Below are 144,179 nucleotides of genomic sequence, written 5' to 3' on the forward strand. Positions count from 1 at the left end.
CACCAAAGCCGTCCAAGATTGCTGCCTGCCATGCATTCTACCACCACAACCAGGCAGAGGGGGAATCAATTAACAACTACACCGCCGCCCTCCGACAGGCTGCAATGCACCGCGAGTTCCGAGCCTTAGATGATGCCCTGATGGATCAAATCATCTGCGGGGTCCAGACATCCGTCTGCAATGGCGTCTCCTCGCCAAGCCAGACCTCATGTTGCAGAAAGCCATTGAGGAGGCCGTGGACTCAGAAGCTGCTGAAGCCCAGGAGATCCGAAAGGCCAGCAGCCCATGTCACACTACCGCTGAGCCCCCAACTGTGGCCCCAGCTCCGGAGCAGTCAATGGAAGGCGAGGCTCCACCTACATCTTCCTCACAAACTGAGGGCATGGAGCCGAGCCGAGCCATTTCAGTGGGTCTGCCTGGCTCTACAGAGACTCAGACCACCGCCATGCCTGACCGTCCGCCGTGTCCGCTCGCAGCAGTTCCTTCGACAGCAGCAGAGCCAGGGAACTCAGGCTCAATGCCATATTTGGTCGCACCACAGTCGCAGCCAGAATTGGAAGGCCACCTGGACTCTGGGACTGGCCCTCGGCGATCCAGCTGGGTTTCCAAACGCTCAGTGTATTTAAAATACTATGTTCATTGGACAAACTGCACATGTAAAGCTGTATGGTGAATAGGGTCAATTAATATGCTTATGGGCCTTACTGAAACCAATAAGGGTATTGCTGTATGTAATGGAACCACTATGGTTGTAACTAATGCCTTATCTCGGTGGGGAGGGGTGTTATGTATTGAAGTTCTCACCCTGGCCACCAGGAGTATCACGTATATAGTTTTCACTCAGGTCCACATCAGTTACTTTAGGCGGGAAACCCTGGGTTGTTGTTGCTACCATGTTGACAGCTGGCTGCCTATAAAAGCAGGCCGGCTGAGCTGTTTGCTGTTCAGTTCTGTTCCAGCTTACAAATAAAGAGCTGCTTTGGAGAAATCGCTGCATCATCTGCTATGTCTATGCACTATTTAACACTAATAAACAAACCGCTTCCAGACACCCTGTAGAAGATGCAGAAACTTACCATTTGGCATCACCAAACACTTGAGACAAGCTTCCCCAACCTGGTGCCCTTGAGAATCCAGCATCCTTGACCACAGGGGCTGTTGGGAGCTGAAAACTCTGGAGAGTACCAGAGGGTGGGTCCACATTGTGCCTTTGCTCCTTCTTGGGAAGAAATGAGTTGCTGCCTTATTTATAACACACCACAAATCATGCCTGGAAATGGCCACCATTTTGGAGAAACATTTATTGCCCATGGACAACATGATTTACAAGTGCCGACTCAACGCCCCGAAAGCCGAAGGGAAACAGATTGTTGGCATGACAAAAAGGTATTTAGCACGTTATAAACAAACCCCTGTTGCATTTCCTTTGAAAAATAAAAGAAAAGGGCAGCCTACCCGAAACCCCTCAGGAAGGAGAGAGATGTTTTCTGCAAATGTTCCAGGCAAAAACGTCCTAGACGACAGTCAGCGAAGCTCTCTGGAAATCTTTTTGGGAAGGGCCGGTGAAAAACATTGTCGCTTCATGATTAGAGCTTCCTAAATCAAGTTTTGCTGGCATGACATGAAGTGAACAAGGGCAGTAAAATCGAGGAAGTACATTGTGCTTGCGTCCCGGCCTGGACATGGAGAGGTTATGGGCGAACCGAAATGTCAGCTGGCTGGGATTGTCTTGGTTTAATCCCTGGCCTTGAAAGGTGGGAACTGATCATTCACAGAGGGGGATGTAATTGGAAAACTCAACCTCACATTGAGCTCTTCTAGTTCCAAAGATGGACATCATGCAATGGCAGCAGCTTCAAAGAACCACCTTGGCTTTGGGACACCATGAGGGTGAGAGCATCACCTATCAATTTTTCAATCTTCACCATCCAATTTCCAGAGCTCCCAGTGAAGGGGAATTGTTAAATCACCTGGGAATTGTAGCTCCAGGAGAGGCATAGGGTGGGGTCTCCTAAGAACTCTCAGCTCCCTTAACAAACTACGACTCCCAGAATTATTTGGGGGGGGGAATGAAAAAGAATGTTCAGAGTAGTATCTCACTGCTTTAAATGTATGTACTAAAGTTCTCACCCTGGGCCAGCAGGGGGATACTGTAGTTTTCACACAGGTCCACATGTGCAAATAAGGAATTGAAAGTGACGTTCAGTGATTGGATAGTTACAGAAAGTTGTTACTGTTGCTTTGTAGCTGAGCTCTATATAAGCAGGTTGGCTGAACCCTTCAGCCCAGTTCTGTCCTGGCCTTTGAATAAACAAGAGCTGTCTGAAGAATCGCTGTGTCGTCTGATATGTTCACCCACAACTCAACAGTGAATGCAGTCTTGGTTTTTAGCGACGTGCTGTTGGGCTACCCATGTGGTACTGCAGTCTTTTCGGGTATGCACCCAGGGGATTTGGGGGGATTGGTAATTATTGTTGAGAGTAAGGGTGAGTGCGTTTGTGCGGGGAAATGTGTGCTGGCACAGGTTGGATTGACATTAAGTTGTGTTGGTGGGTGTGGTATTTGTTGGCAGTGTAGCTAAATTGCACCTGGGAAGCCAAATTATGTGCGATACCAACTCTCTTCTCGAAATTAAAACAATGTCCAAACACTTGTTAAAATATTCAACAGCTTTCTACTTTCAGAACATATAGCTAAAGAAGAAAATATGCAAAGTATTTACATTCCCGTGCTTATCCAAGCATGGACTAAGTTTTCCTTAGCTGAAGATTACAGCTTCTTCCTTAAGCATTCAAGCAAATCTGTGTATTTCTCTCTTTCCGGGGCTTGCATGACCCAGCAAGGCCACACAGTTCCTTCTGGGAGGTTTCTCCTTCCAGAAGTCTTCTCCTTACTGCTTTTTTAGGAGAAGGTCAACATCTGTACTTCTTTCTGTCACATGCATTCACACAGAAACATTACCCCTCCTCTCTATTATGTTGAGAGAGAGTGTTATCTAACACAGTCTCTTCTCCAGCGTTCATGGAGATGCAGCCATTACAGTCAAGTCACTCACACACCAAACAAAATGGAGAACAGAATAAGATACCTCCTGTGGGACCAGTTAACCAGTCACACAAGAGTTACTGGGGAACATTCCAGAATCAAACACACAACAATGCATTTAAGCACTCCCAATTTCAGAAAATTAAATCACTATACTTAACATAATTTGTGTGGGCATAGAGTAAGTGGAAATCTATTTTATAGATTTTTGATGTTTCATCTGTTTTATTGTGTTATGTATTTAAATATATTGTTTGCTTTTCTTTGCAAACCACTTAGTCAAATGAAAAGCAGTCTATAAATATTTGAAAGAAACAAACAATATTACACATTTTGTTGAATGAACCAGCTGTTTTGAGTCTTGGGAGTTTACATGTGCAGTCATTAGTGATAAGGCCTGGGAAATCAGGGTTCAAGCCACTCCTCAATGCTGAAGCTCATTGGATGGTCTTGGGTCAATCTCAGCCTATCCTAACTCATGGGGTTGGTGTGAGAATCATAGCTGTCAACTTTTTTCCTTTTCTTGCGAGGAATCCTATTCGGAATAAGGGAATTTCCCTTAAAAAAAGGGAAATGTTGACAGCTATGGTGAGGATAAAATGGGGAGAAGCTATGTGAACCATCTCAAGCTCCTTGGAGGAAAGAGTGAATATAAATGCACTTAATAAACAATGAAATCAAATAATTTGTTCTCTATCAACTATGCACCCAGTTCAATAGCCCTGGTGCCTATAAACCAGGGGTCAGTAACCTTTTTCAGCCGTGGGCTGGTCCACCATCCCTCAAACCATGTGGTGGGCCAGACTATTTTTTTTGGGGGGGTGAACAAATTCCTATGCACCACAAATAACCCAGAGATGCATTTTAAATAAAAGCACACATTCTACTCATGAAAAAACACACTGATTCCTGGACCATCTGCAGGCCGGATTGAGAAGGCAATTTGGCCACATCCGGGCCCCCAAGCCTTAGGTTGCCTACCCCTGCTATAAACCTCCCCATTCCCCCAGCCTCAAAGCCATCGAGATCCACCCTTTGAACCATCAAAACCTTCCAGGACCTACCCTTCCAAACCCTGTTAGGTTTTACCACCCCTGCCCATCAAAAGCTTGCAGGCTCCGCCTGTTATCTAACCCCCAGAAGACCAGGTATTTGTGAAACGCCTGTTTGGCAGCCCTAACTGTTATTCGCAAGGCTCAACCAAAACAAACAGGTCTAATGAGAGGATTATGTGTGTTGGACGTAATTCACCGATATCTATTCTTTGCGCAATGCAGCAAAGGCAGGAAAGGCCAGCGCTTGTTTGTCCTGCACATTCTTTGCTTGCATTCTGCAAACAGATAAATACCAGTGGAACAGCATGGCGGCAAATACTTGGCATATTTAGTTGCTGATGATCTGCAGGCCTGGGCCCAAGGAGTTTCAGAAGATCTGGAAAGAAGCCAGTTCCAAACCCAAACTAAACTCTCTCTCTCAATCGCTTCACATCTCCCCCTTCCCTTTTGTGCTTTGGGATTGCTGTGGAAAATGAGTTTCTGCTCATAAAATGCACCCCAGAAGCTCTCAATATCCTCAACCTTGGCAAGAGCCCAGGGCCCTGTTCTCAGCCCATTTGTCAAGTGTTATCGGCTGAGCGCTGACTCCCACCCCACGGGCAAATCCTACTTATCCTTTCTCGACTGCCAAGCCCTCCTGGAGAGCCTTGATAAATCTGACGTTTATCAAGGGTTGGTTTCCCTTAAGCAACATTTCTGCGTGAATGTGAAGATTTCTACTTTGGAGGAATTCCTGGTGGATTCCCAAGCAGCCCCCCAATACTGGAGTGTAAACAAAGGGACATAGGTAATGGTCTTATTTCCAGTGTGCACTCAGATGTGAGGGATGTTGCCTTTGTTTTCCTGATTAAAGTGGTACCTCGGGTTAAGTACTTAATTCGTTCTGGAGGTCTGTTCTTAACCTGAAACTGTTCTTAACCTGAAGCACCACTTTAGCTAATGGGGCCTCCTGCTGCCGTCGTGCTGCCGGAGCACGATTTCTGTTCTTATCCTGAAGCAAAGCTCTTAACCTGAAGCACTATTTCTGGGTTATCAGAGTCTGTAACCTGAAGCGTATGTAACCTGAGGTACTACTGTATAATGCTACCACTTCTGTCCCCAGTGTGGTACTGTAGTTAGAGCAGGGGTCAGCAACCTTTTTCAGCTGTGGGCCGTCTACTGTCCCTCAGACCATGTGGTGGGCCAGACTACATTTTGGGGGGAAATGTGAATGAATTCCTATGCCCCACAAATGACCCAGAGATGCATTTTAAATAAAAGCACACATTCTACTCATATAAAAACACACTGATTCCCGGACCGTCCGTGGGGCGGATTGAGAAGTCGATTGGGCTGCATCTGGCCCCTGGGCCTTAGGTTGCCTACCCGTGAGTTAGAGTGTTGGACCAGGACCTAGGAGACCAAGGTTCGAATCCCCACTAGGCTCACAGAGCTGGGCAGTCTCTGTTTCTTGGCTTCGACATGGGGATGAAATGAGGAATAGCTGGACCTGTGATCTGAAGTAGCAGGGCTCTTCTTCCATTCCTCCCTCAAATCGTACGAGCAAAGATTGAGCTCAAGAACTTTGGGCAAAACTAAAAAAGAAAGACAGCATCTTAAAAAGTAGAGACATCACCTTGCCAACAAAGGTCCATATAGTAAAAGCTATGGGTTTTCCCAGTAGTGATGTATGGAAGTGAGAGCTGGACCATAAAGAAGGCTGATCGCCAAAGAATTGATGCTTTTGAATTATGGTGCTGGAGGAGACTCTTGAGAGTCCCATGGACTGCAAGAAGATCAAACCAATCCATCCTTAAGGAAATCAGCCCTGAGTGCTCACTGGAAGGACAGATCCTGAAGCTGAGGCTCCAATACTTTGGCCACCTCATGAGAAGACTCCCTGGAAAAGACCCTGATGTTAGGAAAGATGGAGGGCGCAAGGAGAAGGGGATGACAGAGGACGAGATGGTTGGACAGTGTTCTCGAAGCTACCAGCATGAGTTTGACCAAACTGCGGGAGGCAGTGGAAGACAGGAGTGCCTGGCGTGCTCTGGTCCATGGGGTCACGAAGAGTTGGACATGACTAAACGACTAAACAACAAAAAAGAAAAGCTTTTCTGTTCACTTTTTGAAATATGGCAACCCTGCATATATCTGTAATGGCTGCTGATATATTTAGGCAGTCCCTAAATATATCAGCAGCCTGCTGGGACACTCTTCTAACAGTTTACACAGCAAACGGGAAGCCGGTGTTGTACTTCATCGGCAGGAGGGATTGTTCTCTCACAGAGAGTCGCCTCTTGCCAGCAGCTCAGAAGTGAACATAATAAAAGCAGAAATACTGTGGAGTAGTCATAATATTAACTCAGATAACAATAGGTGGCTTGAGCCTTGTTGAGAAACGCGCTGAGAACTGATAGCATGGACAATCTGGATGGCAAATGTGTTCCCCTGAAAGATCACCAAATATTAGGGTACAAAAATAAAACCCCAGAGATTTGGGAGCTATTCCGTCATAATAATTTTACTATTTATACCCCACACATCTTACGGGGTTGCCCCAGTTACTCTGGGTGGCTTCCAACATATATAAAAACATAATAAAACATTAAACATTTTAAAAAATACCCTTCCCTATACAGAGCTACCTTCAGATGGCTTGGGGATTGCATAACTCCATATCTTCCAACATTTTTCTGATGAGAATAGGGTAATCCTAAGGAAAAGCAGATAGGGATGCGGATGGTGGTGTGGGTTAAACCACAGAGCCTAGGACTTTCCGATCAGAAGGTCAGCGGTTTGAATCCCTGCGACGGGGTGAGCTCCCGTTGTTCAGTCCCAGCTCCTGTCAACCTAGCAGTTCAAAAGCACAAAGTGCAAGTAGATAAAATAGGTACCGCTCTGGCGGGAAGGTAAACTGCGTTTCTGTGCACTGCTCTGGTTCGCCAGAAGCGGCTTAGTCATGCTGGCCACATGACCCGGAAGATGTACGCCAAGGGCCAATAAAGTGAGATGAGCGCCACAACCCCAGAGTCGGTCACGACTGGACCTAATGGTCAGGGGTCCCTTTACCTTTACCTAAGGAAAAGCGGGACATTCCAGAATCAAATCAGAAACCAGGACGGCTTCTGTAATTCTGGGACATGTTGATAGGAGCCTCCTAACAACTCTCAGCATCCTTAACAAACTACCCTTCCCAGAATTCTCCGGGGGACGCCATTACTGTTAAGGGTGCTGAGAGCTGCACTTTCCATGGTGGTTTAACAATCCCTCTTCCCAAGGAACTCTGGGAACTGTAGTTCTGTGAGGGAATAGGACATCTCCCAACAACTCTCAAGTCCTTTGCAAGCTACAGCTCCCAGAATTCTTTGGCAGAAGCCACGACTGTTTGAAGTGCTTCAAATATGTGGTTGTTTGTGGCCTAACTTAGAGCCATCATTTTAATGGCTCTATTCTGGGTAGATCTTAGTTGGACACAACCCTTTGTTTTGTTACGTCAGTGGGGGCTTGTTTCTCATTGATATACGCAAGCGTATATGTTTATATACAAATATATTTGCAGAGGGCGACTAATGCGTTTTGGAGAGGTGCAGAAACACACAAGAGGCAGGGAGGGCCAGTACTGGCACTGGAAAACAGAGGGAATTAACATTAAACGTTGACGCAGCAATTATTGTTCTTAACACACAGTGAAATTGTCAAATGTTTCGCCAGACCGAGAGCCCCGCATTCACTTCAAAGTTTGCTGGAGGTGTAATTTCGCGGCAGCCTAGAAATGCGTCTGTGCCCCTGTCGCCTGAAAAACTTTACTTGTCTCTCCCAAAAATAGGGTTTCCAATAGTGAAGATCTGAACAAAGTTGTTGAGGGTTTTTTTTTGGGGGGGGGGAGCCTTCCCCCGATTTTTAAAAGTAGCACTACTTGCCATGTGTCCGAGTTCCCCCTGACATTATGCCAATTCCCAGACATGTCAGGAAAGACCCAGACACATGGCAGCCCCACCAAAACTCTCACTTGGGGTGGAATTTGGCAGCAATTCTATTTAATTTTATTTTTTTATTCTCACACACAGTTCCTCAAAAAACAGCCGTGTTTTTTTGGGTGGGGTGGAGGAGGGATACAAAGTTGTTGTGACAGGACTAGCCAAAAGATCTTTTCCCCTTCACATCTGCAGTAGGAAGGGGTGTGCTTCGTATTTTATCACCCCTTCCCCACTTATCTTCCATGTGAGCTCAAACATTTTTCTCCTCAGGCCCGGGCCGCATCTCATGTGTTTTGAAACCATGACGAGAGAATTTGCAAGAGCAGTCCAGGGTGTGTGAAAATGCTTTCCTAGCAGTAGTTTGAACATATTTGGTATGATTCATTTGTTAATTCTACAAATGGCCTTAAAAAAAAAAGAAAAGAAAGAAAGTCTGCTTTTCTGCTACAAATACAGTTAAGAGCCACCCTGAATTCCTTCGTTTGCTGCTTCTGTGGGGAAAATAAATAATAATGCCTAATGTTAATCTTTGGGCCTTTTTTTTATTTACAAAATGGCATGTCCACTAAGTACAATATATTTTGCTTTAGAAATAAAATCTGGAGCTGCAAGGAGCATCGCCAAAGGCATGTACTACTACGTTATGCTGAAAACATTTCTGCTAAGCATCGTATGCATTTGCTTTGCTTAATAGAAATTATAGCAAGTATAACTCAAAAGATATGCTGAAAGGCACATTTCACTTCTGGTAAACCGAAGGCACAAGCGGGGAACAAGATAACCTGCCTGCAGTCCTTTGACCTCTCCCCACACCCAACCGCCGCCGCCCCCAAACCTACTTCACCGAAATAACAGAATCCAGACCCAAAGATGACCACAATCATTTCAAGCCAAGCTCCAACTAGAAGGAACTGGGCAGCGTCTCATCAGGAAAAGGCGAAGCTCTTTTCACCAGTGAAGACTGACAGGCCGCAAGAGAAACCGCCCACCTCTTGTCATTTTATTTCCGATACATTCCTAGATAATGCATTTGATAGAATTACTGGAAACGCTTCTAGGGACGTTTCAGTCTAGACGTTTCGGTCACCACGGAGATCAGCATCTCCCCTGGGCAAATTCTCTCCTTAATCCCAGCCATATTGTCTGCTGGAATGCCCTGTGTGAGTCAAGGCCGTCTTGGAGATGTGTTTCCTTGCCCATAATCCACACTGCTTATGGCTTGCCAGCTGGGCAAAGGAAACTCACAACCCTGTGGCCTCGCTTCAACCTTACTGCACTGTGACCAAGCTTCACATGCTAACTCCCAACAGCTTTAAGGTGGGATCAGTTGCCGGAAATTCCTGCAGGGATGCGAGGCCTTGAAGGAGCAATTTATACAGTCATACGTCGGGTTGTGAATGTGATCTGTGCAGGATGCACGTTCGCAACCCACAGCGGCGCGTCTGCGCACGTGCGGATTGCGATTCGGTGCTTCTGCGCATGCGCAAAGTGCAATTTAGCACTTCTGCGCAATCGCGACCCCTGAAACCCGGAAGTAACCTGTTCCGGTACTTCTGGGTTTTGGTGGGTCCGTAACCTGAAAAAACGCAACCTGAAGCATCTGTAAGCCGAGGTATGATTGTACTGGGATAGCCACTGCAATGGTTCTAGGGGTTGCTCACGCGTAAGCCGGTGCAAACACCTGGCTGGGTTGCCTGAGTGAACCTTTTCTGTCCGGACAGCCACTCACCCGTGGCTGCCTCAATCGCTGGCAGAATCCGTCAGTGGGCGTTTCTTGAACTTCTTCCAGCAAAGAAGCTCTTTGACGCCCAGCCTCCTCCTACTCTCCCTGCGCGGAAGCCTTCTGCGCAGGGAGGGTGTGGGCAGCGGAGGACCTCTACTCTCCCCGCTGGTCCCTGGCAAGGAGTCATGGGACCGCCTCGCTGCTTCCCCCATCTGCCCCCCTTCTCCACTGGTGCTACGCTGATTCTCTTCCCCAGAAGATGGGCTGCCTCTCCCAATCCCGGGACGCTCTTTGGAATCTCTCTGGATTTTGCTCTCTCCCTCCGGCACTGATGGCAGTTCCCTGACAGCCACCATCATGCTCTGTGGATGCTACTAGACTCCTGACTCCCATCAGACCTTGGTTCAATGGCCAGGGGTGATGGGAGATGCATTTCAGCCATATCTGGAGCAGGCATAGGCAAACACCAGCCCTCCATATGTTTGGAACTACAATTCCCGTCATCCCTGACCACTGGTCCCGTTCGCTAGGGATGATGGGAGTTGTAGTCCCAAACATCTGGAGGGCCGGAGTTTGCCTATGCCTGATCTGGAGGGGCTCAGATGTCCCCTAGCTGCCCAAAGTGGCAACCTAGCCAAGATGGACGGGTTATAAGTAATAAACTATTATTATTACCCTTACATGGAGTGACCCATTCCCAGAGCTCAGAACACTGGCAAAACATTAACCGGGTAGCCAAAGCAGTGCCCTCTGTTTTGTTTGACTACAATTCCCATCCTCCCTGATCACCATGGACAGCGGTCAGGGATGATGGGAGCTGGAGTCCATCAACATATGGAGGATGTATCACTTTGGCTCTTCCCGACAGATGCCAATAAATCTGCATCAGCAATGTGATCCTGCATCCTTAGGCGGTGGAAAGGTGGAAAGAGGTGTTGCGGTTGTCATTTTTTTAAAATAATAAAACTGGTTGCAGTGCAGCAGGAAATCTAGCTTGTGGTTAGGGTGGGACAGTGGTGGTGGGGACCATTTTCAGCCAAAGAGGCTTGTCTCCTGGGGGGCAAAAGTAGAAGGGCCAATGGACCTGACTCTTAGCTTTTGTTATTATAGGCTACATTCCAGCTGCACAAGTCAGAGGTATCTGTACACACCTCTCCTTCTATCCAGGCAAACAAGGGGCAGATTGCAGCCAGGCAAAAGCACTTAAGGTGCAGAGCAGGGCCGGTGAGGGGTGTGCCCTGTTTGGGGTGGGGGAGGAATCCTAAGGGCCAGAGATAGAGAGAGCTAGCAGGCCACATTTGCCCCCAGGACCTGGGGTTCCCCACTCCTGGGCTGGAGCAAAAATAGGAAATGAGGAGCCAGTAAGCATTTAGGCCACTCTGCACACTGATGAATACTATGTGAACCTTGCAAGCGCAGACACAGGAAGTACCCAAATAACTATCTAGGTCAGGCATCCCCAACCTGAAGCCCTCCAGATGTTTAGGCCCACAACTCCCATGATCCCTAGCTAACAGGACCAGTGGTCAGGGATGATGGGAATTGTAGTCCCAAAACATCTGGAGGGCTGAAGGTTGGGGATACCTGATCTTGCTACTTCCTGGAGCTTCTGACTGACTGACAGAAGCCGTGCCTGAGACCTGGAGGTAAATGTTAGAGAGCCAATCAGGGATTGACAAAGGGGCACAAGCAATGGCATAGAAAGGGATGGCAAGAGAAGCTTGGGTGACTCTCTTGACGTGGAACCCTGTGGAATTTCTACGGGGGACTTGCTTTGTTGCATTGCTGGTTAACCACCGAGATTGGGGCTGACAATCCAGCTACCTCCCCAGTGGAATATAGTGTCTTTGGAAGAATAAGAAACCTTTATTTTCACCTATTTTTTATCTGCTTCTGCAAAGTCTGGGCAGGGGCGGGGACGATAAAGCTTTTGTTCAATTTTTGCAACTCAGTCGTCTTCGCTGCACCAGTTTGGTTTGACTGGTGGATATAAATCTGCAGGGATACTCGCAGTTCAGGTCCTGGCAGCTCCTTAAAAAGACCATAAAATCTGGTGTTTTGGCAAGCCAGCCATCATGATTCTAATATCTAGATTGTTTCAAAAGCACACTTAAATGCAGATCATGACGATGTATTGTGACCTAGCTTGCAGTGGGTGGCCTTTAATGCTTAAGAATTACAACCGGATAGTTCTCATTGTCCAACAATATTTTGCGGCTTAGATAAGGAGTCCCTTAGTGAAGGGATAGGCAAGGTAGTGCCCACAGGCACCAGTATACCCACCAGTACCTCCATTAAGGTCTCCATAAATATCGCCTCAAAAATTCGCAACACACAACTGTTTGCTCTTTGACCTCAGCTTCCGTGTGTGCTGGCTCAGTCTCCTCTATACTGGACATGTCCCCTTAAAACATGACATTTCACTGGGTGCCTATTGATGGTATGGCTGGCTGGCGGTGGGGTAGGCCCCCCGCCATTTTGTGACCCTGTTTCTCATTCAGCTCTCTAAGAAGTGGCAGCCATTATGCCACACCACCGCAGCAGCCATTTTGTGCTATGTCACGTCCCAACCAATGGCTGCCATTTTGTGACGGGCACCCACGGCACTTTCTCGGCATTCCAAATGGGCCCACTGAGGCCTTTCTTGGTGGAATTAAGGGAGGACCAATGCTCCCAAGTCAAGAGCAGGCATAGTCAAACTCGGCCCTCCAGATGTGTTGGGACTACAACTCCCATCATCCCTAGCTAACAGGACCAGTGGTCAGGGGTGATGGGAGTTGTAGTCCCAAAACATCTGGAGGGCCGAGTTTGCCTATGCCTGCTCTTGACTTGGGTCTCTTGGTAGCCAGGAGTCAAAGGACCAGCAAAAGGGGGAGGAAAAAAGAGGGGAAATAATAATAAGCATTGGCAGTGATACCCTTTGGTCCAGAGTGTTTGGGGAGCCACTAAGTTAGCCTAATGCTTGATCACACTATTAGGAAGAACAGTTTCTTCTCTCATTTTTGTGTATGTGCTCTCCTGTTTCCTTCATTTAGAATGGAGACAGTGAAAAACAGCCAACTGTGGGCGCAGTCGGCGTTGTTTAGAAGCAGATACAATCGCAGGACGTGGATTGGATTCAGAAACGGAACTTGAGTAGATGTTGACAGATTTACTGCTCTCTCCCCGCAGCTTGTTTTGGCTGTCAAGGTTGGCTCTCCATTTTCACACGCGGCACGCAGCGCAGACCCAGATGCGTGTGTGCGCACGGCCGCTTGTTTACAACAATGGAAGGAGTGCGTGGTGCTCCAGGTAGAATCCTGAAACATCCTTCGGCCTCGTCGCGTGTGATGGAAGCATGCACGGCACCTTCCGGGGTTTCCTATGGCTGTGGGAACGGGCTGGTTTTCGGTCGCTGCGGGCCGCCGTGATCACAGGATGGGTTCTGTGCCGTTCCAGTCGATGACGGCGCCTTTCCACCTAAGGCAAAGCAGAATTGTTTACTTGGATGGGTTTTAAGGTGGAATTACCACAAGACTGGCGAGGACCGGTTGAAGGAGAAATTAACAGCTGACCATGAAAAACAACATGCAGGATCAGGCCCATCCAGTCCAATATCCTGTTCTCACACGGGACAACCAAATGCCTAGGAGATATGCAATGCAAGCAGGATCTGAGCACAAAAGCTCCTCCTGGGGCTTCCAGCAACTGGTATTCAGAAGCACGACTTGCCTCTGGCTCTCCTCCCTTTGAGGTTTTGAAGCAGAGATAATTATTATTATTATTATTATTATTATTATTATTATTATTATTATTATTATTATTATTTTATTTATACCCTGCCCTCCCCAGCCAAGGCCAGGCTCAGGGTGGCTAACACCAGGTATAAAAAGAATTGATTAAAAACAAGATTAAAGTACAACATTAAAATGCAGCCTCATCTCAGTAGAAACTCAAATCAAAAACTTTTTGGGGATAAAAATGTCAAGTCCCCAAATAGGAGTTCCATCACAGAAGGAGAAAGGAAACAGGAAAGAGGGGGAAGGGATCAAGTTGATTCCAAGCCAAAGACCAGGCGGAACAACTCTGTCTTACAGGCCCCACAGAAAGAAATCAGATCCCGCAGGGCCCTGGTCTCATGAGACAGAGCGCTCCACCAGGCCGGAGCCAGTGTTGAAAAGGCCCTGGCTCTGGTTGAGTCTTATTTGACTTCCTTAGGACTCAGGACCTCTAGGGTGTTGCTATTTATGGACCTTTATGGATGCTTTAGCTGAGATTCCTGCATTGCAGGGGGTTCGACTAAATGACTCTTGGGGTCCCTTCCTATTCTACAATTCCACGAATCTATGTTGCCAGAGCATAGCCATCATGGTTGGCATCCGTCAAAAGCCCTCTCCTCCTTTGTGAACTCGGCCAGTCCTCTTTCAAAGCCATCTAAGTTCCTATCCATCACTGCCTCCTGTGGACATGAGTTCCACAGTTAACTAAGTGTTGCGTCCAGAAGTACTTTATTTTTGTCTGCCCCGAATGTCCAGCATTCAGCTTCCCTAGACGTCAGGGCTAGATTCGCCATGTTAAGCAAAACAAGAACATGCTCAGGGCATCAAGGGAAGGGCGGCACCCCAGATATTTTCCCGTTGCTGGATTTACCATGGACTGTATCACAGAGTTGTAGGTCTGCAAGGGACACCAAGAGTCATCTAGTCCAACCCACCTGAAAATACAGGAATCTCAATGAAATTCAAAGACTATTTAGTTAAATATGTTAAGATAACTTAATTGGAAAAATTTGCAAATACCAGATAGGCTTAGGATTTACATATGTAATGCTAGAGAATATCATTTTAAAGTTAAAATGAAAAGAAAGAAAGATGTTAAGTGATTAAGTTAATTTTTTGAGAAAATTGGATTTGGAAAACTGTTACAATGATATACACTGAAATTCAGCCAGGGGGATTTGAGGAAGTCACTTAATAATGTTACAAAGATTAGATTAAATACAATTAAGATGTATGTTTGTTTGTTTGTTTAAAAATTTTGGAAAATCAATAAAAAAAATTGGAAAGAAAAAGAAAATACAGGAATCTCAGCTGAACAAAAATAATGGCGCAGCTGAACAAAAATAAACATTATTTTATACAAATACACCAAAATGAGCATTATTTCCCCTCCTACTGTAGGTTTCATTTCATTTTGAAAAATCTAATTTTATTTTAAGATTTATTGTTTATATTTTGAATCAGATATATACAGGGCATCAAAATCTTTTAAGGACTTGGGACCTCTAAAGGACTTAATCTGGCCTTGCTAGATGTCTACGAGTTCTAGTTTCATGAGAGAGGGAGGGGGGAAAAAACTTCTATTCGCTTTTTCCATGCTCTGCTACCATCCTGTCGCCTCTCACTCGCCTTACAAAACGGAACTGTTGTTCCTGAGTTGAGAGTCAAGATTCTGCGACTGAATGAGGCGGGCAAACCCTCTCAGGAGGAGAGCCTCGGCCCAACAACGTCACATGAGCCGCCATTACAATGGGAGCTCATCAGCAAACGCTTCCTGCCGGTGGCCTTCACAAAAGTGCCGCGAGGCTTGAATCAGCCTGGACCGATTGTTCTCTTAAGGACTCTTTTGACAGTCATGTTTATTTATGGCTATGACTTCAAAGGAGCTCCGGCGAGGAGCCAGAATCGTTGAAATACACTTGGGAGTTCAATGGAGAGTCAATTCTCGCTTCTAAAAGCTTTTGTAACAGCGCAGGTTTGCCGCCTTAATTGACTCGGGAGTCAGTCCGGGAATGCCAACTGCACATCTTGTTTAACTTCTTTTATGTCCTCCAAACACGTATCTGTTTTTTAAAAGACACAGAGGCCTCTCCAGGTCTCTCTTCTTCCCACTGTAACTCTGCAGAAAGATGTTGTAGAAACTTGGGTCTCCCAATGTTTTTGGACTACAATTCCCATCATCCACAGCTGCTGGTCCTGCTAGCTAGGGATGATGGGAGTTGTAGTCCAAAAACAGCTGATGACTCAAGTTTGGGAAACCCTGTTGCAGATCATGCAGCTTTTCTGTTGCATGTTTGCTTGGTTTTTTGCTTCTGCGCACATTGTTTTGAATGTGCAAATAAACGGGATGCAGGAATCGTCTGACATCTTTGATTTCCACTACGTATTTGTAGGGTGAGACGATTATCCTGAACCTATCTTCTGATAGACAAACTAGACAGCATCTTAAAAAGCAGAGACATCACCTTGCCAACAAAGGTCCGTATAGTTACAGCTATGGTTTTCCCAGTAGTGATGTATGGAAGTGAGAGCTGGACCATAAGGAAGGCTGATTGCCGAAGAATTGATGCTTTTGAATTATGGTGTTGGAGGAGACTCTTGAGAGTCCCATGGACTGCAAGAAGATCAAACGCATCCATTCTTAAGGAAATCAGCCCTGAGTGCTCACTGGAAGGACAGATCCTGAAGCTGAGACTCCAATACTTTGGCCACCTCATGAGAAGAGAAGACTCCCTGGAAAAGACCCTGATGTTGGGAAAGATGGAGGGCACAAGGAGAAGGGGATGACAGAGGAGAAGATGGTTGGACAGTGTTCTCGAAGCTACCAGCATGAGTTTGACCAAACTGCAGGAGGCATAGGGTCATGAAGAGTCAGACATGACTAAACGACTAAACAACAACAATCTTCTGATTTTGTCTGTACAGACCTTGACTAATATGGAAAAGTGGTGGCACAGATTCACATCTCTAGCTATAAATATGCCGACTTGGCAACTTTGAACCTAAGGGGCCTTATGATGCGCTTGTGTGAGGAGCCAATCTCTTTCATTGTGGCATCTCTAAAACTCCCTGCCCCTTGACACCAGCCTTTGCTGTATTCTTTCTGAAGTCTTTTCTGCTTAGCCAAGCCTACTCAGACACGCATTGCATGCATTCTGATCTGCAATTTTAGCTTATATCAACTTCTCGCTCCTGATTTTATTCATTCTGCCTTTTTATAAGCTTGTTTTCAAAGTTGGCTTTTAACGACCCTCTCGGTGTATGCTTCCTATCCTTTGCAAACCTCATTTATACAGTGGTGCCCCACAAGACGAATGCCTCGCAAGACGAAAAACCCGCTAGACGAAAGGGTTTTCCGTTTTTCGAGGCGCTTCACAAGACAAATTTCCCTATGGGCTTGCTTCGCAGGACGAAAACGTCTTACGAGTCTTGCGAGTTTTTTCCCTCCCCCCCCTTTTTCTAAGCCGCTAAGCCGCTAATAGCCGCTTAGCCGCTAATCCGCTAATAGCGCTAAGCCGCTAATAGGGATGCTTCGCAAGACGAAAAAAACGCTAGACGAAGAGACTTGCGGAACGGATTATTTTCGTCTTGCGAGGCACCACTGTAGCTGGGCAGTTTGCAGAGTCCGTTGAGTACGTAAAATGCATGTCTAGAGCCACCTTTTCCAACCTGATGTGCACTGAGTGCACCGGGGCATCATCTCCCATCAGGGAAGGGCTGTAGCTCAGGTTCCCCAGGATCTCCAGAAACATTTGGGAGAGAACCCCATCCGAAGTCTGAGAGAGCTGCTGCCAGACAATACTGAGCTAGATGGACCAAGAGATCTACCTGGGTATATGGCAGACTCCTATGTACCCAGCCAGCATATGATGATGATATTGATATTTTCACCCCTCCCATTGTAAGAATCTCCTGAATTGATGTTTTGAGAAAGGAGGGGGCGGAAACTGCTCTTCTACTCTTCCGCTCCTGACTGCCTGCCTGGCTCTGTGTGTGGAGAGAGTCTTATCTATGTAGTGACTAGATAGCTGAGTGGGAGATGTAACTCTCAAGCAAGCTAGTACAGTGGTACCTCGAGTTAAGTACTTAATCCGTTCCAGAGGTCCATACTTAACCTGAAACTGTTAGTTAACCTGAAGCACCACTTTAGCTAATGGGGCCTCCTGCTGCCACTGTACCGCTGGAGCACATTTTCTGTTCTCATCCTGAAGCAAAGTTCTTAACCCGAGGTACTATTTCTGGATTAGCGGAGTCTGTAACCTGAAGCGTATGTAACCCCAGGTACCACTGTAGTTCTTTAGTTTGTACAGTGGTACCTCCGTTCCGGCTCCCCGTTCACATCCTGAAGAGAACGTAAGACAAGACAGCACGTCCGTGCATGCGCGTGTGGCGTTTTGCCGCTTCCATGCATGATGTCATTTTGACCGTGTGTGCATGCACGAGCAGCGAAACCCGGAAGTAACGCGCTCCGTTACTTCCAGGTCGCCGCAGAGTACAACCCGAAAATACTTATCCTGAAGCGTATTTATCCCAAGGTATGACTGTAGTTGTTGTTGTTTAGTCGTTTAGTGATGTCCGACTCTTCGTGACCCCCTGGACCAGAGCACGCCAGGCACTCCTGTCTTCCACTGCCTCCCGCAGTTTGGTCAAACTCATCTCGTCCTCTGTCGTCCCCTTCTCCTTGTGCCCTCCATCTTTCCCAGCATCAGGGTCTTTTCCAGGGAGTCTTCTCTTCTCATGAGGTGGCCAAAGTATTGGAGCCTCAGCTTCAGGATCTGTCCTTCCAGTGAGCACTCAGGGCCGATTTCCTTCAGAATGGATCGGTTTGATCTTCTTGCAGTCCATGGGACTCTCAAGAGTCTGCTCCAGCACCATAATACAAAAGCATCCATTCTTTGATAATCAGCCTCCTTTATGGTCCAGATCTCACTTCCATACATCACTACTGGGAAAACCATAGCTTTAACTATACTGTAGTAGCTATTAGAAATAAAAGGAGTTATGCTTCACAGCTAGCTTCCACGTTATTTATACTCTGCACAAGTCTGGGGCTCACAACGCACAGTTCTGGGTCCAGTGCATTGGGACCTGCTTTCCAGAATTGGAAGGTCTCTGAAGGTGCTCCAGTCACCTAGCCCAGTCGGGGCAGAACCAGTTGTTGAGCCCAGTCGCTGACATTGGTTGAAAGGCGTACTGACAGATGGGAGTTGTAGTCTGACAACCTCTGGAGGGTACCAGGCTGTGGGGAGGCTTTCCCAGGATAGGTCTGTTGGTAGCGCATGAGACTCTTAGCCCCACGTTGAGCAAAAGAGCATTGCAGGGGGGTTGGACTAGAACCTTTGAATTCCAGAGATATGCATTCAAGCCAAGGGAATTCCAGGAGAGGCAGGCCTCAGGAGTTAACAAAATAAGACGGCGAGATCACGGCGAGATCAAAGTTGCAGCCTACCCTTCGGCAGAGCTAACAGAAGTTATTTCCTCTTGCTGGAGACAGAAAACAACAGGAGGATCAGGAGTGTGATATGAACCTCTCTCTCTCTCTCCCTCTCTTTTTCATTCCTTGGGGCGATGGAATACATTACGGGCACATGACATTCCGGGGGGAAAACTCAAGAAAGGCACATTCCTTTCGTCTCTCGGATAAGAACCAAGCTTCTCGCACAGGTGACGGGAGTTGCAATGCAGTCTGAGGCTGGAAGCAGCACGAGGAAGGGCTGTGGGTCATGTCTCCCAGATTTTTATTTCATACATGTTAGATGAGGATGACCCGAGATACACAGCAAAAGAGTTTGCTCTTAGGGATTTGCAAGACATTTAAAAACATAGGGTATCCCAAATCCACTGAAATCAATGAGCCTAAATTAGTCAGGCCTACTAAATTAGTCAAAAGGGACACGGGTGGCGCTGTGGGTTAAACCACAGGACCTAGGGCTTGCTGATTGGAAGGTTGGTGCTTCGAATCCCCGCGATGGGGCGAGCTCCAGTTGCTCGGTACAGCTTCTGGGTCATGTGGCCAGCATGACTAAGCCGCTTCTGGCAAAACCAGAGCAGCGCACGGAAACGCCGTTTACTTTCCTGCCTGAGTGGTACCTATTTATCTACTTGCACTTTGTGATTTCAAACTGCTAGGTTGGCAGGAGCTTGGACCGAGCAATGGGAGCTCACCCCATCACGGGGATTCGAACCACCAACCTTCTGATTGGCAAGCCCTAGGCCCTGTGGTTTAACCCACAGCGCCACCCGCGTCCCAATCCTCCATGGGAGGAGCAGGCAAAACATTCATTGTGCAAGGATTCCCCCATTGCCATCAGATCTGTGCTGGAGGAAAAACAATGCCTGTTGAATTTCTGGCTGTCATGCAACTGTTAAAAGCACAGGAGCCCTGCCAAGAGAAAAATAGTCTCTTGTAGAGGAGTGGAGAGATTTGGTGTGTCATCTGCACATGAACTGTGAAGGCTGAATATTTGCGTAACATATCAGATAAGTTTTCGGATGTTCTGAAGAGGAACCCCAATTGGCTTCTGGTTGCATTATCTCTGGCCAAACAAGTTAGCCAGGTTTTTGAAGCATTTTAAAACCCCTTGAATCTGTTTGAACAGAGATTCCAGCAGGACAAAGATAAAGACATAAACGAAAGTGTGTGTTTGCAGGCGACAGTTATTTTATCTAACCTTCTGAAAATCCACCACCTGGAAATTATAAAAGTGTAAAGAAAAGAGAGTCTAAGGGAGGAAGAGGACAATCAGGCAGGTGTATTAGTAACAAAACAGGTTGCGATGTTTGAACAAAGGCTTTAATGGCAGCTGAAAAGGCTCCTCACGTTCTTTGGAAATTGCACATAGGCTGCAGATAACACCTTTTGCTAAGCAGTGTGCAATTTAGCAGGCATTGTTGGGAGACGTAGAACGAAGAGCTGCCACCTGCATTTTCAGCCTGCAAGGCTTCCCAACTACCATCTGGCTATGAAGTCCTACCAAAGGGACTAATTGGCTGCAAGCACTGAAGACATGCAACTCGCTTGAAAAAATATGAACACGACAAAATAACTCTGGACTTCACCTACTTGGTCCGAATGCAGTGTTCCAGAGGAGGGATGAGGTCATTATCCTTTCCTTCAATGTAAGGCTGTGAGGTATCTACAGGGGGAAAATCAGGCATTCATTAACGTTGCGTGTGAGAGCATCAAGCATATTTAACGGCTGCATGATTACTTTGTTACATTGTGTTTGGATACCTGTGCAGAAATAAGTCTTTTGCTTTACAGCAAAATTTCTTTAGGCCCAGTGTTTTGGTCAAGACCACACCCAGTCTTAACCTGAGGAAAGGCTGAGACAAATCATCCTTCAGTCTCATCTAAGTCTTACTTAGGCTGCTGATTTTTTAGTTGCAACCTTGCCTGTGCACCAAGATACATCGCTTTCTTGTTTCTGTTTCCATTGTCATTTCTGTTGGAATAATGCACATTTTCCTGGTGATGCTATTGGGCCTCTTAAACCTGACTCAGCTTGGGGTTCCAGCATGTCTTTTTTGGGGGTACAGTGGTGCCTCGCAAGACGAAATTAATCCGTTCCGCGATTCTCTTCGTATAGCGGTTTTTTCGTCTTGCGAAGCAAGCCCATTGACAGCTTAGCGGATTAGCGCTATTAGCGGTCTAGCGGCTTTTAGCGATCAGCTGTTAAGCGGCTTATCAGCGGAACAGCTGATAAGCGGCTTAACGGCTTAGGAAAGGGGGGGAAGCGGAAAAACCCCGCAGGAACTCGCAAGATTTTTTCGTCTTGCGAAGCAACCCCATAGAGAAATTCGTTTAGCGAAGCGCCTCCAAAACGGAAAACCCTTTCGTCTAGCGGGTTTTCCGTCTTGTGAGGCGTTCGTCTTGCGGGGCACCACTGTATGATTTTTATTAAATTTTCTGTTTTACAATTTGGAATAGTCATTTAAACAACCTTAAAATGTCAATGACTTCCCTTCTTCTCTTTCGGTGGTTCATTTTGCATATCATAAATCCCTGCATATTTTACATAAACAAAACCATTCAGTATTCCATTATTACATACATCAAAACTTGTTTACACTGTTGAATTTATCTAATACTGCCAACATTTTCAAGTGTACACAATTTCCCCCGTATAATAAATAAACATTTTTCAATTTCCTTTAAATGTATGTTCTTCTTGTTCACTTATTCTATATGTTAGGTCTGCAAGTTGCACATATTCCATCAGCTTAAGTTGCCATTCTTCTTTAGTTGGGACCTCGCTCGTTTTCCATTTTGGGGCTAACAAAACACGGGTCGCAGTAGTGGCATACATAGCGGGGTAAAGGGGACCCCTGACCATTAGGTCCAGTCGTGACTGACTCTGGGGTTGCAGCGCTCATCTCACTTTATTGGCCAAGGGAGCCGGTGTACAGCTTCCGGGTCATGTGGCCAGCATGACTAAGCCGCTTCTAGTGAACCAGAGTAGCGCATGGAAATGCCGTTTACCTTCCCGCCAGAGCGGTACCTATTTATCTACTTGCACTTTGATGTGCTTTCGAACTGCTAGGTTGGCAGGAGCTGGGACCGAGCAACAGGAGCTCACCCCGTCGCGGGGATTCGAACCACCGACCTTCTGATCGGCAAGTCCTAGGCTCTGTGGTTTAACCCACAGCGCCACCCACGTCCCTTTTAGTGGCAAACATAAATAACCTTTTTTGACACCTGGGAATTCCCATCTGAATTATCCCCAACAAAAAGAACTCTGTGGGGTTTTTTTTTGAAAAGTACTTGGTTCCAGCATGTCTGAATCTGGCCATGTTGCTGTGTTCTAAAAGGAATTTCCCCTTTCCTGTCTTCGGGCTGGAGAAATCTGATTGTCCCTTTGACAGAGGAACTGGGTGTAGAAAAAGCAGGGGTGGGAGTCACCCCGCCTCCGCAGGACACAGGCCTTGGGGGCCACATTTTGGGGGCACCTTTGTTGAGCGTGACCAGAGGCAACAGAAAGCAGAGCAGCAACTACGACCCCTGAAATGCAGGCATCTTTCGCCCAACATGGGACTTGAACCCATAACCCTATGATTCAGTGTCTCATGCTCTATGATTCAGTGTCTTGAGCTATCAAGGCAGAGGTTTCTATCCATAAACATCTCTCCATCACCCAGGCAAGCAAGAGGCAGCTTCAGAATTCAAAGACTTATCCCAGCCAGGCAAAAGCATTCTGTCTCTATAAAATCCTTCTTTCTTTTTCCAGGTGGAGCTTTAACTTCCTTGGTCAGTTTTCCTGAAAGTGCTGTAGCCCAACATTTTGGGGACATATGCAAATATTTTGGGGACATATGCAAATGTTTTAAACAACAACAACAACAATAATAAATTTTATTTATACCCCGCCCTCCCCAGCCAAGACCGGGCTCAGGGTGGCTAACACCAGGTATAAAAACAATTGATTAAAATACAACTTAAAGATTCCTCATGCTACTTGTTGTGCAAAGGGTGGGTAGGTGGGATTTTTATCAGGATCATGGCTGAGGAGGGAAGGGTTAAGCATCCCCTCCCTGTGTTTTGCAGTACGGAAAAGTATTGCACCCTCCGGCCAGGCAGGAAACTGGGACTTTTTAAAATAAAAGCCAGACAAGTTCTGCGAGCCACGAAACTGAAGCGCCATCTATTTGGGCCCTGAATTTGGCCACTGAAACCACCTTCTGGCAATATGATAAAGGGGGGGGGGGACTTCCGGGTTAGCGCGATCGGCTAATGGCGGATTCCCTCCGAGCTCCGGAGGGAATCGGCTTTGCTGCAGACGGGTCTTACCGCAACGGCGAAGCGGGGACCCTTAGAAACCGCAGGCGCGGAAGCCTGCGGACTTGGTGACTCGGTGGGCACCTTAAGCGCCCCCCCGACCCACGAAGAGCCTTTTTAAAGGCTACGGAGAGGGTACGGAGAGTGGCGTGGTGCTGTGAGTAGACCGCTACTGCAGTGAAGCGAAGCCGCGAGCCATGGCCGGAGAGCGCTGACTTTTTTCCCTGAAATTTGGACTTGAAGCAACCCGTGAGTAGAAGGGAATTTGGACTTTAAAAATTTTCACCTTTGAATTCGGTACGACCGGGGGATGTGCTAAAGGGAAGTCCGCACCCCCTCTATCTACAAAAAGATTTAAAGCAAAGATAGGAGAACTAAGGTGGAGAGATCTCTTTTTTGGTACGAGTTAAAAGACATTAATTCCACGAATTTGACAGAAGAAGATTTGTGCTGGAGAGTAAGAGTCGAATTTTGGAAGCTTTTGTTTACCCCCCCCCCCCAGACCCGGGAGTGCCCTGTGTGTGAGCTGGAGGAAAAGGAACAAGGAGTTTGACAGCTGTCAAAAGAGCTGTCAAACGGGCAGTTAAAGTTAAAAATTTTATTGTTTAACATCTCTCTGGACTAAATTTGTTACATTTGAATTAAAGTGTTTGAGAACAAAAAAAAAAAAGTTATAAACAACAAAGTATCTGACTGTTGGACTATTAAGTAACCAGAATCCCCCTAGGGGAAACTTTGAAACATTGCAATGGCTACAGATGGAAAATTACAGGCAGAGATAGAAAGAATGTTCTTTCTCGTGGGAATACTGCAGGAGCAGAGCACGGCTATGAATAAACAACTTATGACCTTGATCTCTAAAACAAGCAACTCTGCTGAATGCACAAAGGATTTGACTGAAACAGAATCTGCAGCTGAACAAGAAGAGACATCTTTGGAACTAGGGGAGAGGGAAGAAGGAGCTAAGAAAGTACAGGAGAGAACCAACTTCAAGCCTACATTGTTAGAATATAAAGAAGAAGACTTTGGGATTACCAACCTGCGAAAGATGCGAAAGAGGAAAGAGGAAGCCCCTGGAACACTTGGAATATTGGAACTTAAAAGATATAAGAAATATGATTGGGGCTTCCTCTTTGTACATGGGAAATCAGTTGACTTTTTGCAGCAGTTGTTACCAAGTTTCTTGGATGGGAGAAAATTTGATGAGACTGTGTTTGAGCTCCTTCGAGACCCGAGGATCAACAAAATTTGCCTCCAACAAAACCGGCAGAGAGAGACTGACAGAGATTTGAAGGCCTCTGATGTGAGGAATCCAGGCTAGGAACTGTTTTGTGGACATTTAGTTGGGAAGGGACAGAAACCGGGGCAGGGAGGGGGGGGGGAAGCAGAATTTTAAAATCTTTATGATTTCTACATTTGTTTATTATGACCTACATTTAATATATGAAAGGGAATTCGTGGAAGGGAACTTGGGTCGACCTTAGAAAAGAATTTAATATTCATATGAAAACTGGATAAGTAAAATTTGGCCAAGTAATAAGAACCAACTGTAGAAATAATAATAATATGTTAAGGATGAGAGATAAGAATTTGCTGAGCTAATTGTTGGAATGGGGATGTATGAAGGGAGGGTGGGGGGAAGTCAGGGAGGGGGGTTAAGAAAGTTATGAAATTATATATGTTTTGTTTTTGATTATTTTTGGGTGTAAAATGTGAAAACCTAATAAAAATTATTATTAAAAAAATATATATGATAAAGGGAGAAAGAGGCAGGCGGGGCCGAGCCCTGGGGGGGGGGGGTGGTCAAATGCTTTTGGAAACCAGAAGGGAGGTGGGGGAGAATTTCAGAGCTCAGCACACTGAATTCCACTCCCCTGCTGCTTCGTTTTCCCGCCGGCTGAACGACGTTCTCTGTTTCATAACACCCACTGCCTCGCTCCCTTGCCGTTCCTCTATGAATAGCAGCCCACAGCTCTGGAGCTATTGGCAGCCAGGGTTGCCAGGATGGTTAGACGCGTGGGTGCATTTGGAATGAAAGCAAAGAGTTTTCCTCCGTGCAAACTGCGACGCGACAATACGCCGAAGAACAAGGAAAGGGCTGGAAAAGTTTGAGCCTTGCAGGTACCATGGCAGCAGGCTGGGGGTGAAAATGCAAAAAAAGCCAGAGTTATGAAGGAGTCTAAAGTGAAACCTAATACAGTGGTACCTCGGGTTACAGACACTTCAGGTTACAGACTCCACTAACCCAGAAATAGTACCTCGGGTTAAGAACTTTGCTTCAGGATGAGAACAGAAATTGTGCACCGATGGCACAGTGGCAGTGGGAGGCCCCATTAGTTAAAGTGGTACTTCAGGTTAAGAACAGTTTCAAGATAAGTACGGACCTCCAGAATGAATGAAGTACTTAACCCGAGGTACCACTGTACATGAACCTCAACTGCAGGAAGTTAACAGGAAGCAGCTTTTCTCAAGCTTCGGCCTTTGGACTACAATTCCCATCATCCATGACCACTGGGCTAAAATAGCTGGGGATGATGGGAGTTGTAGTCAACCACATGCAGGGACCCGAAGTTTAAGGAGTCTGGGATGGTAAATAAGGAGAGTTGACGGATGCCACCGTGAAACTGCATCTGTTTTGAATGGTGATCCAGAAATAGGATTTTGCAAATTTCAAGACAGTGAGACTAAGCAATGCAATATGGGAAGACTTTAAGCTAGGGGTTGCCAATTGTTTTCCCAATAGCCCCTGCTGCTGTGCTTGTAGCAGCAGGTTGGTGTGCAAGAATTAAGCAGGTGAGGCTCATTCAACAATTTAATCTGCTTTTCATGTGGACTGGGATGATGTAAAGTAGCGAGTCCTTCAAACCAGAACTGAAGACCAGGATCAAATCATGGTTTGAAAAGTTGTCTTAAACCATAGTTTGCTGGCTCAAATGTAAAAGCAAACTGTGGTTTGATCAAACTTATTCAGCTGGGCACGCCAAGAGGGAAGAGAAGGGGAGGAATGGAGCTCACAGAACTTGTCCTTGCCTTCCAAAACATGGTTTGGAAAATCAGGGATGAGACGTCTGGAGGCACCCTAAGCCTCTTCATGAAATGCACGATTCAAAACCACACGCCCACCCCAGTTTCACTCTTTTGTTTGTCTCCCTACCGACGGTTAGACGGATCTCGTCTTGCTGATTGGCTAAGCCGTCGTAGTAATAGAGGTCAAACCGCCTCTCGGTTTTCCAGTCCGCGAGCAGATCCTTCCGCAAGCAGAAGAGCACGCTGAAATGGCTTTCGCTGCACACAACCCAGATTGGGAACTTGGGGGTCTTCAGGTAACAGCCAACCTGAGCAAAGGGGAAAGGAAAAAGTACACATTTGGGACAAGGTTATATTTTCACAACTGGATAATGCCCAAAGGCTCTTTCGATCTTATTTTTGCATTTTAAGTAGTGTGAGGAAAGTCCCTTCAAATGTCGTTTCTGTTTCCTAGCAAAAATCACAACCATAATAATTTATTTATCTGCCGCTCATCTGACTGGGTTGCCCCAGCAAATTATTATTATGGCTTCCAGCAAATTATTTTGCTAGGTGAGAACGTTCCTCTTCAATGTGATACTTTACAGCCTTTTAAATGTGTCTGTGGGAAGGAGGGTGTTATTGTTTTGCTGTTTTGCTTTACTTATTTACTGGTTTTTATCCTGTATTTTATTCTGTGAAGCGCCCTGAGATCTTATGGGCAGTTTATAAATCTAATAAAATAATAATAATAATAAAACCACAGTAAAACACCACACATTAAAAACTCCCCTAATCAGGGCTGCCTTCAGGTGTCTTCTAAAAGTCAGATAGTTGTTTATTTCCTTGACATCTAAAGGGAGGGTGTTCCGCAGGGCGGGCACCACCACCGAGAAGGACCTCTGCCTGGTTCCCTGTAGCTTCATTTCTCACAGTGATGGAACTGCCAGAAGGCCCTCGGAGCTGGACCTCAGTGTCCGGGCTGAACTATGAGGGTGGAGACGCTCCTTCAGGTATACTGGGCCGAGGCCATTTAGGGCTTTAAAGGTCAGCACCAACACTTTGAATTGTGCTTGGAAATGTAGCAGCTTAATTCCATACTGCTGATGTGACATTTGGAAGCCTAGGCGTTGTTGGCAAGGCCAGTTGGCAGCTCTTTGAGTGAGAAGGACCCGTGTTGTGAACAACATCAGAAGAGCCCTGTTGAATCTGGCCAAAGACCCATCTGATCCATCATTGTGTTCTCCCATCCTAAGCTCTTGTGATTCCTAGCAGCTCAACACCATCACCTGTCTGGCCCAAAGGAAAAGGTGGGTGAACATTTGATCACATGTGGTGGAATTGTAAGGTGGTAGAAAGATTTTGGGAAATGATATATCATGAGTTGAAAAAAATGTTTAAAATAACCTTTGTTAAAAAGCCTGAAGCCTTCCTTTTAGGAATTCTAGGTGCCGAAATCCCAAAGGAGCAGAAAAGACTATTTATGTATGCAATCACGGCTGCATGGATGTTATTGGCCCAGAGATGGAAAGAAGATAAAGTCCCTACCAGAGAAGAATGAAAGATGAAGTTAATGGACTATGCAGAAATTGCTAAAATGACCGGAAGAGTCAGAAATAAGAAAGACCAAAAATTTAACAAGGAATGGGAATTTTTTTAAAAAACAACAACTTATATTAAGGACCATTGTAAACAGTTAAAAGTAGGATAGGAATATCACTTGTAGTTTAAGGTTAATTCTAAACATAATGGAAGAGGGTTTGGATTATCATAAAAGATGCAGGAGGAATTGATTAATAATAGGACCCACAAACTCCAGGAGATTCCTTGGAATCTTGTTTTTATGATTTATGTTTGATATATCTCTGCAAAATTTTAAGTTGAAAAACCAAATAAATAAATTTTAAGAAAAGAAAAGAAAAGGTTGGTGAACATGCAGGTTATAACAGTGTAGGGAATAATAAAAATATTTCAAAAGAGGGGGAAGAAAGAAGAAGAAGAAGAAGAAGAAGAAGAAGAAGAAGAAGAAGAGGAGGAGGTGAGGGGTAGGAGCAGATTCAGAGGGGCTCTTGTCTGTGGGTCCCTTAACGGGTCACCATCAAATGCCCAATGATGAGGACCTTTGACGCCAGTTCTGAATGGAACAACTGCTTTCCAAACTATAAGGCCACCTGACCTGCTTTCTTTTCGATTGAACAATTAGATAACCCTATTTCCACCCCCTCATTGGGGGGATAAACTGTTCTCCGCCTCATTACTTTGATAATGACTATTTTTAAAGCCATTGTTCCATACAATGGTTGGTTTGTTTGTTTCTTGGGTAAATTTTTGATTTGCGAACAGAGGCCCCCAGTTATAAGTACGCCGTCAGAATTAAACAAAGAGAGAGAGAGCAAAAGGTAAATTTCAAATGGGGGAAAGATAATATCGCAAGGATTTCCTTTCGAATGCATGCATATGGAAGCATTTTGAAAAGCAAACAAGCCGTTCAGCTCTTTCCCACTCCAGAAGAAACAAATTCTCAAGAATGCCGTTTGATGTGAAATGAGAAACACATTGAAACATTTCTCCGGAGCGAAACCGCAAATGCCGCTCAATTAAAAGATTTTCAAACTTTCTAGTTTCAAGGAACCTTTTCCACATCTATTTGTTCTTTAAAAACAAATGACAAAAAAACCCTCCATGACCAACACAGAATGCCTGTAACTTGCATAGCAAGGACAGACAGAAAGCAAGGCTGGAGCTACTGGTAGATTTTTGGGTGGTTTGCAGAACATGGTCAAAAATCTCTGACTCTCCACAGTTTAACAAGAACAGCGAGGAAGAAGAAGAAGAAGAAGAAGAAGAAGAAGAAGAAGACGACTCTATCTGCCACACCTCCACAAAGTCCTCTGGATGCATTTGCCCAGAGTGTGACCGGCACCTCTCCCATGCCTGCAAATTTTATTCACTTTTGTAAAAACGGGATGGAAAGTTATATCCAAATAATGAGTCCAATTGGGAAAACACAGAGCAGCTCTGAAACAGATCAGGTTGCTTTCCAAAGCTACAGATATAGATGCATGTCACATCTTGTGGCTGGTGCCTATCCATAGCCTATATATTTTCAAAGTTAAACTGTGGATAACCAGCTTTCAAAATGCTATAGTTGTGCAGAGATGAACGAGGTATCAGATCAGAGCGCAGAACAAACCTCCCACTTCTTTTGATTGGTTCCAAGACATTCCCAGCAATCCACTATTGTGGGGGAAATGGTGGGTCCAATATGATCAGAATAACTGCATACCTCACTGCCCTTCTGACCAATGGAGCTCTTGCTTTATCTCATAAGTCTGAGCAGTCGTTTTCATTTTGGGGGGGAAATGTCAACCTCTTTTACAAAGGGGCTTCTTCAAAGGCATAGCAATTGCCAGCTCCCCAGGAGGAGTTTGTGCCTGTTTGACTTCATTCCATGCTTCTGCAATGGTAAATCAATTCCTCTCAACAAGGTGACCCTGGTCACTTCCAGCACAAAAGTTCTTAACACCCAAAGGCATTTTGCTCCTTGGTCAGAACTGAGGGGCAGAATTTTTCCTGCAGGGGTGATGGGAATGAAGCCCAAACTGCTTCTCTGCCTTCAATGCTTGCAACATCCCAAAATGCAAATACATAGCTGTCAACTTTCAGATTTGAAAATAAGGGATCAGCAGCCTCACCTGTCCCACAGACAGTCTACGGGATATCTAACAATCCGGGATAGCAGCGAGAAGCAGTGGGAAACGGCGCTGAAATAAGGGAATTTCCCGCAAAAAAAAGAGGAGGTTGACAGCTGTGCAAATAGAGGGTGGGGAATCAGGCTATTGCCATGTTTTGCAAGATAAAAGGAAGGCACTACAGCAAACAAGGCGCCCCAACAAATTTCCAAGGAGGTTACACTGGATAGTGCAGAGCAGGGAGCTACTAATAATAGCAATAATTCATTCCGTTTACGAATCACATCCTATGAAACATCTCAAAGCAATTTAGCATCAAAAACACACATAACATGATTTCATATACAGTGGTGCCTCGCAAGACGAAAAGAATCCGTTCCGCGAGTCTCTTCGTCTTGCGGTTTTTTCGTCTTGCGAAGCAAGCCCATTAGCGGATTAGCGGATCAGCTGATAAGCGGCTTAGAGTTAAGCGGCTTAGTGGATCAGCTGTTAAGCGGCTTAGCAAATCAGCTGTTAAGCGGCTTAGCGGTTTAGCGGCTCAGCTGATAAGCGGCTTAGCGGCTTAGAAAAAGGGGGGGAAAGGAAAAAAAACCCGCAGGAACTCGCAAGACATTTTCGTCTTGCGAAGCAAGCCCGTAGGAAATTCGTTTTGCGAAGCACCTCCAAAACGGAAAACCCTTTCGTCTAGCGGGTTTTCCGTCTTGCGAGGCATTTGTCTTGCGGGGCACCACTGTATAAGAACAATTTCAAAACCAATACAGATTACAAGATGGGTTAAAAAACAACAGCAACACCTCTGTTTGAAAGGCCTGTTGAAAAAGGATAGGTTTTGATAGGTGCTGAAAAGACGAAATGCCTTCCTGAAGCAAGATGGGAGGGAGTTGCAAGTATTTGACATCAACACAGGCCTTTTCCCTGCATCTGCAAAGCATTTCACACTGATTATCTCAGAATGCCTTAGGTACAAAAACAGAAGCAACCTGGATTTTTTCAGAGAACTTTTTCTTTGATGGTTCTTTTTTCCTTTTCTTTTATTCCACCTTCCTAGGTGGGATAAAAAAACTCCATCGTTCTTTATGACATCCCCACCCCTGTACACATGCTCCACAATGCCCTGGAAGGATGCCGGGTCCGGGGCGTTGTGGAGGATGCAAAATGGCATCCAGACAAACACCACAGGAGTCGTCCATGTCGCTTGCAGGGATGGCACAAAACACAGTCAAACAAGGGCATGGAACCCTTTCAAGTTTGATGGCCTCCTTCCCTCCTGACTGATCTTCTGAGGGCCACATACAGGTGCTGGATGGAGCCAAAGGTCAAAGTTTGTGGTGCAGGATAGAAGGCCAGGCTCTCAGCTTCCACACCGGCTATGCAGCCTCTGCTGAAATGCCACTGGCGAAGGTAAAGGTAAAGGGACACCTGATCATTAGGTCCAGTCGTGGCCAACTCTGGAGTCGCGGCGCTCATCTCGCTTTATTGGCCAAGGGAGCCGGCGTACAGCTTCCGGGTCATGTGGCCAGCATGACTAAGCTGCTTCTGGCAAACCAGAGCAGCGCACGGAAACGCCGTTTACCTTCCCGCCGGAGTGGTACCTATTTATCTACTTTGACGTGCTTTCAAACTGCTAGGTGGGCAGGAGCAGGGACCGAGCAACGGGAGCTCACCCTGTCGCAGGGATTCAAACTGCCGACCTTCTGATCGGCAAGTCCTAGGCTCTGTGGTTTAACCCACAGTGCCACCCGCGAAGGACAACCTGTTAAATTCCAAGGCAACCTGTTTCACGGATGAAAAATTTCCAATCCAGTAGCTCTAGCCCTCTGGGGCAACAGAGAACGTGTCTTCTCCATCTTCTACCTTGACAGATACTGGAATACACCTGCCACACCGACCCTTAACCTTCCCACTTCCCAGGCTGAACATATCTAGATTTTTCAACTGGTCTTCACAGGAAATGGCTTCCAGAGCTTTCTCCATCATGGTTGTCCTCTTGTGGATGAAGCCCTAGTTTGTCAATGTCCGAACTGGAAAACTCAAGATCTACCCACACTGGAAGAGTGGCAGATGCAGCTGATGGACTATATGCAACTGGCCGAGATGACTGGCAGAATCCGAGACCTGGGAGAAGAGAGGATTGAGGAAGACTGGAAGAAATTTAAGACGTATTTACAAAAACATTGTAATTTGGTTGAATGTTAAGAAGGATGCTAGATTATAAAAAATTGGCCACCACTAAATTAGATTTGAATTTGATGATAAGTGAGATTAAAGAAAACATAAACCTTTTGGAGAATTGCTAGATTATATTTAAATAAGTGGATATAAGATCGTAAACAAGTTGATAATTTGCTTGGAAAAACCTTTTAACGATGTAAATGGGAGCGGGAGACGTGAGGGAGTCCAAAGAAGTGATGAAACCACGTTATGATATAAGTAAGGTTGTTTATTATTTGTGCATTTGTATCCAAAAAAATTTAAATAAATATTTATATATATATAAAAAAAAGTTTGTCAATGTCCATCCTAAACTGTGTCACCCCAAATTGTACTCCAGATTTGGCCTGATCAGTGCAGATCAGCACAAAACTTTATTATCGAGTTCCCTTAGGTGAGCTCAGCAAAGCAGGGTCCCGAGTCAACTAAGCTAAGCACTTTGTTTCTTATTTATATTTTCAAAATACAAAAGTGGTTATTACAAATTCCACAGTGTCATGAACTATCAAGACAATGCAGTCAGATAATTTCCACCCTGGTCGATTACAAATTAGGGAAAAGGGTAACAATGCATTGTTCCTTTTTAAAGTACAGTTTGATTGGAAGTTACCACATTTTTCCGTCTGTAAGATGCCCCCATGTATAAGATGCCCCCTATTTTGGGGGACTCAGATTTAAGAAAATGGGGGGAGATGGCCCCATGTATAAGACGCCCCCTAATTTTTGACATTAATTTTTTTGGGGGAAACCTAGTCTTATACACTGAAAAATACAGTAGCTGTTAATGCATAGCCAAATGCTGGCCTTTTATCATACGACAAGGAAATTTATACGCAATCATTTTTCTCCCATTCCAAACATAACAATAACTCTCTTTTAAAAAAAGTCCATTCTACTTGAGCAAATGCCTTTTGTGTATCAATATATAAGCACTAGTCTTGATCTATCATTATCTCTTACACTGTGATTGTCACATTACTTTACCAGATAATCTTCTATACCAGGGTTTCCCAAACTTGCGATAATCGTGTATGACTTCCGGGAGTTTAGCCTTCGCCTTCTCAGGTGAAGATAATTTGGTTTTAAGAATAATATTTTTTCTATGATAAATTAAAATAAAAAATTATGCCACATACCCTTTGAAACCCTTTCATATACCTCAGCAGGGAGGAGTACCACACTTGGGGAGGAAAACTGTTCTATACAAAGCAACCTTCCCCCTTAATAATATGTTTAGGTGAAAGACAACATGGCCACTCAAGATTTTATAATCCACAGTTATTGGTCTGAATAGTCCACTCTACAAGAGATCCCCTCCAAACTTAGGTTTTAATATAATGGTTCTCTCAGGAGCTGTATCCCCCAATAAGCAGTCATTCATACCCAATGTTACTTTTGATGACAAGGTGCTTTTATATTACTGATAATATTCACAGGAAAAACCAACTGGGCCTGAAGCCATATTTTAACTTACTGCCCAGACTTTTCTTATAGTTTCTTTTACATCTTTAACTCTGATAAGAGTTTCCAAGAAGCTAAATCGTCACCATCCAATCAATCAAAATGCATTTTCTTCTCTGCTGTTGAAACCAACATTCTGATTGGATATATTCCACAAAATCTATCACCTGCCAACATCTCTCCCTTCTACCACTTCTTTCTGGCCACGACAATTCCATACGACTTGCTCACCCCCAAAACAAAATTACACCTTTACTGCCCGTCATTCGAACGTGTGGTAAACCAGTCTCCCAATAACAGATTCCCATCAATTCAAACTCCCATGCTCAATCCTTGCCAAATTTATTAATTCAACAGCCTCGGCTCCGTTTACAGTCAATCAAAATCTCCAGGTCAGTTTCTTGACATCAGATGTCCAACTCAGCTCTATAAATAATGTTTCCAGCACCACTCCTTGGCTTGAACAAGGGTTCCCAGCACAGTTTATTGAAAGATGTTCCCATCACAGTCCATTTATCAGATTCCCAACAAGGCTAAAATCAAGTACCATATTTTTTGCTCTATAGGACGCACTTTTTCCCCTCCAAAAATTAGGGGGAAATGTGTGTGCATCCTATGGAGCCAATGCAGGCTCCTTGGCTTCAGTGATAGCAACGCGAAGCCTCCAAAGTGCAGAGGGAGCGCTCCCTCCACACTCCGGAGGCTTCGTGTTGCTTTCGCTGAAGCCTGGAGAGCGAGAGGCTTCGGTGCGCACCGACCCCTCTCGCTCTCCAGGCTTCAGGGATAGCCGCCTGAAGCCTTTGGAGCGCAGCGCGAGTTCCCACTGCGTTCTGGAGGCTTCAGGTTCCTTTTGCTGAAGCCAGGAGAGTCTTGCTCTCCTGGCTTCAGCAAAAGGAGCCCGAAGCCTGAGTAGCGCAGCAGGAACTTGCACTGCGCTCTGAAGGCTTCAGGAATAGCCGCACGCAGCCCCTCCGGCAGGGAGAGGCTGCAGGCAGCTATGGCTTCTTTAGCCCCGCGCAGCCTCTCCGGGCTGGAGAGGTTGCGCGCAGCTAAAGAGGAAGCCAAGACAGTGAGCGGGATCCGTCCCGCTCGCTGTCTTGGCTTGTGCCATGGCCATGCGCAACCCCTCCGGTAGGGAGAGGTTGCGTGCAGCCTGTACGCTGCTCTTTGGGGCTGGGGGAGAAATAAGTTTTTTTTTGTTGATTTCCCCCTCTAAAAACTAGGTGTGCCCTATGGTCCGGTGCTCCTTATGGAGCGAAAAATACGGTACTTGCTCCCTATTCTCTTTGAAATGAAACACGTGGTGCATCTTGTCTATGGGACCAGTTGCTCTATTTGTGTCCACCCCCCACTCCCAGTGGCTCCGCTTTGGGCAAGGACCACAGCTCACTTGTAGAAGACAAAGTTTTCATGCAAAAGCTCCAAGGTTCAATTCCTGGCATCTCCAAGGCTGGGAAAGAGATGCCCGACACTCTTGAGAGATGGTACCAGTCAGCGTTGGCAATATTGCAGTAGATGGACCCGTTTCCCTCCCCCTCTCATAATACCAACACTCAAGAGACCTCCTATGAAGATTCAGAACAGACAAAAGCACACAACACATAAAGGATGGAACTCACTATCTCAAGATGTAATGATGGACTACAATTTGGTTGGCCTTAGAAGAGCACTGGATAAATTCATAAAGATGTATTCATAGAGTATAATGGCTACTTGCCATGACGACTAAGTTCTACTTCTGCTGCTGGAGGCACTGGGAACTGTGAATCTGCTGGGAATGGTGGATGGGGAGAGGCCTGTTAAGCTCAAGTCCTGTGTCCTGTGTGTGTAGGCTTCCCAGGGGCATCTGGTAAAAGGTAAAGGTAAAGGGACCCCTGACCATTAGGTCCAGTCGTGACCGACTTGGGGGATGCGGCGCTCATCTCGCTTTATTGGCCGAGGGAGCTGGTGTACAGCTTCCAGGTCATGTGGCCAGCATGACTAAGCCGCTTCTGGCGAACCAGAGCAGCGCACAGAAACAGCGCACGGAAACGCCGTTTACCTTCCTGCCAGAGCAGTACCTATTTATCTACTTGCACTTTGATGTGCTTTCGAACTGCTAGGTTGGCAGGAGCTAGGACCGAGCAACAGGAGCTCACCCCGTCACGGGGATTCGAACTGCCAACCTTCTGATCAGCAAGTCCTAGGCTCTGTGGTTTAACCCACAGCGCCACCCGCATCCCTTCATCTGGTTAGCCACTGTAAAAACAGGATGCTGGGCTAGTTGGGCCATTACCATACTAATTTAAAGAGCGTAATCTGTCAAGGGTGTTTCCCCGCCAAAGGAATGCACACGACAGAAAGCTGACTCTTTATTGTCAAAAATAACATAGTCGCTTCTATAGCTCTAGAGACCTACACACACCAATCTAACAGCTAGGCAGTTATTCCCAGGTCTGTGCACTATGGAGCAGTTGCAGCAACAGAGGAAACCCCCCCCTCCACCAGTTTATGTACCTTCGCCCCATGGGGCTGCATGCACACAGAGACTAAGCCTGTATGGAAGCTGCCTCTGCTCATCCCTCTTCAATCCGCTCCTGGTTCTGGGAGAGGGTGGTGCAGGAGAGAGTGGAGATGCACCTGGCCCTTCACCTGCCTGACTTGCCTCTTCCTCCAACCCATCCTGTGCTCCACCCTCCAGCTCTGAAGCTTCCCCCCAACATCCAGGTCTTGCCTCCTGGCTGGTACAGGTCCCCACAAATCACTGGGCCCCTCTCCCGAGTCAGACTCCAGCACCGCTTCCTTGCTGCACACCCCCAGTGTCTTGCCAGTCTCCGATATCATCCACCATTGGCATTAAATGAAATTACTTGTAGGGCTGCTAGACAGCACCTTAAAAAGCAGAGACATCACCTTGCCGACAAAGGTCCGTAGAGTTCAAGCTATGGTTTTCCCGGCAGTGATGTGTGGAAGTGAGAGCTGGACCATAAAGAAGGCTGATCGCCGGAGAATGGATGCTTTTGAATTACGGTGCTGGAGGAGACTCTTGAGAGTCCCATGGACTGCAAGAAGATCAAACCTCTCCATTTTGAAGGAAATCAGCCCTGAGTGCTCACTGGAAGGACAGATCCTGAAGCTGAGGCTCCAATACTTTGGCCTCCTCATGAGAAGAGAAGACTCCCTAGAAAAGACCCTGATGTTGGGAAAAATGGAGGGAACAAGGAGAAGGGGACGACAGAGGACGAGATGGTTGGACAGTGTTCTCGAAGCTGCCAGCATGAGTTTGACCAAACTGCGGGAGGCAGTGGAAGACAGGAGTGCCTAGCGTGCTCTGGTCCATGGGGTCACGAAGAGTCGGACACGACTAAACGACTAAACAACAACAATTTGTAGGGCACCGCCAGCCCTGGAATTCTATTAATCCATAAACACACACACACACACACACACACACACACTTGGGCAGAGTCCTGTTAGATCAGGCCTATTCTCACAGCGGCCAAGTAGAGTCCCACAGAAAACCTGTAAGCTGGACATGAGCTTCCTCCAGGAGGCTGAAGGATTTGTCATTAATAAAGCACATTCCCATATGGACAGGTCACGTCTGAAAATAAACACAAAGATCAGGCTGTTCTATGATCACTTGCAGATTTGAATAGGAATTGAGAACATGAAAGGCAATGAAGAGAGGAGAGAGGATGGAAAGAATCGAGAGGTTCAGAACAAATATAACAAGCTCAGATCTTGACAGGGAGATCAATCAACTGTATGATGCAGCAGCAAAAAATAGCTAATGCTACTCTGGGCTGCACTAACAGAAATAGAATGTCCCAATCAAGGGAAGTCCTAAAAAAGGTAAAGAATGACTTGGGTTGCAGCGCTCATCTTGCTTCACTGGCCAAGGGAGCTGGCGTTTGTCTACTTCCACAGACAGTTTTTCTGGGTTATGTGGCCAAAGCATCTGTCAGAGGGAAAGGGAGTATCTCTCTCTGTGTGCTCATTAGACAGTGCATTTATTTTCTCAACCTGGCTGCTGAGAATAGGGGTATATTGCCATTCTAGAAAAAAGTGGCTTCATTTTATCCGAGACCTTAGCGCTGTGCCAAACGGCTCAGCCGTGCAGAATGAGCATGCACCATGAAATTTACAGCATGCGGTGCATTAAAAGAAAATGTTATGAACATGATGTGTAAAGGTAAAGGACCCCTGACAGTTAAGTCTAGTCGCAGACGACTCTGGGGTTGTGGCGCCCATCTTGCTTTGCAGGCTGAGGGAGCTGAAGTTTGTCTGCAGACAGTTTTTCCAGGTTATGTGGCCACCATGACTAAGCCGCTTCTGGTGAAACCAGAGCAGCGCACGGAAACGCCGTTTACCTTCCCGCCAGAGCGGTACCTATTTATCTACTTGCACTTTTTGACGTGCTTTCGAACTGCTAGGTTGGCAGGAGCAGGGACCGAACAACGGGAGCTCACCCCGTTGCAGGGATTTGAACCAATGGCAGATTCACACTGGGCCATCCACAGATCATTTCGCTGTATGAGAGCCAGTGTGGTGTAGTGGTTAAGAGAGGTAGTCTCGTAATCTGGGGAACCGGGTTTGCTTCCCCGCTCCTCCGCATGCAGCTGCTGGGTGACCTTGGGTTAGTCACACTTTTCTGAAGTCTCTCAGCCCCACTCACCTCACAGAGTGTTTGTTGTGGGGGAGGAAGGGAAAGGAGAATGTTAGCCGCTTTGAGACTCCTGAAGGGGAGTGAAAGGCGGGATATCAAATCCAAACTCTTCTTCTTCTGTATTAGTTGTTCTCCAAAGCTTCCCCCATGTTATTGCCTAGAAAACATGAACGTGGGTCCAAAAAATGAAAACCAAAATGTCTGTGGTCTGGGAAGTTCCAGGATTCCATCAGGAAGTGATGGGAAAGACACCAGTTGGAAACAGAGTACAGTCAACAACCATTTTGTGCGGCGGTTCTGTCCTGACGGGAGGCAGGCAGGATTAGGGCGAGCGACACTCCAACCTTCCCTGGACTGGTGCAAAGGTGGCCTAGATTTCTCTGTCTCCCTCTCTGGTATGGTTTTTGCTTCCAGGGAATGCTTTTTTGGAGTTGTCTTTAGCTCCTGTGATTTCTGATGGGTTTTACATTGGTCCGTTTTAGCCTGTGTTGGATTCTTGAGGTTTATTGTCACTTTTTATTTTATCTTGCTTAGAGCACAGTCTAATTGGTCACATTTCTCACTGACGTGCGTGATGCCCAGAGAGCTTGTTCACGAGGCATCTGAGAAGCCTAAGTAATACATGCCATAAATAAGTAAATATCCCACATTTCGCCCTGCGCTCTAAAGGGATTCTAGCATTTGATTAACATACGGCGTCTGGGGGAAATTGGGCTCCCGGCGAGCGACTTAATCAATTGCAGAGATTCCTGCAAAAGGGCATGCCCATTTTTTGCCTTAAGTGAAACTCCTGATGCAAAGAGGCTGGGTATATGTGTACATATATAATTATTGAAATATGTGCCGCACCACTGTATGTTGGAAGGATTAAGTCTCCAGGCGCACGAGGGAAGCAGCGAAAGGCAAATGAAATTCTAGTGGGTTTAATTCTTCCTCGGCTCAGTTCTAAAGCAGGCTGGGGGAGAGCGGACGTGCTGTCTCCTCTCAACCGCCGGTGTGTAAACAAGAGAGAGGATCGTAATACTCCTTTAAGCAAGCTGGCATGACCAGAAACCAAGCTGAACCCAAACCTTTGCAATCACACACACACACACACACACACACACACTTAATTCTCCTGCCCGAAATGTCAGCAAATGGGCTCAGTCAGCACTGAATTAACTTGCAGTAACTGAAACCTCAGTGCCTAGGACTCAGTGGGTAAAACCTCAGTGCCTAGGACTTGCTGATCCTAAGGTCGGCGGTTCGAATCCCTGTGGCGGGGTGAGCTCCCGTCTTTCGGTCCCAGCTCCTGCCCACCTAGCAGTTCGAAAGCACCCCTAAGTGCAAGTAGATAAATAGGTACCGCTTTATAGCGGGAAGGTAAACGGCACTTCCGTGTGCTGCGCTGGTGCTGGCTCGCCAGTTGCAGCTTCGTCACGCTGGCCACATGACCCGGAAGTGTCTTCGGACGGTGCTGGCTCCCGGCCTCTTGAGCGAGATGAGCGCGCAACCCTAGAGTCGGTCACAACTGGCCCGTACGGGCAGGGGTAACTTTACCTTTTTAACTGAAACCAGGAATGGAAAAGCAGTAGGGGGAGAGACACATGTTCAAGGATAAATGCAGGGCTGGGGAACCTATCACTTTCCAAGCATGGTTGGGCTTTTTGTCAACAGGGGGAAAGGCTGTAGCTCAGTGATAAAGCATCTGTCACCCTTGCAAGCAGAAGGTCGCAGGGTCAATCCCCAGCATGACTGTCAAGCAGCTCTTACTATCGGAAAGTTCTTCTTGAGGTTTTGTTGGAATCTCCTGTCTTGTAACTTGAATCCATTGGTTCGGGTCCTAGCAGGAGAAAACAAGCTTGCTCCATCTTCCATGGGACAGCCCTTGAGATACTTGAAGATGGCTCTCCCATCTCCCCTCTGTCCCCTCTTTTCCAGGCTAATCATGCCGAACTCCCTCAACTGTTTCTAGACCCTTTATCATCTTGGTTGCCCTCCTCTGTCAATATCCTTAAATTGCCGTGCCCAGAACTAGACACAGTATTCCAGGTGTGGTCTGACCAAGGCAGAATAGAGCGGTACTGTGACTTCCCTTAGGGATGCGGGTGGCGCTGTGGTGTAAACCACTGAGCCTTGGGCTTGCCGATCAGAAGGTCGACAGTTCGAATCCCTGCAACGGGGTAGGCTCCCGTTGTTCAGTCCCAGCTCCTGCCAACCTAGCAGTTCGAAAGCACGTCAAAGTGCAAGTAGATAAATAGGTACCACTCTGGTGGGAAGGTAAACGGCGTTTCCGTGCGCTGCTCTGGTTCACCAGAAGCAGCTTAGTCATGCTGGCCACATGACCGGAAGCTGTACACCGGCTCCCTCGGCCAATAAAGTGAGATGAGCGCTGCAACCCCAGAGTCGGCCATGACTGGACCTAATGGTCAGGGGTCCCTTTACCTTTAACTGCAAGGATGGCTGCGCTTTTATCAATAGTTTCTCAAGAGTGGTGAACGGCACTATTTAGTGGGAAGAAACTCCAATGAAAATACTTGTCATTACAAGGATTATTATTTTTTATTATTATTATTTACATGGCTGTTTATTTGTATATATTTTTAAAAAAATTATACGTGGATGTTTTTAGGATTGTCTTTATTTGTAATGCCTAATAAAGGTTCGGCAAAGTAAGCATCATGTAGAATACATCTCTCTCCACCCACCCACAAAATCCCACCAGGCAGGGAGGGAGCTGCTTCCTCCAAGACTCTTTACAGAGTTGGTCAGGCTCTAGCCACCTCTGCAAACTTTTTTAAAAAAAGCTAGAGGGATAATGAGATAATTCTTTTTTTTAAAAAAAAAAAAATTATTAACCAACCTATCAAATCAAATCAAATCATATCACATAAATTCCGAATTACAAAGCCGAATTTTAAATTTTTGTTGGGGGGACCCATATTTCAAGATCCGAAGGGGGATTCTGATCATCTTCTTGCTGCTGCGTTAATATCCACAAATCTGTCCAAATAATGTGCATAATTCTATCCAATCTTATCTTGCTGTTTCCACATCTCATCTTTTTCGTATATTTTTCTTTTTTTCTTTATGATCTCTTCTGATAATCTCCTTAAGCAGGTAAACACCAATTATAATCCTGTGTGAATTTTCCCGTTCCTCCAATCATCATATCAAGATGGTTTCCATATATCATCACTTTTGTAAATAACAGCACTCTTTCCATCATTAATCTCGCAAATCTGTTGCTCTTTAGTCCCTCTGAGGAGGCTCACCCACAATATAAAAATAGATTTGCTCCTCCTACCAGACATAAGTCTTCCGACAGAACTTGCCAAAATGGCAACGGCATTTTTTGCTGCGTCATTCCAAAGCTCTTATGCTTTCCACAATCTTCTTGAAACATGCTTTGGTTAGAAAATTATCTCCACACAGTCTTAAATCCACAGCTTACGTCATTTAAACGGCATTTCTGACTTGTGACTTGTGTGTGGGGGGGGGGATTCTTGGTCAATCACATAGAGAAAAGAAAGGAAAGTTTTCCCCCCTCCCCCATCCAGTCCCGTTGCCGAACATACCAAGCCTTGGTGTGTCTTCTCATGATTTATTCTTGTTCCTCCGACCCGTCTTGTTTATCAGAGATCTCTTCAGTTAGCAGTCTTTACTCCCCCTTCTTCCTTGAAATATGTGCATTAGCTTCCTCCTAATTGTTTCTTTTGAAGTTGCTGCAGCTAGAGGCGCGAATCAGAGACAGCGTCCAGGAGCGCCAAAATCCGCACAAGGGCTTTCTGCCTAGTGCCCCCACCCCCACAAATTCAGGGGTGGTATAGGGCACAGCAGGCAAGGGCAGTCCCCCTCACATGCTTGGGGGGGGGCAGGGAGGCTGTTTATTCCCATCACAGCCTCTTAATTACCTCGTGTGGGTCGGAGAGATGTTATTGTCAGCCATCTTCTGATGCGCCCCTAGTGGCCCCTCGGGATAATGAGATAATTCAGTAGAAGGCACCTCCATATGCTCCTATATTCCCATGGGGCTGATTACAGAAATTCACCTTATTATCCTGGAATGCGGGAGGAGTAAGAACAACATAGAAGTAAAGGAACACGGACACACCCCAATTTTGCACAGATGTCAGGATGGAAAACAGTGTACCCTGTGGCTCAAAGAGGGTTCTCCTCCTGAACTAGATACAAGTAAATCAAAGACAGCCTTTCTGGACAAGGGAAAAGGCCAGTTTCATCAGTGTCGGAAGCCCTTGGAATTTGGTGCGTACCTGACAGATGTTGTAGTGCTCAAAGAGGGACAGGACGCCGACGTCGCTGCGGGCGGAGACGCCTTTCAAGAGGGTGACGTTGCCGTTCCCAGAGTCCAGCTCCATCACATCGTTGAAAACGTTGGAGACGGCTTGGCCAGTCAGGAGCAGGTTGACTAGTTCCTGGTTACCGCAGAAGAAAAAGGGGCTCTTGGAACAGACCCTGGTCTGGTAGGAAGAGCTGGTGCTCATGTTCTAGGAAGAAGCAAGGGGGTCTCCTCCTTCTTCTGCCACAAGCTCCCTTGCAGGACCAGAAGAGGCATGAAAAGGGCAGGGGAGAGGTTGGTAGCACATGGGCACAGTCTCCAATTTCTTCAGGAAAGCCTTGGAGAGTAGGGGACTTCAACAGCTGTGGAGAGGTGGGGATTTTTAGTCCCAGCAACTGATTCCTGAGGATGAGCTGCTGTGCTCATTAAGGCCTGACACTCAGCCAAGTCTCTCAAAATCCTGTTCTTGCTAATAAAGAACTAACTCCAACTTTGAACGGTGTGATTTACTGCCAGCTGGTTATTTGGCGGTGGGTGCCATGGGCAACCCTCCCCCCAGAGTTCCATCTCTCTGGCCTCTCCCAGATCAGTTCCTTCCCCTGCAGACAGAGAGAAACTTTTCCAAGGGATCTAGAGGAAAGTTGGGTTCAGCTGAACTAGTCCTAGAACAGGGGTCGGCAAAGTTTTTGTGGCTTGCGCCGGTTCACAGTCCCGCAGACGCCGCAGTGAGCTGGAGTGAATGTGTGTGTGCACATGCACGTGCAAACACTATTTTCGGTGCTCCTTCCGGCAGAGGAAGCGTGCGCAGCTTCCCATTGGCTGCAAGAGCTTCCTGCAGCCAATGGGAAGCTGGCCAGCGTTGCGGAAGGCGGTCCCCGCTTTGCTCCGTGCCAGTTTAGCGCGGTGCATGGGAACCAACCAAGCAGGCGGCGGGGGTCCCTGAGCGGGCAGTGGGGGTCCATGGGCCGGTTAAATGAGCCCCATGAACCGCTTGTGACCCATGGGCCTTTGGTTGCTGACCTCTGTTCTAGGACTAATTCTGCTGGACCCAACTTTCCTCCTGATGCCTTGGAAAAGGTTCTCTCTGTCTGCAAGGGGGGAGGCTGATCTGGGAGAGGGCAGAGAGATGGAACTCCAGGGGGAGGGCTGCCCCAGTTCAAAGTTGGAGTTAGTTCTTTATTAGCAAAAACAGGATTTTCAGAGACTTGGTTGAGTGTCAGGCCTAATGAGCACAGCAGCTCACCCTCAGGAATCAGTTGCTGGGACTGACAATCCCCACCTCCCCACAGCTGTCGAAGTCCCCTACTCTCCAAGGCTTTCCCCAAGAAATTGGAGACTGTGCCCGTGGTCAACAAACCTCTCCTCTGCCCTTTTCATGCCTCTCCTGGTCCTGCAAACAAACTTGTTGCAGAAGGAGGAGGAGACCCCCTTGCTTTTTCAGCAGCCTGACTCATCCCTGCCTCTTGACGTTCTTTCCTCTCCTGCTTCAGCTTCTGCCTCGGATTCTGGGCTTCTCTCTGCTACAGATTCTCCCTGCTCACTAAGCCCTGTTACCTCTTCAGCTTCTGACACCTCCTGCTCCTCCTAGTCTTCTCCCTCTGACCCTCATCATCGTCCCACCACCAACCCCCCAGCTCTGAGCTTTTTCCCTTTGGCGTCCCCCCAGCTGGTTCCTCCCACAATTCCTCTGCGTCCACCCAAACCATGGCACCCGCTCACAAAATTCACCCCCTGACATATACATTTCAGGCCGGTCTCAGAAGCCTTTGCAATATTTACCTGCGTACAGTAACCATGTGCGCCAATCAGCCGGTTTGTGATCACGTCAAAATCTCCACGTACTCTAGGGTGGGATGATAAAAATGAAGGCAGCAAAGTTAGATCGACTGAAGTTCCCACCAAAAGGGTACATCAAAAAAACATCATAAAAATGGGTCTAGTCCAGGGGTCAGCAAGGTCTACTTCGCTTGGGCCGGTTCACTCCAGCAGAGATCCCTCCATGGGCCGGATCGTGCTTGTGCATGAGTGTACATAGCCACGATTTCCTGCATCTGCGCAGATGCGATTTTTGGTGTCTGAGCATGCGCAGACGTGATTTTCGGCACCGTGGAAGCAAGTCCCCATGCCGCGCTGTGTTGCTTTAGCACAGCGTGCAGGGACTTGCTGAGAGGGTGGCTCGGTTTGGGGGCAGCTCATGGGCCGGTTAAAGACCCCCGTGGGATGCTTGTGGCCCATGGGCCTTACCGTATTTTTCGCTCTACAAGACGCACCTGACCATAAGACGCACCTAGTTTTTAGAGGGGGAAATGCAAGAAAAGAAATATTCTTTAAAGGGAGCGCTGAGCAGAGCCTGTATGTATCCCAGGCTCTGCTCAGCGTTCCCTTTCACGAGCCGCGTGGAGCGTGTTTGTGGCTCTTGGGGGCTTTTCCCTGAGGAGGGAGAAGGGACTGACAGGCTGTCCTTCTCCCTCCTCGGGGAAAAGCCCCCAACATGCTCCACACGGCTCTTTAAAGGGAGTGCTGAGCAGAGCCTCCCGCCTGCATTCGCTCCATAAGACGCACACACATTTCCCCTTACTTTTTAGGAGGGAAAAATTGTGTCTTATGGAGTGAAAAATACGGTAGGTTGCCTACCTGGCTAGTCCACTATTTTGGAGACTGGGCCGGGTTCCGTGACATTCTGTGAGATGGCTCTCAAATTCTGCCATGGGCGTGCAAAGTCCTATTATAAGTGTGCACCGTTCAACCCAAGTGCATTTTGCATGGCTGCTGCACACTTTAAACCAGCCTTAGCCAATGTCTTGCCCTCCAAATGTGTGGATTTCAACTCCCTTCAGCCCCAACCAGCACAGAATCCAAAACATCTGCAGAGCACTAGGCTGGTGAAGACTGCCTTAAACCCTTTAGATATATATATATGCAATCATTAAGTCAAGACTCTGGAGGAATCTGGGTGATTTAAGAAGGGCTGAACCTGAAAATCCTCCCCCAAAGTCAAATGCTAGAATCCATAGGCCTCCTCTATCTCTCTAAATAAAAGACGTTATTCAAAGAATAAGGCCACAATATCTTTCCATTGTCTACATGAGTGTCCTTAGAAAGTATTGAGGAAGTTACTATGAGTACTAAAAGAATCAAAAAAGAGCCTTTATCATGGAAAGGGCATTCAAAGAGTACGTTTAAATTTTTAAAAGACGATAACTTATAAAACATTATTATTATTTTAGCTACATTAATGGCCGGAACTGTTTTCAGAGCTGAACTGACAAAGCAGAATGTGAAATAATGAGCAGACAAAGAGAAAATATCACTGCACACTTTCATGGGGCTTCAGAAAGAACCATCTTTGGCTACTGGCCACGGTTTTTCGCTGAGGGAACAATCGCACGCTGGAAACCCCAAACCTTTGCTAGAAACAACTGACCGGTGCAACCTGCGTCAATTAGGGGCCGTGGGATGTGGAGTCCGGACAATAGGAGGAAGCTTCTAATTCCATCCTTGGGTGCAAACGGTCTGGGAATCTTGAGTTGTACCTAAGACGCTAGCAGGGGAGTGACATCTGCGCTTCGCATCATTTCTGAGAGTGAGGAAGCCATCAAGGACGTGGGATGGAGACGGACGGCTAAGCCTGGGTTGTATTGAAATCCCCTGGGTAGTCTCCATTAGGTACACGTAACTTGGTGAGGAGACAACCAGGCAACCTATCAAGACAGGCCAAGTGTGAACAACACAGGAGTTGGGTCCATTGCTTTGCCCTCCCGCTGCCCCAAATCCGGGCAAAATACAGTGGTACCTCGGGTTACAGACGCTTCAGGTTACAGACTCCGCTAACCCCGAAATAGTACCTCGGGTTAAGAACTTTGCTCCAGGATGAGAACAGAAATCGTGCAGCGGCAGCAGGAGGCCCCATTAGCTAAAGTGGTACCTCAGGTTAAGAACAGTTTCAGGTTAAGAACGGACCTCCTGAACGAATTACAGTGGTACCTCGGGTTACATATGCTTCAGGTTACATACGCTTCAGGTTACAGACTCTGCTAACCCAGAACTATTACCTCGGGTTAAGAACTTTGCTTCAGGATGAGAATAGAAATCGTGTAGCGGCAGTGCGGCGGCAGCAGGAGGCCCCATTAGCTAAAGTGGTGCTTCAGGTTAAGAACAGTTTCAGGTTAAGAACGGACCTCCAGAACGAATTAAGTACTTAACCCGAGGTACCACTGCAATTAATCTGAGCAGATGGAGGTGAAAGAGAAAGAGGGAAAGAGCCTCACATTTCCATCTTCCTCCTTCGGTTCAACACACTTTTCACGAGACAAAATAACGACCGCCTCAACACCTCGCAAGCAAGGGAGCAGTAAATGGGGTGGCCAGTGCTGGATTTATGTATAAGTTACACAAGCTATAGCTTAGGGCCCCGCTCTCTTGCCCCCCCCCCCAAAAAAGGAGGAAAAAAACTGGATGTACATTTCCAAAATATAAGATAAAAAATAAATAAAATAAAACCTACATACAGCAACAGTGTTTTGTGTTGTGTAGGCTCCTATGATGTAAGTAATGGGCCACGCCCATTAGTGGACTACTATGGTGACATTGATATTGATATTATATTAAAATGCATTGTATTAACTACAATTGCATTGCACAGGTTATAACACTTAATTTCATATTAATAAAGCTATTTATAATTATTAGTAGTTTGCATCATATATTTACACCGATTATTATTATTTACACCGATTATTATTTCATGTTATAGCAAGTTTCTAGAGACTGGATTATAAGTCTTTGTAAACTGTGTTTCTACAGGAACTTTTGTTATTGCCAAATGCCAATGTGTTTGCATTATTAAGTTTCTTATGAATTAAAAAAAAAAATCATTTTAAGTTCGAGCTTAATAATTATTTCACTATTAATATACTTCTTCTTAATTGTATTTTACTATTAATATACTTCTTCTTCATTGGATTTCAGTTCAACAATTACTTTGATAAAATACATATTTTGTTATGTGCAAATGGCTTTAGAGACTTACTAGGTCCATAAATTACCATATAGCATATATTCAACACAAAAAACAGCAACAATTTGTTGTTGACAAAGGACAGCTGGACATATAAAGACCCCCCTTACCTTCAGTAGCTTAGGGCTGCATCAAACCTAAATCTTGTCCTGGGGTGGGATCAAGAGACTTTATGGTCACCCAGGGAAGGCCTCGAGGATGCCACTGTCCCCGGGCTGTCTGAAAAACATTATTCCCTTAGCAGAATCTGCCCGGGCATTGAGATCTTCAAAGGAGGCCCTTATCTCAGTCCCACCACCTTCACAGGCACTCTTGACGGGGATGTGGGACAGGGCCTTTTTGGTGGCTGCTCCAACTCTGAAAATCATAGAGAAGCTAGACTTGCTCCTTCTTTGTTGTCCTTCTTGCTGACAGGCGAAGAACCAACAGGCTTTTGAGAACAGACTGTTTTGGCATTCTGTCATTCTTCATTGTCACTGGTGTGTTTTTTAGCGGATCTTTTTAAATGTTATTTTAATTCCAATAGTGTTTCTTCACACCTTAATGACTGTCTCAGCTATGCTTTTGGCTTCTGTTTTATCTGTGCAAGGCACCTTGAGCCTCCCAGACAGAGGGAAAGGGGAAGGGCAGAAATATAATAATCCTTATAAAAATAATTCTCAGAGTCCCTTGTCAGATGGGAGCCGAACGGGGCTTCCCCACGTTCCATGACGTTAACGGACAGAAAGTAAGAGAGTTGACTTCAGGGGAAAACCCTAACTTACAGGCACAAAAATAAACCATCCTTCTCTCCTCCCTGCTACCCCCCCCCCACGCCTTTTTTAATTGTAGATTTTCCTACTCCCGGCCGCTTCAAAAGCAGAGGACGCCACGTGTGTGTGTGCGTTTTTAACGGGAGGCCTGGCACTTCTGCAGTTCCTCTCCATGTGGTGAGGTTTCAGTGCTCCGGGGCTGACCTCACACCCCTTTCTTCATGGCAACAGACTGTTAACATTAGCAAAACACACACAATTACAGGGTTGGCGACAGAAATAGGCCACGGGTGGGGAAAGGGGGGGGGGGAGAAAAGGTCTTAAAATAATTGCAAGGGACGCTTCTAGGAAACAGCAGCCTGGGCACAAGGGATCTTGGAAGAATGTTCTCCTTGGCCATGTGCATGCGCCACCATTAATGGGTTTGGTCCAGTGGCATGCAAGACAGGAGATCCCAGCAGTCACATGCCAAGTGTATCTTTTACGCGTGGAAATAATAATAATAATAATAATAATAATAATAATAATAATTTATTATTTGTACCCCGCCCATCTGGCTGGGTTTCGCCAGCCACTATGAGCGGCTTCCAACAAAGATTAAAAATACACTAAGATGTCACACATTAAAAACTTCCCTGAACAGGGCTGCCTTCAGATGTCTTCTAAATGTCAGGTAGTTGTTTATCTCTTTGACATCTGACAGGAGGGTGTTCCACAGGGCGGGTGCCACTACTGAGAAGGCCCTCTGTCTGGTTCCCTGTAACCTCACTTCTCGCAATGAGGGAACCACCAGAAGGCCCTTGGCGCTGGACCTCATTGTCCGGGCAGAACGATGGAGGTGGAGACGCTCCTTCAGGTTTACAGGACCGAGGCCGTTTAGGGCTTTAAAGGTCAACACCAACACTTTGAATTGTGCTCGGAAACGTACTGGGAGCCAATGCAGATCTCTCAGGACCGGTGTTATGTGGTCTCGGCGGCCGCCCCCAGTCACCAGTCTCGCTGCCGCATTCTGGATTAGTTGTAGCTTCCGGGTCACCTTCAAAGGTAGCCCCACGTAGAGCACATTGCAGTAGTCCAATTGGGAGATAACTAGAGCATGCACCATTCTGGCGAGACAGTCCGCGGGCAGGTAGGGTCTCAGCCTGCGTACCAGGTGGAGTTGGTAGACAGCCGCCCTGGATACAAAATTAACCTGCACCTCAATGGACAGCTGTGAGTCCAGAATGATTCTCAGGCTGCGCATCTGGTCCTTCAGGGGCACAGTTACCTCATTGAGGAGCAGGGAGTCCTCCACAACCGCCTGCCCCCTGTCCCCCAAGAACAGTACTTTTGTCTTGTCAGGATTCAACCTCAATCCATTAGCCACCATCAATCCTCCAAAGGTGAAGATTTCCCTGTATCTTCCTTCCCTGCTCCCCTGTGGCCTGCAAAGCTGGTGTGTATTCTAACCTGCAATTTTAGCTCGGAATGCACACTTCTGACTGCCAATCTTACTCATTTTGCTTTTTCCATAAGCTTGCTGGTAACATAGGTTTTCTAACCAGCAGTTTCGTTTTTGCATTCTTTGTAACACCGCACGGAGGTCTCGTGTACAGTTAAGCAGCATACACATTTTGTTAAATACAGTTAATAATAATAATAATAATAATAATAATAATAATAATAATAATAACAACGTTTAGAAGATCCAGGCTACAGCTAACGCCTTGCATGCAAGACGCAAGAGGCCGGGGTGTGAAGATTGAGATGCAAAATATCCGGAACACCATGCGGTGCTAATAGAAGGGAGCTGTCAGCAGCCCACACAACAAAAGCAGCAATTTTCAGGGTGTGAGCACTTGTATTAATTTGAAGGCACTGTGAGTTGAGGAGGAATTTCTTCCACACATTATAGGAACGGCAATGGAATAAGCATATGTTTGAATGCACAGCAAACCTCTGAACCGTGCAACGGAAGCCCGGTTCCCTTCAGGAGGGAGGTGGGAATATTTTCAGGAAGGTAAGAGGCCAGAGAGAGAGAGAGAGAGAGAGAGAGAGAGAGAGAGACAGAGAGACAGAGAGACAGAGAGAGAGAGAGACCTGGCTACTCAAGTTCTGAGGCAGATTAAGAGGCTATGAAGCACATTTTCCACGGATTAGAATAGATTGCTCTTAATGGACCAAGCAGCCTCCCCAATTGACCTTCTGTGTCCCTGAGACTTGGAGCTGTTTTTCTCAAGGCCATTGTTTTTTGGCCTGTTTTCTTTTCTTGTTTTTAATGATGCTATATATTCCCGATTAAACACATAAGCAGCCATTGCTTGCTCCATCGTCCCCAAAAGCAAAAAAAGTTTCAGAGGGGAAAGTTAAAAAGCTTCGAGAGTTTTTGGGGAGTCTAAGCCGGGATGGGGATCTGTGTTCCAAACATGCTTGAATCCGCATTCAAAGAAGAGGAGGGAGGCAAGGAGGGAATTATTCTGAGTCGCGGGCTCACAATACTCACGGCCCCAAAATGCCATGCTAACTGTCTTGTCCGTTAATCCTATAGCAAAGTGACTTTCCTTACAACAGGTGGCCTACACCTGCCTTAGCTGATGGCAATCTCCAGAGGCTCTCCTATTCCACAGGAACGCAGGAAACAGCTTGACAGAATCAGAGAGAGTTGGAGGGGACCCCAAAGGACATCTAGCCCAACCCCCATAATGCAGGAACCTCAACCTCATACTGAGTCAGACCGCTGCTCCATCCAGCTCAGCACTGAATGACTGGCAGCGACTCTCCAGGGTTGCTCCCTAAAATATAACTGGTTTGCTCACTTCTATATATAGGGTCACAGCAGTCACAAAATTAAAAGACGCCTGCTTCTTGGGAGAAAAGCAATGACAAACCTAGACAGCATCTTAAAAAGCAGAGACATCACCTTGCCAACAAAGGTCCGTATAGTAAAAGCTATGGTTTTCCCAGTAGTGATGTATGGAAGTGAGAGCTGGACCATAAAGAAGGCTGATCGCCGAAGAATGGATGCTTTTGAATTCTGGTGCTGGAGGAGACTCTTGAGAGTCCCATGGACTGCAAGAAGATCAAACCTCTCCATTCTGAAGGAAATCAGCCCTGAGTGCTCACTGGAAGGACAGATCCTGAAGCTGAGGCTCCAATACTTTGGCCTCCTCATGAGAAGAGAAGACTCCCTGGAAAAGACCCTGATGTTGGGAAAAATGGAGGGAACAAGGAGAAGGGGACGACAGAGGATGAGATAGTTGGATAGTGTTCTCGAAGCTACCAGCATGAGTTTGACCAAACTGGGGGAGGCAGTGGAAGACAGAAGTGCCTGGCGTCCATGGGGTCACGAAGAGTCAGACACGACTAAACGACTAAACAACAACATATATAGGGTGCCTACATTCTGCATGCGCATATGGCTTTAGATACCTATTAGGTCCATAACTTACCAAATAGCATACAAAAAACAGTGACAATTTGTTGTTGACAAAGGACAGCTGGACATATAAAGGGCCCCGTTGCCTTCAATAGCTTAGGTCCTCATCAAACCTAAATCCAGCCTGGCTTCCAACGCTCTGAATGTCAAAGTCGGGAGAGGCGGGTGTTGCGAATCGAAAAACACACAGCAATCAAAAAGGCATTAGCTGAATCAGAGCCGCTGCCCAGAGGAAGCAAGCAGAGGAACTAAAATGCCCCAGTTCTTATCATCTGTTTACATTCAAGAACCTTAATGAGTTTATCGCTTATCTCTCCCGAGAATGACTTGTGGGGTGTTGCTGTTTTTTGGACGGCTCTGCAGGGCAGGAGTGGAAGGAGCAGGCCGTCTTGCCCTAAGTATATTTCTAATTACTACTGTCAAAACTTTCAGGGGAAGATGGATTCCCTTGTTTTCTTGCCCAAGGGAAAAATATGTACCAATGAGTTTCTGGTACAGGCATTGCGAAGGGGAGCTAAACAGACAAGGCAGACATCGTTTGGGCATGCAACGCAATGGAAAGGCCAGGGATTGTTGGCCAGCTGTCCTGGTATGGCAAATAAACTTTGCAAGAAACCCACACGACTAATGGGAGAACCCCACTCTAGTTTCCTTCTTACGTTTTGGTAGGAGTCATGGGAATTTGGCTGCCTTCACATGTCTTCTAAAAGTCTGGTAGTTGTTTTTCTCTTTGACATCTGGTGGGAGGGCGTTCCACAGGGCAGGTGCCACCACTGAGAAGGCCATCTGCCTGGTTCCCTGTAACTTGGCTTCTCGCAGTGAGGGAACCGCCAGAAGGCCCTCAGCTCTGGACCTCAGTGTCTGGGCAAAACGATGGAGGTGGAGACGCTCCTTCAGGTATACTATACTATATACTATACTAACAGTTCATCTATCCAGAAAAAACTGTTCTGCTGTTTTCTGCTGGAGCGCCTATCACCGCTTTCTGCAGGACACTGACTACTGAAAGGCATCTTGCCTTCATCGCAGTCTGTTTTGATAGTGACTGTCTACACTTACCATTTTGGTTTAATGAACTTTAAAACACTGTGCATGTACAGATGCTCCCTGGGCAGGTGGAGCGCAAGGAGCCCATACAGCTCTAAAAATCAACGCAGACGTGCCCGTCAAGGGAGTCTCAGGAGAGCCTTTTTTCGAGAAACCAGGGCCTAAGGAATTCCATCCGCGATAAGCCAGAGCATACTTGGAAACTTTGGCCATGCTGCACATCGCACAACTATATCCCAGAGGCTTAGGAGCCAATGCCAGCCACCCTTCAGAAAGAAAGGCAGATATACTCACTGATCGATGGATCTTGAAAGTATCGCGGACAAAGTCAGAAGAATGCACCCGTACGGACCAGCTTCAAACTGGGAGGGAAAAAAGGGAAGGAGGTCAAGGTTCTCAGCTGGAAAGCGCACCTTTCAAACTAGTCGTTTGCAGCAGAACCAAAAATGCATCCATTTGTCTTATTTTAAAAAAAATATTTTTTGTATTAAATTGCAAGGTGGCGGTGCTGACCATGTGGAACAGGACCGCCAACTATCCTTTTGGCTGATACTTTTGTTTCATCTTAAAAAATGTAAAGGTAATTATGTTGGTGCTTAAGAAAAGAATCCCAAACCTACAAACCTCTCCTGGTATGCCCCGCGGAGGACCTTAAGGTCCACAAATGACAACACTTTGGAGGTCCCAAGTCGCAAGGTGGTTAGATTGGTCTCAACTAGGGCCAGGGCCTTTTCAGTACTGGCCCCGACTTGGTGGAACGCTCTGTCACAAGAGACTAGGGCCCTGCGGGACTTGACATCTTTCCACAGGGCCTGCAAGACAGAGCTGTTCCACCTGGCCTTTGGTTTGGGCTCAGTCTGGCCCTTATATTTCCCTCCCCTTATGGTTTTGATCTATGGGCTACTTTTAAAATGAGGCTGCATTTTAAATTGCATTTAACCTGTATTTTAAATTGGTTTTTTCCCCTCTATTATGTTTTTACTGTAATTTTACGGGTGTTAGCTGCCCTGAGCCCAGCTCTGGCCGGGGAGGATGGGGTATAAATAAATATGATGATGATGATGATGATGATGATGATGATTAAACACGGGTGGCCTTGTGGACTAAACCACTGAGCCTCTTGGGCTTGCCAATCAGAAGGTCGGCGGTTCGAATCCCCGCAATGGAGTGATCTCCAGTTGTTCGGTCCCAGCTCCTGCCAACCTAGCAATTCGAAAGCATGTCAAAGTGCAAGTAGATAAATAGGTACCGCTCCAGCGGGAAGGTAAACGGCATTTCCATGCGCTGCTCTGGTTCTCCAGAAGCGGCTTAGTCATGCTGGCCACTAGACCCGGAAGCTGTATGCTGGCTCCCTCGGCCAATAAAGCAAGATGAGCGCCGCAACCCCATAGTCACCTTTGACTGGACTTAACCACCCGGGGTCATTTATCTTACCTTTCTCAGACCCATTGAAAAGAATGGACATGACCAAGTTAGGCCCATTGATTTCACTAGGTCTACTCTTAAGCAAAACTGTGAACTACCACCCTATATTAGGCGAACCAAAATATCACAATATTTATTATTATGATTGATTGGGGGGGCTTGAATTTATTTTGTACTGATGTAGAATTGGGAGTTGGTCTGTAAGTCATTTTTGGTGTCCCTGCCAAGCCTGTGATTTTAGAAACACAGGGAGTTGCCTTATACCAAGGCAGAATGTTTGGTCTGTCTTGCTCAGTATCTCTTACCCTGACTGGCAGAGGCTTTCCAGGATTTCTGGCAGGCAGCCTCTCCTAACCCTGCCTGGAGACATCAGGGATTGAACCAGTAAGCTCTTGCTTGCAAAGCAGACATTCTGCCTCTAAGCTATGGACCTTCCCAGCATTCTGTACCTGGAAGATGAGATTCTGTAGAAGCAGAGACAGCTAAAGGGGCCATATCCAGTCTCTTTGACAAGTTACTGTCACCAGCCAGGTCTGCTACATGCTCCACAGAAACTTGCTAACTGAAGATTATAGAAGACAAGCTGAAAGAAAGTAGGTCTTCCTCCTTTTCTTAGCTGGAGGTAAAGCCATCAAGGTAGAATTGTAGAATAGTAGTTATTGGGACAGTGTGATTTTTGCAGCTGCTGTAAAAAGTTGCAAAACAACGAAACACAGGGCAGAGCAATGGAGAAATTCTGAAACAACAATGGGATATCAGCTCTGCCCAAGGCAGGACGCAGAACAGCAACAACCAGGCAAATATAGATATAACATTTTACAAGGACAGGAAGAAAATCACGGACAGAATAGTTGGCACACACAGGAAGAACAAGGATATAGTTTGAGTGCCTCACTTGTAGATTTATGAATCATGTAAGGCAACGTGCAAATGGAAATAAATGCTCTGAACAAGTGTGCGTGAGAAAAATCACGCTGCGATTGAGAAGCGATTGAGAACCGGACCTGGCCGAGATTCGTACCTGGTGAATGTTTTGTTGCAGGAACCTCAGCAGGTCTTCGTAACTTGTGGCAACGTGCAACATCAGCTGCGAAAGGAAGAAAAAAGAGTGGGGGGGAATTTAGGCCAAAATACAACGGGAACATCCAGGCAAGGTCTAGGCAACAAATCCCAAACTGAGAGAGAGAGAGAGAGAGAGAGAGAGAGAGAGAGAGAGAGGGGGGACTACTGTCATGTGAAGCAAAGAGTTTCTCCTGGTGGAGACAGGCATTCTGCTACGTATTGGGGTTCTGAGGCTTTCTAGTAGGGGTATAAAGGTAAAGGTAAAGGACCCCTGACTGGTTGGCGCTGTAGCAGGTGGAGCTGTGGTCTAAACCACTGAGTCTCTTGGGCTTGCTGATCAGAAGGTCAGCGGTTCAAATCCCCGCGACGGGGTGAGCTCCCGTTGCTCGGTCCCAGCTTCTGCCAACCTAGCAGTTTGAAAGCGCGTCAAAAAAAAGTGCAAGTAAATAAATAGGTACCGGCTTCAGTGGGAAGGTAAACGGTGTTTCCGTGAGCTGCTCTGGTTTCGGTGTTCCCTTGCACCAGAGGCAGCTTAGTCATGCTGGCCACATGACCCAGAAAAGCTGTCTGCGGACAAACGCCGGCTCCCTCGGCGTGTAAAGCAAGATGAGTGCTGCAATCCTAGAGTCGTCTGTGATTGGACTTAATTGTCAGGGGTCCTTTACCTTTTTTACCTTCACAGGGAGCTCTGGGAAGTGTAGCTCTGTGAGGGGAATCGGGAGGCCTCCCGATAGCGCTCACCACCCTGGACAAACTACAGCTCCCAGAATTCTTTGCGGGAAGCCACGGTGGTTTAACACGGTATGATGCTGCTCTAAAGGCATGGCGTGGATGTGGCCCTGGTTTAAGCAGGAATGTGGCAAATTAAGCTGTTAGATTATGCCGAAATGGCAAAACTAACTGGGAAACTCAGAGACCAAGAAGACGAGAAATTCAAAAAAGATTGGGAAAAGTTTATAATTTATTTAGGAGACTACTGTAAGCAGATAAAAATGTTAGCAAGATTTTAATCCCACTTGTAATGTAAGAAATATGGACAATGAAAGTTAAGGTAAAGGGACCCCTGACCGTTAAGTCCAGTCACAGACGACTCTGGGGTTGCGGCGCTCATCTCGCTTTACTGGCCGAGGGAGCTGACATTTGTCCGCAGACAGTTTTCCCAGGTCATGTGGCCAGCATGACTAAGCCGCTTCTGGCGAACCAGAGCAGTGCACAAAAACGCTGTTTAACGTCCAGCCAGACTGGTACCTATTTATCTACTTGCACTTTGACGTGCTTTCGAACTGCTAGGTTGGCAGGAGCAGGGACCGAGCAACGGGAGCTCACCCCGTCACGGGAATTTGAACCGCCGACCTTCCGATCGGCAAGCCCTAGGCTCTGTGGTTTAGACCATAGCGCCACCCGCGTCCCCTATGGACAATGTGGATAGATACAAAACAGAGACTATGAAATAATATGCAGTTGGAAGTATTGACAACAGGACCCACAGAGTGGATGGGGGGGGTAGTGAGATTCAGAGAAATCTCGTTTTATGGATATGTATTTGGTCCTGTAACTAATTCTCATTTGTAAAATCAATTAAAAATGACCCCCCCCCCAAAAAAAGCAGAAATGTGGCTCAAATGGGTTAAGAAGAAGGCTTAGGGGAGCTTTGAAGAAGGGGGGTGTTCCGGAATAACGCACAAGAGAGCTGGAAGCTGCCTGGTCTGGTGAGACAATTTGTCTGCCTAACCCAGGATAGCTTCTGACCAGCCACAACTCCCCAGTGTCTCAATGGGGGAGGGGCTTTCCCATCACCTGGGACTCTCTGAAGATGCAAAGCCCTGAACTATGGTCTCTCTCTTTCTTTTTCTCTCTTTCTTTTTCTCTCTCTCCCCCCTACTTTCTGAGATGGTCGGGAGATGTAGGGCTGATGAGGATCCTCTGTTGATGAGGTGGAACGCGAAGCTCCGCGGCTCCCCAGGGAGGCTTAAATTGAAACGCCTTGTATTTTTCATGACGTTCATTCCACAAGAACGATCTTTCCGGTTTATTACTGTTTTGATCTCATCTCCACTCTGCACAGTTTGGGGTTCGCTGCATGGGTTATGTGCAAACATGTATATTGGGAGTCCCGGTGTCAAGGTTTCTGTTTGTTTTTAAACTGTTGCGTAATGCCTAGTTTTACGCCTCTTCCCCACCCTAACAGCAGCCCTGCCGGAAGAAAGGGAATTTGGGTCCCCTCTTTTTGGGGAAAACACACACACACACAACCACACACTCCCAGGACTCTGGAAATAACTGTTGAGCGGCTAAACCCCCAGATTTGCTGAAACCTGCTGAAACCTGGATTCTCAGCGTTTGCCAGACGCTGACCACATATTTCCCGGTTCTGTTCTTGTTGGCATTAAGGGCTAGAAGCATGCATTTCAAGTTTGATGGATAGCAGGGATTCTCGGGATTCTGAGAGCGCAAATCCCAGATGCACAAGTTTGCAAATTCCACATGTGCAGAACAGAGTACAGTGGTACCTTGGTTCTTAAACTTAATATGTTCTGGAAGTCCGCTCCAAAACCCAAGCGTTCCAAAACCAAGACACGCTTTCCCATAGAAAGTAATGCAAAAGGGATTAATCCATTCCAGACTTTTAAAAACAACCCCTAAAACCGCAATTGAACATGAATTTTACTATCTAACGAGACCATTGGTCCATAAAATGAAAACAATAAACAATGCGCTGCAGTCACACAATCAGTCCATCAGTAGCTGAACTGGGTTCCACAGTGTCATAAAAACAAAAACTGAAAGAGCCGCAAAAACAAAAATGGAAAATAAATAGCAAAAAGAGACAGACCTCAGCGTAAGACTCATAACAGAAGTGTGGCATTCAAATTGGAAGCGTAACACTCCAAACGGAGCACGTTCAGCTTCCAGAAAAAGTTCACAAACTGGAACACTTTACTTCCGGGTTTGCAGTGTTTGGGTTCCAAGTTGTTTGATTACCAAGGCGTTTGAGAACCAAGTTACTGCTGTACGCTGTTTCTAACTACAAAGCGGAAACATATACCCAAGAAAGGTTCCTGCATTGCAGGGGGTTGGTCTAGATGACCCCTCAGGGTCTCTTCCAACTTTCTACAATTCTATGAAAGGTTGAGGGCGGATGGAGGACAGATCTGGCTAAAACATTACCGTTTCCAAGATCCCATCTGCTTTGTATTTCCCTACAGGAGTGAACTGCTGCGTTCCAGTACACCTAAAAAGAACAGAACAACAAAAGATCTGAAGAAGGAAAACAGCCGATGAGGAGCCCCGTTTGCTAAGGGCAGGAGTCATTAAAGGACTGTGCCCTTTGCATCCAGGGTCAATATTTGGCAGGGACTGGAGGAGCAACAATAGTTTGGAATCTCTCCCCCTCGATACTTTCCCAGGCAAGAGGAAAACAGTAATCCCATGTGCTTTTGTCCTTCAGATTTTCTTTAAATAGGAACCTCAGAGGTTGGGAAAACATTCTCTCCTCTGAGCGACACCACTGGTCCAACTCTGGTCCAAAGACCTACCAAAGCTAAGATAAGGTTTTTATATGGAAAAGGGGGCCAATATATCCTGGCCGCCTCCCAGGTCTTTGCTGCAATACACACACACACACACATACACACACATTTTTATTAGTTTTTTTAACATATCATTTTCAACAGTGATTAAACATACGTGATTAGTCCTTGCTGCAAAAATAATTAATTTGCTGCAAAAATATTAACAGAACTGACATATTCTAACTGATTCTGCTACTGCCAGAGAGCAACCAGGGCCTCTCCCTGAAAACAGCAGCGCGAACTCCACGCCGCAACCTTTTGTTGCAGCGCTTGCTGCAGTTTCATGAATGGACGAATGCTATGTGTACAGAGTGGACACACTTGTCACAATGCTCTGTGCAACTTTTGCAAACATACCAGGGTGTGTGTGTGTGTTTTCCAAATTAGCAGCAGATGTGAAAGGCACCAAAAGTCTCTGGGACTTGAGTGGTGCAGAGTGGCCAGGATTGAACCTTCTCTCCCTTGCTGCGGTCCTGATGAAGAACACCACTCCCTGTGGCTGCTGTTAACTAGGGGAGGGAAAACCCAGGGGATTTTCATGCAGCATCCCGCCTGGTTTGGTGTGCTCTGACATGCACAATATTTCCCCGTATCTTCCCGGGGTGGAAAATCGGTAAGGGAGGCCGAGCTGTCTCCGAAGGAAGCTGACCCTCTATTATCAGGATCTTTATTGATGAAACGTGTGAAAATCAGTGGCTTAAGGAGGGCGTTGTCGGAAGGGGGCGGGAAAGGGAGGAGGTCTGCTCAAACTTTCCGAAAACACGTCTTCAACTTACAAGGCAATCGTGGCTTTCCTGCGGCCGCCTCCGCGCCACAAAATGCCGGCGATGGCCAGAGTGAGGCACTGGGTTCTGGTAGCTGCCGACACTTGGAGGCACTGCCTGTTTTGAGACAAAAAGAGATAGCAAGGCGTCACCAGCATTGCAGGGGGAGAAATGAAATGGGCAATGAACAGGGAGGACCATTCGGCAGTGAAGATAGGAAGCTGCCTTCTGCCGAGTCAGATCACTGGTCCCTGTAGTTCAATGCTGCCTACACTGGCTGGCAGCAGCGGCTGTGCAGGGCTTCCAATGGAGAACATTCCAGGCTCTACTTGGATCTGCTGGGGATTCCAATATTAAATTCCGATCCCCTTGGTTCACATGAAAACACACCAGCATTTTAGTGTGAATTTCTAATAATATAAACATAATTTTTTTGGTAACCGTATTTTTCGCCCTATAGGGTGCACAGGCCCATAGGGCACACCTAGTTTTTTGGGGCGGGAAATAAAGGGGGGGAATTAAAATTATTTCCCCCCCCCCAGGCGCGGGGCTGGGGCGGGGGAAGCTCAAACAGGCTGCTATCCGCAAGCCTTTCCCCACCAGCCCCGACAAGCTCTGGGAGTATTCCCCACCTCGTGCAGAAGCCACCCGCTCTTTAAAGGGGCTGTGCAGCTTCTACTGGCTTTTCTAGGAGATGGGGGAATTCCCCCACCTCCCTGAAAAGCCCACAGGCTGCTATCCACAAGCCTTGGGAGCCCGGCGGGAAGACGCACCGGGTTCCCAAGGCTTGCGGATAGCTTCCTGATGCCTGGAGAGCGAGAGGTGCGCACCGACCCCTCTTACTCTCTAGGCTTCAGCGAAAGCCTGCATTCGCCCCATAGGACACGCACACATTTCCCCTTCATTTTTGGAGGGGGAAAAAGTGCGTCCTATAGGGCGAAAAATACGGTATTTCCTCCCAGATTTTTCAAAACAATTTTTGCCTCTTGTTCCTTATTTTCACAAATATGCATATTTTATTTGCATGCTTTCCCCTCCTAGTATATGCACTTTTGTTACACATTGTAAAGGTAAAGGGACCCCTGCCCATTAGGTCTAGTCGTGGCCGACTCTGGGGTTGCAGCGCTCATCTCGCTTTACTGGCCGAGGGAGCCGGCGTACAGCTTCCGGGTCATGTGGCCAGCATGACTAAGCCACTTCTGGCGAACCAGAGCAGCGCACGGAAATGCCATTTACCTTCCCGCCGGAGCAGTACCTATTTATCTACTTGCACTTTGACGTGCTTTTGAATTGCTAGGTTGGCAGGAGGAGGGACCGAGCAACGGGAGCTCACCCCGTTGCAGGGATTCGAACCACTGACCTTCTGATCAGCAAGTCCTAGGCTCTGTGGTTTAACCCACAGCACCACCACCCATTACACATTGTACTTGGCTGCAAAACTGCGTTGCAAAATTCAGAGAGGTGTGAATTTCAAAAGAAGGCAGTGTTTCAGTTTCCATATTGTTTTGGACCGTAAATTAGGTCGGTTCACATTTAACTGTGAACTGGATTCTATTTCTCCCCCATCTCTACCTGAGAAAGTAAGTTCCACTGAACACAGCAGGACTTCCTTCTGAGTAAACACGCAAAGGATTATGCTGTAGGAGAAATTGCAGTCTATACACCTCTTCCTTCCTCTACCCCACCAATAAGCTGTATGTGTTGAAATATCCTCTTCCGAGCCACACTCTCATCAGAGGCTGGACTAGGGAAGAACCAAGCAGCCAATTCTCTCACATATCAGCCTTGCTGTTGCTCAAACATTGGTAGACTCCAATCTGGTTCATGCAGAATTTTCTCTTTTTTAAACATAATTTATAAAAATTATAAAACATAAACTATAAAAATAACATAGCATACCCGCAATAAAGAGATTTCTCCAAATCTCTGGACTTCCCACCATCCCTTCCATGGACTCTGTTATTAAATCTTTTCTACTGCATCTTTTTCTATACAGTCGCACCTTGGTTGTCAAACGGTATCCGTTCCAGAAGTCCATTCGACTTCCGAAAACGTTAGAAAACCAAGGCACAGCTTCCGATTGGCTGCAGGAGCTTCCTGCACTGAATCGGAAGCTGTGTAAACCAGGTCAGATGTTCGGCTTCCAAAGAATGTTCGCAAAACAAAATACTTTGTGGCATTCGGGAGCCAAAACAGACGAGGACCAAGGCGTTCAACAACCAAGGTACGACTGTGCTCCCTATTATTATTATTATTATTATTATTATTATTATTATTATTATTATTATTATTATTAAAAACTTCATTATCTCCAGAATACCTGTTACATTACAAGTGTTATTGCAACTCTGCTCATGTTTTCACCTATTTGCAGTGCAGATATTTCAAACAGACGAAGCAAAACTTCACATTTAAATTGCACACAATTTGTATGTACCGTATTTTTCGCTCTATAAGATGCACCAGACCACAAGACGCACCTAGTTTTTGGAGGGGGGAAACAAGAAAAAAATATTCTGAATCTCAGAAGCCAGAACAGCAAGAGGGATCGCTGCGCAGCGAAAGCAGCAATCCCTCTTGCTGTTCTGGCTTCTGGGATAGCTGCGCAGCCTGCATTCGCTCCATAACACACAAACACATTTCCCCTTACTTTTTAGGATGGAAAAAGTGAGTCTTATAGAGCAAAAAATACGGTACTTTCTATGCAAGGTGCACACTTGAAAAGAATTGCTAACGTACACGCAATTTGACACATTCGGTTGCGAAATTCAAATTTTGCACGCATCTTTGGCATGCAATAAGCCTTTGTGTGCACTGAAACAAAATCTTGAGAGGTGCAAGAAACCGACAGGGGAGCCGGCTGTGTCATGATCTGAAAGCAACCTTTGCGCTGGCCGCACAAACTCCTCTTCCTTAATGCCCTTTCCATTTTAGATCTTCGGTTCAAAGAACGACCCTCCCTTTTCAAAGGAGGCTGATTGATTTCTATGAGAGGCGGCCGGGCGAGCGAAGTGGCAGCTTGCAGAGCACAATGGCAGATGTCTGGAAATAGCTGATGGGTTCAGATCAGGAGGGAAAGGAAGTACTTAGCATAAAGGTTAAAAACAGAGGGAAGACATTAGGAAAGGGCCGTTTCAGGCCAGATATTGGAAAACGACCCCGCCCTGTTCCGTAGGATGCAGAAGAATGTACTTTGGCTAGGGCAAAGGAGACCCCAAGGGGGACATTTTGTGGAACGGCTGAGAGGGGAAGAAAAACCAAAACAAATGAACATTATGATGATGATGGGCTGATGACTCCTGATTGTAACCCATCTTAAGCGTGGGAGGCTTTAGGTTGTCCCTCGCTGCCAGGGTTTCAACATACCACTCAGCCCCGAGAACTGAAAGCAGAGGCGGAGAAATGCAGAAACTGAAAAATAACTCAAAGTCTTCAACAGCTTTGGCCCTGTACACCTGATGGAGCATCTCCACCCCCAGCGTTCAGCCCAGACACCAAGGTCCAGCTCCGAGGACCTTCTGGCTGTTCCCTCACTGCAAGATGTGAGGTTACAGGGAACCAGGCACAGGGCCTTCTCGGTAGTGGCACCCGCTCTATGGAACACCCTCCCAGCAGATGGCAAAGAGATAAGCAATTACAGTGGTACCTCGGGTTACATACGCTTCAGGTTACAGATGCTTCAGGTTACAGACTCTGCTAACCCAGAAATAATACCTCGGGTTAAGAATGTTGCTTCAGGATGAGAACAGAAATCACGCAATGGCAGCGCGGCAGCAGTGGGAGGCCCCGTTAGCTAAAATGGTGTCTCATGTTAAGAACAGTTTCAGGTTAAGAATGGACCTCCAGAACGAATTAAGTACATAACCAGAGGTAACACTGTGTATGAATTTCTTTAGACATCTGAAGGCAGCCCTATATCAGGAGGTTTATATATGTTTGATGTTTCATTGTGTTTTTGTGTATGTTGAAAGCCGCCCAGAGCGGCTGGGGCAATCCAGTCAGAGGGGCGGGGTACAAATTATAAAAATATTATTATTCTTCATCCCAGGCTGACGACAGTTTGAGCTCATGATTTGGGACAGGAGCAGTGACCAGTAGAGACGTGAACTGCAGGGCTTGCACCTGCTCCCACCTGCGAAATTTTGGGTATTCGCCGTATCAACACCTGCCCACGTGGGTCCCTATTGGATGCAATCCACCTGACGCAAGGTAGGCTAGTCTTTGCCAACCTGGTGGCCTCCAGTTAGCCCAGCCAACTCAACTCAACTGCCCAACTGGTGCTTGGCCTGCAAGGCTGTTGATCTGACACCCGGCACTGTGTCCTCAAATGCTCCCAAGAAGCACCCAAATTAGCTGCGGGTGACATAAGATCTTGCTTCCTCTTTCCTCGCCCGTAAGTGACCAACACCAAGAAGTGCCCAGATTAGCTGTGAGTGATGTAAGGTTTCGCTTCGCCTTTATCTGCTTCCCTGCAAGTCACCAACACCCTTCCGAGGAGACGGAAGAAGGTTAACATCCTACACTGTCCCAAAGGCAGAGGAAGAACGCCAAAGGCCTCTCTTTCATGTCTGATGCTTTGATTTGATGTTTAGTCTTCTCAAATGAGTAGATCTTTTGAGCAAACCAGAGATGGGAACAACAAGAAGACTTATCTCTCACACAGAGGCCTGCTATTGTCTAAAATTCCAAATGGCGTCTTCATCTGAAATGTGGATGTTTCAGATTTAGAATGTGCGTGGAAGGGATTTTGATCTTATCCCCCTTTCGGTTTACTTCAGGGGGGTGAGTATTGGGAGTGACATTGCAGCCCTGATGAAATAAACCAATTTAATTTTGCTTCATTCTTGAGGAAATCATTCTTAAGGAAATCATTCTGAAGGAAATCAGCCCTGAGTGCTCACTGGAAGGACAGATCCTGAAGCTGAGGCTCCAATACTTTGGCCACCTCAAGAGAAGAGGTGGACTCTTCGTGACCCCCTGGACCAGAGCACGCCAAGCACTCCTGTCTTCCACTGCCTCCTGCAGTTTGGCCAAACTCATGCTGGTAGCTTCGAGAACACTGTCCAACCATCTCGTCCTCTCTCATCCCCTTTTCCTTGTGCCCTCCATCTTTCCCAACATCAGGCTCTTTTCCAGGGAGTCTTCTCTTCTCATGAGGTGGCCAAAGTATTGGAGCCACAGCTTCAGGATCTGTCCTTCCAGTGAGCACTCAGGGCTGATTTATTTCAGAATGGATAGGTTTGATCATCTTGCAGTCCACGGGACTCTCAAGCGTCTCCTCCAGCACCAGAATTCAAAAGCATCCATTCTTCGGCGATCAGCCTTCTTTATGGTCCAGCTCTCACTTCCATACATCACTACTGGGAAAACCATAGCTTAGGTATTCATTATTTTAATCAGGAGGAGTCAGCAGTCAGCAGCAGTCAAACTTAGCTCATTGCAGCTTCTGGGAGCTCGTGGCTGAGAGTTGCAAACAGGCCTCTCAAACAGGAGCATTTGCAAGTGCATTTTGCAGGGGAGTTTAAGGGGGAGGCAGAGAGTACTGTCTCACAGTGTACATAGGGCCAAGAGACATGGGGGTGGGGAGCTGATGCAATGACCTCCCAACACCTGTGCCATGTTTGTGCATGCAGAGGGTGTTTATGCACTTGTGCACAGCGACACACTGCTTATGCGGAGAGTCCGCCCAGCTTCCTACCCTCCCCAAACGCACCCGGCCCGTCACGAACAACTTGTGTTTTGCAAGTGCAAAAAATACATACAGCTTGACCCTCAAGGACGGTGTCCATTACCCTCTCAGTCAACACGGGCGCTGCAATTTGGACTTTATCTCCCTTCAATGAGGTCAAGACCAGGAAGACCCCTTTTCCCCTTCCAACAATAGAGGGGGATTAGCATTCAGCTTAGGGTGGAAAACAGGCCGGCTCTCACCAGCGTCAACTCACCACGTATCGCTGTTCCTGCTGCTGTCTCCAAAGATAAGATGTCGCAGGAGGCAGGCTTGGACTACTGCCAGGACCCCGCACGGCCCACCCTAGACAGCGGCAAAAGGCAAGGGACGGAGAAAAACAATGAGCGCCGTTTGAAGCTGGTGAGAAGCTTGCACGGGCTGCAACCCTCTTCAGCTCCACCTAGTCTCCCACCTCGTTTCCCTTTGTTTTCTGTGTTTTTAACCGCCGTGGCCCAAATGTTGTGGACGTTGCGACCGGCTGAAAATTCTGCGCTTGTAATTAAAAGGTTGCGTCCCTGGATGTTTTCCCAAAGAAGAAAACCTCAGAACAGTATGCGCGGGTGATGCCAAGATCTGGAGCATGTGGTTGATTTGTTCTGTCGTCGAGGGGTGAAGCAGGGGTCTGATTTCTCTCGGTGGCCAGGTGGCCTGGGAGCAAACGGCTGGAGCAAAAGAGCTCAAATATCCCAGCCAGGAGGAGATTCGAACCCTGGTCTCCCCGTCTGTATCCTCCTAAGTCTTACACTTAAAGGTAAAGGACCCCTGACCATTAGGTCCAGTCGTGGCCAACTCTGGGGTTGTGGCGCTCATTTCGCTTTACTGGCCGAGGGAGTCGGTGTACAGCTTCCGGGTCATGTGGCCGGCATGACTAAGCCACTTCTGGCGAACCAGAGCAGTGCACGGAAACACCGTTTACCTTCCCACCGGAGTGGTACCTATTTATCTACTTGTGCTGGTGTGCTTTTGAACTGCTAGGTTGGCAGGAGCAGGGACCGAGAAACGGGAGCTCACCCTGTTGCGGGAATTCGAACCGCCAACCTTCTGATCGGCAAGTCCTAGGCTCTGTGGTTTAACCCACAGCGCCACCTGCATCCTAAGTCTTACTCTTAGGAGGTCGGTAATGGGTCCTCAGACTTGAGCACATGGGACGCTGATACAAATTCCTCTTCCTTAAGGCAGCCAACTGGGCAATGTTTGGAGGGTTCAGACTGGGAGACCAGGGTTCGAATCTCCACCTGGCCAGCGCGCTCACTAAGTGATCTTGGGCCCATCACTATCTCTCAGCCTAACCCACCTCACAAGGCTGTTGTGGGGCTTAAATAAGGAGAGGGGAGAACCACGTACACCCCCTCGAGCTCATCAGAGGAAAAGGTGGGGCATAAATGCAATAATCAAATAATAAACAGATAAACAAACAAACAGGCTATGTAGATGCAAAAGCATATGTCTGGAGATCACACAATTTTTTAAAAAAATCATTGCTTTCACAAGGAAATGTTTATAAATGGGTTTTTTAGGACGTGTTAGGCTTGGCTGGCCAAAGAGCGAAAAACCATTTCGTTTCATAAGCGATCTCCACAATCCTAAATGCAACAGAGGTGGCATATCTCTGCCCCACTCCAGGTACTGCTGGACCCCCAACTACCACCAGCCCTACCCAGAATGGCCAGCAGCCAGGAATCATGGGAGCTGAGGTCTAGAAATACACGGAGCACGATTCTGCTCTGTGCATGAATATTCGGAGGGGAATGACTGAACGGAACTTTCTGTGTCCTGGAGTCACAGATGATCTGCTCTTGTCCCAGAAGTGGGATCGGTGCATCAGGAATTCTGTTTGCCACAGCTTCCACTTCCTTCAGCTGCTTTGTGCATCCCCTGCCCCCAACTCTATGACCAAGGCATGAATGTGCATTGCTGCCAAAGAGCAAAGACAGTCTTTCGTGAGGTCACCAGTACAGCCGCATCAAGATGTGTGGTGATTTATGCACAAGCAGAATTGACTGAGCCTAGGGTTCTATCCAGATGAAAGTCCCCTTGTACACTATTGCACTAGTGCCATTCCAATGGGGCTGGCCTAGGACAGCGCCCCCCCATTTCCCCCATAAATTGTTCCCCCAGTGGCTTCGAAATCCTGTCTCCAGACTTTACCTTTTTCTGCACAATGCCATACTTCAGCTGAGGGTTGTCGTTAAACATAAAACTCTGGATTTTCCATTCCTCGCTGAAGCAGCCGAGGCTGGAGCCAAACAAAAGGATCTTCAGGTCCTTGATTTAAATGAGGAGGGGAAAGAGGAGATTAAGAATAAAAAAAGAGGAAAGGACAGACCTCCTGCTCTTTTTGAAATCTAATTCTTCGCTCTGTGGGGTGCACACAAACTCACAACAAATAAGTTTTCAGGGACGGCCCAAGGGCACATGTGTGATCCGAACAGTTAGGATTCCAGCCAGCCACGCCCTATTTCAGGGAACTCCATTCCATTCTCTCTCCCCCTGCATTAGAAACCCCCCAGTCAGCATTCTGAGCCCCCTGATTCCTGCAGGGATTTCCAAGCAGGAAGGAGAAACCCAGTGGCACGCTGCCCGAGCCTGTCTCGCCACACTCGTAAATTTAATAAAAATAAATGGCGTATACAGTTGTCCTGATTAACCCAAGGAGTCGTTTTTTCCTTGCCTCACAATGTTCCTTCGGCATAAATGGCTCTGTGTGTCTGTGTATGTGTGTCACTGCAGCAGAACGAGGCTTTTTGGCTACAGACCCACTTGGGACTCAACCAGTCTTCCATTATCTTCGGGAAGAATGTGCCAAGCCTAATTGTTAAAAGAAAATGGAACCTACTGCAGCTCGGGGGGGGGGGAGGGGGCAGATAATTAATTTAAAGTTGAAAAGCTTTTTTCCCCCCAGGGTATTTGTGGGCCTCGCTATCAAAATATCACAGCTTGGAGCACTCCTGCTGTTGACACTACTGTTTCTTACCCACCCTCTGCCATAAAATCCCAGAATGTGTTCCACCACTTTGGCACCAACATTGGCTCTCGGTACATTTCTGAGCACAATTCAAAGTGTTGGTGCTGACCTTTAAAGTCCTAAACGGCCTCGGCCCAGTATACCTGAAGGAGCATCTCCACACCCATCGTCCAGCCTGGACACCAAAGTCCAGCACCGAGGGCCTTCTGGCGGTTCCCTCTCTGTAAGAAGTGAGGTTACAGGGAACCAGGCACAGGGCCTTCTCGGTAGTGGCGCCTGCTCTATGGAACACCCTCCCATCAGATGGCAAAGAGATAAGCAATAATACGACTTTCTTTAGACATCTGAAGGCAGCCCTGTGTCAGGAGGTTTATATATGTTTGATGTTTCATTGTGTTTTTGTATATGTTGAAAGCCAACCAGAGCAGCTGGGGCAATCCATTCAGATGAGCAGGGTACAAATAATAAAAATATTATTTTTCGTCCTGTCTCAGACTGAATTGTACGTTCCTGGTAAGTTCCCTTGAATCCCTCTTAAAAGAATAAAGACGCCACAACCTTATTGAAAGTCAATAAAAGAGGTTTACTCACATCAGTTCACAGTTGGATTCCTGAAGGCAGACAAGTATGTACATGTGGATCTACCCCATATGGGGAAATAATCCCAGTGCTTCTGCTAGCTGAGAGCTAACAGAGCAGTCCTAGCTGAAAGCTGGTCAAACGAAGAAGGAAGTCAGAAAGTGTGCTGCGTGACTCATCCTTTTGTAACCTGGACAGGTAAGGTCACGCCCACCTTCTATCACATGCAAAAGGAATTATGCTCCACCCAGGAGGAACAGGAAGTTTTGAACATTCCCCTGGATGTCTTCTCTAGCATTACAAGGAATGTTGTACTTGATTGCTTCTCATGGATCACATCCCACAGACACAACCTTTGTTCTGCCCCAGCAGGGCTCCCATGTCCCCTGGTCTGGATAGATCATGGTCTGACTCACTATAACACAACCGCAATTCCTCATGTTTGGAGATCTCAAGCAGGCTTAGAGGATATTCCATTTAATCAAGCTACAGTTGAAGGATGTGAGGTGGCCAACGTTTGAATAACCTCTCTCCAAAGAGCTGGGCCTGAGACCTTCTAAATGTTGACCACACTGGGCTAGATTTGGGGGGTGCTGCTCTGCTTCTGTGTACGACAACAGTCATTCGGCCTTTCCAACAGAATGTTCTGCATCGGCCACATCAATATGTTTCTTACCCTTGCAAGATAGTAGTCAATGGGCTTTGACGTGACTTGGACAGCATGCAGAGCCGAAGAGTCATGGATCATGTAGACATCCTCCAAATTTTCTTCGTCTTCAACATCAACTGCGGAGGGCAAAGGAAAGGCTGTTTAATATCCAGAACTCGTACTCAGAAACATGCAACCCCAAAACATTAGCTTTTGTGGCTTCGGCAAGTGAAGGTGCCCTCCGTTCTCTTCCAGTCTTTAAAGATGTGTTCTGTCTACATATCTGTCACGGCTGAAGAAGAAGAGTTTGGACTTGATATCCCGCTTTATCACTACCCGAAGGAGTCTCAAAGCGGCTAACAATCTCCTTTCCCTTCCTCCCCCACAACAAACACTCTGTGAGGTGAGTGGGGCTGAGAGACTTCAGAGAAGTGTGACTAGCCCAAGGTCACCCAGCCGCTGCATGTGGAGGAGCGGGGAAGCGAACCCGGTTCACCAGAGTATGAGTCCACCGTTCTTAACCACCACACCATGCTGGCTGACACACACAAGCATCACCCTCCAGGAATACTGATTTGACACGTACATAAAGTTCTGCTATAAAGAATTTGGTTCTTTATTACAAGAGCTTGACGTCATAGCGGGCAGCTCGATGAAGATGGAGTCCCAGTGTGCAGAGGCTCTAAGATGCTACTGGAAGGAATTTTTTTATTTTGTTTCGACTACGGCAGACCAACACGGCTACCTACCTGTAAATGAAACATATGTTGCAGATATTTCCCCACATTTATTATGCTATTTTTGTCACATACAAATGACTTGCGAAAACTTGGTATAATTATTTGTATAATGTTCTTCTTGTTTATAAAGCCCAATAAAATAAATCAATAAAATTTTCTATCGGCCTCCAGAAATAGCGATGGATAAACATGTAAAATCCCTACCCTTGCAATAAGTGAGCTAGTTGAGAATGGAATAAGACATACCTAGTTCCAGAGCGTCTTGGTTCAAGCTGTCTCTGCTGGGAGAGGACACAGGCATCTTTCTGGACAGAAACAAATTAAGCACACAGATGACCAAACAAGGCAATTTATCAGAAAGGCTGCTGTATAAACAGAGATGAACAACAATGTTTCAGCATGGGGAGCAGTTTTTCATCCGCATTGGGGGCAAAGGCATCAAATCCCCCACCCCACCCAACAAAATTCAGGGACTGTCAATCTCAGTTCTCAGCTTCCCGATCTTAAATTCGGACCTCCACATTTCTGCAGCAAATTTACCGTTTCTTCTTTAATCCTTGCAGAGATTAGCTAGCACTTCCAATTTCTCCCAATAAACCCATTCTCGTCTGCAGTTCCGACCAATGTACACATCTTAGCAAGCAGTCTCCCCTAATGGAATGCATTTTTGGTAAGGTATTTCACTATCACATTAGTTTTTATGCCCTGAATATGAGCATTTTTGTAAAATGCTTGGTTGGAAAAGTGTGCCGCAAAAAATCAAGCGAGTGAGAATTCTGAAGGGTAGCTGTGTTTTGGTTCGCGAAGTGTGAATTGGGTAGCTTCTCACTGAAATGCAAACAAAATTAGATCTCCCTGTTCCTACTGAGGGGGGAGAGTACAATTTTTAGGCGGGGGAGAATGCCCTGCTGCCATGTTTTCTCTGAAAAGTCACTCATATAGTTTCAATATCTGCCATTTTGGGATGCAGGAAATGGTTGCTACCGGCCTCCAGCGATGGACAGGAGTGCTGATGCTACCACAAATCCCCTCTCTGCAGAGAAAAAGTCAAAATTGCCCTTTCTTTTTAGTGTGATCTAATAGAGTAGTGAAATCGAAGCATGGGGGCAATTTTAGCCTGGGCCTTCAAAAAAACCAACAACCTCTTGACAACATGTTGTGGAGTGAAAGAAAACTATGTGAAAATGATGTACCGTGGTATTTAACCCATACTACAATGGCGAAGGGACGCGGGTGGCACTGTGGGTTAAACCGCAGAGCCTAGGACTTGCCGATCAGAAGGTCGCCGGTTCGAATCCCTGCGACGGGGTGAGCTCCCGTTGCTCAGTCCCTGCTCTTGTCAACCTAGCAGTTTGAAAGCACGTCAAAGTGCAAGTAGATAAATAGGTACAGCTCTGGCGGGAAGGTAAACGGCGTTTCCGTGCGCTGCTCTGGTTTGCCAGAAGCGGCTTAGTCATGCTGGCCACATGACCTGGAAGCTGTACGCCGGCTCCCTCGGCCAATAAAGCGAGATGAGCAATCCCAGAGTCAGCCACGACTGGACCTAATGGTCAGGGGTCCCTTTACCTTTACCTTTACATTGGCAAAAATGTATAGGACAAGAACAAATACCGCTGGAAATGTAAAGAAAAAGAAGATACTTTTTATCATAAGTGGGGGACTTGTAAGGTACAGTGGTACCCTGCAAGACGAACGCCTCGCAAGACGGAAAACCCGCTAGACGAAAGGGTTTTCCATTTTGGAGGTGCTTCGCAAAACGAATTTCCCTATGGGCTTGCTTCGCAAGACGAAAATGTCTTGTGAGTTCCTGCGGGTTTCCCCCCCCCCCTTTTCCTAAGCCGTTAAGCCGCTTATCAGCTGATCTGCTGATAAGCCGCTTAACAGCTGATCGCTAAAAGCCGCTAAACTGCTAATAGCGCTAATCCGCTAAGCTGTCAATGGGCTTGCTTCGCAAGACGAAAAAACCGCTATACGAAGAGCCTCACGAAATGGATTAATTTCGTCTTGCGAGGCACCACTGTAATAAAAACTTTCTGGGAGATGATATATAATGAAATGAAAAAAATATGCTTAGAATAACCTTTGTTAAGAAATCAGAAGCTTTTCTATTAGGAATTATAGGTACGGATATCCAAAAGGACAACAGCCGCTGGAAGGAAGGAAGGAAGACAAGGTCTGTACCAGAGAGGAATGGCAAACCAAGCTGATGGGACTACGCCAAAATGGCAAAACTGACCGGAAAACTCAGAAACCAAGAGGACAAAAACTTTATAAAAGAATGGGGGAGATGCATAAGTTACTTAGGAGACCACTGTAAGCAGATGGAAACATTAGCAGGATTTTGATTACACTGGTAGTGTGACAATCACCATGGATAATATGGTTTGATATAAAAATTGGAGTATGGAAGAAGATGCAGCAGTAAATGTTTAAAATGGGACCCCATGGAGAGGGTGGGGGAGGGGAGTCCTGAGATCCTTAGGAATCTCTTTATATGGATATACAGTGGTACCTCAGTTTACGAACTTAATCCATTCTGGAAGTCCATTCTTAAACCGAATCCGTTCTTAAACCGAAGCGTGCTTTCCCTAATGAGGCCTCCCGCCACCTGTGCCCTTCCACCGTTCGGATGCTGTTCTTAGACCGAGGTAAAGTTCTCAAACCGGGACACTATTTCCGGTTTTGCGGAATTCGTAAACCGAATCGTTCTTAAACAGGGCTGTTCTTAAGCCGAGGTACCACTGTGCTTTTTGATTCTTGGTTTATAATTTTGTATTTGTAAAACCAGTAAAAATGGTTTTAAAAAAAACCCAAACCTGTTGTCACAGAGGACTTTTAATTCTTATTTTGACTATTATTCCATGGTACGTTGCACAGGCTCCTCCCTCCCTCGTTTTGCACATTGCGTTGTTTTCCCATTGGGCTGTTAAACCTACTTGGATCCGCTCCAGTTTGGTAACTGAAATCGGACCATATTCCTGGCATCTCTTTGTCTCCACGGAGTGAGGAAACTGTTTCCACACCCAGAGGAGAGACGGAGGTTGTTATCCCGGATATGGGATCCCACAATTTCCCAGCTCAACAATGTCATTGCATCAGCGACTGCCGATTTGCAACATCCTTCCCATTCATACGTCCCCCCCCCCCTGGCTCTTTAGCAGGAGATGAGCAAAGCAGGGAACTCCCTTCGTGACATTCAGGACCTTCGTAGCAGAATAACAGAATACATGGGGCTTTTTCGGGGGGGGTGTCTCCTGGACCTCTCCTGGACCCCTTCCGTAACTTAAGAACATAAAGCTAGCGATTGTTTTCACCCTGGAAAGCTATAAGGAATTGATTCAACAAAACGTGATTCAGTCAGGAGAACTTCAGCATGCGTACACACTGGAGCAGAAAATGAATCACCGGCGTTAGGGATGAGTCAAGGCAAAAAAAGAAAACCCCACCCAGCGAACATCCATGTTTTAAAAGACCAGTCATGGGATTGAATCAAATGGGTTGCAAATCAATAAAATTACATTTCAGAGGGGTAACCTTTGGGACGTGGGTGGCACTGTGGGTTAAACCACAGAGCCTAGGACTTGCTGATCAGAAGGTTGGCGGTTCGAATCCCCGCGACGGGGTGAGCTCCCATTGCTCGGTCCCAGCTCCTGCCAACCTAGCAGTTTGAAAGCACGCCAAAGTTCAAGTAAATAAATAGGTACCGCTCCAGGAAGAAGCCATCTGATGGGCATTCCACAAGATGGGTGCCACTACCGAGAAGGCCCTCTGCTTGGGAACTGCCAGAAGGCCCTCGGAGCTGGACCTCCATGTCCAGGCTGAGTGATGGGGGTGGAGACACTCCTTCAGGTATACAGTGCAGTTCTGCTTATCCAGCTCATGACACCATGGCACTTGGCATTTCTCTACCTCTTCTCCATGTCACGGACTAGCTAGCTAAAACTCAGGTTTTAGGATGACAGAAGGGAGTAGAAAGGAGAGTCATAGGCTTGTGATATCATAACAAGGGTCAGTAGTAGAGCTGCCATGGAGGGCTCCCTAAAGATGCAGGTAGGCATTTGGTGAGTATACACAGTATAATGCATAGCAGGGTCAGAACCACAGGTCTCCACAGGCAGAGTCCTCCTCCGAAAGCAGACCCAAGGAAGAGATGGATCTGCTCCTTGGCTTGCGCCAAGAGTGGCTGTGGTGACCAGAGACTGCATCGCCTCTCCTGAACCTTCAGGATTCATCTCTGCCACCAGACTCTGTGAAGGCCACACCTTGGTCCTGTTGCTCACTCCCTGCTCCTGCCAACCTAGCAGTTCAAAAGCCTGTCAAAGTGCAAGTAGATAAATAGGTACCGCTCCGGCGGGAAGGTAAATGGCGTTTCCGTGCGCTGCTCTGGTTTGCCAGAAGTGGCTTAGTCATGCTGGCCACATGACCCGGAAGCTGTACGCCGGCTCCCTCGGCCAATAAAGCGAGATGAGTGCCACAACCCCAGAGTCGGCCACGACTGGACTTAATGGTCAGGGGTCCCTTTACCTTTAGGGTACAGCAATACAACTGTGGCATCTGCACACTGCCTCCCAGTCAACACAATGCAAAAACCACAATCCAAAATGTTGAAACAAGAGGGTTTCTATGGCTGGGAAAGACTTGCAAGGACTTTACCACTGTTTCCCCTTCAGCAGACGATCTCGCAATCGCAACTATTGTATACATAGCACGCATGGGTTGGTGGAGCAGGAAAATACACGGTTCCCGCATCTTGTAAGAAGGAAGCAATCCATCACATTAGGAAAAGGGGGCAGGAAGAAAATAGGCCTCCCGATAAGGAAGCCATACAGCGCTCTCTCCAGATTGACAGGCCTCCGCCTTTTGATCTCCGCGCATTGCGGGCCCGGTGTTTACATGAAGAGCAACGTTGCTGGGGAAAGTCCCTCTCTTGATACAATAAGGCCCTCTTCCTCTACAGCTTCCTATTTACAGTATAGAACAAATACACAAAGGGTTTTTTAAATAAGCAGTGGTCACCGGACACTTCAAAACAACCAACTCTCCTTGCAGGAGAAATCAGGCTGCAGCTTGATGGGTTTTCCACGGCATGGTGGTACCTTTAGAAATAAATCTAGAGCCTCAAAAGAACTCTTCTAGGCTTATAAGAGACATAAGAGACCTTGCCGACAAAGGTCCGTATAGTTAATGCTATGGTTTCCCCAGTCGTGATGTATGGAAGTGAGAGCTGGACCATAAAGAAGGCTGATTGCTGAAGAAAGGATGCTTTTGAATTATGGTGCTGGAGGAGACTCTTGAGAGTCCCATGGACTGCAAGAAGATCAAACCTATTTTGAAGGAAATCAGCCCTGAGTGCTCACTGGAAGGACAGATCCTGAAGCTGAGGTTCCAATACTTTGGCATCCTCATGAGAAGAAAAGACTCCCTGGAAAAGACCCTGATGTTGGGAAAGATGGAGGGCACAAGGAGAAGGGGACGACAGAGGACGAGATGGTTGGACAGTGTTCTCGAAGCTACTAGCATGAGTTTGTCCAAACTGCGGGAGGCAGTTGAAGACAGGAGTGCCTGGCGTGCTCTGGTCCATGGGGTCACGAAGAATCGGACACGACTAAACGACTAAACAACAACAAGGCTTATAAGAACAGAAAGAGAGTTTGCAGGATAAGTCCTGTGGCCCATCTGAGCCAGCATCCTGCTCTCAAGAGGCTGAACCAATTTATTATTAACAAAACAAAATCCTTCCAGTAGCACCTTAAAGACCAACTAAGTCAGTTCTTGGTATGAGCTTTCGTGTGCATGCACACTTCTTCAGATACACTGAAACAGAAGTTTCCAGACCCTTCTATATAGTGAGAAGGTGGGGAGGGGTATTACTCAGAAGAGTGGTGGGAATGGGTGATTGGCAGATAGCTGTGATGAGCCTGTTGACGACTCTTAACGACTGCAATAGGTCTTACAGGAAAAAGCAAGGGGTGAAAAGGTGAAAAATGGCTTTGTCATGTATAATTTATTATTATTATTATTATTATTATTATTATTATTATTATTAATACCCCGCCCATCTGGCTGGGTTTCCCCGGGCACGCTGGGCACTCCCAACAGATAAATAAAAAGAATAAAACATCAAACATTAAAAACTTCCCTAAGCAGGGCTGCCTTCAGATGTCTCCTAAAGGTCAAATAGTCGTTTATTTCCTTGACATCTGACGGGAGGGTATTCCACAGGGCGGGCGCCACCACCGAGAAGGCCCTCTGCCTGGTTCCCTGTAACCTCACTTCTTGCAGTGAGGATACCGCCAGAAGATACTTGTGGGAAATCCGCAAGCAGGATTTGAGCAATATAGGCCTGCCACTCAGAAGCATCGTTGCCTCCAACCGTGGAGGGTAGAGGATAGGCATCATGGCTAGTAACCATCAGTAGTCCTCTCCTCCATGAATTTATTGCATCTAGGTCTCTTTTAAAGCCGCCATAATAACAACAACTACTACTACTACTACTTTTATTTATACCCCGCCCTCCCCGGCCAGAGCAGAGCTCACTGGGTTAACACCAGTAAAATTACAGTAAAAACATAATAGGGAGGGAAGAAATCAATTTAAAATACAGGTTGAAATGCAATTTAAAATGCAGCCTCGTTTTAAAAGAAGAAGAAGAAGAAGAGTTTGGATTTGATATCCCACCTTTCACTCCCCTTCAGGAGTCTCAAAGCGGCTAACATTCTCCTTTCCCTTCCTCCCCCACAACAAACACTCTGTGGGGTGAGTGGGGCTGAGAGACTTCACAGAAGTGTGACTGGCCCAAGGTCACCCAGCAGCTGCGTGCGGAGGAGCGGAGACGCGAATCCGGTTCCCCAGATTACGAGAGTACCGCTCTTAACCACTACACCACACTGGCTCTCAGTGTGGTGATCTATGGCTCTCAGCCCATAGATCAAAACCATAAGGGGAGGGAAACATAAGGGTCAGAGTGAGTCCAAACCAAAGGCCTGGTGGAACAGCTCTGTCTTGCAGGCCCTGCAGAAAGATGTCAAGTCCCGCAGGGCCCTAGTCTCTTGGGACAGAGCGTTCCACCAAGTCGGGGCCAGTGCTGAAAAGGTTGGTGACCGTGACTGTCTCCTGTGGCAAGGAGTTCCACAGTTTAAATGAAAGATCTATTTCCCCATTCGAGCCCAAGATGGTGCCTGAACATTATCTTGGATTCCCTTCACTAGGTATCCAGCTTGTGGCTGGATACCCAAGACGTGACACTAGGCTACTCAGTGACACTAGGCAAGGCGTTCCCGCTCTCTCTCTCGCTATCCAGAGGCAAAGTTGGCAGGGGCGAGGCATTCCGTCCCTGAAGCAAGGTGCCAGCTGTCATTCCCTTCTGCCATTTCCTGCCTGCCAGGGCTCCAAAGGCAGCAGCGACGTCAAACTGGGGAACAAGGGGCACAGGAAACGAAGAGATGCCCTTTGCATGACGACAGCCTGGGAGTCAGAGAGGACGGGAAGAAGACTCAGACTCGTAAGCTGGGCCCAGAGACTAAAGGCCCTTTCCTCCCCCCAAAAAGACAACCACACAGGACTTCCTTCCAAAATTCGGTACCAACTCCACCAATTCCCGGTTTCTGAATCAGAGGCAACACCCACCTAGTCCAGCTCTAGAATAATATATGCATATATATATATTTACAGCTGTAAAGTTAGTAAGATGTACCAATCGACGAAAAGGTAATTTTCAAAAACCTATTTTATTCTCTTGTTAATTATGCTGTTTTAAATGTGCATTTTATATTTGACTTCACTTAGCAATGTTTGTTTTTTTGAAATGTTTAAGGGTTTTTTTTGTTAACTTTGTGTTAAATATGTATTCTGTAGTTGACCTCCTTTGTAATCTTTTGAAATCTTTAAGATAATATTTTAAGCTTTCTGTTAATTGTGTTGCTTTGACTGTATGTTCGATATCTGACTTTCTTCAGAAATGTTTGATTCTGGATTGTTTTACTGATGTTATATGCTGTAAACCACTTTGAGATTTTTCTTTAAAATATAAAGCAGTATAGAAATGAAATAAATAATAAATAAACAAACAACAACAACAACAACTGTAGCTGAGCAAAGCACAGAGGTTGTTTGCAAGGTTTTCTAAATGGCTCAGGACCGCAATACCTCAACGACCGCCTCTCTCCATATGAACCTACCCGGACCCTGAGATCATCCTCTGAGGTCCTTCTTCATGTTCCTCCTTCTCAAAAGGTCTAGAGGGCAGCAACACGAAAACGGGGTCTTCTCTGTAGTGGCTCCCTGTCTATGGAATGCACTGATTTATTAATATGTAGCGTTTATAAACCACCTTTAAACTATTTATGCCGCACCAAATTGCACATCCCTCGCAGCTGCCTGATGCTTCATGACCCTTTTTCCATCCCAGAATGAATTGAACAGAGCACAGAGTCGCTCAAAAACAGACTGGATTTCTTCTTCTTCTTCAAAACACACACAGATACAAGGTACATGAAAAAACAACAACCCAGCGTACTGCCAATAAATTTACCTGCCAGGTTAGGATGACCAGAGGCAAGCTGCCCTTTATCCTTCTACAACATCTGGCATCCATATGAGAAATGACAATCAATCTATCGAGACAACCTGCACAGAAACATCTGGAGAAACCTATCGGATTACAGTCTTTAATACGCATCACAAACCGGTTTTCTAAGTAACTTGAAGCCGCTGCTATGCCCTTTTCCAAGAAATGTCAGACTAGCTGCTATTGTTGTTGTTTATTGTATTTTAAATTATGCTTATTACATGTGAAAAAGCAATAAAATGCATTAAAAGAAAAGGCTGCGTCGTCTGCCACGAGACCAGAGTCCAGCGGAAATCTAATGGATATCATGTCTTTAGCACACGCGCCACCGGGGTGCAAAGATCTGCCCAGCGCCCCCAAATTTAGTTAATTTCGCGTGCACAGAGCCACTGATAACATTGAGTCTGGCAAGTGCCGCTGTTGTGAATGACAGGCACTGGCGCTGGCATGGCACATCTTTTGTAAATGAGCGCAAAAGTCCTTTAGTGAAACAGTAGGTATACATTTCAGTAATACCTAGGTATGTATGTATTTTGTTTTTCCAGCTTGATCAAAAATATTTATTATTTTGTAACAGGTAGATAGTTAAGAACTTAGGCGGCTTCAGCGGCGGGAACCTGGCACCCCCAAGAATTCGGCGCCCGGGTGCCCCACACCCCTAGCACCCCCAGGTAAAGACGGCCCTGTCCCTTGATGAAAGTGAGACAAGTCACTCTGGTGCGGAAGGCGCGATCGCAGTTTCTATCCTCTAACTGTGACAGAACTGTATAGCTAACCAGAATAAAGGGCAGTTGGATGTGCCACCCCTAAATCTAGAGCGTAAGGACTGGGCTGGTTCCACAGCCAGCCAAATGTTCCACAGAATAGACAGGAGCAGCATTGACAAAGCAAATGGCAAGGCTTGGGTAGAGTTTTATGGAGAGGGAAGCTGCGGTTCAGATAATATTAAGATAAAGGGACCCCTGACCATTAGGTCCAGTCGTGGCCGACTCTGGGGTTGTGGTGCTCATCTTGCTTTATTGGCCAAGGGAGCCGGCGTACAGCTTCCGGGTCATGTGGCCAGCATGACTAAGCCGCTTCTGGCGAACCAGAGCAGCACATGGAAACGCCGTTTACCTTCCCGCCAGAGCGGTACCTATTTATCTACTTGCACTTTGACGTGCTTTCGAACTGCTAGGTTGGCAGGAGCAGGGACCGAGCGACGGGAGCTCAGCCCATCACGGGAATTCGAACCACCGACCTTCTGATCGGCAAGTCCTAGGCTCTGTGGTTTAACCCACAGCGCCACCCATGTCCCTTCTTAGATAATATTAGATAAACACTTTTTCCATCCACAGAGCCTCTCCATGTTCCCCAGTGGCTCAGCACTCAGAAGGGTGTCATAGGTTAAGCGCCATCTCAAAAACTTTTTACAGCCTCTGCTACTGGTGGGTTAACTTCTTAGAACCGCTATGCGTGGCGGCTTGGGAAAACGGGCTGCGAAGAAAACGAGATGAAAACTTCCATCTGCGAAAAAACCAAACAGGGTTGTGCTTTACAGGCTTGGATAGCAGGGTTGAAGCAAACCGTTAGAGAAGAATCGGGGGAAATAGAATCATAGAATCATAGAGTTGGAAGAGACCACAAGGGCCATCGAGTCCAACCCCCTGCCAAGCAGGAAACACCATCAGAGCACTCCTGACATATGGTTGTCAAGCCTCTGCTTAAAGACCTCCAAAGAAGGAGACTCCACCACACTCCTTGGCAGCAAATTCCACTGTCCAACAGCTCTTACTGTCAGGAAGTTCTTCCTAATGTTTAGGTGGAATCTTTTTTCTTGTAGTTTGGATCCATTGCTCCGTGTCCGCTTCTCTGGAGCAGCAGAAAACAACCTTTCTCCCTCCTCTCTGTGACATCCTTTTCTATATTTGAACATGGCTATCATATCACCCCTTAACCTCCTCTTCTCCAGGCTAAACATGCCCAGCTCCCTTAGCCGTTCCTCATAAGGCATCGTTTCCAGGCCTTTGACCATTTTGGTTGCCCTCCTCTGGACACGTTCCAGTTTGTCAGTGTCCTTCTTGAACTGTGGTGCCCAGAACTGGAAATGGGTTTGCTGATCTCACCAGCCTGCACTAAACCTGGACCAGCCTCGCCAAAGATAATGGGATTTTCGAACGCCAGATTTCCTCCACAAAACGTTGCAGGGAAGGAAAGAGCAGTGACTGTACACTGAATGCATCAGGTCCAAAGGGAGAAGAGCAATTATCCCTCCCCCCCCATCTTCATCAGATTTGCAGATGACTCCAAACTGGGAGGGGTAGCTAATGCACCAAAGACAGAACAGCAGGATTCAAGATGTCCTTAAGAGATTGGAGAACTGGGCCCAAGCTAACAAAAGGAGTTTCAATAGGGACAAATTTAAGGTTCTGCACTTAGGCAGGGAGAACAGATTGCTAGCAGTGCATGTGAAAAGGATCTAGGGGGCTTAATAAACCACAAGCTTCACATGGCCCCCACCAACTTTAGAGTTCTATATTCTATAAGTTAACAGTGTGATGCAGCAGCAAAAAACGTGAATGCTCTTCTAGGCTGCATCAGCAGATGTACTGTACAGTGTCCAGGTCTTGAGAAGTAATGTTGTTGTTTAGTCATTTAGTCGTGTCCGACTCTTTGTGACCCCATGGACCAGAGCATGCTAGGCCCTCCTGTCTTCCACTGCCTCCCGCAGTTTGGTCAAACTCATGCTGGTAGCTTCGAGAACACTATCCAACCATCTCGTCCTCTGTTGTCTCCTTCTCCTTGTGCCCTCCATCTTTCCCAGCATCAGGGTCTTTTCCAGGGAGTCTTCTCTTCTCATGAGGTGGCCAAAGTATTGGAGCCTCAGCTTCAAGATCTGTCCTTCCAGTGAGCACTCAGGGCTGATTTCCTTCAGAATGGAGAGGTTTGATCTTCTTGCAGTCCATGGGACTCTCAAGAGTCTCCTCCAGCACCATAATTCAAAAGCATCAATACTTCGGAGATCAGCCTTCTTCATGGTCCAGCTCTCACTCTCAGTAATAGCACTGCTCTATCTGCCTCGTTCAGACCACATCTGGGATACTGTTTCCATTTCTGGGCACTACAATTTAAGAAGGATGTTGACAAGCTGGAATGTGTGCAGATGAAGGCGACCGAGATGATCAAAGGTTTGGAAACCAAGCCTGATGAGGAATGGTTGAAGGAGCTGGGAATGTTTAGCCTGGAAAAGAGGAGACTTGAGAGGAGATATGAGAGCCATCTTCAAATATCTTAACCGCTGCCATAAGGAAGATGGAGCAAGCTTGCTTTCTCCTGCTCTGGGGTGCAGGACTCTAACCAATGGCTTCAAGTTATGAGAAAGGAGATTCCGACCAAACACCAGGAAGAACTCTGGAAGTAAGAGCTATTTGACAGTGAAACGGACTCCCAGGAGAGGTGATGGACTCTCCTTCCTTGGAGGTTTTTAAGCAGAGGTTGGATGGCCAGCTGTCATGGCTGCTTTAGTTGAGAATCCTGCATTGCAAGGGATTGGCCTAGATGACCTTTGTGGTCTCTTCCAACGCTATGATTCTATGATCCAGTTCACCTCAACACATTTCCCAGTGTTTTGAGCCCTCCCACTGCCCACCACCAAGGCCCACCAAGTTTGGAGAAGGCCCATGTGTCTCAATAGCCGGGGAGCATTTAAAACAGTGACCCTTATTGTTGTGCTGGGCCCAGGTCCAGGTCCAGTCTTGAATCCAGGGGTTCTGCTAGGAGTCAGTCCGACAGGACCAAGGCAGGACACGAGGCAGGAAACCAGGTAAACACAGGTACAGGATCTCAGGCAGGTTCTGGCAAACAGCAATGTCACTCCCGCAACCTGGGGCGGGGGCCGACAGCTTTTTATCTTTGTCAGGGTAACGGCCGGTCCTGATCCCCCGGTGACTCACCTCCCTGTTTCGCCTGAAGGTGAGCACTCCTCCTGCCAGTACTCAGGCCTCTCCTTCTCTCAGACCTTAGTCTCTGCAGCTCAGGAGACGTCAGTGGGTTACTAGACCCAGAGGCTGTCTCAACCTCCCCTGACCCAACCGGTATTGGAGCAGCTGTAAGTGATGGCCCAGCTGGAGGCAACAAGGTCATCCCCGCATCTGGAGCCAGGGCAGGCTCAGGCCCCTGACTCGACCCAGCTGGTGTTCATTGCAGGGGAACCTGTGCAGACTGGGGCTCTTCAGGATCAGGCCCCAGACTTGGTTCAGATGCCGCCTGAGGCAAAGGATCTGGTGCGGACTGAGTCTCCTCTGGTTCCAAGTCTGAGCCCGCGTCCCAGGCCATCACATTGTTCACCTCCTGCCATCTATCCCTCCTTCTCTCCTCTGAATGGGAAAGAATTAGTACGGCCCAACGTCTAATCTTTGGCATGGAAGATTTCGCCTCCCCCCGAACCCACCCAACTTGCACAGATACAAGTGCTTTTTAATAGCTCCTGAAATATCACTGCAAAAACCTCATCATTTGGTAATGGGTTGTTTTCGAGCCGCGTCCATGGAGGGATCCTGAAATGGCCACAAAGGCTTAAAAGGCCTCTATTGGAAAATTAGTCATGTTTCAGAGAAGCATCGTTTAAAAGAAAAAGAAAAAAAGGAGACACTTTAGGCCATTTTGCTTCCCAGACGATTACTCCAAGCTGTGCCTTTGCACGTGAGGGGGGGGGGCTGTTGACTGGTCCCTGTACACAAACACAGAGCTATAAAGGCTGTGTTTGCACATCACACAGAACCATAGTGGATCACAGATCATAGAATTGTAAATTATAAGGTCATCTATGTTGGGATTACACTGGTGGTCAACAAAAGAGGTTCAATCTAAAAAAGGCAAATCTAAATTTTTTTTTAGTATAAACACCAACAATTAGGAAACACTGGCCTGTGAGTGCTCCAATTGGAGAACAGCCTTTAGCAAAGGTGTCATGGGTTTTGAAGACACACGAACTCAGGACGCAAGGGAGAAATGTGCTAAGAGGAAGGCATGCTTGGCAAATCCACGCTGTGATCAACTCTCACCCGGAAACCAATGTCCCCACTGTGGAAGGACGTGTGGATCCAGAATTGGCCTCCACAGTCACTTACGGACTCACTGTTAAAACCGTGTTTATGGAAGACAATCTTACTAGGCTACGAGCAATCGCCAAAGAAAAAGGAGGAGAAGGAGAAGGAGAAGGAGAAGGAGAAGGAGAAGGAGAAGAAGAAGAAGAAGAAGAAGAAGAAGAAGAAGAAGAATCCTAGGAAGAGTCCCAAGTACCATATAGAGAAGAAATCCAGCCCTTAGGACTGAGATTCTCCACTCTTCTTTTACCCTTCCCTAAAACTAAAAACCAGCATCTTCCTTTCATTGGCCAGCTATTTAATTATTTCTTTTAAACCCTCTCCCTCCCTGATGCCTCAAATTCATTGCTCTTCAGACGGGTCCTTTTGATGCAGCGCTCTGGTTCTCGGCCATAATCCCTCTCTAGACAGCATGCATAGGCAAAAAAATAAAATAATAAAATAAAGGTGCCTGAGGCTAGTGGCGGATCAGCAACAGGCATTTTTGAAAATGTCAAACCACAGGGTGGGTGTTTAAAAAGAAAGAAAGAAAAACCATCACCACCACCAACAACAAAAAGTAGAACGGGAAGGAAAAGAACAAGAAATGTATTTCTTGATTGGCGTTTCAGAGGGCACATCCCAGAATTCCCAACAGCTAGAACTGACAGAGAGTTGTCTTCCAAGGACAGGAGAGGAAAGGGCAAAGTCTGAGCTAGGCGTGGTTAATGACGTCTTTAAAGTCCTGTGATAACACTTAGAACAGTCACGGCTCCTCCCGACCAGAGAAGAATGGGAAACCAAGCTGATGGAGTTATGTATGAGTTATTTAAACCACAGAGCCTAGGACTTGCTGATCAGAAGGTCGGTGGTTTGAATCCCCGCGACGGGGTGAGCTCCCGTTGCTCGGTCCCTGCTCCTGCCAACCTAGCAGTTCGAAAGCATGTCAAAGTGCAAGTAGATAAATAGGCACCACTCCGGCAGGAAGGTAAACAGCGTTTCTGTGTGCTGCTCTGGTTCGCCAGAAGCGGCTTAGGCATGCTGGCCACATGACCCGTAAAAACTATGTGCAGACAAATGCCGGCTCCCTCGGCCAGTAAAGCGAGATGAGAGCCGCAACCCCAGAGTCGTCTGCGACTGGACTTAACGGTCTGGGGTCCCTTTACCTTTACCTTAGGCAAACTAAGGCCTGGGGCCAGATCCAGCCCACGGACGGTCTGGGAATCAGTGTGTTTTTACATGAGTAGAATGTCTCCTTTTATTTAAAATGCATCTCTGGTTATTTGTTTGGTCTGCCTGGTATTTTTACATGAGTAAAATGTGTGCTTTTATTTAAATGCATCTCTGGTTTATTTGTGGAGCATAGGAATTCGTTCATTCCCCCCCCCCCAAAAAAAATAGTCCGGCTCCCCACAAGGTCTGAGGGACAGTGGACCGGCTCCCTGCTGAAAAAGTTTGCTGATCCCCGATTTAGGAGACCACTGTAAGCAGATGGAAACACTGGCAGGATTTTGATTTCACTTATACTGTGACAATTACCATGGAAAATATGGACTGATATGACAGAGTATGGAAAAAGATGCCGTTTTAAATGTTTAAAATGGGCCTCCATGGAGGGTGAAGTCCTGAGATGCGGAGGAATCTCTGTATATCGAAATACGTTTTATCATTTTTCTTATAACTTTGTATTGCAAAATCAAATAAAAATGTATTTCGAAATAACAGTCACCCCAGAATCCTGGGAGGTGTAGTTTGTTAAGGGAGCACAGAGCTAAAATTCCCAGAGTTCCCTGGGAAGGAGTCTGGCGGGCCCTAGTTTCACTCAGTTTGTAGAGCATCAACAACAACAACAACAACAACACCTGAATTTGTATACTGCTCTGCGGTTCACAACATAAAATCACAACATGAAAACCACAATATATATATACAGTGGTACCTCAGGTTACAGACGCTTCAGGTTACAGACGCTTCAGGTTACAGACTCCGCTAACCCAGAAATAGTGCTTCAGGTTAAGAACTTTGCTTCAGGATGAGAACAGAAATCGTGCTCTGGCGGCGCGGCGGCAGCGGGAGGCCCCATTAGCTAAAGTGGTGCTTCAGGTTAAGAACAGTTTCAGGTTAAGAACGGACCTCTGGAACAAATTAAGTACTTAACCTGAGGTACCAGTGTGTGTGTGTGTGTGTGTGTGTGTGTGTGTGTATGAACAGCAGCAAGCCAATAACCCCTAGCAAAACACATTGAACAGGGCATTGGATGCTGGAGCATGAGACTCTTAATCTCAGGTTTGTGGGTTCGAATCCCACATTGGGCGACAGATTTCCGCATTTCAGGGGGTTAGGTTAGATGATTCCTGCGTTCCTTTCCAACTCGATGATTCTGAGATTGTTAAATCATAGATGAAGGTGATGGACTACACGGAACTGGCTGAGATGACTGGCAGAAGCCGAGACCAAGGAGAAGAGTCGGTGGAAGAAGATTGGGAAAAAATTAAAGTTTATCTTCAGAAATATTGTAAAATTAAGGAATGTTAGAAAGATGTTGGAATAAAATTATGTGGTTTTAGCAGAAAAGATATAAAGGATTAAGCAAAAATGAATTGGTGAAAGAAGAGAATGCAAAATCACAATATATTAAGATAAATTATTAAGATAAAAACAAAGCTGGAAAGGATTTGCTGAAATATCTAACTGAATTAGAATACAAAAATGGGAGGTGTGAGGAGGTCAAGGAAGTAAGTGAATGAAAGCAAGTGATGTAAAGGTTTGACTTGTTTCTTTTCATTTTTTTTCTGTTTTTGGATGATGTTTGTTTTTTATGTATTGTTCTTTCTTTTTCTTCCTTGATTGTTCTGTTTTGACTTATATATTTTTTTTCTGTAACCTTTAAAAAAAAATCCTAATAAAAATTTATTCTGTGAGAGATTGTTAAATCACTCTGGGAAGTGTAGTTCCTTGAAGGGGGCCTCCTAGCAACTCTCAGCACCCCCAAACAAACTACAGCTCCCAAACTTCTTTGGGGAAAATTGTAGCTGTTTAAATGCTTGCCGTGAACGTGGCCGGAGAGGGGAGGAAAACAAAATCTTTCTTTGTGCCACACGCACCTTTAGAAATCTCCCAGCGTGGCCTTCCCCCCTCCTAAATCACCTTGTTTTTCTAAAGACTGGACCCCCAAAAAGTCACTCTCTCTCCTTGCCTGGAAGGCGTTGCAATCCTGCGATCGCTGATCACACCCAACCAAGTTGAACTGAGGCAGCTCCTCCCGCTCAAAGGCCAGCGATCGTACATCTTTGAGAAGCGTTAGTCAGAAGCTCTGAGTCACAGCATTTTGGACAGTAATTTTTGGGAGCTGGCAGAATAGGGGCAAGCTATCTGCCAATGAAGCAATGGCAGGGAGCATTGCTTTTCAGAGAGTGCCCTCTGCTGGACTTCTGGACGTATGACCGTACTGCAGGCATCCCAAGTCGGAAGCGAAATCCGTTCAAATAGTCCATCTCCCTCCACAGGGGGACTCTGGGAATCGTAGCTCTGGGTGGGTAATAGGAGCCTCCTAGCAGCTAACAAGCACCCTTAAGAAACTACAGCTCCCAGAATTTTTCGGGGGAAGCCACAGCTGTTTAAAGTGTTACCATAGTGCTTTAGATGTATGGTCTGAATCTGATGTATAGATGGTATTTAACACCAGCTAAACTTGCCAAGGGACGCAGGTGGTGCTGTGGTCTAAACCACTGAGCCTAGGGCTTGCCGATCAAAAGGTCGGCGGTTTGAATCCCTTCGATGGGGTGAGCTCCCATTGCTCAGTCCCTGCTCCTGCCAACCTAGCAGTTCGAAAGCACATCAAAGTGCAAGTAGATAAATAGGTACCGCTCCGGTGGGAAGGTAAACGGCGTTTCCGTGTGCAGCTCTGGTTTTGCCAGAAGCGGCTTAGTCCTGCTGGCCACATGACCCAGAAGCTGTACGCCGGCTCCCTCGGCCAATAAAGCGAGATGAGCGCCGCAACCCCAGAGTAGCTCAGACTGGACTTAACTGTCAGGGGTCCCTTTACGTTTACCTTTAAACTTGCCAAAAACTTGCAGGAGGCAGTGGAAGACAGAAGTGCCTGGCGTGCTCTGGTCCATGGGGTCACGAAGAGTCGGACTTGACTAAACAACAACAACAGAGTTTGAAGGGACCGCGAGAGTCATGTAGTCCAACCCCCTGCAACGCAGGAATCTCTTTGCCCCACGTGGGGCTCGAACCCACAACCTTGAGATTAAGAATCTCATGCTGTTACCAACTGAGCTATCCTAACCTACCAGAAAATAAAGCACTGGAGTAGCATATTTACACACAAGCGCGTCAATAAACGATGTTTTAAATACGATTTCAATCATGATCCTACCTGAATTCTGTATTTTGAGGTTTGCTCTTTGGTGTGGATCTCGCTGTCCTTTCACGGTCAGCTCCCATCTGCCTCGGAAGAAAGTCCAGGCGGCTGCTCCCCTTATTCACCTCCGCAGGGTACAGGGGCACAGCTTTCCTTTCTTCAACTGGGCGTCTTTCGGACATCAATTTGGCGAACGGGCCTTCGATGCTTTGGGCTGAATTTCTTGCCCCTTCCCCGCCGGCATTTGTGTATGGGCCAGTCAGGATCGTGGATGAATAGTCCTTGGTTACGTTGATGGAACGGCCGAGGTGCGGAGAAAAGAGATTTGCAGATGGCCTGGAGATTCCTGCCCACTCTTGCGAATCCCCCATTGGCGCGGCCAAACGGTCCCCGGTTTCCTTTTCCTCTCCGGGTTTAAATGTTCTCCGGATTCCAGATGGTTGTTTCGTGCGCCGTCTTTTCAAGGAGTCCTGAAATAAATTGTCGAGAGAGGAGAGCAGTGGTCAAAGAACGAAGCTTTTAATCTCGGGGTTATGAGTTCGCGACCCACATTGGGCGAACGATTCCTGTATTGCAGGGGTTGGAATAGATGACCCTTGGGTACCCTTCCGAAGCTTAATAATAATAATAATAATAATAATAACAACAATATATTACTTCACATAAAGTATGCACAATTCTCCCTATGACTCTAAAAGAGAACTGAATGTAAAATACATGCACGGTAAGTATAATTATTACTGATATTCTTGTGCTATCATCAAGATTCATTGCTCTTGGTGGGATTTGCTGTTGATTTCAATGTTCCCCCTGAAAAGTACCCTCTTAAAGAAGACAGGCAGGCAAGCCCCAAGACTCCTATGGAAACCCATAAGCAGAGATCGGGCAACGCATAGATTCTGGAGCAACCCCAAGCTCCTTTTCCCACATTGGTTAAGGTTGGTTGAATCAAGTGCATTTAATAATAATAATAATTTATTATTTATACCCCACCCATCTGGCTGGGTTTCCCCAGCCACTCTGGGCGGCTTCCAACTGAATATTAAAAAAAATACAACATCAGACATTGAAAACTTCCCTAAACAGGGCTGCCTTCAATTGTCTTTTAAAAGTAAAATAGTTGTTTATTTCCTTGACATCTGATGGCAGGGCGTTCCACAGGGCGGGCGCCACCACCGAGAAGGCCCTCTGCCTGGTTCCCTGTAACCTCACTTCTCGCAGGGAGGGAACCGCCAGAAGGCCCTCGGAGCTGGACCTCAGTGTCCGGGCAGAATGAGTGGAGATGCTCCTTCAGATATACAGGCCTTGCTACAATTCTATAGGCCTTGATGCACCAAAGCACCCTAAAACTGCATGTTTTTAGATTAAAATGAGAATATACACACAGCAGTGTTTTTTATGACTGAGGGGTAACCGACCTACGCTTGTCCTTTTCTTCTGTACAAGAGACATTGATAGCTCGACTCCTCAAAACATCTAAAAGTGGCCCTAGGATGAGCCAAACAGGATAGCAAAGAATAAAAAAACTGTAGAGTTGAAAGGGGCACCGAGGGTCATCTAGTCCAACCCCCTGCAATGGAGGAATCTCAACACACAGTCTCCCATCCAGTTTGAAACCATGTCAGACCCTGCTTAGCTTTGCAAATGTGCAGTTTTAATTGCTGTACCATAGGGATTAGAATGGTAGAATCTGCCTTACATTGAGCCAGATTCTGGGTCCATGTAGCCCAGAATAGGTGGTTTCTCTTCAGGGCAAAATGGGGCACTGCCCTTCTCCCAGCCAGGGCTCAACACTGTTTCTGTCACCCCCAACATAATGACCCACAGAATCATCAATTAGATCACTCAGTCTGTCTCTGGTGGCCAATCAGCTGCAAGTCTGCAGACAAATGCACCCAATGAGCAGTCATTATGTGTTGCTAGGCCCCGCCCCCTTGTCACCTGGTGAAAGCCATTTTGTCCCAAACAATTACTTTCCCTCATAGGGAAAGCCTGGGTAGGTCACTCACTGGAACCCAGATCTCCTCCGTTAACAGCACATCCTTAAAGAAAACAAAAGAGATTGTTGTGGACTTTAGGAAATGTAAATTGAATATTCAGCCACTCATTATTGAGGGGAAGTGTGTGGAACAGGTCCTGATGTTTCGATTTCTGGGAATGGAGTTGAGAGATGACCTAACCTGGGGAGAAAACAGCAAAGACCTGATGAAGAGAGCACGGAAGAGGTTATATTTTCTGAGAATCCTCCGGAAAAACAATCTCTCAAAGGACCTGTTGATGGCATTTTACCATTGTACTGTTGAGAGTGTATTAACTTAAGGAAGTCCCTGTCTTCAGGTTCTGAGGAAACCACCAACGACCTGAGACGACTCTGGGGGGATTTTTTTTGCTATGTTTACATATTTTCCAATGCTGGGGTTTTCTTGTTCTGCTTTCATATCTTAAATTGCAAAAATTTCCTGGGCTGTCTTGTCAGAAAGGTGGTACAGACGTGCAATAAATAAAATTATTTAAAAGAATTTATAATAATAAAAATAACCAAATGTTTAGAATGAGAGCAAAGAACCTCTGGAGAGTTCACTGGGGGGGCTGTCATCATTCCTCTGCCACATAGACCACCGCTCCTGGATTGGGGTTGCTCCCTCGTGGCATTCAAAGACAGCTCAGGTGTCCTCAAGTCTCCGTAGTGATGGCTGGCCGGTTTCTCTCCCTCAGAAGGTGAGCTGCTCTCGAATGTCGTCCCAGCCTTGCACTTTTCGCTTTTCTTGTGCAGGTCTTGTTTGGGGGTTCCTTCCCCATCGATCTTGTAACTGCAATGACACAGACACAAGGCAGTCTGTCATTTAGACCGCCTGAATGAAGTTCAAGGACCACTGATGGTTCTACAGACCAGTGTACAGGAAGGAGGAGGAGGAGGAGGAGGAGGAGTTTGGATTTGATATCCCGCTTTATCACTACCCGAAGGTGTCTCAAGGCGGCTAACATTCTCCTTTCCCTTCCTCCCCCACAACAAACACTCTGTGAGGTGAGTGGGGCTGAGAGACTTCAGGGAAGTGTGACTGGCCCAAGGTCACCCAGCAGCTGCATGTGGAGGAGCGGGGAAGCGAACCCGGTTCACCAGATTACGAGACTACCTCTCTTAACCACTACACCACACTGGCTCTCTAAGCAAAGATCGCCAGTGTTGAAGCAACGATTCTTCAACATCCACTTCGGTGGACTGGTCATGTTGTGCGGATGCCTGATCATCGTCTTCCAAAGCTACAACTCTATTCCGAACTTAAAATGGAAAGCGAAATGGTGGCGGTCAACAAAAGAGGTTTAAAGACCGTCTCAAGGCAAATCTAAAAAAGATGTAGTATAAACACCAACAATTGGGAAACACTGGCCTGTGAGCGCTCCAGTTGGAGAACAGCCTTTACCAAAGGGGTCATGGGCTTTGAAGACACACGAACTCAGGACACAAGGGAGAAAGGTGCTAAGAGGGAGGCACGCTTGGCAAACCCTCACCGTGATCAACTCCCGCCTGGAAACCAATGTCCCCACCGTGGAAGGACATGTGGATCCAGAATCGGCCTCCACAGTCACTTACGGACTCATTGTTAAAACTGTATTTATGGAAGACAATCTTACTCGGCTATGAGGGATTGCCAAAGTACAGACCACAGTATGGGAACGGCTGCCTGGAGAGCCATGGAGTCGAATAGAAGCACACTTTGGTTTAGAAACTCGGTCTCATGGTTTGAGCAGGCATGAGTGTCATTTCAGTGAGCTTTCTCTCTTCTGTTCATCAGGCATAGACGCATAAATAAAACCATAATATGACAAAGGGGCCACCAGTGACCTTGCTTCCAAGGAAACCAAGCCCTCTGGAATCTCTTACTATTGAGAGATTGGGGTATGCACAGCGCTATATTAACAGGAAGGCAACAACAGTATACAGTGGTACACTTCAGGTTACAGACTCTGCTAACCCAGAAATAGTACCTCGGGTTAAGAACTTTGCTTCAGGATGAGAACAGAAATTGTGCTCCAGCGGCGCGGCAGCAGCAGGAGGCCCCATTAGCTAAAGTGGTGCTTCAGGTTAAGAACAGTTTCAGGTTAAGAACGGACCTCCGGAATGAATTAAGTACTTAACCCGAGGTACCACTGTATTGCGTTGTTGATAATTAATAATAATAATAATAATAATAATAATAATAATAATAATAATAATTTATTATTTATACCCCGCCCATCTGGCTGGGCCTCCCCAGCCACTCTGGGCGGCTTCCATAGAAAGCAAAAATACAGTAAAATATCACACGTTAGAAACTTCCCTGAACAGGGCTGCCTTAAGATGTCTTCTGAATGTCAGGTAGTTGTTTATCGCTTTGACATCTGCTGGAAGGGCGTTCCACAGGGCGGGCGCCACTACCAAGAAGGCCCTCTGCCTGGTTCCCTGTAGCTTTGCTTCTCGCAATGAGGGAACCGCCAGAAGGCCCTGTTAAGTTTAGTTGAAAACTATCGTGAATCCCGACAAGACATAAGTACGGTTTTGGGGGGACAGGGGGCGGGCAGGTGTGGAGGACTCCCTGGTCCTAAATGGGGTAACTGTGCCCCTGAAGGACCAGGTGTGCAGCCTGGGAATCATTTTGGACTTGCAGCTGTCCATGGAGGCGCAAGTCAATTCTGTGTCCAGGGCAGATGTCTACCAGCTCCATCTGGTACGCAGGCTAAGACCCTACCTGCTTGCGGACTGCCTTGCGAGAGTGGTGCCTGCTTTAGTTATCTCCCGCTTGGACTACTGCAATGCGCTCTATGTGGGGCTCTATGTGACTCAGAAACTGCAATTAATCTAGAATGTGGCAGCTAGACTGGTGACTGGGGGTAGTTGCCGGGACCATATAACACCAGTCCTAAAGTATCTTCACGTTTCCAAGCACAATTCAAAGTGATGGTGCTGACCTTTAAAGCCCTAAACAGCCTCGGCCGAGAATACCTGAAGGAGCGTCTCCACCCTCACCGTTCTGCCCGGACACCGAGGTCCAGCTCCGAGGGCCTTCTGGCAGTTCACTCCCCGCAAGAAGCAAAGTTACAGGAATGCAAGCAGAGGGTCTTCTCAGTAGTGGCCCCCTCCCTGTGGAACACCCTGCCATCAGATGTCGGGGGATAAGGAACGACACAAGTTTTATAAGACAACAGAAGGCAGCCCTATATTGGGAAGTTCTTCATGTTTGACCTTTTATTATGTTTCTGTAAGTGATATGAGGGATGCGGGTGGCGCCATGCGTTAAACCGCAGAGCCCAGGACTTGCCGATCAGAAGGCCAGCGGTTCGAATCCCCGCAACGGAGCGAGCTCCCTTTGCTTGGTCCCTGCTCCTGCCAACCTAGCAGTTTGAAAGCACATCAAAGTGCAAGTAGATAAATAGGTACCGCTCCGGTGGGAAAGTAAACGGCGTTTCCGTGCACTGCTCTGGTTCGCCAGAAGCGGCTTAGTCATGCTGGCCACATGACCCAGAAGCTGTACGCCGGCTCCCTCGGCTAGTAAAGCGAGATGAGCGCCACAACCCCAGAGTCGGCCATAAATTATTAGGGGTCCCTAATAATAAATGACTATTTATTATTAACTAGATACCATCCAGCCCTAGTTACTTATGTGGCACCTGTAGGAGTGCTAATTGCATCGATTGAAGTGGTCAAGCAGGTGCATTTGGGTGAGGCGATCTCGCAGGTCCTATGGGCTTTAAATACTATCAATAACTTATTGAAGATCATCCAGTAGTAATAACAATAATTTATTATTTATACCCCGCCCATCTGGCTGGGTTTCCCCAGCCACTCTGGGCAGCTTCTGGCAACAGATTAAAAACGCAAGAAAACATCAGTCATTAAAAAGTTCCCTAAACAGGGCTGCCTTCAGATGTCTTCTAAATGTCAGATAGTTGTTTATTTCTCTGACATCTGATTGGAGGGTGTTCCACAGGGAGGGCGCTACTACCAAGAAGGCCCTCTGCCTGGTTCCCTGTAACTTCACTTCTCTCAGCGAGGGAACCGCCAGAAGGTCCTCAGAGCCGGACCTCAGTGTCCGGGTAGAACGATGGGGTAGAGATGCTCCTTCAGGTATACTGGGCCAGCCCGCAACTGGAACAGACCTCTGAGTCCAGGCATTACGTAAATGCCCACAAGGCCTCACTCCTGTCAGCAATTGTGCTGCAGCATCCGTGCCTCAGTTGCGTGGGCAAAGGATGGAGAGAGGTTTGTGTGTGTAGAAACCCCTGACCTTCCTGTGGCTGGAATCACCTGTGCAAAGGTCAGAGTCACATCCATTTCTCCACCCACTAGCCAACCTGGACCCACACAACACCAGTATGTGGTCCCTAGAAGGATCTCCAAAAGAGAATGCAGTCTCCCAGAGATGAAAAATGCTCTCCACTTCTGAGTTACACCAAGAAGATTCATCTGTAGCGACATTTCTTGGCCCAAGAAAATGGATTTAGAATCAAAGCACTTATCCATACCTGTAGGTCTCGGTTTTGCTTTTTCCAGGCCCAGTTTGCAAGTGGGTGTCTTCATCAGAGAGATAATTCTTCAGGACAGAGTCCTCTGTACACCTGGGCTGGCTGAGCTTCTTCCGTGGGGCTGGCGGGCTCCCCTTAACGCCCTTGGAGCCGCTCGTACGCTCCAGAAAATAGCTGGCCATGACTTCAAGGAGAGTTTTCAAGGGACTCTCCCTTGCCTGCAACAGAAGAGCTCAGCTGGTTAGAGAAAACCTCTGTCTTTCATTGAACCATTAAATGAGATATGTGCCCAGTGGAAGCTGCTTCAAACTACCGGTTCAACAAGCTCAATATTGTCTACACCAGGAGTCGGCAAAGGTTTTGTGGCTTGGGCCGGTTCACGCATGTGCAAACACTATTTACGGTGCTCCTTCCGGCACGGAGGAGGCATGCGCAGCTTCCCACTGGCTGCAGGAGCTACCTGTTAAGTTGTGGGTGAACATATCAAACGACACAGCGATTCTTCAAACAGCTCTTGTTTATTCACAGGCCAGAACAGAACTGAACTGAAGGATTCAGCCAGCCTGCTTATATAGAGCTCCAGTACAACATAACTGTAACAATTTTCTAAAACTATCCAATCACTGAACGTCACTTTCGATCCCTTATTTGCATAACTATCTACAGTATCCCCCTGCTGGCCCAGGGTGAGAACTTCAGTACATAACACTACCCTTCTTCACTTCCCGTGGTTCGTTTTACATATCATATACATCCCTGCATATCTTACTATAACTGTTCAAATCGGTTTTCCACTTTCGCATCCATCAAAAATTATTTACTCTGTACAGTTATTTTCCATATATTCAGTAAATGCTTTCCAATCTTCTTTAAATGTATGTTCTTCTTGCTGTCTTATTCTATATATTAAACCTGCAACTTCTAAATATTCTATCAACTTAAGTTACCAACCCTTCTTAGGTGGGACCTCACTCACTTTCCATTTATGGGCTAACAAAACACGGGCTGCAGTTGTTGCATACATAAACAACCTTTCCTGACACCTAGGAATTTCAATTTGGGTTATCCTCAATAAAAAGGACTCTGGTTTGTGGGTTTTGGTGGGGGGGCGGGGTTTGGAAAAGTAGTTTTAAACATTTTTTTCAACTCATTATAAATCATTTCCCAATACACTTTTACCTTTTTACATGTCCAACAAGTTCTGTAGTTTATCTATGGAACGGCTGGCCTCATCTCCACCCTCTCTCACCCAGGGCAGCTGTCTACCAACTCTACCTGGTACGCAGGCTGAGACCTCACCTGCCCGCGGACTGTCTTGCCAGAGTGGTGCATGCTCTAGTTCAGTGTTTCCCAACCGGTGTTCCGCGGCACACTAGTGTGCCGTGAGACGTTGCCTGGTGTGCCGTGGGAAGGAGGCGGGCGAGTCGTTATAGCATGTTTGTTTTCTGGAAGAAGGGCAGCAGGGAGCATGAGCCTGTTCCCCCCCCCCAGGGGGTAGAGAGGGGTGTGTGCATGTGCGGGGTGGGGGGGAGGTGCGTTGAGGCAAGGCAGGCTCCGCTCGCATGCTGCCTTCAGGAAAGGGCGAGCCTGGCGCCTCGGCTTCCTTGGCGTAGAAATCACGGCCGAGGTGTCGAGGCGGATGATCGCTCCTCTGGCTTCCCGGGGGTTGCTTGGCGCCGCAGCCTTCCAGCAGTTTCAGGGTTGTTTTTCCTCCAGAGCTTGGAAACATCCTCCCCTTTCCTCGGCTCTCTCTCTCCCCCCCCCCCGCCCCCCGCCTCTCCCCGCACCCCGCGCCGACAGCAACGGCCGGAGCCCGGCGCAATTAGCATGTTGCCAAGGAACCACTCTCCTTAGCAGACCTTCAGCCTCACCGCCCCCCCTCCCGGCCGCCTTCTCACCCCAATCTCAATTCGCATCCGAGAACCAGGAAGGAGAAGGAGGAAACACACCCAGGATTGGCCTCCTGTGTTAGAAGCCTGGCAGCCGGTTCAGCTTCTCCGGCTTGGGCGCAGTAAAGATGGGGGAAGAGGCAAGCAAAGGCTTCGGTTGACGCTCCTGAGCCGAGTCCGGGTCACAGTCTGGAGCAGGAGCCTCTGGCTTTGCAGAGACCCTCGGTGCAAGTTGCGTGGAGGGAGCAGGTCAGTTTCACAACTCGGCAGAGGAAGCCAAGGACTGCCAGGGGGAAGGGGACCCTGTTCTTGAATCATGCTTTAGGGAGGCGGTGTGTGGATCTGGCGAGCAGAACCCCCAGGAAGTAGTGGCAGAGAGGGCTAGCCTGCTGCCTTGGGCAATGCATCCCATATGGCGTTATTTCTGCTTGAAATTTGCTCCTAATCCCTTTTCTCAGGGGCTATATGCCCCCCCCCCCCGCGCCATACACACACCTAGTTGTGAACAGCAGGTTGCTTCAACCCAGAGACCTGAGTTCATTCCTGGGAATAAAGTTCTGTTTTAAATCAATGGGATGCCTGCCGGCTATCTTCCCTGACCTCGTGCCCTCCAGACGTTTTGAGACTACTGCAACACTCGCCAGCTGCCGCCAGCCCAAAAGTTGTTCTCCAAAATATCTGGAGAACACCAGGTTGGAAAGGCTGGATGAGAGTGTCTAGAGTTGGGATGCTAGATAGAGTCCAGGAAGCAGTAGGAAGAAAGTTTTCAGGAATGGGGAGAAAGAAGACCTGTAACTTAGCACAGCATGTATGCATTATGCGTTTGAGTGCTTCATAGCCTTCTGCGCAGAGCAGCTTACAGAAAGAATAAAAGTCATATAACGACGGAAACAGAAAGAACTATGAAAAATAACAACAATGCATAAAAAAAAAAAAACAGCAGAGGAAGATGCCGGTGCCACACAAAACTGGCAGCTCTAAAGGCCTTTTAACCTGGCCCCAAACAGATATCAAATTTGGTGCCAGCCAAGACCTGCACATCTCTTCAACTGTGGGGGACCCAGGTCAGAGCTTCTGAGGATTGTCTTAATACGTGGGCAGTTTTGTGCCTTGTATGCCAATAAAGTATTTTATAATTTTTCATATTTCTGTTTACTTACTATTTCATAATAAAGTAATTATAAAATACTTTCTTTGTGTTTATTTGATTCCTATTAAAGAGAGTTACTTTATATATAGTCAATATAGGCACAGAGTTAATTTTTTAAACATTTTCTAATGATGGTGTGCCTCAAGATTTTTTTCATGAAACAAGTGTGCCTTTGCCCAAAAAAGGTTGGGAAACACTGCTCTAGTTATCTCCTGCTTGGACTACTGCTATGCACTCTACGTGGGGCTACCTTTGAAGGTGACCCGGAAACTACAACTAATCCAGAATGCGGCAGCTAGACTGGTGACTGGGGGCGGCCGCCGAGACCACATAACACTGGTCTTGAAAGACCTACATTGGCTCCCAGTATGTTTCCGAGCACAATTCAAAGTGTTGGTGTTGACCTTTAAAGCCCTAAACGGCCTCGGTCCAGTGTACCTGAAGGAGCATCTCCACCCCCATTGTTCAACCCGGACACTGAGGTCCAGCACGAGGGCCTTCTGGCGGTTCCCTCATTGCGAGAAGCAAAGCTATAGGGAACCAGGCAGAGGGCCTTCTCGATAGTGGCGCCCGCCCTGTGGAACGCCCTCCCAGCAGATGTCAAAGTGATAAACAACTACCTGACATTCAGAAGACATCTTAAGGCAGCCCTGTTCAGGGAAGTTTTTAATATGTGACATTTTAGTGTATTTTTTACCTCTCTGGAAGCCGCCCAAGAGTGGCTGGGGAAACCCAACCTGATGGGCGGGGTATAAATAATAAATAATTATTATTATTATTATTATTATTATTATTATTATTATTATTATCTCTCATTTTTCCAAAGGATCTGGGAAATTTTGTACAGAGGATTCATCTTCTCACCTTGTTTTGTTTGCACAAAGACTGGAGGTGCAAGACATTTCGCAGCTCGTTTCTGTTGTTGATGCTGAGAGCTGTTCGGGGCAACTCTTCATCCATCACAACGATGGTTTTCTTCAAGCACTGCAGAGGGAAGAGAGAGGACGGATGTGAAGCTGTACAGGATATTGACCTCTCCCCATCCTGTCTTAACAGTTCGGGACAACTTGTCGATAACGTTCCTACAGAAAAATACTATCCAGTGAAGTTGGCATAGCACATAAAGGTAAAGGGACCCCTGACCATTAGGTCCAGTAGTTGCTGGGGAACATTTGCATTATGAAGTGTATAAAATCACTATGTGGAATCTGACCCTATTGAGTCGTGGCCAATCCTGAATGGACCCATCAGGAAAGGAATAAGAGCTCCGCAACCCCATAGTTGCCTTTGGCTGGGCTTAACCATCCAGGGGTCCTTTACCTTTTAGATATCCTTGCCAAAGGTTACCATAAAGGTAAAGGGACCCCTGACCAATAGGTGTAGTCGTGACTGACTCTGGGGTTGCGGCGCTCATCTCGCTTTATTGGCCGAGGCAGCCAGCATACAGCTTCCCGGTCATATGGCCAGCATGACTAAACTGCTTCTGGAGAACCAGAGCAGCGCATGGAAACGGCGTTTACCTTCCCGCCGGAGCGGTAGCTATTTATCTATACTTGCACTTTGACGTGCTTTCAAATTGCTAGGTTGGCAGGAGCAGGGACCGAGCAATGGGAGCTCACCCCGTCGCGGGGATTCGAACCGCCGACCTTCTGATCGGCAAGTCCTAGGCTCTGTGGTTTAACACACAGGCGCCACCCGCATCCCTGGCATAGCACATAGGGGCATGCAATAGGATTCTGTGCATAAAGGAAAGGTTGCCAACCTTTTGGGGTCTGTGGGCAGATTTTGAGTTTTGGAAGCAGGGTGAATTTGATTTAAATCAAATTGATTTAAGTCATGATTTAAATCACTAGTCAATAATACTTGATTTAAATCATTTGTTTTACAGAAAGACTCATTCTTGCTGGTGTAATCTTAATATTTACAACCAGAGGAAGGTTTCGTTTTTGGAATGATAAATTTTCAGAGTAGTTTTTACAGTTATATCAAAAATTACTGATTTGGTTATACTATTAGAAATACAAAGACAGATAATTATGAAATCATTGTGAGGTTTCATAAGTTAACTGTTTATATTTCGACAACTTTTCTACTGTACTTTATTGGAAGGAGAAAAATAATCATTTCCTTAACAACCATTTAAACAATTTATTTAACTAAAGCAATAATATTATAGCATATGTATCCATGTTTGTTAACTGATGTGGTTAAATGTTTTTTTTAAAAAAAAAAACTTAGACTGAGTTTTAGCACACATGAAAAACTTAAATCCTTATTTCCTGATGACTAGCCTTTGGACTATAATTTAATTTAAATAGAAAACTATCTTTACAAAGATTTCTTCTCCAAAAGTATTTTATTTTAAAAATCTGATTTAATTTTTTTAATAGTAAAGGTAAAGGTACCCTTGCCCGTTTGGGCCAGTCGTGTCCGACTCTAGGGTTGTGCGCCCATCTCACTTAAGAGGCCGGGGGCCAGCGCTGTCCAGAGACGTTTCCAGGTCATGTGGCCAGCGTGACAAAGCTGCATCTGGCGAGCCAGCACAGCGTACGGAAACGCCGTTTACCTTCCCGCCAGTAAGCGGTCCCTATTTATCTACTTGCACTTTGAGGTGCTTTCGAACTGCTAGGTTGGCAGGCGCTGGGACCGAGCAACGGGAGCGCACTCCGCCGCGGGGATTCGAACCGCCAACCTTTCGATCGGCAAGTCCTAGGCACTGAGGCTTTTACCCACAGCGCCACCTGCGTCCCAACAATTTTTTAAATAATCCGATTTAAATTTTAAAAATCCATTTTTAAAAATTTATTTTTTAAATCATTGATTTTTATCCACCCTGTTTGGAAGAGAGGTTGCCGGTGTTTACAACCCTATGCCCCTCTAGCAGGTCACAATCCTCACCAGGGCTGGATCCTGAGGAAGTGCCGTATCAACGCAATAAGGCTGGCTGCTTTGCAAGGCAGCAAAACCATGCTTTGCAAAACCATTTCCCCCAAGCTTCAATTTCTTTAAAACTGTGACATTATGGCAGGGGAAAAGGCTGTATTGTAACTTTTGGGTTTGTTTGGGTTGTTGTTGTTGTTTTTAAAAAAACATTTTAAAAAGTTATATGATTTCATTTGCATTGTATCAGTTCTGTTTGTTTGTTTTTCCCCCGCCACAAGTTGCAAATTTTTTTATTTTATTTTTTGAGCTTGCAAGCTGCCCCCGATGATAGGAAGTAGCGGCCAAGAATGTAAATAAATGCATAAACAAACATAAACAAAGGATGCGGAGGGTTGGACTAGATGAGTCGCTTCCCACATGGCAATTCTATGATTCCGTGAAACTAACAAATAAGATAAATAATCCAGGCTTGAACTAGATGTGTGAAATGGATATGGGTCACAAAAGCAGACATGCATTTTTAATACTGGAAATTCCTTCTCTGCCTTTTTTCTCGCCGACTCTGCAGCTTTTAATGGATAAAATGCTAGAAGCGGCCAAACAGATGACTTTTAATAGCACCTCCTACCGGGGAGCTCTCAATCCCTTTCTCCCCTCCACTTTTTTTTAAAAAAAAGTTATTTTTAAACAGAAAAATCACTAGTACAGCTTCAATGCTCGGGAGAAACACCGTGCTATTTTTCTTCTCTCCAGTACACATCCGTTCAACACAATCTACTCTCTGTTTTAACATCTGGACAGCCTTTTCCTATCTAATTTGGTGGAAAAACTCATGTTTCTGCTTCCGCGTTCATGGGAATCCCAAGTGCATTCTGGGAAATGTAGTCCTCGTGGTGGGTGGCAGAGAGCTTGTTGTTGCAGCCTGAATCAAAGTCATTTTCATATATGTTTATATTTATATATATGTACACACAGACACACACACACACACACACACACACACACACACACACAAACAAGCACTAATTTCCCCAATTCCCAGCAAAATATGGAGAAAGCAGAAGGAAAGTTTTAAGCGTAACAAAATGCACTGCTATTTTTTCCCCTTCCCAAAGCATCGTAAAGCGCGCATGCACTGCTCTCCAAGGCAAGATCGCAAAGCTCTTTATTTTTATTATCTTTTACCTTTTTGCTGAGAAATTCTCTCACCAAGGAGGCAGCCACCTCTTCCAGGAAAGAGGCTTCCATTGCAAAACTCCCAGAGCATGCAAAAAAAGGGAGATCTGCGTTTGCTGGCTCAGTTTAAGGACAGGGAGAGAGGGAGAAAGCGAGAAAGCCTTTGTTTTGTGCGCCTGACGAACTGCAGCTGCACAGCTTCCAGGTCTCCATCTGCAGCCCGGCTGTTGCGTTGCCGTTGGCAGGTTGCCGTGGCGATGGAATCGTGGCCCGGAGAGCGTTCGCAGCGCCCCCTGCCGCTCCTGCGGGGGCAAGGCACCCGGCGCGGCGAGGCAACTCACCTGGGCGCGCACAGGTAAGCGCGCAAGCAAGGTACTCAGCGCGCCGGGCACTTTGGAGGGACCCAGCCAGTGCCGGATTTATGGTACCTGCGAGCGCTCCAGTTGGAGAACAGCCTTTACTAAAGGTGTCATGGGCTTTGAAGACACTCGAACTCAGGACGCAAAGGAGAAATGTGCTAAGACATGGGTAGGCAAACTGAGGCCCGGGGGCTGGATCCGGCCCAATCGCCTTCTCAATCCGGCCTGCGGACGGTCCGGGAATCAGTGTGTTTTTACACAAGTAGAATGTGTCCTTTTATTTAAAATGCATCTCAGGGTTCTGTGTGGGGCATAGGAATTCGTCCATTTTTTTTTCTTTCCAAAATATAGTCTGGCCCCCACAAGGTCTGAGGGACAGTGGACCGGCCCCCTGCTGAAAAAGTTTGCTGACCCCTGGTCTAAGAGGAATGCACGCTTGGCAAATCCACACCGTGATCAACTCCTGCCCCATTTGTTTTTTATCTTATATTTTGGAAATGTACATCCATTTTTTTTCTCCTTTAATTTTTGGGGGGACCCCCAAGAGAGTGGGGCCCTAAACTATAGCTGGTTTAGCATCTTCTTCTTCGGCAATCACTCGTAGCCAAGTAAGATTGTCTTCCATGAACACGCTTTTCACATTGAGTCCATAAGTGACTGTGGAGACCAATTCTGGAACCACACGTCCTTCCACAGTGAGGACACAGGTTTCTGGGTGGGAGTTGATCACGGTGTGGATTTGCCACGTGTGCCTTCCTCTTAGCACGTTTTTCCCTTGCGTCCTGAGCTCGAGTGTCTTTAAAGCCCATGACACCTTTGGTAAAGGCTGTTCTCCAGCTGGAGTACTCGCAGGCCAGTGTTTCCCAATTGTTGGTGTTTATAGTACATTGTTAAAGATTTGCCTTGAGACAGTCTTTAAACCTCTTTTGTTGACCACCAGCATTACACTTTCCATTTTTAAGTTCGGAATAGAGTACTTGCTTTGGAAAACGATCATCAGGCATCTGCACAACATGACCAGTCCAATGAAGTTGATGCTGAAGAATCATTGCTTCAACACTGGTTATCTTTGCCTCTTCCAGTACACTGGCATTAGTTTGCCTGTCTTCCCAAGTGATGTGTAACAATTTTCAGAGACACCGTTGATGGAAACTTTTGAGGAGTTGGAGATGGCATTTATAAGTGGTCCACGTTTCACAAGCGTACAGTAAGGTTGGTAGTACAATAGCTTGTAAACAAGCATTTTGGTTTCCCTGCGAATGTCCTCGTCCTCAAACACTCTGCACTTCAATCAGGAGAAAGCCATTTCTCTGTCCCAGCTTCTGCCAACCTAGCAGTTCGAAAGCACACCAGTTCAAGTAGATAAATAGGTACCGCTGCGGTGGCAAGCTGAACGGCGTTTCGGTGCGTTCCGGTTTCCGTCACGGTGTTCCGTTGTGCCAGAAGTGTTTTAGTCATGCTGGCCACATGACCCGGAAAGCTGTCGGTGGATGAATGCCAACTCCCTCGGCCTGAAAGCGAGATGAGTGCCACACCCCATAGTTGCCTTTGACTGGACTTAACCATCCAGGGGTCCTTTACCTCTTTACCTCTGCTATGCAGCATTCTTGAGCGATCTGGAATGTGTCCTTCAACTCTGAGATCACGATTGATGAGTGGGATCTGCACTCATTGCCCCGCACACTTTTTTGACCCAGACCCCACCCGCCACTTGCATGTGGCCCCCAGGAGGATGCCCAGAACGGAATGTGGCCCTTGGACTACAAAGGGTTCCCTACCCCTGCCTTATAGTGAAGGATAACAGCATCCCTACTTTCCACCTCTGCGTTCTTGGTTCATCTCACTAGCCAACCACTAGGTGACAGCATTAACACACAGTTGGGTTTTGCAGGATGCAAACAAGTCAGTGAAACAGAGCTGGGCAATTGCGGTGATATTGGAGCAGAATCCCACCCCATTTCCAGCCCTTGAAGCAGAGGGCTAATGAGCCAGTAGGGATAATTTTGGCCATCTCACCTGAATAATGGGCTCCCATTTGCCTAAACGTCTCACTTATTATTTTATTTTATTGTTTGTTTGCTGCATTTATATCCCACCCTTTTCTCCAGGGACCTCAGGCTAGCATTCATGGTTCTGCATCTCCTCATTTAATTCCCCAACAACCCTATGAGGTAGGCTAGCCTGAGAGAGAGAGACTGAGCCAAGGTCACCCAGTGAGCTTCATGACCGAGCGGGGATTTGAACCCTGGCTTCGTGGGTCCTAGTCCGACACGCTAACTGCTGCACCAAACTGGCTCTCACACTTGCAACGATGCCTGGCGCTCATTGGGACCAGTGGGGCAGGAAGCAGGGAGAGCAATTGTAGGTGGAACCTGAGTAAATGATAGAGAGTCTCCTCATGAGGTGGCCAAAGTGCCCTCCATCTTTCCCAACATTAGGGTCTTTTCCAGGGAGTCTTCTCTTCTCATGAGGTGGCCAAAATATTGGAGTCTCAGCTTCAGGATCTGTCCTTCCAGTGAGCACTCAGGGCTGATTTCCTTCAGAATGGAGAGGTTTGATCTTCTTGCAGTCCATGGGACTCTCAAGAGTCTCCGCCAGCACCATAATTCAAAAGCAGCAATTCTTTGGCGATCAGCCTTCTTTATGGTCCAGCTCTCACTTCCATACATCACTACTGGGAAAACCATAGCTCTAACTATACGGACCTTTGTTGGCAAGGTGATGGTCTCTGCTTTTTAAGATGCTGTCTAGGTTTGTCATTGCTTTTCTCCCAAGAAGCAGGCGTCTTTTAATTTCGTGACTGCTGTCACTATCTGCAGTGATCATGGAACCCAAGAAAGTAAAATCTCTCACTGCCTCCATTTCTTCCCCTTTTATTTACCAGGAGGTTATGGGACCAGTAGCCATGGTCTTAGTTTTTTTTTTTGATGTTGAGCTTCAGACCATATTTTGCGCTCTCCTCTTTCACTCTCATTAAAAGGTTCTTTAATTCCTCCTCACTTTCTGCCATCAAGGTTGTGTCATCTGCATATCTGAGGTTGTTGATATTTCTTACGGCAATCTTAATTCCGGCTAGGGATTCATCCAGTCCAGCCTTTCACATGATGAATTCTGCATATAAGTTACATAAGCAGGGAGACAATATATAGCCTTGTCGTACTCCTTTCCCAATTTTGAACCAATCAGTTATTCCATAACCAGTTCTATCTGTAGCTTCTTGTCCCACATAGAGATTTCTCAGGAGACAGATGAGGTGATCAGGCACACCCATTTCTTTAAGAACTTGCCATAGTTTGCTGTGGTCAACACAGTCAAATGCTTTTGCATAGTAAATGAAGCAGAAGTAGAAGTTTTTCTGGAACTCTCTAGCTTTCTCCATAATCCAGCGCATGTTTGCAATTTGGTCTCTGGTTCCTCTGTCCCTTTGAAATCCAGCTTGCACTTCTGGGAGTTCTCGGTCCACATACTGCTTAAGTCTGCCTTGTAGAATTTTAAGCATAACCTTGATCACTGCCTTGTTGTGGTGAAGGGGCTTGAATAACTCAGAGAAGCTATGAGCTATGCCGTGCAGGGCCGCCCAAGATGGACAGCTCATGGTGGAGAGTTTTGATTAAACGTGATCCACCTGGAGCAGGAACCGACAAACCACTCCAGTATCCCCGCCAAGAAAACTCCATGGACAAAGACAACAGGCATATAATAGTGAATAGTTGGAGAATTGTCACACTATATTGAATTGAGTGGTTATAAATTTGCAAATAAGATGATAATTTGCTTGAAAAATTTTATTAACGATGTAAGTGGGAGCAGGAGACGTGAGGAAGTCCAAAGAAGTTATGAAATTTTGTTAAAACAAAGCAATGCTGTTTATTATCTTTGTATTTCTTTTATAAAAAAACCCTAATAAATATTTTATATATATTAAAAAAATATAATAGTGAATAGTATACAATAATATACAAAAATGGATATTTGGGAAATTGCACACGAATGTGCATATTGGGAGAAGTTTGCACTAAAATGCTCATAAATTCTCACAACCAAGTTTTTTAAAAGTAGTAAAAGTAAATCACAGATGCTGTGGAAATGTGGGAAAGTAAATTTAAAATTGGCAAAATGTGAATGGGAGAAACAAGCATATCTACCTATCCCTATTCTCCGGCTACTTTCTACACCTGGCTTGGATGCACAGCTGTCAACCGTCCCTTATTTGGCGGAAAACTCCCTTATGCCAATGCTGTGTCCTGCTGCTGTCCCTTATTGTTGATGTCCCTTAAATTTCCCGGGTTTCGGGGGGGGGCCACTAGGGGCGCCTTGAAAGATGGCTGCTAATAACATCTTGTCCAGCTTGCAAGAGGCAATTAGAGGCTGATATGGGGAGTACATCAGCCTCCCTTCGTCTTTTCAGGGAAGGAGAAGACGCTGCCTCACCTGCTGTTGCCATAAATCACCCCCCAAGTTCGGATGAAGGAGGGGGTGAGAGGCACTAGGTGGAAAGCCCTCGGGCAAGCTTGGAGCTCCCTGCCAGCTTCTTTCAGGAGCGAGCCTGGCTGCGATGTTTAAAAAGAAGAAAAGAATTGGACCAATAAACGCACATGCTTCAAGAGAAATCAGGAATGTTTTTATTCTGCTAATAAATTTACCACTGAGTGAAGAAGATCGAGATGGAAGGACGAAGGATGAAAGGAACAGAGATAACACCAGAGAACTGCCGACATTTTGGTATGTGGACGGTACGAGGGGGGGGGGAGACTTTTTTATTTTATTTTTATGTGAGTACCTGATAACCCTCTCCCTCAAAAAACCGTCTCGATGACTAATTTACAAGTGGGAGTGAAAATGAACTGTGTGGAAAAAAATATATGTCTGTGAAAGATTTGGAAACAAGTGAGTCTCAGTGATGCAGTAAGAAATGCTTCGATGCAGTGGCGTAGCGTGGGTTGTCAGCACCCGGGGCAAGGCAAGTAATTTGTGCCCCCTAACCTGGGGCAAGGCAAGTAATTTGTGCCCCCTAACCCGGGGCAAGGCAAGTAATTTGCGCCCCCTAACCCGGGCAAGGCAAGTAATTCGCGCCCCTAACCCCTAACCTGCTGTCGCTGCCAGCTTCTTCTTGCTGCTGCCTGGGCTGCTGCCATGGGGCTCTGCTACAGCCTGCGCCCGAGGCTCTTCGGCGACTCCGGAGGCGGCGAGCACGCCCCCCCAGATGTTGCGCCCGGTGCGGCTGCCCCCTGCCCCCCCACGCTACACCACTGCTTCGATGCGTAGGCAGATCTCGGCTGCAAGATGGATGGTCTAGGGAGGAAGAGCCGCTTGGAGTAATAGTGCCACTGTATTCTGCTCTGGTCAGACCTCACCTGGAGTACTGTGTCCAGTTCTGGGCACCACAGTTCAAAAAGGACACTGACAAACTGGAACGTGTCCAGAGGAGGGCAACCAAAATGGTCAAAGGCCTGGAAACGATGCCTTATGAGGAACGGCTAAGGGAGCTGGGCATGTTTAGCCTGGAGAAGAGGAGGTTAAGGGGTGATATGATAGCCATGTTCAAATATATAAAAGGATGTCACATAGAGGAAGGAGAAAGGTTGTTTTCTGCTGCTCCAGAGAAACGGACACGGAGCAATGGATCCAAACTACAAGAAAGAAGATTCCACCTAAACATTAGGAAGAACTTCTTGACAGTAAGAGCCGTTCGACAGTGGAATTTGCTGCCAAGGAGTGTGGTGGAGTCTCCTTCTTTGGAGGTCTTTAAGCAGAGGCTTGACAACCATATGTCAGGAGTGCTCTGATGGTGTTTCCTGCTTGGCAGGGGGTTGGACTCGATGGCCCTTGTGGTCTCTTCCAACTCTATGATTCTATGATTCTATGATTCTATATCAGGCCGGAATCATAAATCAGAAAGGGATGTTATCCTCCTGGAAGACTAATTATGAGGCAGCGGGTCTGGAAAGTAAACGAGTGGACATTTAGACTGTATTTCACCGGAATGACAGGACGGAGTGTCTGCTCGAAAACATGATGGTTGGATTTGTGGACATATGAGAGAGCATTATAAAACCCACACAGAGACAAAATAAGACTGTTCCTTTTAATCCACTTGTGGAGAAAACTTGGAGATGACAGAAAAGGAAAATGAATAAATGACAAATATGAGAAGATGGGACTGGAAACATCATTGCAGTAAGGAAAGCAGCACGAATCTGGATCTTTGGATTCCTGACGATCGAGGAGCATGGGTACCCCCCACACAAAAAAAAATTAATTTGGAAAACATTTGGACTTTATGATGTGTATTGATATAATTTGGACTAATTGGTATGATATGTTTAATTTGGCAAATGGAAACTTAATAAAAATTATTGGGGGAAAAAAATTCCCGTGTTTCGAAGGAAGCAGCTCCTCTCCCTCCCTCCCTGCCGGCCAGGGAGGAGGGAGGCTCCAACTGTGTTGCTTGGCTGCATTGCTCACCCAATAAGGAGTCTAAGAACGACTGGGGGGTGGAGCTTGCATGCCTTGTGCCGATCAAATCGGCCGCGTTGCCTGGGGACTCGCCTTTGCTCAGCGCTTCCCAGCGGAGAAGTGACGGTGGTTTTCCTTGCTGCATCCCCTTTGCCGGGTTGCTGCGCTGTGGGAACCACCGCTTGAGGCTTCGTTTGGCTGCTGGCTGGGTTTTCTGCCTTTGGCTCGGAGGGGCTCAGAAGTTGAACATAGCTGTGCTGGGAAAATCCCTTATTTTGGCTGCTGACCCCTTATTTTCCAATCTGTAAGTTGACAGCTATGCTTGGATGAGTGCTCTTTTGGCCTGCTGAACCCTGCATAGCTGGTTGGGATGCACATTTTAGGTTCATGTGACGTATCCTGCACCCCATAATCAGCTTTGGAACTGAGAGTTGCTGGTGTGAACATGTTCAGGGGGGCGGAAAGATCCGTCCCTACCAGAGTTATTCAGATCCCACCTGAAGGAAAGTTTTGCTTCTGCACACACCGCTCCAAGCTGAGATGTTCTTGGAATGTTCAGTTCACAGTTAGTTCACATAAACATGGCATTCTGACCTGTTCTTAATGCATAGTTGATCACATCTATGGAACATGATTGATATGTCCTTTTAAGTCTTACATTATCAATCATTAAGTAATTGTTTTAAGTCTTGTTCTATTAATCACTAATTATAATTTAATTAGGAGGTTTTCATGCCTGTCTAGTTCTGTGCTCCCTTTCTCAGCCTTTAATCTATCTGTGATTAATACCTATATGTAACCTTTGCTTTGTACTTGTGTTAACCAATCAGCAACAAGCACATATGTGGCAATGCTGTAATATTCAATAAAAGGGACTCCCCGAGACATGCTCAGGAGGATGCCTCCCAGATGACACCACTACTCATCTGTCGTTTATTCCAACCCAACACCCACCTGACTTCGGTTTCAAAATTCTGTTGAACAGGCTGCAGTCTTCTCTTTGTTATAAATACAACCTTTATATCCAATATTATGCCTTCAACGTCTGCTTCCTGGGTGTCTAGGCAATCCCTCAGCTGTTGTCCCGTGTCAACAGTCAAGGTACTCTAAGCAGCCAAAGGGGAAACTCCTCTTCCACGTGGTTGATAATAAACCCGTAACAACTTCATTAGAGACCTTATTATAGTACCAAGGCTAATTTTTGGAAGACTCAATGTTGACCCAGTTTGCTTTGTAATGCCACTGCTGTTTCACACGGCCATCTATCAAGTTTGACAGCATCTCTACTTAGGGGAGCGAAATCTGTGAGCCAAGCAAACTTCACGGAGAAATACATTTTGTCAATACGGTTTAAGGTCCCTCGTGCTCCTGAATTCCAAAAACGCAACTTCCATAGTGCAAAATAAATAAAAATAAAGCAAGATTTATTCATTTCAGATTGTTAGTCTTGCTGCAGTAAATGAATCCCATTTGTGCCACGGACTCTAGAGTGCCAAGGCCTCATAATTCTTTTGTGGGAGAAAGATCGATCCCGCAGGGAGCTGAATGGATGAATTCAATAAAACATAATTATACAAGCTATGGGCTTCCCAGTGTTATTGGACTACAACTCCCATGAATCCTGTCTATTAGCCATGCTTGGCTGGGGCTGATTGGAGTCGAAGTCCAGCATTATCAGGAGGGCCACTGGTAGTAGTAATTTTATTTACGGCCATAGGCCCATACAGGTAAAAACGACACATAAATAACAACTTGTGCACGTGGGAAAAACAGCCTCTAAAACACCACTATAACAATAAAATACTATAAGATATAATGGCATACTACGCCTTAGTTAGCTTGTAGTGCTCCTTGGCGTCGCTTTTGGGTAAGGACAGCGACCAGGAACCTTGCCACTTTCAGGGTCGTATGAGTATCCTTATCCTGCAAGATTTGGGCAAGGTGGAATTTTGGTGGGGAACCCTCTAGTTTCTGTATGATTGATCCCAACAAATTTGCCCGTGGCACATTGAACAGGGGGCAAGTGAACATAATGTGCTGGAGTGACTCCGGTGTCTCCTTATCACATTCGCACATGGCGGGGGCTTGGCCCTTTGAGAATCTATGTCTCAGGACGTTGGAAGGAAAAACGTTGAACCTCGCTTTGGTGAAGGCCAGTCTATGGGCAACAGTCGAAAGGGAGGAGAGGTATGATGGAACGCAGTAAGTTAAAGTGATACCAATGTTCTGAGGCGAACAAACACCTCCCCCCAGCATATAATTATGCTGTAGATCGATGTCATCCAGTCTTTGGCGGATCAGTCTTTGAGCAGTAATTTGGTCTAGTTTTAGGGAATCTGAAGGAGAGATTCCATAACTCAGGAGTTTGGCATGAATTCTACTAGTCCAAAGGCTAGAGAATTCATCTCGCCATAAGCATTGGACAAGGTAGTGGTTTGGTAATCTATGCCACAATGATAACCAATAATTGAAGACTTGCTTCCACAGGCAAGTTTCTAAGGATGCGATCTTCAATTCTAGTCGCATGGCTGCGTTGCTTACGCACAGGGGGAGCATTAGGAGCCGACATAGGAATTGATTTTGCAGTGTCTCAAGAGGGGCAAGATCTGTCATCACAGCCCAAAGCGGGGCAGCATAAGCAAGCGCGGCAACCACTTTTGCCTTGAACACCTTTAGGGCCGAGGGAACATGCAAAGCTCCATCCGAAAAAAAGAATCGGAGGAGCGCATATGACAGAGTTTTGGCCTTGTTAAGTAGGTGTTGAATTTGAGCTTTCCACCCCAAATTGTATTGAAAAATAACTCCTAGGTATTGAAATTTTAGAACTTGCTCTATTTTTGCTCCACCAAGCTTCCATTCGTATAATCTCCGACTTCTGGAGAAAATCAGAATCTTGGATTTAACATGATTGATGGTTAATTGGTTGAGTTGACAATACGTGGCAAAGACCTTCAGAGCTCTGGTTAGTCCAACACGTGTATAAGATAGAATTACCGCGTCGTCCGCATATAAAAGGAGTGGGCAGCGGTAGTCCGCTAGTCTAGGCGCGTGTGTACTTAGAGGTGAGTTAACTAGGGGTGCTCGCATGTAACTGATGAATAGGTTGAATAGACAGGGAGCCAATATACATCCTTGGCGCACTCCCTTGTTTATTGGTATCGAATTTGTGAGGTCGCCCGCAGGAGTAAGTCTCACTCTGGCAAGGATACCTTCATGGAGCTGACTTATAAGCCATAAGAGTCTTCTATCAATGCCCTGTTTCGCAAGTTTCTCCCATAGGATGTTTCTAGGAACGCTGTCAAAGGCTGCCTTTAGGTCTAAGAAGGCAGCACAGAGGTAGCCCCGGGGAGGAGAGGAGTACTTCTGTGCAAGATGATAAAGAACTATCGCATGATCGGTTGTAGAACGTTTAGTTCTGAACCCTGCTTGTTCGTGGCCAATCTGATTAGTCTCATCTACCCATCGCAATAGTTTAGTCAGCAAAAGGCTGGCATAAATTTTCCCTATGATCGAAAGGAGGCTGATGTTACGGTAGTTTTCCGGCTCCGTTGGAGCACCTTTTTTATGAATTGGTACTATAATGGCCTCCTTTCATATTTTGGGGATGAGGCCAGAAGCGTTGATTGCATCGAAAGTTTTGGCCAAGATGCCAGCCCACCATTTTGGGTGTAGTTTAATGGCTTCAGCAGGGATCAGGTCGGGCCCTGGGGCTTTACCCGGTTTCAGCTGGGCTATTAGCTTGGCTATTTCGTCAGGATCGGTGGGAGGCCAAATAGGTAAGTGGGTAAACAAATGCGTCAGGTGGTCAGAGGGAGCATCCGCCTGTGAGAAGCATTTCTTCAGGAACAATTCCCATGTCGGTGCAGGGATGACTGCCCTTGGGTATTTCCTCACCCTTCTGTTGATCAAAGACTAGAATTCCCTGGATCTGTGTGATTTTGAAGCAGTAATCAAAGCCTGCCAGCGATTGTGTTGCCACTCACGTTTGGCAATTTTCTGCGTGCGTTTGTAAACTAGCTTGGCTTGTGCATAACTAGCTGGCAGAGTAGATGCACCGGAGGTCTTATATACATTATATATAGCACGAAGGCGCTGTCTTGCTTGTTTGCACTGAGAGTTATACCAGGGGGCACCGTAAGTATATTCATTTCGATTTAATATTTTGGGTGGTAACCTGAAGAAGGACGTAAGATCAGTCGTAAGATGGTGGAAGCATTTCAACACTATGCTATGCTCGTCTGAGGCAGAGCCTATGTTGGAATGGGGCCCAAGGATTTCTTTTTGAAAGAATTCCTGATACCTTTGAGCCTGGGTCTCCGACCTTTTGATTCCTCTTACTTGGCGAGATTCGTTGGTTGTCACCTGGGTCGCATGTCTATAAGCCTCCGACTGCCAGTTCAGGGAAAGCTTGGCTACAAGGGGAAGATGATCACTAGATTGTACATTCTCGATCTTAAAGGTGGAAATACACTTAAGTAGATCCCTGGAAACCAACAGGTAATCGAGGACGCTGTTTGATTTAACGCTCAGGTGGGTAAAATCCCCTGGAATATCAGGGAGGCATGTGCCATTTAAGGGGACCAGATTTAAACGGATGGCCATTTGATAGAGGAGTACTCCAGCCTCATTTGCTCTGTGGTCTTTAGAAGTTCTCCTCATGATATGTTCCAGATCGTAATTATCGAGGTTTGGAGTAACCCACCATTTGGCAGGGCCACTGGTACAAAATGCCTGGGTAAGAATACAATTGGCTGGCAATTTGTTTGTGTGTGAACTTCCTGCTGGTTGCAAAGGATGCTGAATTAAGGTGGACTGAAATCTGCTCCAGCAAGGCACTTTTCACTCTTGCTTGAAGACTTGGACTCACCAAACACATTCAAACTTGTTCTTGTTGTTGTCGTTTAGTTGTTTAGTCATGTCTGACTCTTTGTGACCCCATGGACCAGAGCACACCAGGCACTCCTGTCTTCCAATGCCTCCCGCAGTTTGGTCAAACTCATGCTGCTAGCTTCAAGAACACTGTCCAACCATCTCATCCTCTGTCATCCCCTTCTCCTTGTGCCCTCCATCTTTCCCAACATTAGGGTCTTTTCCAGGGAGTCTTCTCTTCTCTTCTCATGAGGTGGCCAAGGTATTGGAGCCTCAGCTTCATGATCTGTCCTTCCAGTGAGCACTCAGGGCTGATTTCCTTCAGAATGGATAGGTTTGATCTTCTTGCAGTCCATGGGACTCTCAAGAGTCTCTTCCAGCACCATAATTCAAAAGCATCCATTCTTCGGTGATCAGCCTTCTTTATGGTCCAGCTCTCACTTCCATACATCACTACTGGGAAAACCATAGCTTTAACTATATGGACTGAAATTAATTGCTCTAAGGTGCTCATTGATTTCAATGCATCTGCTCTGAGCAGGACTAACGCTGAATGAAACCCTTAAGCCTTTCATTTCTATCTGCATCAGGCAATAGATTTCTTGATCAGCATTCCCTGAATCTCCTGCATTAATTTTTTTAATGGCCGTTTTGATTGTTGCGCAATTTAAATGAGCTTGTTTCATAGCACATTTTCATTGTAAATTTATTGTTAACATTTCAGTGGAACGGTTTGAGTGTGTACTTCCGTTACGTGCATTTATATTTACCTGTAATTGGTTTTATATTTGTAAAATGCTTGGGGACCAAGGAGGAGGAAGAAGAACACAGAAAGCTGCCATATACTGAGTCAGTCCCTTGAGTCCTGTTGGCTATTTTCTGAGTCATGCAGATTTCTAGTGATGAAGTAGACTCCACAGCCCAGACTTTGATGAAGGGTAGCAACTATTACAAGCAATATCATACATATACAATGGTACCTTGGTTCTCAAACACCTTGGTACTCAAACAACTTAGAACCCAAACACTGCAAACTTGATAGTTAGTGTTTTGGTTTGCGAACTTTTTTTGAAAGCCAAACATGCTCCATTTTGCGTGTTACGCTTCCGATTTGAGTGCCACACCTCCATTTTGCGTGTTATGCTAAGGTCTGTCTGTTTTTGCTATTTATTTTGTGTTTTTGTTTTTGCGGCTCTTTTTTGTTTCGTTCTTGTGACTGTGTGGAACCCAGTTCAGGTACTGATTGATTGTTGGTGAGACTGCAGTACATTGTTTATTGCTTTCATTTTATGGATCAATGGTCTCGTTAGATAGTAAAATTCATGATAAGTGGCTGTTTCAGGGGTTGTTTTTAAAAGTCTGGAATGGATTAATCCCTTTTGCATTACTTTCTATGGGAAAGCATGCCTTGGTTTTGGAACGCTTTGGTATTGGAATGGACTTCCGGAACAGATTAAGTTTGAGAACCGAGGTACCTCTGTATATTAAGTCCAATGCAATGCGTTTCACTCTCTTGAGCCTGAGAGAAGGTCTTGATTCTTGCTTCTAAAACTCCCTTGAAGCAGTCCATGAATTGTAGCTCGGTCCTCACCAATTCCTCTGGGCCACATGTGCTTGGAGTTTTCACACTCGGCGGAACAACCAGCCAATCTCCCTCCCACCCATCCTATCACAACCCATGATCACTTTTAAAGGGGGCTACCCATTTCTGTGACCTTAATCGGAGTCACAAGATTTTGCAGCTGTTACATCACATCACATGGGTTTTCTCTTCCCCCAGTTCTTTGCAAAATGCAAAATGCATTTCCTAACAAAGACGGAACCAGCACAAATACTAACATGCCCATCTAGCTCAGTGTCATGAGTGCATGCAGGAGCCAGGCCCTGTGTCCTGTAGGGCTTCGCAGGACTGGGTTCTTCCTAAATTTGTTCTGGAGAGGCAAGGCGCAGCCGCACAGGTGAGGCCACTTAGTAACTCAATGCACCTGGTGGCAAGAGCCGGGAAGGGATATAAGGTCAGCATTGTCGGGATCTTCACTCGGCCAAGCTGATAAAGCTCATCCTCCTCTAGCCGAGTCCTCCGGGATCGCCTCCGATGTGATTGACGACCTGAGCCTCTGATAAGGCTCCAGTCACATCCCCCCATTCAGCAGAGTTTCCAGCAGCATGCGGAAGGATGAGATAGTATGAGCTACATGCTATGCTTTATTTTCTAGCTACGCAGACAGCAAAGAAAAATACATCCTCTCTCTGTGAAAGACAGAGAGCAACTGAAACAAACAATGGAACAGGAAACCTCACATCCATCTCCTGTCTTCCGTGAGACTTCCAACAGCCTGGAATGTCTCTGGAATGTAAACAGAGTCTTGTGACTCTAAGCAGCTGCACAGTGGCAAACAGAAACTAAGAAGCATTTCCCTTTGGCTCTTTGCCGCAGCAACATGTTTCCTGCCTTGCTGCGTTTGGCTTCTTGCTTCCTGATCCTCGGACCTCGGCTCCTTGACTCCTTGCTTCTCGACCCTCGGGCCCTTGACTTCGTGACTCCCTGCTTCCTGACCCTCGGACCCCTGGCTTCTGGACTCTCGTTCCTGCTCCCACCCCGCCATCTTGCCCCTGGTCCCGACATCCTCAGCTGGAACTTCCATCGCCTGTAGACCGGACCGTGACACTCAGCAGCAGTGCAGACATTGGGCCAAATTCTTTCAGTAAACAGCTCGGTAGCTGCAGGCCCTGGAGGGTTCAGAAGGAAGCCCTGGGTAGGATAGGTGAAAACACAGGAGGTTGCTTTCTACAGAGTTAGATCCTTGGTCCATCTAGGTCTGTATTGTCTACACTGACTGACAGCAGTTCTCCAGGATTTAGGACAAGGGGACACTCCTGGCCATACCTAGAGGTGCCAAGGATGGAACCTGGGGCCTTCTGTAGGCAGAGCAGATCCTTTGCCACTGAGCTATGGCATTTCCCCGAGAAAGAACAAGGAGGAGGAGGAGGAAGAGGATGGAATGTTGCTTTGCAAACACACTGTGCTGGGCCCGGGCGTAACCCGTGAAACACGGTCCAGGACTGGTCCAGTATCCAGAGGTTCCGCTAGGAGTCAGTCCGACAGGGCCAAGGCAGGACACGAGCCAGGAAACCAGGCAAGGACAGGTACAGGATCTGGCATACAGCAACATTGCTCCCGCAACCTGGGGCAGGGTTCAACAGCCTTTTATCTTTGTCAGGGTAGCGGCTGGTCCTGATCCCCCGGTGACTCACTTCCCTGTCTCGCCCGAAGGCAAGCACTCCTCCTGCGAGTACTCAGGTCTCTCCTTCTCTCAGACCTGAGTCTCTGCAGCTCGGGAGACATTGGTGGGTTACTAGACCCAGAGGCCGCCTCAGCCTCCCCTGACCCAACCGGTAGTGGAGCAGCTGTAAGTGATGGCCCAGCTGAAGGCAACGAGGTCATCCCCGCATCTGGAGCCAGGGCAGGCTCAGGCCCCTGACTTGGCCTAGCTGGTGTTTGTTGCAGGGGAACCTGTGCAGACTGGGACTCTCCAGGATCAGGCACCAGACTTGGTTCAGATGATGCCTGAGGCAAAGGATCCGGTGCAGACTGAGTCTCCTCTGGTTCCGAGTCTGAGCCCGAGTCCCAGGCCGTCACACACACAACATCATGGAGTTCTCTTAAAGAGAGGGAGGGACAGAGAGAGAGACAACAAAAGGCACAACTTTTCAGCCCTGGCCCCAATCTGGTAGAACGCTCTCTCACAAGAGACCAGGGCCCTGGGGTTTTGACATCTTTCCGCAGGGCCTGCAAGATGGAGCTGTTCTGCCAGGCCTTTGGTGCCGGCCCAGTCTGACCCCCTTCTTTCTATGGGACCCTGTATGTAAGTGGCCTCCTTGGCTCTTTCCATTTGCCCATATGGGACCAGCACGGGTGGCCGGCCTGGTGAACCTTTAATTCCTTACCCCTACTGTTATGATTCGTGGGTTCCCACTTAATTTTAGTTTGATTTTAAATATGATTCAAATTGTATTTTAAACTAATAGTTTGATTTTGTGTTTTTAATGTATTATATATTTGGTATTAGCCGCCCTGAGCCCTGTCTCGGCCTGAGAGAGTGGGGTATAAATAAAATTTGTTGTTATTATTATTATTATTATTATTATTATTATTATTAACTGAGGCACCCAGTTGTTGGCTTCCTGCTGCAGAGGTCAGCCATGGCCCTCTCTGCACATACAGACAGACAGTTTTTCTCCAGTAGATCGCCAGGATGGAGCCCAAACTTAGAATCCATTAGAAGTTCTCCATCTCTTAATTCGTCGTTAACGTGGCTCTCCTGGAATAGGAGCTCCCCACAGGAGGGTTTTGTGTTCTGTATTTTCTCAAAACTGCCAATCAGCGTCTTCCTACGACAACTGAGGTTGTTGTGACTTTTTCTAGAAGCAATTTATCGCTGCGATCCGGCTGAGGTTGTTCCATTTGGCAAGAAACACAAATCCCCTCTAGAGAAAAGCCTTATTTTAGCTCACGGCGGGCTTGCATCCTTTCCAAAGCAGGCACTTAACAGTCCCAATAGTGTGTGCTTGTGTGCGTTTCCCTGCTGACTACTGAAAATATTTTCTTATTTATTGCAAGCATTGTTTTTACCACCCACTAACAGTTAGTTCTCTGGGCAGTGTACTTTTTTTTAAAAAAAAGCATCAAATCTAAAGGTAGAATAAACATCAGTTAAAACAGCAATCAGATTAAACGACAAATTACTCAAGAAGCACTCAAGTGTGTGTTGTCCAAAAACCTAAAAAATAAAGAGGAATTCACCTAGCACCCAAATGCCACAAATCAAGGACAGTTCACTTTGAGGCTGAGAGGGGATTTGAACCCCAGCGTCCCAGGTTCCCATCCAAAACTCCAACCACTGCACAACGCTGCCTCTTTTGACTATTGATTTGGCGGCTGGACATTGGCACTTTGGCAAATACGCCCTTATCAAAGCTCCTCCTTCAAAACTCCAGGGGGAAATGAAAAAGGAGTTATGGGGTTTCCGAAAAATGTCCGCCTTTGTGTTAGCCTGGGAGCATCCTTGTGAATGAGACAGAGCCAGAGTTGTGCAAAGGTGACACAGCTGAGTGACAGCAGTCACGAAATTAAAAGACGCCTGCTTCTTGGGAGAAAAGCAATGGCAAACCTAGACAGCATCTTAAAAAGCAGAGACATCACCTTGCCAGCAAAGGTCCGTATAGTTAAAGCTATGGTTTTCCCAGTAGTGATGTATGGAAGTGAGAGCTGGACCATAAAGAAGGCTGATCGCTGAAGAATGGATGCTTTTGAATTATGGTGCTGGAGGAGACTCTTGAGAGTCCCATGGACTGCAAGAAGATCAAACCTCTCCATTCTGAAGGAAATCAGCCCTGAGTGCTCACTGGCAGGACAGATCCTGAAGCTGAGGCTCCAAGACTTTGGCCACCTCATGAGAAGAGAAGACTCCCTGGAAAAGACCCTGATGTTGGGAAAGATGGAGGGCACAAGGAGAAGGGGATGACAGAAGATGAGGTGGTTGGACAGTGTTCTCTAAGCTAGCAGCATGAGTTTGACCAAACTGCGGGAGGCAGTGGAAGACAGGAGTGCCTGGCGTGCTCTGGTCCAGGGGGTCACAAAGAGTCGGACACGACTAAACGACTAAACAACATCAAACAACAACAATGAGGCTGAGTTAAGAAAGCCTCTCCTCCTTCCAGAGGGGAGGAGTTGTGAGTGGAAGCCGGTTTCCGCGTCGGCAGGGGGACGTATTCAGCCCCCTGTGTCAGTTACCCGGCTGCCACGCCACGCTCATCAGCCAGCCAATAGGGCTGGCTTGGGGGTGGGGTTTAGTTGCTTTCAAGAAGCTGTGGCAGCACTGTGCCCTCATTTTATTTCCCTCCCCTCCCCTCCCCTCCCCCTCCCCTTTTATGAAGATCACCTGCTCTGAGACCCCACAGCTAATTCTCCCCTGGTCTCCTTGCTGGCCCAAGTAGGACCAATTCAGCCAGCTAGCCCTGGGGATTATCTAATGCTTATTTCCCCTAAATTGATTTTTGAATTTTATTGTTATTCATGTTTTTATACTGTATTTTATGCTGCTTTTATAATTAAGTGTTTTAAATTTCTTGTTACCCGCCCTGAGCCCGGTTTTTGAACCGGGAAGGGCGGGGTATAAATAAAAATGTATTATTGTTATTTATTATTCTGCTGCCAGAAGTCGTCGGATCACCCACCCACCCTCCCTTTAGGATATATTTATGCTTCTGACCTTGCTATGGACCTTGGCTGGTTGCCTTGGTTGACCAAGGGGCCTGGTAGGAATTGTTATCCATTTGGCAAATCCATTTGGCACCAGCCTCTTGGTTTTTGCCTACCTCGCAGCAAATCGTCACAACTTTTCAGGTATTGGTGGTTAGGCATTGGAATGTGTGTTGTGTGCAGGAGGGCAGGTTGTGGCCATCACCTACCGCTCCCCTTGTAGGGTATTCCGTTAAAGGAATCCAGCTGTCGTGGATCCTGTCCGATGCCCTGCTGGTAGCTAGGGCCATGGCACGACCCCCGATGACATCAGGGGAAGCTTCCAGTTGTATTTGCATGAACAAGCTCCTCCCACTGGTTGTTAACCTTCGGATGACTCCCCGCTGAGCGGGGTGGAGTCATATATTAGATTGCTTGATCCAGTGCCTAAGCCAATACCACTCACATGCTATAACCAATAAAGTTGTGGCCTTATTTAGTCCATTAACCTAAAATACATGTGTCCTTGTGTCTTTATTTATTTAATAGGTGGACACTTCTCTTAATGTTGCAGTGCAGTTCTCTAGCCAAATAATGTGTACAAACATGCATTTTTATTAAGGAAGATGTTAATAATAATAATAATAATAATAATAATAATAATAATAATAATAATAATTTTATACACCACTTGACTGGGGAGGGACCGTTCCAATCAGTTTCTAAAGAAGATAAAACGATAAAATTATTAACAGCTTTGTTGGAAAAGCTAACACGGAAACAGCAGGTAGCAAGGGGCCAAAAGAAAAACGATAACTTCTATGCAGTATGGGGCGATTTTATTCAATACACAGGTAATGAGGAACATGGGGGGGGGGTTGGGGGGGTAACATAGTAATCCTTGCATTTTAACCTTTCATATTGTTGCAGATATAATGTATTCCTTCCTTTTGATGAGATTGGAGCACATGATGTGTTATTTTATGGTTTTTAAGATTATGAGATTGTTTGAAATATATACTGCGGCAAATGGCAAATAAACAATTTTTAATTTTTTTTTAAAAAAACACAGTACAATGATCAATTAAAATAATTAGTCAAAACTGCATACAGATATGTCCATATTATGCTAAGCTGCATGAAAATGCTGGTGTATTTTCCAAAATGGTGTGGAAAGGCAGATAGCTGGATTGGAAAAAGGAGATATTGGAGGCAGTTGAAATGGATTCCTCTCTCCCTCCTTACGGCTGCGATATTCTTTGGCTCTGCAGAGTTCATCCTGCTATGTTTGGGGGTCTGTTTGGCAACTCTAAAATCCTATGGCAAGTTTTGCCCAAGAGATCTCAGTTCTTAACATGGGTTAGAGGAGTGGGCATATTGGTGCTGTCCAGAAGGGTCCATTTACCAAAAATTGCTGGGGAGGGTGATAGAATGGATCAGCAATAAGGTGAAAGAGGTGGGGTGTGCAGGAATGGTGTTGGCATATGGGCAGGAAGACGGACGAGAGGAAGGGAGGAGCTGAGTTTTCCCCTGGCTCAGTTTGAGAATCCGAGCCAGAGAATAACTTTGGAAGTCATAGTACTTGCCTTGTATCTTAACTTACGATTCCGTGTCACTGAGGTCCACATTCTGAGTCGCTGAATTGCTATGCTTCACTGCACCATTAATAATAAGACACCTTTAAAGGGACTTAGAAAATATTCAAGAGATAAAATTGCATATAGCTTCTATCTAGTTGGTACCTCGGGCAGATGAAATACATACTCGGAAGCAGAGCAACTCCCTGTGGTTGTAAATATGCAAAGTTCAATCTGATAGCACAAATTGGAACTTTATGCCCTTTAATGGTATATATTAACAGGAGCACCAGAGCAACGTTACATTGAAACCCTATGTGGGAAAATGGACATTACGGCTGCTCTTAGAGCTGCCTTTACTAAGCCCTTGTGTGGTTCGATTTGAGTTTGCAGCTGTTGTCCATTCATGTGCCTCCAGGTTCAAAAACTGGAACAAGGCCCCCAAATGTTGCTCGCAAAGGTTTGAAAATTCAGCACCGTCGAAAGGAGACATGGCGCGACTTGTGTTCCTGCAGGCAAAAAATATCGGCGGACATGTCTCTATCAGCAGGGAGAATTTTGAAGAGCAGAGTTCCTCTAGCAAGACACTCCCTCCATTTCCCTCCCTCCCCGCGCCTTTTGACTACAGCTGATTGCCAAATTTGACTGCGTTTTCAGCATAACAAAGGGCATAATTTTTCATATAAATGAATGAATAGATCTGGAAATGGCTGTTATCAGCATGTCTTCTGTAATGGGGTTTGGGGTTGCTTGTGCGTAAGGCGCAAACTGCTCCAAGCTGAGTAGTTTGGTTAAAACTTTCCCCTGACTGGACAGTCAGCACTCCGTGACTGTCTCAGTCACTGGCAGAATCCGTCAGTGGGCGTTTCCTGAATTTCTTCCAACATAAAAGTTCTTTGACACCAAGTTGCCGCCTAGCTTCTCTGCGCGGAAGCTTTCTGCGCAGAGTGGGCATCCCAAGGGGAGGTCCTGTGCTCTCCCCGCTGGTCTCGCTGGAACAGTCCCTGAGCCTTCCCTCCGAAGCTCCCTCAGCCTCCCCTTCCTCCCTGGCGTCACGTCTATTTCCTTCCCCAGCGGAAGCTCCCCCTCTCTCCTTGCTGGTTCCCTCTCCAGCTTCATTAGGGAGCCTTACCACCACCCTTGGCTCCGATGGCAGTTCCCTGACATCTTCCATATGTCCCAGCAAATTCAGGGAAGCTCTGTGTTCTAGACATACCACCCTGCCTTTGCTAGCTGACGAAGTGAGACTGGTGTCTCTCCTGGAAATCTTATTCTCGCCTTGCTAGTGGATAATTCCTGCTTTAAATGCGCTCTCACAGACACACGCAAGCATGCAAATGCAAACCAATTATGTTCCTTCTTTCCCTATAACACAGAGAACAGGGCAAAAGTTTGTCGGTGCTGTCCAGAAGGGTCCATTTCCCAAAAATTGCTGGGGAGGGAGATAGAATGGAACAGCAATAAGGGGAAAGAGGTGGGGTGTGCAGGAATGGTGTTGGCATATGGGCAGGAAGACGGACGAGAGGAAGGGAGGAGCTGAGTTTTCCCCTGGCTCAGTTTGAGAATCCGAGCCAGAGAATTACTTTGGAAGTCATAGTACTTGCCTTGTATCTTAACTTACGATTCCGTGTCACTGAGGTCCACATTCTGAGTCGCTGAATTGCCAACTCTATGATTGCCAACTCTATGATTCTATGATTCTATTATTCTTGCATCATCCTGGGCTTTCTTGTTCCAAAACATTACAAAGGGTGACTTTTCCCCTACAAAACACTTCTCAGTCGAACAATCTAGAAATGGCTTTTAAAAATGTTTGTGTCCAGGAATGAACATTATGTTCCCAGACTTGGGTTGCTGAAATAGCTTTGCAGGATCGATTGCCTTGATTTTTAAAGCAGTGCCTCTTGTACAGCATTCCAAGGCACCCAGAGGCTACCTTGATGGAAATATAAGCCACAGTGTGCAATTTACCCCTCCTAAAAGAAAACCCGCCACAAGTATGGAGTTTGGGAATGCTTGGAACAAGTATGGAGTTTGTTGCTTGAGGCTCAGGTAGACTCAGTGAGAGCCAGTGTGGTGTAGTAGTTAAGAGCGGTAGACTCGTACAGTGGTACCTCGGGTTACAGACGCTTTAGGTTACAGACTCTGCTAACCCAGAAATAGTCCCTCGGGGTTAAGAACTTTGCTTCAGGATGAGAACAGAAACCGTGTGGCAGCGGCATGGTGGCAGCGGGAGGCCCCATTAGCTAAAGTGGTACCTCAGGTTAAGAACACTTTCAGGTTAAGAACGGACCTCCAGAACAAATTAAGTTCATAACCCGAGGTACCACTATAATCTGGTGAACCGGGTTCGCATCTCCACTCCTCCACATGCAGCTACTAGGTGACCTTGGGCTAGTCACACTTCTTTGAAGTCTCTCAGCCTCACTCACCTCACAGAGTGTTTGTTGTGGGGGAGGAAGGGAAAGGAGATTGTGAGCCACTTTGAGACTCCTTAGGGCAGTGATAAAGCAGGATATCATATCCAAACTCCTCCTCCTCCTCCTCTTCTTCAATGGCTACCAGTGCCTTTTTCCTGCTATGGCTGAAATGCCAACTGCAGCCAAGCTTGGACAGGCTTGGACATACACTGGTAACTTCAACACTTGATTACTGCAATGGGCTCTATGTGTGGCTACCCTTGGACCTTGTATGGAGGCTCCTGCTGGCACAAAGTGTTGCAGCTAGACCAGGGGTCAGCAACCTGTGGCCCACGGGGGTCGTTTCAACAGCCCACGAGTCGCCCCTGAACCGAACAGCCAGCCCCTCATCACAAGGAATTCTGGGAACTGCCTCTCTGTTAGGATGCAAGACGCCATTTTCAGTCAAGATGAAGGGCCAAAAGGTGGCTTTGCTGTGGCTTCAAAAGGTTTTCAGCATGATGGGTCCAAACTCACAAATTACGGTATCCATTTAAAAACAAACAAACACTCCCTACAAGTGTAAATAGAGGTCAGGGGTGGGGAACCTTTCTCAGTTCAAAGGTTGCATCCCTTAACATGCAAACACAGACACATACATGGCTCTTGGCTCTTATTTCGAAAATATTTTGAGCAACTGCTGTAAAGGAACAATAAAACCCAATCTCTGCAGGGATTCCAAGCACCACATTTTTATTTAAAGAGAAAGACAAAGAAGAGCTCGTTAGAAATGCAGCCGAACATAACAACTTAACGCTTATGGCAGTAGGCAAAATATTGCGAAAGCTGGTGATTACAACCAGCTGTTTAATTTGTACCTCTCAGGAGGCTGCCTGTGAGAGATGCCTGGTTAGAATTATGGAGGGAACTCCATAAAGTTGTCTTCGTGAGACCCGGCATTAAATCTCCATTGTCTGAGTAACCAACTGCCTTCCTTTATCTTCCATGCGCCGTTTTAGTAGGGATGCCTTAGGCAGAAGAAAGAGAATCATAGCTGTGGATCTGGCAGTGTGTTACAGAAGGAAAACAGAGAGAGGCGGATGTTACCAACTCTCAGAAAATGGCGTTGCTCTGAGTAAAGTCCCACCCGCCCTCCTATTCTACATCATCTCTGCGCAAGCTGATCTGTGCTTTCTACCTGTGAGCTCTCTGTTCTACTACTCTCGATGCTCGCCTGGTCCTAAGAAGGGGGTCAGGAATGCTTTCTAAAGACAGTCAGTGCTGGATTTACGTATAAGCTAAACAAGCTATAGCTTAGGGCCCCACTCTCTTGGGAGCCCCCCAAAAATTAAAGGGGGAAAAAACTGGATGCACATTTCCAAAATATAAGATAAAAAATAAATAAAATAAGACCTACATACAGCAACAGTGTTTTGTGTTGTGTAGGCTCCTATGATGTAAGTAATGGGCCCCACCTGCTAGGCTGCTCCCTAAAATATCACTGGTTTGCTCATTTCTATATAGAAGACATCTGAAGGCAGCCCTGTTTAGGGAAGCTTTTAATGTTTAACAGGTTATTGTATTTGGGTGTTCTGTTGGAAGCCGCCCAGAGTGGCTGGGGATGTGCGGGGTATAAATAATAAATTATTATTATTATTGTTGTTGTTGTTGTGGGTGCCTACATTCTGCATGGACTGGCTGCATGGCAACATGTGCAAATGGCTTTAGCTACCCATTAGGTCCATCAATTACCATATAGCATATATTCAACACAAAAAACCAGTGACAATTTGTTGTTGACAAAGACAGCTGGACATATAAAGGGCCCCATTACCTTCAGTAACTTAAGGCCGCATCAAACCTAAATCCGGGCCTGACTGTCCTCCTCAGGAAGGTTCAGGAAGGGGGGCGGGTGGTCCCCACCATTCTTCCTCAGACCAGTCCCTGACACCACCCCTTTTTAGAGAACCTTGACTGTGGAACAAGTTAGTTGTGATTTACTAAAATGGGAAAAGATAAATGCAGGAAGAAGACTTGTTCAATGCCCCAAGGATATTGTGATGGTTCTAGGGGTTGCTTGTGCGTAAACCAGCGCCACCCTTGGCTGGGTTGCCTGAGTGAACCTTTTCTATCCGGACAGCCACTCAGTCGCTGGCAGAATCCGTCAGTGGGCGTTTCTTGAACTTCTTCCAGCAAAGAAGCTCTTTGACGCCTAGTCTCCTCCTACTCTCCCTGCGCGGAAGCCTTCTGCGCAAGGAGGGCGTGGGCAGCGGAGGACCCGTGCTCTCCCCACTGGTCCCCGGCGAGGAGTCATGGGACCGCCTCGCCGATTCCCCCATCTGCCCCCCTTCTCCACCGGTGCTATGCTGATTTCCTTCCCCAGAAAATGGGCTGCTTCTCCCCATCCCGGGACGCTCTCCGGAATCCCTCTGGAGCCCTCTCTCTCCCTCTGGCTCCGATGGCAGTTCCCTAACAGATATTTCTTTTTTAATGCGGCTTTTCAGTGTGATCAGATATTGATACCGCCCGCCTGTTACAGAACGGCATCTGCAGTCATTGTCATGGGCAAGAGCAGCCTTAACAGCTTGCTGCAGTCATCAAAGCTGAAATAATATCTTTCGTGCCTGGTCCATTTAACATTACTAGTGTTATTGCCTTGCAGCTTTTATTTGTGTGTGCGTGCGTGTGTTTATAAAAGTGCAATGGCAGCTTGTATCCAAACTTTTTATTTAACCTCCCCCCTCCCCACACCCTCTTCCCCCTCCTTCAAAAAATCTAGCAACTGTCAGGCGATTTCTGAGCAAAACTTGAATCTGGCTCTGTGTGCATTTCCTGTTTTGGAAGTAAAAAAAAAAAAAAAGGAGGCAAGGGATCACTGGTTACAGTATGTGCATTCTGCTGTATTTTTCTTGAGATTCAGATTTTGTATAAAAAGGAAAGCCAAATTGGGTTTGGTTTGCAGGGAGAGAGAAAAAGATCTAAACCCAAAATTAACGCAGGTGAATTTTTGCATTTAGAATACAGTCAAAGCTGCTTCTTGACTTACTGAATTCCCCCCGCTTTTCAACAAATGTGCAATCAGCTCTTGTCTTAGGTTGGTGAGATTCACCTTAGATAGGATGAAAACCAGAAGGGGGCTATCTCTGTTGTGCTTATAGCACCTATGGAAGACTTCTTAAGAACGTTGAAAGAGCGTGCTGGATCAACACCCATCTTGTTCACAACCTGTCATCGTAGCAATGAACCAGATAGCTATGGGAAATGTACAAGCAGAATCTGAGCATATAAACACCCATGGAATGTGCTTCTAAGTGAAAACAGGCAAGCCCCATTCCTCCGAGTGATTCGAGACAGGGCCGCCTTGGTGGTGGCTTCACAGCTGCAGAATTTGCTTCCAACTGAGAATTGTCCTCTTCTAAAGCCCTCCAAGGGGGACGTGGGTGGTGCTGTGGGTTAAACCACAGAGCCTAGGACTTGCCAATCAGAAGGTCGGTGGTTCAAATCCCCGCGACGAGGTGAGCTCCCATTGCTCGGCCCCTGCTCCTACCAACCTAGCAGTTTGAAAGCATGTCAAAGTGCAAGCAGATAAACAGGTAGTGCTCCGGCAGGAAGGTAAACGGTGTTTCCGTGCGCTGCTCCGGTTCGCCAGAAGTAGCTTATTCATGCTGGCCACATGACCCGGAAGCTGTACGCTGGCTCCCTTGGCCAGTAAAGCAAGATGAGCTCCGCAACCCCAGAGTCGTCTGCGACTGGACCTAATGGTCAGGGGTCCCTTTACCTTTACCTTTAAAGCCCTCCAAATGTTCTCAAATCAGGGGTTCTCAAACAGTGGACTGCAGACCACTAGCAGTCCGTGAATTTCATTCCGGTGTCTAGATCATATCTGTGAAAAACATTTGCCACTTGGATTCTATGGAATTCATATTCTAATACGATAAAATACGACATAAGAAATAAAAGATGTCACTCATCTTATGTATTTATGACCTGAATACTTCACAGTGAACCAGGAGAATGATTTGTGTGTTATGTGTGTGATTTGCACATCACATCAAACCTCATCCTGTGTCACCCTGACCTAAGCTGCATCCATCCTTCATTTAGGAATCTCTCCCACTCTCCTCTTTAACAACAACAACAGGTGCTCAGTTTCCGAGGCACCTCAAAAGGACCTGCCTTTCAACAAGCAGGTGCTAAGCTAAAAGCCAATTATAGTCCCCGTCTCCACGGATTAAGTCCTCCGGTTTTGTCTTCGGCAAGCTCATGTTTTCAGCTCCTGGGGCCTTGGGGTCACCTCTGGGCTAAAGCATCTTGCTGTCAAATGAGACACCTGGCTGCTAAGGTTTCAATAATGTTTTAAACTGCAAACCAGCATGTGTGATGTGCATGGAATAGGATGGAAAGAACTGAGAAGAAAATCAGCATCGCGGGGGAGAGAGTACGGTGTTAATTCCTGGTTTTCACATATTGGTGCCACACGGGGGAATCAAATGCATGAAAACGGAGAGGGAGGTGGATTTGAGGGAGGTGGAGTTGAGCGCCATGTAAACTAAGCTGCACGCTGAGGTGTGGAGGCAGGCAGCTGTGTGCTGGAAACAGCTTTGTCTCCAGGAAACCAGAAAGAAAGGCTGATTCACACATCCTTACATATCTGTTCTCCTTCTCTCTTGATTGCCCAACACCTTGCCTGGATTTGAGGGGGAAAGATTGGCCACGCCCTCCCTGCACCAACTTGTGTGCTGGGAGCACCTCCAATGGTCACACATTTTTTATAATAATAATAATAATAATAATAATAATAATAATAATAATAATTTATATATACCCCACCCATCTGGCTGGGTCCCCCCAGCCACTCTGGGCGGCTTCCAACAAAACACTAAAATACAATAACCTGTTTGACATTAAAAGCATTAAAAAACATTAAAAGCTTCCCTAAACAGGGCTGCCTTTAGATGTCTTCTAAATGTCAGGTACTTGTTTATCTCTTTGACATCTGGTGGGAGGGCGTTCCACAGGGCGGGTGCCACTACCGAGAAGGCCCTCTGCCTGGTTCCCTGTAACTTGGCTTCTCGCAGCGAGGGAACCGCCAGAAGGCCCTCGGCGCTGGACCTCAACATCTGTGAGGCTGGATCATATTCCTGCAGGGCTCTTCCGAATAAGGGGAAAACCTGAGGGGATCTGCACTGGCTCCCGGTGGAGTACAGGATCAGGTTTAAGGTGCTGGTTTTAACCTTTAAAGCCCTATATGGCCTAGGACCCTTGTACCTACGGGACCACCTCTCCTGGTATGCCCCACGGAGGACCTTACGGTCTTCAAACAAAAACATCTTGGAGGTCCTGGGCCACAGGGAGGTTAGGCTGGCCTTGACCAGAGCCAGGGCTTTTTCGGTTGTGGCCCCGATCTGGTGGAACACTCTGTCACAAGAGACTAGGGCCCTGCGGGACTGGACATCTTTCTGAAGGGTCTGCAAGACAGAGCTGTTCCACCAGACCTTTGGCCAAGGCACAGTCTGACCCCCTCCTTTGGTAATTCTTCACAGAACTCTAGCCCAATGGTTGCCATTAATTTGATTTGAACTGATTTTATAATGAATTGATTTTAGAATGCTGTATTACTTTACTGTTGTTAGCCACTCTGAGCCCGGCTTCGGCTGGGGAGAGCGGGATATAAATAAAATTTTATTATTATTTATTATTCTGTCCCTGGATGGTCTTGTAGGCCAAGCGGAGGGTTCTGGATAGGGACACAGAGTCCAGGGAGAAAACTAGGTCGCATAATGCCGGCACTAGTTGGAGATCCAAGAAGCCGAGTCAGGTCAAGCAAAGGGCAGGTTCCAGTCAGGCAAGGTCAGGCAAAGCAGAAGGTGAGTCCGGATGAGAACTATCAGGCAAAGCAGAGATCAGCATCCAAGAAGCAAATTGGTCAGCACCTTGGAGAGCTCCAAGTGGAGCTTTGGGCTGAAAGTCAGACAAGGCAGGCTTGAAGGTTGATGCAAAACCTTTCAAACTCAAACATAGCCCCCAACTGGCTGCAATGGCTTTTGGATAGCTAGCTGCACCCCTGAAGAGTGGAACCTTTACCCTTGATCCAGCCTGCTTTAAGAGTCACAGACTCTAGAAGAATTTTGTTTTGTTTGTTTAGTCGTTTAGTTGTGTCCGACTTTTCGTGACCCCATGGACCAGAGCACGCCAGGCACTCCTGTCTTCCACTGCCTCCCGCAGTTTGGTCAGGCTCATGTTTGTAGCTTCGAGAACACTGTCCAACCATCTCATCCTCTGCCGTCCCCTTCTCCTTGTGCCCTCCATCTTTCCCAACATTAGGGTCTTTTCCAGGGAGTCTTCTCTTCTCATGAGGTGGCCAAAGTCTTGGAGCCTCAGCTTCAGGATCTGTCCTTCCAGTGAGCACTCAGGGCTGATTTCCTTAAGAATGGAGAGGTTTGATCTTCTTGCAGTCCATGGGACTCTCAAGAGTCTCCTCCAGCACCATAATTCAAAAGCATCAATTCTTCGGCAATCAGCCTTCTTTATGGTCCAGCTCTCACTTCCATACATCACTACTGGGAAAACCATAGCTTTAACCATACGGACCTTTGTCAGCACGGTGATGTCTCTGCTTCTTCTACAAGTTCGAGTCCTCAGAGTCTGAAGATCATTATTATTTATCTGTTGCAATTATATCCCACCTTTTTCTCCAAGAAACTTAAAGGGGGCGTAATATGGGCCCAGTTCCCCATTTAATCCCCACAACAACCCTGTGAAGTACGTTAGGCTGAGAGGCAGTGACTGTCCCAAGGTTGCTCAATAAACTTCACGGCTGAGTGGGGATTTGAACCCTGGTCTCCTAGGTCCTAGTCTGACACTTTAACCACAACACCACATGGATCTGTAATGATCTCCAACAGGACACAGTACATACACCCTCCATCGTCCTGAGAAAACCCCTTCAATCCCAATTTTATTTAATTCTTTGGTAGATTATTCTCCTCCTCTTCCCTGAGCTTGAAAGTAGTAGCACTAGCAGGGGAAATAGGGACATTCCTGGATCAAATCAGAATCCAGGATGGCTTTTGTAATTCCAGGACTGTCCCTGGAAAACTGGGACATCTGGAGGGTAAATCGCATTCAGCTTAGCTGAACTTACTTTCAAGTAAAGGTGTTCAGGATCCGACTGAAAGCCCTGGGGAACACCAACACTGTATCACTGGAGCACAAACAATGTGGCAGCCATGACCAGTTTCACAGTCTAGCCATGGAACCCTGTGAATCTCTACTCAGAAGTAAGTCCCACTGAGTTCAATAAGTCTTATTGCTAGGTAAGTGTGTATAGGATAGTAGCCTTAACAATTATTTTAATCAACTATTTGTGATTCCCCCCTAAAGGTAAAGGAAAAAGGACCCCTGACTGTTAGGTCCAGTTGCGGACGACTCTAGAGTTGTGGTGCTCATCTCACTTTACTGGCTGAGGGAGCCAGCGTACAGCTTCCAGGTCATGTGGCCAGTATGACTTAGCCACTTCTGGAGAACCAGAACAGTGCACAGAAATCCCGTTTACCTTCCCACTGGAGTGGTACCTATTTATCTACTTGTACTTTGATGTGCTTTCGAACTGCTAGGTTGGCAGGAGCTGGGACCGAGCGACGGGAGCTCACCCCGTCACGGGGATTCGAACCACTGACCTTCTGATCGGCAATCCTAGGCTCTGTGGTTTAGACCACAGCGCCACTCACGTCCCATGATTCCCCCCCTACCCTGCCCCAAATTATATGAGCCTCCTTCAGGGCCTGAAATACAGAATATGAATTGAAAATAATTTGATTAGTAGAAACTCATGTTGCACAGCTGAAATGTAACCCCCCAAGGGGATTAGAAGGACTGTAAATTCAGCAGTTCATGATGTCTGAGGATCCAGCCAACTGCAATAACAGAAATCCGAAATCACCACAGGGCAACTGTTTTCCCGACCGGCATCATAAATTGGAGAAGACATTTGGTAGTTCATAATCCACCTCCCTCAAAATTTGCTCCAGGCTGCTGAGATGAACCATGGGCAGATGTAATTTTGGGAAGTCAATATGCCATGAATATTCATCTTCTATCCCAGTGAAGTTAACACCAAGACTCAGTTAAAAAGTGGAGGGGCTTTCAGTGGGATGTTCACATCACTCTCTTAACTTCACACCTTCTACAAGGCCCTTGGGACATATTTCTAATTATACTCACGGGTTGTGTTTTCACTGCCCATGTTTCAAATAGCTGAAGTGGAGTCGGTGCCACTCAGCAAAGGAAGACGTTCCAAAAGCAGAGCAAGACTCCCACCCTGGACAAGAGAGATCCGCTGTGCAGACAGAATTGCACCCATTATCCTTTAAGGTCCTGGCTGTCAGGACTGGAGCAGGTAATTTTCCCATTCTACCCTGTTTATTATTAGCATACTGCTTAGTGCAATAATAAGGAATGCGGGTGGCGCTGTGGGTTAAACCACAGAGCCTAGGACTTGCCGATCAGAAGGTCAGCGGTTCGAATCCCCGTGACGGGGTGAGCTCCCGTTGCTCGATCCCTACTCCTGCCAACCTAGCAGTTCGAAAGCACGTCAAAGTGCAAGTAGATAAAGAAGTACTGCTCCAGCGGGAGTAGGCGTTTTCGTGCGCTGCTCTGCTTTGCCAGAAGCGGCTTAGTCATGCTGGCCACATGACCCGGAAGCTGTACACCGGCTCCCTCGGCCAATAAAGCGAGATGAGCGCCGCAACCCCAGAGTCGGCCACGACTGGACCTAATGGTCCGGGCTCCCTTTAACTTTATCTAATGCAATAATAATAATAATAATAGCTACAAAGTGGTTTACAAGAATAAAAACATCCATGTAGAAACATCCATAATTAAAACGTGCAGTAAGCCAATCCAATTAAAAGACAGCAATTAATATGGAGACCCATCTTCCCCTCTCATCGAAAGATTCCTGCATTGCAGGCGGGGACTAGATACCCCTAGTGGTCCCTTTCAACTCTACAATTCATAGAATTCTACGATTCTCTGTAGAGTTGGAAGGGATTCTATGAATTCCATGATTCTGTGAGCAGGATCTGTGAATCTGCCTCTCCAGCAGTAGAGACTGAGGTTGACGGCACCCAGCAGCTTCTTAGCTGCTCTTGGTAGGAGCACAGGATCACTCCGTAGAAGGATCTATTTCCATTCCTTTATTTTGTGGGATGTGAAACACAAGAGCAGTCAAGTACAACATGCCTAGAGTGAACATGTTTATACATGGGGAGGAATGTTTGCCCAGCCAGCAGGTAAACTTCCTGTTTCCTTCTGGGCTGGGACAGACTTCCTCTGCATGTGACTAGAGGTGGGTGTGGTCTCACCTGTGCAGGTAACGACAAAAGCAAAGGGCAGGGCAGCCATCTCTCTCTCTTTGACTACATGCATCGTAGAAGCAACATCTGCTTAGCCAAAGATGCTCTCTTGGCCTCCAGCCAAGAGAGGACAAAGGGACTGTCTCCTTATGAGATAGTTTCTAGGTGTATGTAACTTTTCTAAGCTAAGTCTGCCTTCTGGGATCCTATTGTGAACAGAATGATGTGTGAGTAAACTCTTTTTATACTTTTATAGACGACTGTGCCGTGTCTTATCTTTTATGAGGGAATAAGGGGAAAATACCAGAAAAGTTATTATAGAGGCTTTAGCGAGCGTGAGCAAATGCATCCGCTGCAAGTTTAAAAAGGGGAATGTTACTCTGCTAAACTGTGAACTTGTTAACACAAGTTGGAAAGGCTATAATCAGGCAATATATCCTCTCCTGCATCCCTGTACATTCCCACATATTTAACAGCTCCAAGGGGACCCAGCCAGCTGAAGGTCTCTTCTCTCCCGTGGCTGTAGGAAGACATTGTCTCAACAAGGTGTTAGAGCCCATGGAAGCCTTATGTACTGACAAGACCTAGAGTATTGTAGGCTGCCCTTCTCTGGAGAACTGGCCAAGTGAATGGGCTTTCCTGAGCCCATGAAGATATAGGACGAGTCCCCTGGAAAGCCTCAGAGAATGGTGGCAGATTTTGTTCCCCAGGTAGAAACAAGGACAAATTTTCTGTTGGTCTAATGCATCTCAGAACAGGACTAAAGTCCACCCCATCCTGTCTCCATCCATTATTTTAAGGACAAATAGTTGCACACGATTTTCCAATAGGAAAAAACAGTTACAAAGTGGTCCAGGTTTTGTTTATGAGCTTTCTTCTTTTGTTGTGGTCATATTTTTTTTTTTTTAAGAAAGTAATTTCAGATGCCTGAAACCATTAAACTGTTTTAATTGCTGTCCTCTTTTAATGGGCTTATTGTGTTGCACATTTTAATTGTGGGTGTTTATTTTAGTGTCTTCCTGGAACTGTCTCAGCGAGTATTTTAATGATGTGGGTTTATATATTTTTTCTAATTGGTTATATACTTGTAAATCGCTTAGAAGGCACTCTGGCAATCAAGTGGTGTATTAAATATTAATTGCTCCTCTGGGAGGAAGGAGGGGATATAAATTATATATTATTATATATATTACTTCGCATAAAATATGCACAATTGCCCCTATGACTCTAAAAGAGAACTGAATGTAAAATACATACACGGTAAGTAGAATTATCACTGAGATTCTCGTGCTATCATCAAAACTCATTGCTCTTGGTGGGATTTGCTGTTGATTTCAATGTCCCCTCCTAAAATTACCCTCTTAAATAAGACAGGCAGGCAAGCCCCAAGACTACCTCTATGGAAACCTATAAGCAAAGATTGAGCAATGCAAAAATTCTGGAGCAACCCCAAGCCCCTTTCCCCACATTGGTTAAGGTTGGTCAAATCAGGTGCATTTAATAATAATAATAATAATAATAATAATAATAATAATAATTTATTTATACCCCACCCATCTGGCTGGGTTTCCACAGCCACTCTGGGCAGCTTCTAACAAAATAGTAAAATACAGTGGTCTGTTAAACATTAAAAGCTTCCCTAAACAGGGCTGCCTTCAGATGTCTTCTAAAAGTCTGGTAGTTGTTCTTCTCTTTGACATCTGGTGGGAGGATGTTCCACAGGGCGGGTGCCACTACCGAGAGGGCCTTCTGCTTGGTTCCCTGTAACTTGGCTCCTCCAGTGAGGGAACCACCAGAAGGCCCTCGTGCTGGACTTCAGTGTCCGGGCAGAATGATGGGGGTGGAGACGCTCCTTCAGGTATACTGGGCTGAGGCCATTTAGGGCTTTAAAGGTCAGCACAAACACTTTGAATTGTGCTTGGAAATGTACTGGGAGCCAGTGTAGGTCTTTCAAGACCAGTGTTATATGATCTCGGCGGCCACTCCCAGTCACCAGTCTAGCTGCCACATTTTGGATTAGTTGTAGTTTCTGAGTCACCTTCAAAGGTAGTCCCATGTAGAGTGCATTGCAGTAGTCCAAGCGGGAGATAACTAGAGCATGCACCACTCTGGCAAGACAGTCGGCAGGCAGGTAGGGTCTCAGCCTACGTACCAGATGGAGCTGGGAGACAGCTGCCCTGAACACAGAATGGTCCTGTGCCTCCATGGACAGTTGTGAGTCCAAAATGACTCCCAGGCTGTGCACTTAGTCCTTCAGGGGCACAGTTACCCCATTCAGAACCAGGGAGTCCTCCACACCTGCCTGCCTCCTGTCCCCCCAAAACAGTACTTCTGTCTTGTCAGGATTCAACCTCAATCTGTTAGCCGCCATCCATCCTCCAACCGCCTCCAGAGACTCACACAGGACCTTCACCGCCTTCACTGGTTCTGATTTGAAAGAGGTAGAGCTGCGTATCATCTGCATATTGATGAACACCCAGCCCAAACCCCCTGATGATCTCTCCCAGCGGCTGTTCAAAAGCATGGGGGAGAGGACAGAACCCTGAGGCACCCCACAAGTGAGAGCCCAGGGGTCTGAACACTCACCCTCCACCACCACTTTCTGAACACGGCCCATGGCTTTTGGAATCCCAGCTTGTGGGGTTTATCTCCTTCCATCTTCCCTACTGCCACCTGGGATGGCCCCAAATAAAGCCCTGGATACTTGCTCCCTGGTCCTTTTTAATTGGAGATTCCAGGAATTCCACCAGAGATATATCGCTTGCAAAGTATGGGCTCTGACACTAAACCATGGCTTCCTCCTTTTCTTCTCTTGCGCGAATTCAGATGAAAAGGACTACGGTTTCTTGGCATGTTCCTGGGAGCCAAATGGTTTTGTCCCACATAGTTTAAAATATCTGCCTTCACTAATGGAATGAGAATGAAGTGTTGTCTTTCCTGTCACTGCCTGGAGACATGTCTGCTCGTTTCTGTTTTGTCAAGAGCTGTTGCTTCTCCCTGCTTCCTTGCCTGTGGCACATTTGACTCCTGCTAGGTGAGAAACAGCTTTCTGTACAGGGCTGCCTTCAGATGGCTCGGCAGTCAGATAACTCCACAGCCCACAACATTTCTCTGAAGAAATTTGTTGTTGTTGTTTAGTCGTTTAGTCGTGTCCGACTCTTCATGACCCCATGGACCAGAGCACGCCAGGCACTCCTGTCTTCCACTGCTTCCCACAGTTTGGTCAAACTCATCCTGGTAACTTCGAGAACACTGTCCAACCATCTCATCCTTTGTCATACCCTTCTCCTTGTGCCCTCCATCTTTCCCAACATCAGGGTCTTTTCCAGGGAGTCTTCTCTTCTCATGAGGTGGCCAAAGTCTTGGAGCCTCAGCTTCAGGATCTGTCCTTCCAGTGAGCACTCAGGGCTGATTTCCTTCAGAATGGAGAGGTTTGATCTTCTTGCAGTCCATGGGACTCTCAAGAGTCTCCTCCAGCACCAGAATTCAAAAGCATCCATTCTTGTTGGCAAGGTGATGTCTCTGCTTTTTAAGAAATTAGGGACATCCTAAGGAAAAGCAGGACACTCCAAGATCAAATAAAAAACTGGAACACCTGTAAATCTGGACTGTCCCTGGAAAATAGGGGCACTTGGAGGGGGACCAAATTAGAATGCAAACCATATCTTATATCAACTGTCTTGTATTTTGCATAAATTAATCAAAGCATAATAAAGATGTTACTTAGGAACAATGGTTTTTTTAAACAGATTCTATAACACTCCCGTTCCTTGCTGAACTTTTGGGTTGTTCGATTCCTAATTATTTCTGTCATTTTTACTATAAGTATATCATATAATACCAAGAAATGAGAAACATTTAAAGAAGGCAGTTAATTAAGGGGAAAGTGTGACTTGTACTGAAGTAGACGTAAGTCGCTTCAAAAGGCTAGAATGTTAATGATTGATAATTTAGAATATTAATTACTGGTAAATGGTGGAGGGGGGGAATGTTGATTTAGTAAATACGTAGTTAATCATTTCTGTTTGTTACTACACTTAAGTTTCTGTTTGTTTTTGTTTGATTGTTGGACTGTTTTTTCTTTTGGAGATCTGTAGGAGGCAAAACTCAAGAACTCAATAAAAATAAAAAGCAACAAATAAAATAAAAATAGAATGGGGACCAAATCAGGGTGAGCTGGCACTTCCTGCTATGGGCTCCATCTCATAGATAGAGTGGCTGGGGAAACCCAGCCAGATGGGCGGGGTATAAATATATTATTATTATTATTATTATTATTATTATTATTATTATTATTTACTTTGTCTCCAGCTACTGTCGGTCTTAGGGATGCGGGTGGCGCTGTGGGTTAAACCAAAGAGCCTAGGACTTGCCGATCAGAAGGTCAGCGGTTCGAATCCCCACGACGGGGTGAGCTCCCGTTGCTCGGTCCCTGCTCCTGCAGTTCGAAAGCACATCAAAGTTCAAATAAATAAATAGGTACCGCTCTGGTGGGAAGGTAAACGGTGTTTCCATGCGCTGCTCTGGTTCGCCAGAAGAGGCTTAGCCATGCTGACCACATGACCCAGAAGCTGTACGCCGGCTCCCTTGGCCAATAAAGCGAGATGAGCGCTGCAACCCCAGAGTCGGTCACGACTGGACCTAAAAGTCAGGGGTCTTTACCTTTACCTTACTGTTGGTCTTCTTGCCTACCTTCCTCCCATTCTCAAGGGATAGCAGCCACCACCCTGGGATAGAATCCCAGTCAGAACTGGAAGCTAGGCCTAATCGTGGAGGGAGTAAAATGCATTTATGTATTGGCTTGAAAAGTGATGGGCTATTATCCAGGTTTACAGGGAAATCACCAAGAAGTGATATTTTCCCCCTATGTTTTTCTTATAATGGAGTACACAGTCAGTTTCCCCTTGTTAGAACGAGTTAAACAGAATAGCATGAAAATGCCTCCAAGCCCTAGTGACATTTCCCTGTAAAAAAGTAAATTGCACAAATTCGCACTCCCAATGTGCTGCAGGGAAGGCTTGGCGTACTTAACCCAGCATGTTCACTTGTCTGTTATTTATTGATGCTAAATAATGTGGAGCTATGAACACAGTAGCGTGTTCCTCCTTAATAGGCCTTGTTTTTTTCAAAGTAAACAAAACTAATTAAAGCGCTACAGAGTTCAGAGTAATCCTGGCTCAATTACTGAAAGCCTTTCTGGAGTGGATTTGGAGAGCATGTAAATACAAAGCAAGCGAGATGGAGATTAATGTCGAATTATGCGTCCCTTTCGGCAAAGGGTTTGACTTTCCCACCAGTAAGAGAAAATGAGGGTGCCAGGAAACCTGGAATGGGATCTGTCTTCCTGAGAGGGTGGTTCTGGAATGCGTTGTGCCAAACTGTGACTGAATCCAGACATGATGGAGATGTAACATGGGGCTGTGCATAGCCCCACTACAAAATCTGGGGCTGCAACTTGGTAAACACCTTCCCTGACCCACAGATACCTGCTTGGTTGTTACCTGTCCTTCAAGGCTGTATCCTTTACGGAGTTCATTGTGTTTAGGATTGTGTTACTACACTTCTAAGGGACGCGGGTGGCGCTGTGGGTTAAACCACAGAGTCTAGGGCTTGCCGATCAGAAGGTCGGCGGTTCGAATCCCCACGACGGGGTGAGCTCCCGTTGCTTGGTCCCTGCTCCTGCCAACCTAGCAGTTTGAAAGCATGTCAAAAGTGCAAGTAGATAAATAGGTACCGCTCCGGCGGGAAGGTAAACGTCGTTTCCGTGCGCTGCTCTGGTTCGCCAGAAGCGGCTTAGTCATGCTGGCCACATGACCCAGAAGCTGTACGCCGGCTCCCTCGACCAGTAAAGTGAGATGAGCGCCGCAACCCCAGAGTCGGTCATGACTGGACCTAGTGGTCAGGGGTCCCTTTACCTTTTACTACACTTCTAACTGATTGCTAATCCATGGCCATTGGATGTACCTTTGGGGACAATTAATTTGCTGGTGAAGAATTATCGTGGAGACAGTTCATTATCCTGGAAGAACTGTTCTGTCTCCTGCTGTGCTTGGAGCACCCTATTGCAACGTTTGGAGCACCCATCAGCTCACATGTGTAGGATATTGACTATGGAAAGGCATTCTGCCTCCATTTCAGTGATCCTTGACAGTGACTTACCACTCCTATCATTCCTGTTCATGGGACATTTGCAGTGGACGCTCGGGTTGCAAACGTGATCCGTGCGGAATGCACGTTTGCTACCCGCAGCAGCACATGTGCGGGTTGCAATTTAGTTCTTCTGCGCATGTGCAACCGCTGAAACCCGGAAGTAACCCGTTCCAGTACTTCTGGGTTTTGGCGGTCCGTAGCCCGAAAAAACGCAACGTGAAGTGTCTGTAACCCAAGGTATTACTGTGTTTGATTCTTATTAAGTTGTGATTCCATGCACATATTATATGTCTTCTGTTTATGAATTTTGAAACAGTATAGTGTTATAAAAATATTGTCAGTATATCAGCCGAAATGTTGCTTGCTGTTGTTCAGAGTGTTCTGCTTTGCAACACAGGGATTTTCTTTGGAGTATAGGATTGTGTTACATCATGAGAAAGAGCTGGGGTCTTTTGGTAAGACCATAGTGTGAGAATTTGGTGGTATGGTGTACAATTGCCATCTTCAAATATCAAAAGGGCCATCACATAGAAGAAGGGGAGAGCTTGGTTTATTTCTGCTCTAGAGAGTAGGGCCCAAACCAATGGATTCAAATTACAACAAAGGAGATTCTGACTTCACATTAGGAAGAAATTTCTGACAGCGAGAGAGAGAAACTAAGTAACAAAAGCAGATAAATCATGGTGTTGGGAAAGGTGGAGGGCACAAGGAGAAGGGGACGACAGAGGACGAGATGGTTGGACAGTGTTCTCGAAGCTACCAGCATGAGTTTTACCAAACTGTGGGAGGCATTGAAAGACAGGAGTGCCCGGCGTGCTTTGGTCCAGGGGGTTACAAAGAGTCGGACACGACTAAACGACTAAACAACAACTCCCAGAAAAAAATGATGGGTTTAAAGATGCTTAACTCCGTGCTTCTCAGTTGCTCTCTGTGCCTCTGCAAATCCACAGACCGAATGTTTCTCAGTATAAGTAATCATTTCCCATTTGTTTGCTCCTAGAAATTGCAGTCCATTTTTGAAAAGCCTACACACACAAAAGCTTCATTTCCCCAGAAAACACATCCGAACACCATGTCGACGCTAATGGCACCAATGGGAGATTTTTTCCTCTTAGGTCTTATGAAATTAGTATAAGAGCTTCGAATGCAGAGAAAGAGCTTCTGGCCGCGTCGCTGTCAATGCCAAATGAGTTAAAAACCAGGTGCCTGTTTATTAAAGAGTATGGATGCACATGAAGGGAAATGTTCTCTGTTGAGGTCACACTGCACCATAGCATATTGGTTCAGCAAGAGGGAAAGTGTGCGAGAAGCACCCAGGAAATAGCCCCCACCCCCCATGTAAATGGTAGCATGGATTATCCCCATTAAAGACCGACAGATTGCATGAGAGAAGTTGTTTATGCAGGAGCAGTTTGCGAATGCCCGAACTAGAATGAAGCTCTATATTATATCCTGTGGCCAGTTTGCCTTGCAAAATCATTGCTTTGATCTTCAGAACTGGAACTCTTAGACCTGCCGCATAATACTCCTAAACAGCCTTGGCCCAGTATACTTTGAAGGAGCGTCTCCAGCCCCATCGTTCTGCCCGGACACTGAGGTCCAGCTCTGAGGGCTTCTGGTGGTTCCCTCACTGCGAGAAGCTAAGCTACAGGGAACCAGGAAGAGGGTCTTCTCAGTAGTGGCTCCCAACCTGTGGAACGCCCTCCCATCAGATGTCAAGGAAATTAACAACTACCTGACATTTAGAAGACATCTGCAGCCCTGTTCAGGGAAATTTTTAATGTGTGACATTTTAATGTATTTTTAATCTTTGTTGGAAGCCACCCAGAGTGGCTGGGGAAACCCAGCCAGATGAGTAGGGTACAAATAATAAATTACTATTACTATTACTACTATTTGAAGAAGAAGAAGAAGAAGAAGAAGAGGAGGAGGAGGAGGAGGAGTTTGGATTTGATATCCCGCCTTTCACTCCCTTTAAGGAGTCTCAAAGCGGCTAATATTCTCCTTTCCCTTCCTCCCCCACAACAAACACTCTGTGAGGTGAGTGGGGCTGAGAGACTTCACAGAAGTGTGACTGGCCCAAGGTCACCCAGCAGCTGCATGTGGAGGAGTGGGGAAGCGAACCTGGTTCCCCAGATTACAAGACTACTGCTCTTAACCACTACACTACACTGGCTCTCGATTTGTAGAGTGATTTGTAGCAAATACCTCTTTTCGTGTGGCAGCACTCACACTTTCAATTGCCCTGCCTGTTGACATCTAGCAGGTGCCTTTGCTATACTCTGTTCAACACCTGCTAGAAAGAATTTTGTCTGTGAAAGGCTGTCTAGAATATTGGCATGTGCTTTAATTTTGAGCTTACTGTTGATTTTCATTACTTTTGCCAGGTGGGCCATTGTTGTTTGCTGGGAGGGAGAGAGGCAAGACCGTGGCTCCCCTACTGGTGACATTGTACCAGGGTTACCTCCATACTGCTTCTTCTTCCTCTTCTTCCTCTTCTTCTTCTTCTTCTTCTTCTTCTTCTTCTTCTTCTTCTTCAGTGACCCTCCTTCCAGGAAGCTGGTGGAGCAGTTTCACCAACCCAGTGAACCTCTTCTGCTTGTGGCATCTACAAACACTGCTTCTGGAAACCAGATTCAAGAGAAGCTAGGAGGTAGAAAGAAACATGTGACAAATATGCATATCTGGGCGCAATTTGTAGGTGCAGGGCCTCCGATGGGCCCCAATGACCTTGGTAGGTGCTAGTGGTGGCAGCGCCCTGGAAGAACACTTGTTGTTCAGTCGTTTAGTCGTGTCCGACTCTTTGTGACCCCATGGACCAGAGCACGCCAGGCACTCCTGTCTTCCACTGCCTCCCGCAGTTTGGTCAAACTCATGCTAGTAGCTTCGAGAATACTGTCCAACCATCTCGTCCTCTGTCATCCCCTTCTCCTTGTGTCCTCAATCTTTCCCAACATCAGGGTCTTTTCTAGGAAGTCTTCTCTTCTCTTCTCATGAGGTGGCCAAAGTCTTGGAGCCTCAGCTTCAGGATCTGTCCTTCCAGTGAGCACTCAGGGCTGATTTCCTTCAGAATGGAGAGGTTTGATCTTCTTGCAGTCCGTGGGACTCTCAAGAGTCTCCTCCAGCACCATAATTCAAAAGCATCCATTCTTCGGCGATCAGCTTTCTTTATGGTCCAGCTCTCACTTCCATACATCACTACTGGGAAAACCATGGCTTTAACTATACGGACCTTTGTTGGCAAGGTGATGTTTCTGCTTTTTAAGATGCTGTCTAGGTTTGTCATTGCTTTTCTCCCAAGAAGCAGATGTCTTTTAATTTCATGACTGCTGTCACCATCTGCAGTGATCATGGAGCCCAAGAAGGTCTGCAATTTCCATTTCCACCAATGCCCCCGATGAAGTACCCATCTGGGAAAACAAGTACCCATGGAAATGCAATTTCCCCAAGTCTTCTCCCTTGCTTCAGTGGTATCCCATTGGGAGCCAGTGTGGTATAGTGGTTAAGAGCGGTAGATTCGTAATCTGGTGAACTGGGTTCGCATCCCCGCTCCTCCACATGCAGCTGCTGGGTGACCTTGGGCTAGTCACTTTTCTCTGAAGTCTCTCAGCCTCACTTACCTCACAGAGTGTTTGTTGTGGGGGAGGAAGGGAAAGGAGATTGTTAGCCACTTTGAGACTCCTTAGGGTAGTGATAAAGCAGGATCTCAATTCCAAACTCTTCTTCTTCTCTTCATCCCATATTGAAGCCAATTCCATTTCTCCCATATAATTTATGGATAACTACTGAAAAACCAGCCCCCTGTCCTGCCCACATAGAGTGGTACCTCGGGTTAAGTACTTAATTCGATCCGGAAGTCCGTCCTTAACCTGAAACTGTTCTTAACCTGAGACACCACTTTAGCTGATGGGGCCTCCTCCTGCCACCGCGCCACCAGAGCATGATTTCTGTTCTCATCCTGAAGCAAAGTTCTTAACCCAAGGTAATATTTCTGGGTTAGCAGAGTCTGTAACCTGAAGCACATGTAACCTGAAGCGTATGTAACCCGAGGTACCACTGTAATTCCTTCATCCCTGAAGTTCTGTGCTTACAGAGTGTTTCTGAAATTTCAGGTAAACTGAAATGGAGTCTCCTTTATAAAGGAAAACTCTGCAATAAAGGGTAGGAATTGTGAATCCTTTACCGGCACATGAACTCTATCACTCACTCCCCCAATAATGTCCCCCCCCCCAAGTCCTTACAAAATGATCATGATATTTCATTGTGTTTCTACCTTTTGAAATTCATTGTGAGTTGCCAGCACTTAAGCATGGGGGGAGGCAGAAATATCCCCACCCTGTAATATATCTCTTGGTGTCAAGAAATAGAGAGCAAGTTCATCCTTAGTGCTTTATTTATTACCTCCATCCGTGTTGCGAGCGCAGTTAGTTAAAGAGTCTTACCACTTCTCCACACAATATTCTGTTCCGGCAGTTGCTTGCCATAAATATCTTACAGAGAAAAGAATCCCAGGCTGTGGGGAGTCGGGGAGAGAGAAGAAAGGGAGAGGAAAATGTAAAATTGTGCCCGACAGTGACTTTGCAAAGTAGGCATGTCCTTGAGATTCCATTATTCCATTTTTATTTTATTTTATTGAAAGAGAATGAAAGTCAGAATAAAAGATGCTAAGTACCTGTGAATTCAGGAGCCTTGGGAACTAGTATAATGGCATACCCTCCAACATTTCTTTGATGAAAATAGGGACGTCATATTCCATCCCCTCCAACATTTGGTGGAACGCTCTGTCCCAAGAGACTAGGGCCCTGCGGGACTTGACATCTTTCCGCAGGGCCTACAAGACAGAGCTGT

The 144,179-nt window shown here is 46.5% G+C and overlaps 1 protein-coding gene across 1 annotated transcript; it reads right to left on the bottom strand.

The window, feature by feature from the left end:
- Nucleotides 1–12,918: 12,918 nt before the first annotated feature.
- Nucleotides 12,919–102,162, bottom strand: MINDY4 (MINDY lysine 48 deubiquitinase 4). The gene is made up of 18 exons (XM_081834292.1): nucleotides 101,934–102,162; nucleotides 98,730–98,849; nucleotides 94,827–95,044; nucleotides 90,892–91,135; nucleotides 88,341–88,795; nucleotides 70,577–70,635; nucleotides 69,618–69,727; nucleotides 67,546–67,662; nucleotides 65,612–65,700; nucleotides 59,679–59,783; nucleotides 58,499–58,562; nucleotides 55,290–55,355; nucleotides 53,138–53,205; nucleotides 44,392–44,455; nucleotides 42,587–42,748; nucleotides 26,470–26,650; nucleotides 20,604–20,676; nucleotides 12,919–13,241 (listed from the first exon to the last, which is right to left on the bottom strand). Exons 1-18 carry the CDS (start codon nucleotides 101,994–101,996, stop codon nucleotides 13,193–13,195), a joined length of 2,307 nt encoding a protein of 768 aa, XP_081690418.1. The 5' UTR covers nucleotides 101,997–102,162; the 3' UTR covers nucleotides 12,919–13,192.
- Between the last annotated feature and the right edge of the window lie 42,017 nt (nucleotides 102,163–144,179).

The sequence above is a fragment of the Podarcis erhardii genome (genome assembly GCF_964252035.2).
Source record: "Podarcis erhardii genome assembly, chromosome: 12".
In the NCBI taxonomy this organism is placed as follows: domain Eukaryota; kingdom Metazoa; phylum Chordata; class Lepidosauria; order Squamata; family Lacertidae; genus Podarcis; species Podarcis erhardii.

Excerpts from the sequence above, each read along its gene's own strand:
- MINDY4 (XM_081834292.1), bottom strand. The coding sequence starts at position 101,996 with ATGGAAGCCTCTTTCCTGGAAGAGGTGGCTGCCTCCTTGGTGAGAGAA. Across the intron at positions 95,045-98,729 it reads CTTTGTGCAAACAAAACAAG|GCAAGGGAGAGTCCCTTGAA; the intron begins GTGAGAAGATGA and ends CTTCTGTTGCAG. Across the intron at positions 88,796-90,891 it reads CCCCAGTGAACTCTCCAGAG|GACTCCTTGAAAAGACGGCG; the intron begins GTTCTTTGCTCT and ends AATTTATTTCAG.